The 123,396-nt window shown below is 48.5% G+C and overlaps 2 protein-coding genes and 2 long non-coding RNA genes across 5 annotated transcripts; 3 read left to right on the top strand and 1 right to left on the bottom strand.

Annotated features, from left to right (window-relative positions):
* The first annotated feature begins 1,870 nt into the window (after positions 1-1,870).
* LAPTM5 (lysosomal protein transmembrane 5) lies at positions 1,871-23,986 on the top strand. Of its 2 annotated transcripts, none has more exons than XM_064635405.1 (8): positions 1,871-2,145; positions 9,913-10,006; positions 15,560-15,636; positions 16,713-16,841; positions 17,329-17,451; positions 17,877-17,972; positions 22,051-22,143; positions 23,262-23,986. In XM_064635405.1, exons 1-8 carry the CDS (start codon positions 2,059-2,061, stop codon positions 23,334-23,336), a joined length of 774 nt encoding a protein of 257 aa, XP_064491475.1. In that variant the 5' UTR covers positions 1,871-2,058; the 3' UTR covers positions 23,337-23,986. The 2 variants fall into 2 exon arrangements, with proteins under 2 accessions (XP_064491475.1, XP_064491474.1); XM_064635404.1 differs by having other exon boundaries at positions 1,878-2,145; positions 17,326-17,451.
* A 9,771-nt stretch (positions 23,987-33,757) lies between these two features.
* Positions 33,758-60,964, top strand: MATN1 (matrilin 1). Its single transcript, XM_064635406.1, has 8 exons — positions 33,758-34,073; positions 38,619-38,965; positions 47,061-47,283; positions 51,031-51,156; positions 51,490-51,903; positions 55,248-55,400; positions 57,835-57,915; positions 59,639-60,964. Exons 1-8 carry the CDS (start codon positions 33,773-33,775, stop codon positions 59,686-59,688), a joined length of 1,695 nt encoding a protein of 564 aa, XP_064491476.1. The 5' UTR covers positions 33,758-33,772; the 3' UTR covers positions 59,689-60,964.
* Positions 60,965-76,158: 15,194 nt separating this feature from the next.
* On the bottom strand, positions 76,159-79,669 carry LOC135402337 (uncharacterized). Its single transcript, XR_010425092.1, has 3 exons — positions 79,316-79,669; positions 77,891-78,107; positions 76,159-77,551 (listed from the first exon to the last, which is right to left on the bottom strand). It is a non-coding gene; the product is annotated as an uncharacterized LOC135402337 (long non-coding RNA).
* A 16-nt stretch (positions 79,670-79,685) lies between these two features.
* Positions 79,686-81,391, top strand: LOC135402336 (uncharacterized). Its single transcript, XR_010425091.1, has 2 exons — positions 79,686-79,945; positions 80,934-81,391. It is a non-coding gene; the product is annotated as an uncharacterized LOC135402336 (long non-coding RNA).
* Positions 81,392-123,396: the final 42,005 nt, after the last annotated feature.

Below are 123,396 nucleotides of genomic sequence, written 5' to 3'. Positions count from 1 at the left end.
TAGGAGAGGAGAGGAGAGGAGAGGAGAGGAGAGGAGAGGAGAGGAGAGGAGAGGAGAGGAGAGGAGAGGAGAGGAGAGGAGAGGAGAGGAGAGGAGAGGAGAGGAGAGGAGAGGAGAGGGTCGGAGAGGAGAGGAGAGGAGAGGAGAGGAGAGGAGAGGAGAGGAGAGAGAGGAGAGGAGAGGAGAGGAGAGGAGAGGAGAGGAGAGGAGAGGAGAGGAGAGGAGAGGTTCAGAGAGGAGAGGAGAGGAGAGGTTCAGAGAGGAGAGGAGAGAGAGGAGAGGAGAGGAGAGGAGAGGAGAGGAGAGGAGAGGAGAGGAGAGGAGAGGAGAGGAGAGGAGAGGAGAGGAGAGGAGAGGAGAGGAGAGGAGAGGAGAGGAGAGGAGAGGAGAGGAGAGGAGAGGAGAGGAGAGGAGAGGAGAGGAGAGGAGAGGAGAGGAGAGGAGAGGAGAGGAGAGGAGAGGTTCAGAGAGGAGAGGAGAGGAGAGGAGAGGAGAGGAGAGGAGAGGAGAGGAGAGGAGAGGAGAGGAGAGGAGAGGAGAGGAGAGGAGAGGAGAGGAGAGGAGAGGAGAGGAGAGGAGAGGAGAGGAGAGGAGAGGAGAGGAGAGGAGAGGAGAGGAGAGGAGAGGAGAGGAGAGGAGAGGAGAGGAGAGGAGAGGAGAGGAGAGGAGAGGAGAGGAGAGGAGAGGAGAGGAGGAGAGGAGAGGAGAGGAGAGGAGAGGAGAGGAGAGGAGAGGAGAGGAGAGGAGAGGAGAGAGAGGAGAGGAGAGGAGAGGAGAGGAGAGGAGAGGAGAGGAGAGGAGAGGAGAGGAGAGGAGAGGAGAGGAGAGGTTCAGAGAGGAGAGGTTCAGAGAGGAGAGGTTCAGAGAGGAGAGGAGAGGAGAGGAGAGGAGAGGAGAGGAGAGGAGAGGAGAGGAGAGGAGAGGAGAGGAGAGGAGAGGAGAGGAGGAGAGGAGAGGAGAGGAGAGGAGAGGAGAGGAGAGGAGAGGAGAGGAGAGGAGAGGAGAGGAGAGGAGAGGAGAGGAGAGGAGAGGAGAGGAGAGGAGAGGAGAGGAGAGGAGAGGAGAGGACGAGGAGAGGAGAGGAGAGGAGAGGAGAGGAGAGGAGAGGAGAGGAGAGGAGAGGAGAGGAGAGGAGAGGAGAGGAGAGGAGAGGAGAGGAGAGGAGAGGAGAGGAGAGGAGAGGAGAGGAGAGGAGAGGAGAGGAGAGGAGAGGAGAGGAGAGGAGAGGAGAGGAGAGGAGAGGAGAGGAAGGAGAGGAGAGGAGAGGAGAGGAGAGGAGAGGAGAGGAGAGGAGAGGAGAGGAGAGGAGAGGAGGAGGAGAGGAGAGGAGAGGAGAGGAGAGGAGAGGAGAGGAGAGGAGAGGAGAGGAGAGGAGAGGAGAGGAGAGGAGAGGAGAGGGAAAAGAGAAAAGATGGGTTTTTAATGAGAATGGTACTAAATCTGTGATGAAGAGCAGAGTTGAGTGAGTTCAGGCAGGGGGACACCCCGAGGTCCTGCCCAGTGAGGTCACCAGGCTCATATCCCACTGTTGCTGGTCCTTTCCAGGAGCTGATGGACAGAAATGACCTTGGGAACTGGGAGCAAACCTGCAGCCAACAACCCTCTCCTCCCAGAGCCCAGGGCTGCTCAAGCAGCAGCTCCCAGGAGCCCTTCCAAGGCTCTGGGACTCAGCTGGCAGGGAACAAGCTGCTGCAGAGTGAGGAACTCGGATGTTTCATTGCAAAAACAGCAGGTCAGGCTGAAGGTGAAATTCTTGGCCCCCTGCTTTTGTTTCTGATGATTTTTTGCAGGGCAAATCTTCGCCCTCCTCTCCCTGACACCTCCTCTGCTGGACACCACCTGCCCCAGAAGGGTTGGTCCTCCTTGGGGGGGAAAGGTCCTGATGAAAAAGCAACGAGAGGATTTTGCTTTCTTTATCACTGAGAAACCAAAAAAGCCCTCATGTGACTTTGTAGATGACTTCACACATTTAGAGGGCAGGAAGGAAGTCGGGCAGTAGAGCTCCCTTCGCTCTCCTGTGGGGCGGCGGCTGCAAATTCGGCCTCGTTACCTCCCAAAATGACCCCCCAGACACCCCCCGAGCCCCCCAAATGCTGCTTCTTCAGCATCAAGACAGCCACAGTGGCCCTGGGGATCTTCCACATGGTGAGTTGTGGGGCTGGGAGAGGGCACAGGGAGGTGGAATCTCTCCCCAAGGTTTCCTGCCCCTCGAATTTTCCGTGTTGCCAAAAGAGAAAACCCGATTATTTAGGAGGGGTGGACAAAAGAGGAGAAGGTGGTGGGGAAAAGGAGGGAGAGTGGATGAATTTTCCTGGACTGGGAGAGGTTTTTAACTATTTTTGCCTGGCTCTACCAATTGGAGCCCATGGAAAGTCATTGTGCTTCCTGGTTTTCCCCTGCTCAGGGCAGGGACTCTCACCAGGGCTGGGTGTGGAGCTTGGCCAGGGCTCAGCGTGGAGCCCTGGACCTGCTGGGTGCAGTGGGCAGCACTTTCACACTGGGAATGTGGGAATGCCAATGGGAATGTGGGAATGCCAATGGGAATGTGGGAGTGCTGCAAGAGGGAGGAGGGATTTGTGCTCTGGGTGAGCAAAGAGTGAGAGGCAGAGCTGCCTCATCTCTCACTGCATAGTGTTTGCAGTGCTTCTGTCTCTCTTGGAATCTTCCCTTCCCTCCCCTCCCCTTCCCAAACCTTCCCTTCCCTCCCCCTGCCCCTCCCAGATCACAGGCAATGGGACCTCCCCCCCGTTTTTGGAGCAGATGCTGCAAAGCCATAGCTGGGGCTTTGCTCTGCTCCCCCTCTGCCCACCCTGGAAGTGCCCTCAGTGCCAGGGCTGCCTGGGGAGGAAGGTTTTTATCTCTCAGTGACACCCCTAGTGCAGTTCAGCCACCCCTGGAGGGACCAGCTGGATGTGGGTGGTGGCTGGGAGGGTCTGGGGTCACCCTCAGCCCTTGGGGTGCAGTGTTGTTACACCAGAACAGGGACTGCCCTGAGATGAGCACAGGGGGGGTGTTCAAATGGTGCAGGGGGTGGTTTCAGGGGTTTCAGGGACCACCAGCAACTAAACCACACCTTGGGTTTAGACCAAGCAGCCAGAGATGCTCTTAAACACCTGGAAAGATCCAGTAAAGGATGTGGGGAAAGGGCAGGAGCAGCCTGAGCCCTCAGCTCTCCAACCTGCTGCCACCCCTCAGTGATGTCCCATCACCACAACCCCAAAACCTGTGACCCCCCAAATCCTCGTGGGTCCCCCTGTGTCTGCACCTCTGGTTTCACATCCTGCCCCACTGAGTTCCTCCATGTGGTTTCCCAAATGCCCTGCATTTCTCCAGGCACACCTCATTCCTCCCTGACCACTGCACACCTGTCCCCACCAGCCCTTTCTCCCAGGTCCATCCTCTCAGCCATCCTTTATCCACTTGTTTATCCCCACTTATCCTATTTTCCTCTTCCTACAGAACAGTCCAATCTCTTTTACTCAGAACTCCACGAAAAATGGTTTATTCTTTGATAAGATTGTCTTGTCTTCTTCTTGTCTGTGTCACTTCTTTAAGAGGTAACACAGAATATCAACCATTTCCCCCCCACACACACTTCTCTACCTTTTTGAGGGTGTAGCTGCAGCTGCACAGAGGGAGGGAATGAGAAAAGGGGATTTATACCTTGGCAGTGACTTGGATGATTTGCTGCCTCAATACAGTTGCTTTGGATCAGTATAAATTCCTGCTGTGGGTCCCAGTGAGGGATCCCAGCCATGCTGGGTGGGAGCAGTGCCATCAAACACGAGCTCTGGGGCTTTGTGGCCGTGTCTTGTCCCCCTATAAATTCAATTTGCCTCACTGCTGATCTCTTCAGAGGCAGAGGAAATAAATCCTGGGCATCCTGAAAGCAAACAGGGAAGGAGAAGGAGGGGGATGAGGAGGGGACAGAGGTGTGGGATTAGCAAAGCTTCACTGGCTGCTGGGAGGTGACTTGCAGGTGATGTTCATGGAGGGATTTGTCCTGCTCATCAGCTCCTCTCAGGCATGAAGAGACCTGAAGGAATTTGACATTTAGCTTCAAGGTCAGGGCTGGGAATTTGCTTGGCCAGAGGAAGCCTTTAGAAAGCAGCTTGTCTGGAGTTTTTCTCAGTCTTAGACAAGTTTTTCTCTTTGGCAGCAGAAAGTCACCTCTGGGACCTCCCCAGGTCCATCCTCAGTGCTGGATATGATTCCTGGCAGAGCAGAGCTGGGATTCACTGAGCACTCCCCAGGCTGGGCTGACCTGAGGTGTCCCACAGACCCTGTGCTGCTCCCTCCTCCTCCTCCTCCTCCTCCTCCTAGAGCATCTCTGTGTCACAAACCAGGGGGAGGAGGAGGAGGCAGCAGGAAGGAAAAGAGAAAATGTTTTGAAAGGAAACCAAGTGGGAACTAAAAACATTCCTCACTTCATCCCACACTGCCACAACAAGCACTTTTAAAGTGAAATAAGGAGGGGTGAAGCTCTGAAAGTGCAGCATTTATGTGTTATTTGCCTTCAGAGTGCTGGGTGTCACCTGCTTCTGTCAGAACCCCACTGGCCCCAGGGACCCCTGGTGATCCTGGCATCAAACTGTTCTTGCAGAAACCCTCGTTGGGAAGACAAAAAGGGAGCATCTGCCACCCCAGGGTGGTGTGCATGAACAGAAATCACTCGGGGATCAGTCAGATTGAACGTATCTCAGAAAAAAAAGGCACAACACAACCTCCAAGAGCAGTTTAACCCTACGGGAGTATTCACCAGGGGTGGGGGCTGTGTGTGCCAGGCTGTGTGTGCCAGGCTGTGCAGATCCTGCCTGCCAAGACACCCCCAATTTATCTGTCTTAATGAGCAGCTCTGCCTCAGTCCTGCACGATGTCACAGTGTCATGGAATCGTGGAATATCCTGAGGTGAAAGGAACCCACAAGGATCATCAAAATCCAACTCCTGGCACTGCACAGACACCCCAACAATCCCACCCTGGGAGTGGGTGGGAATCCAAACCCTCCTGGAGCTCTGGCAGCCTTGGGGCTGTGCCCACTGCCCTGGGGAGCCTGGGCAGTGCCCAACCAGCCTCTGGGGGAAGAACCTTTGCCTGATATTTGGGCACTGCCCAGGCTCCCCAGGGCAGTGGGCACAGCCCCAAGGCTGCCAGAGCTGCAGGAGGGTTTGGCTGATCCTCTGGGGCACAGGGGGTGACTCCTGGGGCTGGGTCTGTGCAGGGCTGAGGGTTGGACTCCATGATCCTTGGGGGTCCCTTCCAGCTCTGGATATCCTGGGATTCCAACCCTCCTCTGACACAGCTCCATTCACTCACGTCCTGGTGCCACAAATTCCTTTTACCAAGAAATGTGTTTAACTCCTGTGAAACAGAGGCAGCACCAACCTGAGAGGTGTCCTCCAGGAGTGGAGGACAAGAGAGGAAGAGAGGAAGGGGTTGTGGAGGGGCTGGGGGTCAGCAGCACCCCAAGTGAGCTGGGAATTGGGTGCTGGGGGGGGAATCCTCCTGTTTTAAACCTGCCTTTCTCCTGTCAGGACATAACAAAGGGAAAGGGGAGGGGATTCTTGCCTGAGCAGCCCTGGCAGGCTGAAACAAGGACTTTTTGGTTTCTTCTGGAGCCGAAGGGTAAATCTTGAGTCAGAACATGCACAGCCCTGGAGAGGTTCCATCACCACATCCCAGGCACCATCCACCCAGTGCAGGAGATGCAGAGGTGTCCTGCTCCTCCCAGGGGGTGATGGGGAGCCCAGGGAGAAGCTTGGAGATCATTCTCTCCTCGTAGCTCAGTGGCTCGTTCTTGCCATGCATTCCTAAGCCCTTGTAAATGGAAAGTTTAAACCAACTTTTGCTTTGAAATTCTCCTCCTTCATCTGTCAGTCTGGGCTTGGGTTTCCTCCCACCTGCTTATCTTTGGGGACTGCAGCTGGTCTGGTTTTGTGGCTCATTTCAACACCAACAAGGAAAACAAGGGTGTCTTCTGCTCTGCTGTTCCCTCTTTGATAGACCCTGGAGATGGTTCTTTGTGCTGAAGTTTAGCCTCTGGATAAAAATTATAAATCCATCTGGGGTGGGAGCATTTGGGATTTGATGTCCTGCTTTCAGTCATTGTCTCCCAGGAATTAAGCTGATATTTAGGGCTCACTTCATCCATTTTGCTCAGGCCTCCTTTTCACTGAAACCTGGGGGAAAAAAAGCAGTTTATCCCTTTATTTCCCACGTTTCCATTTGAGGGTCTGACCAACAGCAGCAATAAGAAGCAAAATCTCTTTGGGAGCATGAACATAAAAGCTGCCAGACAAGTTGGGGCACCTGCAGCCAGGTGTGATCTCCATGTGTAGGCAGAGGAGAGATCCTTCACAAACCAGGGTTGATCATCAGGTGTAAAGTCACTTCAGATTGATGCACTTTCACCCTTGAAAAGGTTCAGTGCTGCCCTGGGACCTTAAATGCTGTTACAATAAACCTTCTTATGTTAACTTTCTTGTATCCCCATGTAATAAGATCTAAATTTTTTCTCCTTTTCCTGTTGGCCTCAAAGCAAAGTTCAAAGTTCATTTACTGCAGGGAAAACAACAACAACAACAACAAAAAAACCCCAAACACAAGCCCAAAAGAAATCACAGAATCACAGAATGCTTTGTTTTGGAAGGGCCCTTAAAGATCATCCAGTTCCAACCCCCTGCTATGTGGCTTTTGAACAACCTGATATCAGCCAGGTCAGGAGAAGACATGAAACACTCAGGAATTGGTTTAAATTCCAAGGGAGGGATTGTGGTGGGATCCCAGGGGTCTGGGGGGATGCTCACCCTGAACACAAAGGGCTCTGGGGGATGTTCAGGTTGGAACAGACCTCTGGGATCATCAACCTGTGACCCAACCCCACCTTGTCAGCCAGCCCATGGCACTGAGTGACACGTCCTGTCTGTGCTTAAACACCTCCAGGGATGGGGACTCCACCCCTCCCTGGGCAGCCCCTGCCAACGTCTGATCCCTCTCTGGGTAAAGAAAGTTGGGGAGTTTGGGTTTGAAAACAGCTTCTGGGTCTGCAGCTGAGGCAGAGACAGTGAGGGAGTGTGTGCTGAGCTCCTGCCTGTGCAGCCTGTCCCCCCCAGCCACGCTTCCCCCTTTCTGGGGGGATGCAAACCCTTCCTTTCTGTGTCTCCTTGGCTTGTTTTCCATCTGTGGCAGCTCTGGCAGCTCTTCCCTGCAGTGGCAGCCCCAGCACCCCTGACTGGAGCTCCTCCTGCCTCATCTTGGATCTCAAATGCCTCCTCCAGACACTGCTGTGACAGAACCTCCTCTCCCCTGTGCCCCCTCACACTCAGCTTTGTCTCAGCTCCCTGAGCAGCTGCTTTTTTGCTGTTTCCAACACACAAAGTTTGCAAACACGAGCACAAACCACACCAGTTCTGGTTCCTCCTTTGCAGCATCACTTCTTGCAGTGGTTGCTGAAGTGAAAGGGCTGCTGGAGCTCTGGTGGAAAAGTTGTTTCAGCTCTACCCAGGTTTGTGTTGATCTTGGTGGCTGATACCAACTGGCTTCCTTACCAGTGTGGGGTTCAGATGACTCAGAATCACAGACTGGGTCGGGCTGGAAGGGACCACAGTGGCCCATCTGGTCCCACCTCCTGCTCCAGCAGGGCCATCCCAGAGCACCTGGCACAGGATTGTGTCCAGAGGGGTCTGGAATGTCCCCAGGGAGGAGACTCCACCCCCTCTCTGAGCAGCCTGTTCAGTGCTGACAGCAAAGTTCTTCCTCCTGTCCAGGTGGAGCTTCCTGGGCATCAGTTCCTGCCCGTTCCTGCTGTGCCATTGCTGGGCCCCCCCAGCAGAGCCTGGGCCCTCCTCTGCCCCCTCCTGCAGCCCCTGACACACCCTGGGGAGGGCCCCTCTCAGGCTCTGCTCTGGAGGCTGAACAGCCCCAGCTCCCTCAGCCTGTCCTGCTCCCAGAGCTGCTCCAGCTCCTTCATCTCCACAGCTGCTCCAGGAGCTCCATGTCCCTCTTGCCCTGAGGAGCCCAGAGGTTGTGCAATCCAGATAAAAGGGCTTCTCTCCTTCCCCTCATCACAACCACCTCGTGTTGGGACTTTTGTTGGTGTCTCCTGTCCCTGCTCATCTGCAGAATGGCTGCTCCCAGCACTGGGCCTGGTGCTGGGGTGAAGATGGAGAGGGATGTTGGCTCAGGTTTCTCCTTTTTTTTTTGTACACCTCAGGATTTCTTCCCCTGCAGGCTCAGTTCAAACTGCACAGGATGTTTCCTTGGCCTGAGTCCTGCTCTTTGCTCTACCTGCCATCATGAAAGGTCTTCCTGGACAAGCAGAGAAGAAGTGGCAGCTCTTTCCACAGCAGCAGAGGGGTCCTCAGGGAACACAGCAGCTCCTTCCCCAGCCACCCACCCTGGCCAGCCAGTCTGAGAACAGCCCAGCACACCCAAGGCTGCTTTGGTTGGGTTGTTTGGAGGCTTTTTTGCCACCTCAAAGTGCAGAAGAAACGAAAGACAGAACAAGCAGAGGGGGGAAAACAGAGCTTGGAGAATGAGGGAGGAAGGGGTGAACAGGATGAGCTGAACGGGGCAGTCAGGAAGGGGACACTGTCAGTGAGGTGAGGAAGGAGCAATAAATGGCACCAGAGCAGTCCTTTACCCCCAAAAGTGGTATTTGCACTGCCCAGAGTGAGCGGGGACTGATGGACACTGTGCCCTTGGACTCCTTGTTCTCAGATGCACACGTTTGGTCCCATGGATGTGCTGGTGTGGGGGACACACTGGCAGGGAGGGATTGTCCCCAGGAGGGGTGGCAGGGGGGGTCTGGCCCTGTGGTTACTGATTTCCTGGTTCTGCTTGCACAGGAATACCCTGGACCTGCTGTTTGAGGGGCTCCTGGTGAGGTCTCCAGCCTTTGAGGGTTTTCTGCACCCCCCGAGTGCCCCGTGTCCCATGAGGAAGATGGAGAGGGAGGGACTTTGGACAAGGGATGGAGGGACAGGACACAGGGAATGGCTTCCCACTGCCAGAGGGAAGGGATAGATGGGATAGTGGGGAGAAATCCTTCCCTGGGAGGGTGGGGAGGCCCTGGCCCAGGTTGCCCAGAGAAGCTGTGGCTGCCCCTGGATCCCTGGGAGTGTCCAAGGGCAGGTTGGAGCAACCTGGGCTGGTGGAAGGTGTCCCTGCCTGTGGCAGGGGGTGGAACTGGATGATCCTTAAGGTCCCTTCCAACCCAAACCATCCTGGGATTCCATGATGTTTTTGCAGCAGGAGCTCTCCCTGTCCAGGGGTTAGACATAGATTTTTCACTCCACACATCATCCCTGAGTGGATGTAGAAGTTCAGGACCAGGACTGAGAGCTCCAGACCTTCACTCCATCTCAGTTGCTAAACTCAGGATGGACCTCCAGAGTCTGGGGTTTGATAGTTCAATTTGGAGAAAATAATCTCAATTCAGTGCGAAAAAAGAACATTCAAAGATTTTCCTCGAATAAATAAAAGAATGAAAGTGGCATTTTTGCCAGTGAAGCAGCACAGCTACACTTACAGAGAGATCTTTGGTCTTTTTGTGTTTCTTTTTACACTTTAAAACTCTGTTATTACATTTAGCTCAATTCTGAAGCAAAAGGCAATTTCCAGGCATAAACCCGGGACTTTCTGGATAAAAACCATTGAAACCAAACTCATTAAGTTTGTCATTTCTCCACCCTCCTTCTGCTGGCAGAGGAAATACAGTTAAACCCACCCCATTAATAAACTGATAACTTTTGTTTCCTTGCCCAGGATTTTAAACCTTCTGGGTTTGCTTCCCTTGGAGACTTCAGCCTGCATTTGGTTCTGGGGCCATTTCACCAGCCCTGGAAATAAATCTGCTGATGGCAAGTTGGCCCAGGGCCACTGACTTGTGTCCTCTTGCTTTTGTTCTGCCAGGTCATGAGTGTTTTGCTGCTGATCGAGTATTCCCTGGAGGTGTCCAACGGGAGGGGCTTCCACAGAGATCTGCCCAAGGATTACTACGGGATTGGTGGGTCACTGGGGGGCTGGGGGGGGGTTAGGGGGAGCCCAAGGTCCTGCACTGGCCCCTCTTCCTTTTTCAGCAAAGGAAATCAGAACCTGGGGCTCACAGCAGACGGGCCCAGAGCTCAGATGTTGTTTCCCAACTCCCACAATTCCTTGTCCCATTCTTCCTGCCACACTCAGACATGGAATTGAGGCTTGCAAATTCGGATTTTGGCTTGTTGGGAGATCAGTGTGGAGAACTTGCCTTTATTTCAGCACCCTCACACCCCTTCATCCCCCCTGCAACACACTCGGGATTCACCTCCCGGTCCTGGTTTCTCCCCCATTCCCAGATTTCCCCAACTTCTGGTGCTGTATTTTTTTAAGAGTGTTGGTTGCAGCCAGACTGTTTTGTATCCCACAAATGCTCACAGCAGCATATTCCTCATGGTTGATTGAATTCCTGGATCTGGAGCTCAGAAGGATCTAACACCAGCCCCCCTCCCTCCCTTCCCCTGCCCCTCTGACCCCCATTCCCAGATTTTTCCAACTCCTGGATTGTTTGGTTTTACAGAACTTTGTTTTCAGCCAAAGACTGGTTTGTATCCCACAAATAGTCACAGGCATCATATTCCTCATGGTTGGCTGGAGCTGGGAAGGATCTCAGATCCTTACAAAGCCCTGGCTCCCAGAGAGCTGGGAACTCTCTCGTGTGGGTGCCATGAAACACAAAATAACCCCCAAAAAAACCTCAAATCTTGTTTCACCGGCTTATTCTGCACGAGGCTCTTTGGAAACCACAAGCTCAGGGTGTTTTTACCTTTCTTCAGTCACTTTTCTGTCTAAAACCCCTTTGATCTCCTCATTCCCTCTGTAACACTCCTGGCATTCGCCTCCCAATCCTGGGTTCTCCTCCCTTCCCCTGCCCCTCTGACCCCCATTCCCAGATTTTTCCAGCTCCTGGCTTGTTTTTTTACAGAACTTTGGTTGCAGCCAGACTGTTTTTTATCCCACAGCCATCATCTTGCTCACAGTTGGCTGGAGCTGGGAAGGATCTCCCTTAGATCCTTACAAAGCCTGGCTCCCAGAGAGCTGGGAACTCTCTCATGTGGGTGCCATGAAACACAAAATAACCCCCCAAAAAACCCTCAAATCTTGCTTCACCAGCTTATTCTGCACGAGAAACCACAAGCTCAGGGTGTTTTTTCCTTTCCTTGGTCCCTTCTCAGCACAAACCCACAAGCTGAGATAACCTTTCTCTGCCAGGCAGCCTGGCTCCCTCACCCGGGGTTGTCTCTCTCCCTGTGGAGAAAAAAAAAACCCACATTTTTCCAGTGAAAAATACAACTTCTGGCAGCAGGAATTGCTTGTTCCCTGCTTTTTCCTTGTGTCCTTCCCCAGGCTGCAAGACAGAGAGTGGGGGAAGAGAAAACCAAGTAGAGCAAGTTCCTGCAGCTCCCAAACTCACTTGTCCCTGGAGGGGGAGTGAGACAGAGTGGAAAGCACCAAAGCAGGAATAGTCACTGTCTGCTGGATTTGTGATGGGTTCACAGTTTTCCTAACCCCCAGCTGGGGTTTAGGAGGCTGTTTTACATCGGTGCTGTGGGGTTTGTTTCATAAAATAAAACCATGGAATGGTTTGGGTTGGAAGAGACCTCAAAGATGGTCCAGTTCCAGGACAAAAGGCATTGACGGGGAGCAGAAAATGGGATTTTGGGTGAGTGCTGAGCACAGGACACCCAGGAAGGGGCTGCTTTCAGGGGTCACACCTTTCACAGGGAGCATTAATTCCAAATATCCCAGCCTGGGGGGGCTGGAGGCTCCTTTGCTCTGTGACCCACCCTCAGCAGCTCTGGCTCCACCCAGCAGGAGTGCAGAGTGGAAAATGCCCTTTCCAGAGCTTCCCATGGTGGCAACACCCCAAAGAGGCTCCCAGCCCGGCTGTTTGCCAGGGAGAGCAGGGCACGACAACCAGGAGAATCCCCTTTTTCCACTTCTGTGCCAGGAGTTTTTCATTTCAGTTTTTGAAGCACATGATGCCAAGTGTGACCTCAGGACCTTCCTTCCTTTTTCAGTGTTTGGCTGTTTTGCTGCTTTGTGGGAGTATTTTTGTTTGTTTGGGGGTTTTTTGGTGGTTTTTTTGGTTGGTTGGTTTTTTGTGGGTTTTTTGTTTGTTTGTTTTTTATTTTTATTTTTTTGTTTGTTGGTTTGGGGCTTTTTTCTGGTTTTTTTTGTGTTTGTGTTTGTTTTGCTTTTGCGTTTTTTTTGTTTGGTTTTGTTGTGGTTTTTTTTTCATTTTTTTGTTTTGTTTTGTTGTTTGTTTGTTTGTTTTTGTGGGTTTTTTGTTTGTTTTGTTGTTGTTGTATTTTTGATTGATTTATTGGTTTCAAGGTACCCACCTTGGCCGTGGCCACAGTCACAAATAGTTTGTCCTGATGGTGGAGCACACAGAGAATTCTGACTAGGACAGTGACCTGAACTGCTCAACACTAAACAAGACATTTGCAGATCAGAATATTTTCCCACAGACACAGTTATGTAAAAATTACAATTGTTTTTCATTATTTTTTTACCAAAAAGATCATCCGGGGCCAATAATTTTTCACTTTTTTTTTTCCAAGCATCTGAGTAAAAGTTGCTTTAAAGAAACAGAAACAAGGAGTTGAGACAGATTTTTCAGGTGATTTCCGTGCTGTTTTGTGCTTTCTAAGCAAGATTTCTGCAAAGCTGGAGGGTGTTCCTTTAAGAATAGAACTGTTCTGAGGGAAATTGGCCCCGTTTTTAACACTCCCCCCCTTCCCACACAATTAAAAATGACAGGTTTTCCCCTCCCCCTCTTCCACTGCCTCCTACACCAAAAAAAAAATTTAAAAAGGACCATTTTCTAATGAAATCCCCAGCACTTCCACTTGGCTTCTCTTCCCGAGCATTTCAAAGGGCTCTGCTTGGGAGATTTTTCTGATTAGAGCTGGAATAAACACGGCACAACCCTTCCAGTTCCAGAGAGGAGCAGGGAAGCCACGCCAAAAGTCCAGTCCCACTTCCAAAACCCAGCTGGAAGAGTCGGAGAAAAATTTAGGGAGAGGTTCTGGGGCTGCCCTGAGCATCTGCTGCTGTTTGTGGATTCAAACACACCTCAAATACATCATTCCAAGCTCCAGTCCTGGCCCAGGAAGAGAAAGGAGGGAAGGTTTTGGTTTTCACATCAGACAGCAGGAAAACAATACATCCAGGATTTTTTTTTCCTAAGGAATCAGGCTGTTGGTCACAGGAATCTGGTCTCCAGGATCTGCAAATGCTTCAAAGCCCAGGGACCTCCTGCCTCTGGAAGGGCACTTGTCACCCTGCCAGCCCTGCAGAGGGTTCCAGGTGCCATCTGGCCTCTCATGGAACGTCCCACGCTTCCATGGATTTGCACACAGGGCTGAGAACCGACAGCTCCCACCACCCCAGGGGGTCCCTCCCTCACCCCAAGTGCTGAACGTGCCCCCAGGAAGGAAGAAAGCATTTTGTTGGAGTCAAATCCTTGATTCCCGAGATCCCAGCCGTGGTTCCAGCAGCCAGCAGGAAGGGTGACTGTGTCTGCTCTGACAAACAGGAGGCAGACAGAGCTGGGAAAGTTGTTTTCCCCTGGTTTTCCCTTTGTTTCCATCCCTTTGTGCTTGTAGGATTGTAGGGGGGTTCTTTTGGGTTTTTTTGTCGTTTTATTTAGGGTTTTTTGATCAAGGTTCTGCTTGGAAAACTCAGCTGGGCTCTGCCAGCAATTAGCCCACAGCAGCAGTGGCCAGTTGCCCAATTAATTAACGAGCTTGTGGAGAGAGCTGGAGCATGAGAGCATGGAGAGGGAGGCAGAGCAACGCAGGATCCAGGGAAACATCGTGCTGAAGAGAGAAATCCTCCCTGGAGCAAACTTGGAGTGCTGTTTGGGGAGAAAACCCGAGGAAAACGGCTCGGGGCAGTTCGGGTTTAACAGCCCTGGGCTCGGCTCTTTCAGGCTGTTCCTCCAAAGCCTGCTTTGTTAAGCTCTGCTTAGTTGGGAGTTTGCACCGTCCTGGTGTTAATCTTTGTTCTCTGAGCACCACATCACAGCCTTGTTTCTGCCCCCTGCTCCTGGAAGGGGGGTCGGGGTTGCCCTGGAAGCTGCAGCTCTTCCCTGAGGAGCTGCAGAGCTGGGAGCAGCTGATCCCCTGGGGCAGAGGGAAAGCAGCTCTGGATCGAGCTGCACTTTGGAGTCTGGATTTTCTTCAGGAAGCAAAGCCCTTTCTGTGTCACCCTCCCTGTTCTCATTCGGGGTTTGCTGCATTTGGGATGGGTTTCTTTGCTGTTTCCTAAGATTTCTTCCTCTTCTGCATTTCAATTCCCATTATTTCGTGAAAAACAGCTCCTGCACTTGGGGTTTTTTATCATGTTATAACTAAAAGCTGTTTTTTTTGCTCTGTACTTAGGTCATATTTTCACAATTCTCTTTTCCTGACGCAGGTCAGGTGTTTGTTGGATACTTTTGGTCACTCCCTTAGGTCTTGGATGTCTCCCTGCTCCGTGTGCAGCAGCTCCTGTAGTGCTGCTCCCTCCCCTCTCCAGATGAGCTATTTTTGAGGGGGTGCTGCCTCCTCAAAGGGTATTTCCCTCCAACACTGCAAAAGAAGAGGCTCCTTGTTCTCAGGGAAGGAAGTGCTGGTCAGAGCTGCTTTCCCAACTGAAGATTCCCTACGAGCAAATCGCCTTTCCAGAGGGGACCCAAGGGTGTTGTTAATTCCTGAGGAAAAAGGGAATTTGAAAAATCTTCTGTATCAATGCATTTAAACTGAGTGAATGAAGGATGTGAGGAGTGTTGCTGGTGGTGTCACCTGCCCTTGCTGCCAGAGGTAGCTGAGCCCAGCTCTCAGGAATCCCAGAATCCCAGGATGTGCTGAGCTGGAAGGGACCCCCAAGGATCATGGAGTCCAACCCTGAGCCCTGCACCCAAGAGTCCCCCCCTGTGCCCCAGAGGATCAGCCAAACCCTCCTGCAGCTCTGGCAGCCTTGGGGCTGTGCCCACTGCCCTGGGGAGCCTGGGCAGTGCCCAACCAGCCTCTGGGGGAAGAACCTTTGCCTGAGATCCACCCTGAGCCTGCCCTGACACAGCTCCAGCCCTTCCCTGGGTGCTGGTAGTGGGAGGTTAAAATTACTGCCTCTTATCTGCTTGGGCTCTTGAAGATCCTTCCCCAGTTTTCACTGTTCCTTGATCTGTTTGTGAGTCACAAATAATTTCTGCCTCTGACTCATTAACTGAAAACACTCTGCCTTTTTTATTTCTACTTCATTTTACCTTGATATTTAAAATTTCAGTCCTTGGCTCCCTGGTGCCTGAGCTCAGAGCCTGCACAACCTGGTGGCTGAAGAGACAGAAACTTCAAAGGCAGATTCAAAAGTGGGTTTAAAAAGGGGGAAAAGGAGTTAATTCCAGCTGCATGACACCCATTACCCTCCCCACAGGATCCTTTGTGCCAGGTTATCACAGTTTATCTCTTCCTTAGAGCTGTGATTGAGCTGGGGCAGCAGGGTTTGGTAACATGGTAATTACTTTTATGACTTTTAGCCGATGTTGTCACCAGTTTCCTGCTGATCATCATGTTGTTTGTCATCAGCTTCAACCTCCTCCTGGGTGTGCTGAAGGTAAGATCTCCACCAGTGACATTTAGCTGCTGGCTCAGGCCCGGCCCAGGTGGGAGGGTTTGGAGGAGGGGGCTGGAAGGTGTTCACTGAAATGCTGAAATATGCCCAGAAAAGCAGATAAATCCCTGTGTCACAGCGTGGGAGGGGGACTGTTTGTAGTCTCAGACTCATCTTCAAGGCTGCTAAATGCCAGAGTTACCAAATCTGGAGCAATGCTTCCATCAAGACTAATTTTTCTGGGTTAAGTGATGGAAATGCTACGATTGGAAATGTTTTATTGCCTCATTTCCCTGCTCTTTTGCAAGTCAGGTCCTGGAGAGGAACTGGAACTCCCCTCTTCCAGTGAGGACTCCTTTCCCACTTCAGGAGGAGAAATGACAATGCCTTGGGGTGGGAACCCAAGTAGTTTGGTGTTAGTACCAAGTTTAAGCCCTACCCAAGCAGCACAGCTCTCCCTCTCTGTGGGAAATTTTGGGGAGAATGGAATGACAGCTCTGATGGGATTCAGTGTCAGAGTGAAAACTCCCAGAAATTTTCCAAGGGGCTGAAAAACTTCCATGTTTCATTGTTTGTTGTCACTGGAGTGCATGGAATCAGATGCCAAATTTCCAGGGATTTATTTAACCTTGGAGCACCTTAATGTGTGTCCTGTCAGTTCTTGATAGCTGATCTCATTCTCCCAGTTGGAATAGAAATAACTGACTTTGCTTTCCTCTCTCAGGAGAGGGAACATCTCCTGATCTGGGTAGTTTGGGATTGGTGCCAAGTTTAAGCCCTACCCAAGCAGCAAAGCTCTCCCTCTGTGTGGCAAACTTTAGGGACAGTGGAGTGACAGCTCTGATGGGATTCAATGCCAGAGTGAAAACTCCCAGAAATTTTCCAAGGGGCTGAAAAAATTCCTCTCATTGTTTGTTGTCACTGGAGTGCGTGGAATCAGATGTCAGAACTCCAGGGACTTATTTAATTTAATGTAATTTAATTTTGGAGCACCTTAATATATGCCCTGTCAGGTGTTGATAGCTGGTCTCATTCTCCCAGTTGGAATAGAAATAACTGGAATTGCTTTTCTCTCTCAGAGGAGGGAACGTCTCCTGATCCCCTTCCTTGCCCTGCAAGTCATGGACTTCCTCCTCAGCCTCCTGACCATGTTCAGCTCCTACCTGCAGGTCCCAGTGCTCATTTCTATGTCCTCCCTGAGCCACACGGTGGGTAACAGCTTCTTCTGGGGGGTCTGCTCTGGTTTTTAGCAGCTGGAGAATGAAGGGAATAAAGGGTCGTTATTTGGGGCCACAATCCTTCATAGAATCATTTAGGTTGGAAAAGGCCTTGGAGAACATCAAGTCCAATGGCTGGAGACAGGATACAATCCAGGCTGGAGGGTTCATAAGGAAAACTGGTGACAGGTGGGACATTTAGTTTCCCCTGGCTAAAAACCTTCCTGTTGATTTGAATTTTGTCTCATGGTTTCGGGGGAAGGTGTTTCTAGGAAGGGTTTGCTGGAAAACTGGGGCTGTCAGTGCCCCAAGGAGAGGCCTCTTCTGTGGAACTCATCTAAATCAACCCAACAAGATGGTTTGCTCCCCATTTTGGCCACAATGAGTGTATTTATTAGCGTGAGAAAAGCATAAAATGTGAAGAAGCCTCTAGAAGGGCCACAATCTGGTAACCACAACCCAATTCCTGTTGCAGCAGGGCCATTCCAAGATCCCTCTCCTGGCTCTGCAGCTGCTGGACTTCTGCCTGAGCATCCTCACCCTGTGCAGCTCCTACATGGAGGTGCCCACCTATCTCAGCCTCAAGCCTTCAGACAATGGGGTAGGTCATGGACAAGCTCCTGGTTTTCCATGCTGTGAACTCCTGCAAAGCTTCCTTCAGGAATCAGCTTTCTCTGCCCTCTCTGTTTGACCACCAGAGAGGGTTTTCTGTAAGTTCTCCCCCCCATGGTGTCCTTGACTGTCAGCTCCTTTGGGCCTGTGTTCCTTAAAAGCTCTCCTTGTTTTCCTGGTGAGGATCTTATGGATGCAAATTGCGGAGCAGAACGACTGGGACAGACCTGCCTGCAGACATTTTCATCTTTATTCAACAGCCCTGCTTTTAATTTTCATTTCAATCACCCACTGGGAGATGTTTCTTTATTGGGAAAGGAAAGTTTCCCAATTTCTGAGGGACCTCAAACACCATCACTGGGTGGGACCCTGGGACAAGTGGTTGTGACTGAGACCTTCTCCCTCTTTCCACAGGGATTCCTGCCAACCCTGGAGAAGCTGCCAACAGAGGAATATGCCAAAGTGATGATCACCTTCACCATCGCCTTCATCGCCGTCCTCTTCCTCAAGGTAAAAGCTGCAGGGGCTGCTGGGGCTGCAATGGAGCTCCCTTGGCTGGGGAAGAGGAAAATTTGGGGTTACTTCTCTCCCAAACCTGCCAGGGCATTGGAAAGCCTTGCTGGTGTCTCCCTGGGCACAGCAGGAGCTGGTCTGAGGCAGGACTAACATCCAAAGCACTGGGGTTTTTTTTTTTTGCTCCTGCAGATGTGGGTTAGAAAGTTATAAAATCTCTCTTATATCCAAAATAAGAATTATAAAACCTCTCTTAGATCCAAAAAAACTCTTACTGCCCCTCCACCTCTCGAAGGATCAGAGGGTTGAAAACAAAGATGGGAAAGCGTTCTGCTGCTGTGGGACAAAATAAATCAGATTATTGAGGAGCAGGTTGGATCCTCTGCTGGGGGGAGTGGCTGTATCCACACTGGGGTGAGCAGAGTTCTGCACTGACACCCTGGAAGTTCATTAAAAGCAGGAGCTGCTGAATCCTGCAGACTCCACTGGGAGATGTTTTCTATTCCTCTTGCTTCAGTGGCTCTGAGAACACATTTTTCACTGAGGGGTTCCAGGCCCACTGAGAGAACCAGATCTTTCCAGGTACTTGGGCAGACTCTGTCACAGTGAAAAATTGCTGCCTGTTAGTTGGAAAATACTTTATATTCTTATATTCTGACTCTTCTCAGGTGGCCAGATAAGGCAGGGTGGAGTGTCTTGTCTTGTGTGGCTGCACTGCAGGCCTGGCTTTAGCATATCTTGGGATATTTGCATGAATTATGGACTAGGAGTGGAGATAACCCTGCAGCAGTGGGGTCTGCAACAGCAATCTCACTGACCTGGCAAATGGGTTGATTTGAATTTTCCACAGGATTGGGTCCAAAACTGCTTAACTTGCACTGACTCCTTGTGCTGGAGTTTGGGGGAGGAGGGAGAGGGGAGGATAATTAAAAAAAAACAGTGGACAGGTACAAGTCTCTTCTAAGTACCCCAAAGTATTTTCCCCAGTAATAAAATCAGTCCAAATAACTTGGAAAGTTCTTAAAGAAAACATGTTTCCAAACCAAGTGATGTTCTTTCCTCTCTCAGTTTTTAATGGCACTGTCTCTTCTGACTATTTCCCTCTCTCCTCAGTTATTTATCCCCTTTTCTCCTCACAGCATCTTTTTTGCTCCTCTGCCCCTTTGGGTGCTCTCAAAATGCAACCAAACCCAAACCAACCCTTTAGACTTCTCCTGGTCTGCTGAACCCCCCAAACTCCCCCAAAGGAAACCCATCCTTTAAACCCAGTGACAATCCCTCACCTCTTCCCTGGGCAGCAAAACCCTTTCCATGATGGTTCCTTCCAAGTGATAAAGGCCTTTGATGAGAAATGTGGCAACATGAAATATTTTATGATGAGAAATGGGGCAAAAAACACTAAATATTTTATGCCTAAAAAGATCATTTGGCCAATTTAGGGCACATTGGTTTCAATTCACTGAATGCCCACACTGAGGTGTTCTCTCAATAACCTTGGACTAAGATCTTTTTGCACAAATGGACTTGGTTAATGACCCATCACAAGCATTTATGGCCCTAAAATGGTTCTGTGTGTGGTGCTGTTCTCTGCCAACTTGCAGTTCCTGTCCCCAAATTGTTGTCTGGGGCATAACTCAGCTCAAAGGGGTCTGTCCCATGGAGAAGATGGGCCACCTGCCCCTCTGGCTCTGCCAGAGACCTCGGGTGAGCCCTGCCAGGCTTTCCTCGTGCTCTCAGCAGGGAAGATTTCCTGCTGGGAGGTGCTGCTGTGTGGAAGGCCCTCCCTGCAGCCCCCCAGCTCCTCACCAGTGGGGGCTGCTTGGGTGGTGACCTGGAGAGCCCTGTGGGATCAGTTGTCCAAGTCTGAATTCCTTGGAGATGCAAAGGATTCCAAGGGCAGGGGGATGCTCCCATTAAGGCAGGATTCCTTGTTGAGCTGTGTATCCACAAGCAATCCTAGAAGCATGGAATGATTTGGGTTGGAAGGGACCCTAAAGCTCCTCTCATTCCATGGCCAGGGACACCTTCCACCAGCCCAGGCTGCTCCAAGCTGCTCTTGAAGACTTCCAGGGGTGGGAGGTGCCCAAGGGGTCACAGCCTGTTCCTGTGACCTTTATCTCACTTCAATACCATAAACTCCTCCTCCTCCTCCACCCTCATGGTGATAATGCAGAAAAACAGGGGAATGAGACATTTCTGCTGGGAAATGAGAACAGGCTTTGCCAGACCTGCTGCTGAAGTCGCTCCTTCCCGACCTCCAGGACGAGCTTTCCATCCACGGCCTGGGGCAGCAACTGCCAGAGGAGTTTCCCCTCCAATCCAGTGTGGAGAAGGTGTCCTGCAGTGATTCAGGAGTGGGTTTGGATGAGCCCAAGGTCCCTGCCTGCCTTAGATAAGCTCTGTACTAACAGATCTGCTAAAACTTGCAATTGTTTGCAGGAGTCACTGAACTCATTGCTTGGCACTGCAGCAAACTCCTCCAGAAGCAAACCCAAAGAATGGATTCTTTTGCTGCATTATTTTATTCTATTTTATTTTATTTCATTTCATTTCATTTTATTTTATTTATTTTATTTATTTTATTTTATTTCATTTCATTTTATTTCATTTTATTTATTTTATTTAATTTATTTTATTTTATTTCATTTTATGTAATTTCATTTTATTTTATATTATTCTATTCTATTCCATTTTATGCTTTTCTATCTTATTCTATTCCACTTTATTATATTCTATTTTATTGTATTTTATTCTCTTCTATTCTGTTTTATTCCATTTTATTCTATTCTGTTTTATTCTATTCTGTTTTATTCTATTCTATTCCATTTTGTTCTATTCCATTTTATTCCATTCTATTCCATTTTGTTCTATTCCACTTTATTCTACTCTATGTTATTTTCCTGGGCTTTCTCTCCTGGCTGAGTGGAGGTTTCCCCACAGTTTGATGCCTCCAGTGTCTCCCCCATTCCCTCTCTGTCCGAGGCAGGAAGGTTTTTGCAGCAGCCCCTAAAGATGCTCCAAGCTTGGATTTGCCCCCTCATCCCTGAGGGATTAGAGAGCTGGATTCCTTCAATCCCATTCCTTGTCCTGGCTTTGTGCCAAGCCCCACAGCCCCCATTGTCCCGGGCAATCCTGGGCTGCTTTTGGGACATAAACCCCTGTGTTCCTGTGCAAAGGCCACCCTGGAGCCCCAGGCCAACAAAAACAAGAGGCACACGACTCCTGCTGCACTGAGGAGGCAAAATATTGATTTAACAGGGGATGTTACACAGACTTTGCTTATTTTCAGCTGCCACAAGCCCTCAATCGAGCCATTTTTCCCAGAAAAGCTCTATTTATTGCATCTCAGAACCCGGGGAGGTGCAAGGAGGTCCTGTCAGGGAAGTGTAACTGTTGCAAGGACAGGATTTGGTGGGATAAACTGCCTTTCTGGGTCAGTCCTAGTTGGCCATGGAGCCTTGGATCTCTGGATGTTGTGCCCAAGGTGCTTTTTGAGACATCCAGACTTTGCAGCCTGCTCGGAAAAATAACATTAAAATGTGCCTTCCTTTCCTCCTGGTGACACTGTGCTCTCAGAGGTCACAGACATTGTATTTAATGTGCCTTAAACATCTTCAATTGGGCTTGAAAATTTATATTTAAAAACTTGAAACTTTATATTTATATGCTTTAAAAATTATATTTAATATGCTTGAAACTTTATATTTATATGCCTTAAAAATTATATTTAATATGCTTGAAACATGATATTTAATATGCTTGAAACATGATATTTAATGTACTTTAAACATGGTATTTAATGTGCTTTAAACATTATATTTTATGAGCTTTAAATATTATATTTAATGTCATTACCAGTGGTAGTCCCACCCCACTGTTCTGTTCTGGATCCATGGAGTTCCCACCTTCCTACTGAAGGATGGACAGAGACTGATTGAAGGCCCTGGGACCCAGAATCCCAAACTTCTGCCTCCAGAGAAGAGACTGGGACAACATCAGGCTGATGGCAAAAGTGGGAATGTTCTTGTTGACCTGCAATGCAATGGAAAAATGCCATTTTCCCCTTTTTTTTTAGGCCTATATGTTCAAATGTGTGCTGAGCTGCTTTAAGTACATCAAAGCCAGCAAGAGAGAGGAGGTGAAAGTCGACCCACAGGCAGTTGAAAAGGTGAGGAAAACTCCTTTAGATTTAAAAAATCACATTTCAGACTCCTGAGATCCATGGAGACCCTTCCTTGTGCTTCTCTGGTGGTCTGAGAGAGAGTTTAACCCTTCAAATGTGCATGGACAGGTCCTAAAAACCAGTTTCCAATTACATTATACTGCATATATTATATATACATTATTTTTGTATTAAATCTTCCAGTGGACTCTGCAAGGAACCTGCAGCTCAGGCTTCAGGCACAGCAGATAAATGGGAATATATCACTTGTAATCTCTGAGCCACAGCAGATAAATGGGAATATATCACTTGTAATCTCTGAGCCAGAGCTGGGGGTTTAATTCCAGCTGAACTTTGGGTTCTGTGTGTCCAAGAGGGTTTAAAATGAAGCTTGTCTTCACCTTTCACAGTGGTGAGTGATTTGGTGCATTGCCCTTCACCTTAATGATTTGATAATTAATGAATCTCAGTGTCCCTCCTCGGGCTGGTGATCTGTCTATGAGCAGCATCCAGCTGCTCTGATACAATGGAAAATCATTGACTCATGGAATGTCCTGGGCTGGGAGGGACCCCCAGGGACCACCCAGTCAACCCCTGGCCCTGCCCAGACACCCCAACAATCCCACCCTGCCCAAACCCTCCTGGAGCTCTGGCAGCTTTGGTGCTGTGCCCACTGGAAGTTGGGAACTTCTGTGAGGTCTCCAAGATCTTTAATCCTGTAAAGATGGGTGAGAAGCAAAGGGGAAGGATATGGAATGATAAATGTAGGGGTTTGTCTTGCTGAAACTTGGGAACTGGGCTGAGCCTTGCCTTGCCAGCAGCCTGTGCCCCTGCTGTGCCCTCTGCAGTGCCCTGGGCTCAGCTGCTTGCCTGATATTCTGCACATCAGAGGCTCTTGCTCCATTGATTTCTTCAGGACACGGAGGTGGGACTGGCAGCAAAGTGGTTCTAAAGTGCTGCTGCTCCTCTAACTCTGCTGGATTCCTGCCCTTCATGTCCTACAGCCCACGGGGCTCTTTTACCCAGCTTTGAACCAGCTGGAGAAACACGTCCAGGATCAAACCCAGACCATGAAACACGTCCAGGATCAAACCCAGAGCATAACTGATGCTCTTCTCTTCCAGGTTGTTCTGCCATCCTATGAGGAAGCCTTGGAGCTGCCTGCCAAGGAGTCCCCACCACCCTATGTGACAATCTGAGCTCTGTTCTGGGGAGCAAACAACACCAGTGCTGCTGCTGTGCCTCTTCCCCTGCTGTCAGACAGTCAGTCCCACCGAGGAATCCTCGCTCTGGAGCAGCCCCATGACCCCAGCTGGGTGATCCAGCCCACTGGGTGATCCTGCAGAGTGGGGGGGTTTGATGCCTTGTCCCACACTGGCATTTTGACTCCCATTTATTGCTCATTTTACCAGCCTGGGCTCCAGGCCCTGCAGAGATTCCCAAGCCTGGTTCTGCCCTGTGGGACGTGCAGGTGCTGCCTGAGCCCCTCCCGGCCTTGCTTTCTGCCAGGGAGATGCTGCTTCTCCTCTGTCTCACACATAACTGAGATATTTTGGGAGTGGGATGGGGGGGAAATGGGGGAGAAGCTTTTCTGTGCCACAGCCCAGCCCTGAAGCTGTGCCAGCCAGACCCCGTGGCAAAGGGAGCATCAGGAGAATGAAGATCTCCCCTGAATTATGACCCAGCTCTCATCCTGTCTGCTTCCCATGAGCATTGATCCATCCAGCACGCTGGGGTGCTCACAGTGTTGCTCTGCTACTTTATACCTGAGTGGTTGCATATTTTATTTTGCTTTTAGTGTGACTTGAAAGATGAGTTTCAATTAAAAAAAAAAATGTTAATGGCTTCACCACTTTGCTGTCTGATTTCTGCCTGCTGGGTCTGATTTCTGAAGCAATAATTTGCTTCCTGGGAAAAAAAAAAAATTAGCAAAAACTGGTGCTTTGACCTTGGGGTGATGTTATCACGTGTGTGTGCTGCTTGCAAAGGGAAAATTGGTATTTTTAACAGCAAGTCTGGTAATTTTATCTAAAAATCTTCCTCCATCTTTCCTCTTCTGTGTGTGAGAAAGATCTATGGCATGTTCAAACTGACTGTGCACAGAGCAGTCAGTGCTGGTGACAGATGAGCAGAGACCAAATTCCAGGTACCTCTCATCTACTTGGGATTGTTATCTGCTTTTTTAACTCCAGCTCAGTAGGGAGGTGTGGTTTGCTCAGTAATAACTATTCCAGCATCATCCCCAGCCTGGATCACAGCCTGAAACAAAACAAACCAACAAGATTCGAGGGAATATTTGCAAAGAATAAATAAGAAGTGTGGTGCTGCCCTGTGGTCTTTTCACTGGGTGTGTATTTATGCATATGGGGATGGAGATAATGATGTTGGTTAGACACTTTTGAGCTGGTTTTCTCATCACTGAAAAGAAAGTGCTTCATCTTCCACGTTCTGGGGACCAGGATACTCAAAACCAGCCATGAAGTCTGGAAGGCAGCACCACAATGACACCTTAATAGCTCCAGTGCTTTTAAATATGCTTCAAATCATCCACAAAAGCACAGAAAAAGTACAAAAAAAATCACCCACAAAAGTACCAACCACTCAAATTCTTCAAGGCAGAAAATAATTCCTCTGATCCTAAATGTGGCAATTGTGACCAACCCAAAATCCACCCAGGAAACCTGGCAGAGGAGTGTGAAGAGCCCAGCTTTATGCATCAAGGTCCAGCCCAGTCTCCTGCTTTATTATGTGGAGAGATAAAAGATTACCTTTAATTCTGAATAATCAATAGGCTCCAGAACCTTCCAGACAAGCCCTCTTGGTCTTAGTCCTGAAGACCAGGCTGCAGCTGCTGCTCATTTCTCCCCAGCCCAAAGGCAGGGCTGGAGGAGGCCATGGGATGGGATAACTGGGGGGAGCCTCTCTTGGTAATTTGGGGAGTTTTTGGAAGCACAGTCCTGCCCTAAAGGTTCCCCAGCAGAGCCTGTAGGTGCTGAGCTGGTGTGTGACAACCCCCCCAGCACTGGGACATCATCACCAGGCTCCTTCCACTGCCCAGGACTGACCCAGTGACTGGGTCTGCCCAAGATATTGTTGGCTCCCATTCCCTTGGTTTCTAAACCAGAAGAGGGTTCTTCAATGTGATCCAGCCAAATCAGGTTAAAAATCCTTCTCCATCCCTTTAAACAGTTCAAATTCCACCTCTAATTAAACTCCCATTAACAATGCTCTGGGCTGTTTAGTTCCTGCAGCAGGATAACTCATTCCCTGAGCCTCCTGGTTTGCTGGACTCTGCTAATCCAGCTAAAGCAGTTCAAGGATGTTCAACCCAATCTTTGCAGAGCTGGGATTTGTCTCAAGATGTACCAGGAGCTTTCTTTACCGAACCCAATGTTCTCTGGCTCGGACCAAGCCAGTCCATCCTTCTGCTGGGCAGTGTTTTCTCTCCAAGGGCTCAGAGTAGTTTCCCAAGAAAGCCTGGCTCCAAACCCCCTGAAATGTGATAAAATGTATAGATTTATTGTGAGCTTCCAGCCAGGTCAGGGGCTGAGCTCGAGACGGGAAGTGGTTTTGGTTTTCTGAAACGTTGGGGGACTTGGCCAACACAAACTGAGCACAAGCTGTCCCAAACCTCTCAATAAGTCAGAGCGTGGCACTATCAATGCTGGGTTTGAGCCTGATAAAAGACTCTTTTTAATATGCCTCTGTTGCACTGCTTTTTCTTCTCCAAACTGATTTACTGAGGTGAGTCTCAAATACAGGCTGAGAACCAGCTCACACAAATATGTTCAGTGCTGCTCCACATGTTGTTTTTAGTTTTCCAGTGCAGAGGAGAAATGAGCAGCAATTCTTAGATGGAGAGAGGAGATTGAGGTGATGGAGAGAGCAGAGTGAGCTGATGATCTTTCTTTGATGGAGAGAGCAGATTGAGCTGATGATCTTTCATGGAGAGAGGAGATTGAGCTGATGATCTTTCTTTGATGGAGAGAGGAGATTGAGGTGATGGAGAGAGCAGAGTGAGCTGATGATCTTTCTTTGATGGAGAGAGGAGATTGAGCTGATGATCTTTGATGGAGGAAGTAGATTGAGCTGATGATCTTTCTTTGATGGAGAGAGCAGATTGAGCTGATGATCTTTCTTTGATGGAGAGAGGAGAGTGAGCTGATGATCTTTCTTTGATGGAGAGAGCAGATTGAGCTGATGATCTTTCATGGAGGGAGTAGATTGAGCTGATGATCTCAGCAATGACAGGACAGATAAGTAAGAGGGTCTTGACCAAACCAGCAACATCTGATGGAGGTGGGGATGCTCCAGGACTCCAGAGGTGTCCATCAGATGACCTGACTGACCTTGGTGCTTTCCACCCATCTGACCCAGAGCAAAAGCTCCAGTGGAAAAGGGGCTTTTTGCTTTACAATCACAGAATCATTAAGGTTGGAAAAGAACCTCTGAGATCACCAAGTCCAACCATCAACGTGGCACCACCACCAAGTTCACCACTGTGCTTTATGTGAGATGCTGGAGGTGCTCCCATGCCCCATTCCCAGCCCTTTGGTCCAACCTTTGATAAACCTGTGCCCTGGTGGGAAATGTTTCCTTCTGATGGAAGCAGCACATCTTGCTCCAGCAATCCAGGCCACCCCTTTTTTTGTAAGAAACTCTTTGACATGGAAAACTGATTCTACGTTTCTAAAGTGGAAAACAGTCAAGCTGATTCTACAAATCCTGCTGGAAGCTGAACAGTGCCAAAGCTGGCAGAGAATCCAGGGCCAGTAAAGCCTGGGGACGATTGGAGGCATTTTTCTGGTGCTGGCTTCTTTCAGACTTGGAAATGGCATCTGGGAATGTGAGGGAGCTGCTGGAAACCTGGGGGAAATGATGTGTAATGCACCATGGTCAGAGCTGGGCAGGTCAAGCCAGAGTGCCCACTGTGATGGAAAGGCCTCCTCCAGCCTGAGTGGGTATAAACAGACCTCGAAGAGGGCAGAGACAGCAGCTTGGCAGCATTCCCTGGTACCTCCTGGAGCTGCCATAGCCCGTGGGCTGCCTGGCCCTGGAGCAGGGGAATCCCAGCTGATGGATGTGTGGGATGTCTCCAGGAGGCTGATGGATGTGTGGGATGTCTCCAGGAGGCTGATGGATGTGTGGGATGTCTCCAGGAGGCTGATGGATGTGTGGGATGTCTCCAGGAGGCTGATGGATGTGTGGGATGTCTCCAGGAGGCTGATGGATGTCTGGGATGTCTCCAGGAGGCTCATGGATGTGTGGAATGTCTCCAGGAGGCTGTCACAGCACAGTGTCCTCCACCACAGGGGCTGTGTGTCTTGGGTTCAGGCTGCCTTGGTTCCTGATGGTTTGAATGACCCCTCTAAAGCTCCCAGGGTCCAACCCCCCGAGCCCGGCACAGGCACTGCTGTAATTGTTTCAATCAGAGCACATGTGAGGGCTTCACTCCTTGCAGACAGTTCATTAAGATAATTACTCACTTGTGGCAGCCAAATGAAGTCACTGCAAGTGCTGTCCCCAGTGGTGGGCCCAGGGTGACACAAACTGGCAGTGTGGGGATGCATCAACCAAAGCCTTTTCTTTTGCTTTCCATCTTCACACTCATCCATCAGCCCAGGAGCCCCCACGGGCTCCAGCTGAGGAACTCCCTCACCCCTGTGTCTGCTCACAGGGGGGTTGGGACATTTCTGTCAGTGACAGTTATTTTATAACGATGCTCCTCTTCCTGGGTGATCCCAGAGTCTTTATTACTACATCTCACTGGAAGTGTCCAAGGCCAGGCTGGATGGGACTTGGAGCAACCTGGATAGTGGGAGGTGTCCCTGACCATGGCAGGGGGTGGAATGGGATGAGCTTTAAGGTCCCTTCCAACCCAAACTATTTGAGGACTTTATGATTTCTACCCAGATCCTTTTGTGTGGTTTCCTTTAATCCAGCAGCTATTTTGGCTCATTCACCTCAGAGAAAACGAGCTGCCCACACAGAGACCACCTTCAGAACTGGCCAGTGTTATAGAGCTGTTCCATTCACAGAATCCCAGGATGTGCTGAGCTGGAAGGGACCCCCAAGGATCATGGAGTCCAACCCTCAGCCCTGCACAGGCCCAGCCCCAAGAGTCCCCCCCTGTGCCCCAGAGGATCAGCCAAACCCTCCTGCAGCTCTGGCAGCCTTGGGGCTGTGCCCACTGCCCTGGGGAGCCTGGGCAGTGCCCAACCAGCCTCTGGGGGAAGAACCTTTGCCTGAGATCCACCCTGAGCCTGCCCTGACACAGCTCCAGCCGTTCCCTGGCTGCTGTCCCTGCTCCCCCAGAGCAGAGCTCAGTCCCTGCCCCTCCTCTGCCCCTGCCCAGGCAGTTGAACTGCACTGAGGTCTCCCCTCAGTCTCCTCTGCTCCAGCTGAACACACCAAGTGCCCTCCATCACTGCTTGTGTGGCCTCTCCAGACCCTTCACCATCCTCATGTCCCTCCTTTGGTTGCTCTCTGACAGCTTTAGACCTTTCTTATACCATGGTGCCCAAAACTGGCCCTTCAAGCCACTTGTAGGACAGAAACCACCTCAGGGGCTCCTGGGCCAGCCCAGAACTGTGTCCCTGCACAGGTGGAGAATTCCAGGCCCAGAGGGAGGACCTGAGCTGCAGGTGCTCAGCAGGAGAGCCAGGAATAGTGCCCAGGAGGCAACTCAGTCCCAGGACAGGGGGTGGAATATGTGAGCATGGTTAACATGGCAAATAAAACTGATCCCTCTGAAATAAGTGTGACCCATAAAATACATAAACATGCCCCAGTCATAAACAGCATTTACTATTTACAGCATCAGAGCACGAGGATATTTGCCAGCTATTTGCAGCTTAAAGGATAAACAGCAGTTCCTTTGATCCTGGGCTGTTGCAAGGGTTATATTTAAAGCCATTCATGTCTCCCCAGCCCTTCACCCTTTACATCATTTGTTTTATGCTTTGCACTCACCCCACTGCTGGAAATATCACATTCCCAGTACAGGGGTGCAGTAAATACCCTTTATGGGAATGAAACAGGTTGGGAGAGACCCCCCCTCCACTGTGCCAAACCAAAATAGAAAATAAATGAAAGACAACAATCAGAACTTGGACTAAAAGGCACCTTTTGTCCCCGTTTCTCTGAGTAGGTGGGAAATGGAGCTGGGAATGCAGCTCAGGAACACTCAACCTGGGAACATCAAAGGGAGCCTGAAATGGGCAAGAAATGATGGAGAATTTTGCTAAACCTTGGAGTTTTCTGATGGCTGGAGGGCAGGAAAGTTGTGTTTACTACGACCAACAGGTTTGTTTGGAAGGAAATAAGAATCAACAGTAAACCACTCAGAATTTGGCTGCTTGTCCTTCCCAACCAGAGGGACTCAGCCACCCTCCAGATCCCTTCTGAGAAGGGTTGGTGGGCCAGGGCCACAAACACTGGGCTTTTGGGGAAAAAAAAAAAAGAAAAAAAAGATAAAGAAAAATGCAATATTTTAAAGGATTGGAAAAGACCTCTGAGATCATCGAGTCCAACCAGTTATCCCCCCCCACCATTTTCATCACTAAACCACGGCCTGAAGTGCCACATCCACGGGGTGTTTTTGAACACTTCCAGGGATGGGGACTCCCCCACTGCCCTGGGCAGCTGGGCCAATGTTTGACCACCCTCTCCAAGAAGAAATTTTTCTTAATATCCCATCTAAACCTCCCCTGGCACAACTGGAGGCGATTTCCTCTCCTCCTGCCTTGTGCTTGAGCTCTGCTGGAAGTCTGGAAACATCTTGAGATCCCCAAATTTTGATTTGCTTTCCCCCTCCCCCCTCAAAAACTTTCCCATTCTTCTGGGTCATTTCCGTGGAAGCCCCTCAGGGGTTTGATTTGCTGCAGTGTGAAATTTGTGCCGAGGTATTAAATGGAATCGCGAGGTGTTTATTGGAAATATGGAAATACAGCCCTAAAACACAGGTTTGAAAACAAAAACGTGAGCAAAACAAACGGCACGAGTGAAATGCCAAATCAAAACAAGGTATTGAAAATAAAATGTCATTTTTCTCAGCTTTGCCCATCTGAGCAATATTCCTGTGAGGTGTTTTGCATACAGTGATAAAGAATCTGCATTTAGAGAGTTTTGTGCCATCAGACTTGTTTGTCTGATGACAAATGAGAAGTTACCACCTCTCCCAACTCTAATATTGTCTGTATTAAGATGTGCTTGGGTTTCAGTACTTTCAGGACTTAAAGTGGGCTTTGCTCTTTCCTGGCCTGGCCCAAGGCTGGCAGGTTTGACACTTCCAAGAGTGAAGTGTCAGAGACACTTCAAAGAATGAATTTTGTCATCGGGATTTTCCGAACTAGGAAAAGGTTGTTAGTAAAATAAAGAATCCAAAGGAAGGTGCAGCACAGTGGAATTTTGGGGCATCACCCAGAGCTCTGAGGAGCAGCCAGGGAAGGAAAACCAAACCTCTCTCTTGGCTGGGTGCAGAGGATGGTGTTGGTCATGCTGGGGAGGACAAGCTGCATCTCCTGACCCCACCCTGGAATTGTTAAGGTTGGGAAAGACCTCTGAGATCAAGGCCAGCTGTCAACCCAGCACCATCACTGAGTTCACCACTAAACTCCGTCCTCAAGTGCCACATCCACGCTTGTTTGAACTCCTTCAGGGATGGGGACTCCAGCACTTCCCTGAGCAGCTTGTTCTGGTGCTTTACAGCCCCTTCCCTGAAGAAATTTTCCCAATATCCAACCTGCCCCTCCCCTGGCACAGCCTGAGGCCATTCCCTCTCCTCCTGTCCCTTGTTCCCTGGGAGCAGAGCCCGACCCCCCCCGGCTCCCCCCTCCTGTCAGGGGGTTGCAGAGCCAGAAGGTCCCCCCTGAGCCTCCTTTTCTCCAGGCTGAGCCCCCCCAGCTCCCTCAGCTGCTCCTGCTGCTCCAGCCCCTTCCCTGGACACCTCCAGCCCCTCAATGTCTTCCTTGTCATGAGGGGCCCAAAACTGCCCCCAGAATTCGAGGTGTGGCCCCACCAGTGCCCAGCACAAGGAGAGTCTGAACCACTTGACTTCAGCATGAGCAAGATGGGACTAGGATCTCTTGGAAGAAGGGAGGAAAGAGGGGATCTGATATTTAAAAATCAGTCCTTTTTCAATCAGGAGCCCTGGCTGTGTTGGAGGAGAGGCAAACCCTCCTTGTGCCAGGACACGTGAAACCCCCAAGAGCAGCTCTGCCACTCTGGGGCCAGCACTGGCCATTAATGGTTTGTCTGTTTATGTTTCAACCAGGCTGGGGAAGAGCTTTTAAATGCATATTTTCCTCTCGAAAATATTGGCCCCCGTGTTTGCATTTTTCGGGGGCCGGGGGGAAAAATTATGTTTCATATTTCCCAAACAAACAGTGCTTTTACAGAGGCAGAAACGCAGGCCCTGAGCACCCAGCACACCTTTGCCCTTCACAGGACTTTCAAAGCTTTAATGCTGCTTGTGTGCCACGAGCTCTGCTAGTGAAAATATTCACCTGAAATGTATTTATCTTCCTTTGCTAATTAACAGCAAAATGACACAGAGAAACTTTATATTTTCCTCGGCAAGAACAGCCATAGAGGCTTCATTTATGGAGGGCTCTGAATGATCCCTATTCATGGCCAGTAAGTACTGTCTGCACCAAGAGATCCTTGTCTGCAGGGCAGAGTGACAGAGAAACCTCATCATGGAGAGCTCAGGGGCAAAGCTTCCCAAATTTTAGGCTGTTATTTCACTTTGTTCCCTAATAGTTGTAAATGTGAGGGTGTAGGTGTTCTATATATCTGGGGAGAAAATGCAGCTCTGCGAATGAAAACACACGAGGATAGCAGTGAATGGTATATATATATTTATTTATATATATTAGCACTCATCAGAATTCATGATTTTATAAACACATCCATGAAAGGCTTGAATAGAGGAGTCATGTGCCTGCATGTGTGTGTATATATACATAGTTTTATATATATATATATAAACACATAAAAGTAATCGTGTTTATCACAGAATCACAGACTAGTTGGGGTTGGAAGGGACTTTGAAAGGTAATTCCAACCCCCTGCCATGGGCAGGGACACCTTCCACCAGCCCAGGTTGCTCCAACCTGGCCTTGGACACTTCCAGGGATCCAGGAGCAGCCACAGCTTCTCTGGGCAACCTGGGCCAGGGCCTCCCCACCCTCACAGCCAAGAATTTCTTCCCAATATCCCATCTAACTCTGTTTTCCTTCAGTGTGAAGCCATTCCCCCTTGTCCTGGCACTCCAAGTCCATCTAAAATTTCCCTCCATCTTCCTTGTAGCTCCTTCAGGCCCTGGAAGGCCACAATCAGGTCACCTTGAACCCTCCTTTCTCCAGGCTGAACAATCCCAATTCTCCCAGCCTTTCCTTCCAGCAGAGCTGCCCCGTCCCTCCCCTGAAACATTTGTTCCTTCTGGCTAAAATTTTCCATCCAGAGATTGCTGAAAGCCTGTGATTGATGGTTTGTACCTGGGAAGACAGTGGGACAAACCCATGCTGGTTTTGCATGAGGACCTCACCGTCTTTCAGTATTTTAATTAACACTTTTCATGTTGAAAGGGTTCAGAGCAGCCTGGCAGCTTCACTAAGGACAGGTCCTTTTTCTCCCTAATCAAAGAGCTTTTCTCCACAGGAGCTCTTGGGCTCTGTTGAAGAGCTTTTGGAGTAAAGAGAGACTTTGGATAAGGGAAGAGAAACTGGGCTTTGAGTTAAAGGTGGTTTGCCTGGCACTGCACTAACACAACTCAGATTAAATGGCTGATTGATCCAAGGGTGTGTGGCTGGAAAGGTGAGCAAAGACTAATCCATCAGAGGAGAAGGGCTTTAATCAGCTGATGGTGTAAAACAGTAGTTAAAAAGAAGAAAACAGATGCACTGCTTTGTGACCAACCCATCATTAAATTCCTCTTACCCTGGTACCAAATCTCCCTGCTGCTCTCCCACAAAGAAAACACTGGATTTCAGCTCAACTTGCAGCATCATCAGTCTTGTTTGTTAACTCAGATTATTGGCTTTTTGTGGCAGGAGCTGCATCTCCCTCCTGTGTACAGACCTGAACGCTGCACTGGAAAACTAAATCCAGCTCCTGATCTGTTTGTCTGTCCCGAGTTCCCTCTCTATTTATCCAGTTTAGGCTCCTGAGCCCTTTCCCCTCCCTGCTCTGCTGCACAGGGGCACAACCTCACAGAGAAGGAACTGTTCCCTGCAGGAAGAAACTTATTCTGCATCACACACTTTCTCCTGTGCCTGCCCAAGCCTTCCTCTCCTCTTCCTCTGCCCCTGAGCATTCCCCCTCCGACAAAGCCAAGGCAGCAAAGCCCCCCAGTCCCACGGGCTGGTTTCCAGCACACGTGGGGACTGAGAGGTGATTTGTGTGATGCTGATCCCATTCCCCCCCTTCCCTGGGCTTTGCCGGAGGAAGGACACCAGCCTGACACCCCACAGCCCGTGGCACAGCCCAGGGTTTGTGGCCAGGAGCTGCTGACTGACAGGTCAAGCCCAGTTCCTCAGGGCTGGGCTCACTGGTCCCACTGTTACGGTCCCAGATTCCCCACATACCATCCCGCTGCGGCTCTTTTATAGCTCCCCATCCCCTTCCAGCAGCAATGACGCCGTTGTGGAGGGAATGGGGGCAGGCAGGGCTGGACATCCCCCCCTCCCCACCTTGGGGCAGGGTTTTCTCCCTCGTCCCTCTCCCCTCGAAGCCCCCCCGGCGCTTCACACGTGTCAGGGGCTGGCTCGATGAAGGGCAGGTTAATACCTCTGGGCCAAGGCTCCTGCTCTCCACTCCCCATCCCGCCTCCAGCTCCTCCACAGCCATGGACAGGATTTTCTCTGCCTTGCTGCTCTCTTTACTGCTCCTCCTCCAGAGCTACACCGTGTGCGGGGCCCCCCTGCAGCCCAGAGGTGAGTGGGGGGCGCGTTGGGTCCTCAGCCTCTGCCACTTGTGCCGGCACTGGGAAGGAGGAGAAGGGAGAGGGAACACCCAACATCAGCCAGGGAAGCGAAGGAACTTTCCCAACTGCGCTCCCAAGGCAGCAGGAGCTGGAGCTGGGTTTGCTTCTGGCTGGTCCATGACCTCAGTGTGCACTGAGGGACAGCGAGGTGGCACCGGCTCACCCCGAGCCCCCGGGGCAGCAGCCACGGGACTCCTGGGCCCGGCTGGAGAAGGCCCAGGTGGGAGAAGGGCTGTCCTCTGCCTCCCAAAACTTCTCCTGTGCCTTCCAAAGCCGCTCCTCTCCACAGCTCCACGAGGAGGGTCTGGCCAGGAGCTGGAGGAGGAGTTGGCCAGATCCCCCCGCTCAGCCAGGGTCACCTCCCCGGGCAGCAAGGTCTGGCTCAGGTCGATGAGGTTGATGAGAGCAGGACTTTCCTATGTTTTCCTTCATCCTGAGCAAAATCCTGCTCTGTTTGGCTTTCCAAGCAGGGTGTAGGGCAGCCAGGAGGGAGGGGAGCTGCCTGCTCTGTAGCTCTCATGGCTTTAACTCCCAGCTCATGTCAGCAAGTGCTGGACACCAAGGGAAGGGCTGCAGGCTCTGCTCCTGGGGAGCACCTTCCAGGGGCTCCAGGAAGCTGGAGAACTCACTGCCAGAGAGGCAGCCAAGGCCAAACTTACTTTGGGGTATTAAAAAAACATTGGAATGGTCCTGTGCTGCTGCAGAACAGACATTTGTGGGCAGGCTGAGGGTTGTCAGGCAGGTGTGACGGGGACTTCAGTGTTATCTGCTGCTCACGGAGGGAGATTTCTGCTACACTGACCCGTTCCTCCTCAGCAATTTGGGAAGGGAGAGTTATCTTTGCTGTGCTACTGAAGGCAGGAAATTAAACAGAGCAGGCATTCAGCTCAGCCCTTCTGCCACTTCTAAAATAAACTCCTTGTAGGTCTGGGTTACTCAGCAGCTTTCCTGCTCTTGGAATGAACATGGCAAAGATGCCATAAAAGATATTTTCTGCTAAATCAGGGCATAAAGTTCAGCTCTTCCTGCATAATTCCTAGTGTGGATATTTTTTTTTTTTAAAAAAACATTTTTATTTTAAAAACATTTTATTTCTGGTTTAATTCAACTTTTAAATAAACTATGCTGCGCCAAGATGTCAATCACAGCAAGTGTCCTGTCTGTCACCTCCTGGAAAGGATTAAGGCCTGTGAGCAGACAGGCTGAAATTCCAAAGCTCCCACCTGATATCCCTTCTTTTCCCTTCATTTCTCTGAAATATATTTTGCTCTCAAAAAAAAGAAGTTGAAAATGTTATTTAGGACAAAATCACAGAGCTTTCATGCAAAAAGAAATAAATATATTTCAAAATTTCTATTGGATCCAACTATTCCTAAGGGAAAAAAAATAACTTTTCCTCCTTGGTTTGTCAGTAAATCCAGAGGTGATTCATCAGCTACATGGGCAAAGGGGAATCTGGGCTTTATTTCTGCAGGGACTGATTGCAAAACTTTGAGCCTTTCTCTGTACCTTCATTTCTCACCTGTAAAATGGGCACAACCAAGCGAATTTTTCCTTCCTGTGCAACGAATTACAGTGGGAAAAATGAAAGTCATCCATATGGGAAAAGGTTATATTGCATTTTAGAGGAAATTAGAGCATCTGACAAAGTGACCACTGCCTGCTTCCCTTCTTTAGCATCTTTAGCAAAACCTTTCTGGGAGCCAGAGGCAGATTCAGCATTAGTGTCTCTCAGGAAACAAACCTGATTATATTCTTTATGGATATATCACAGGGTATTTATTTTTATCTGCCCAGAAGACTGAAAGCTCCATTAGATTTCACGCTGAGGACTTGCTATAATATTTATGTCATCATTTGGAACAGATTTGTTGGCCCAAAAAGCTCCCATTTAAAAATCTGTCCACAGAAATTTCCTTTCTGCCGTAACTTCTGTAGTCCCTGGCTGCAGAAATCAAATATTAACAGAGTGTTTGATGCCCTGATAGAGACAGGCTAAATGATGGCACAAAATTAAAAGAACAGCATGCTGTAGATCTGGTGGGGAAAAAATGGGACAATTCATTTGGAAAACCATAAAAAAAAAATATCAGCCCTTTTTTTTATGTTTTGCCGCAGCTGAAAATGAAGATGGAAAATAGCAGGAAAATGGGAGCTTAAAGAAATAATAATAACAATCACTCAGCTCGTTGCACTGCTAATGCTTCCAGCTCCTTTCCACAGCGGATGGTTGTGGGGTTGGAGAGATGAAGTGTCAGTTCTGTGGGTTCACAGCTCTGTGTCGTGTTCTCCCAGCCCAGCTCACAGGCACAGACCCGGGCTGTGTTACCAAACACAACCTGTCAAAGGCAACACACATTTTCAGTTAAGAACACGGCCAAATATCGTGTTTTTCTGCCAAGAGACCGATCCACCACCTCTGCCTTAAACCTGTTTCTACTGAACCAAAGTGCAGTTTGCAGTTCAAAATATTTGTCTCTGTTTAGAATCATGGAACCATAAAATATCCTGAGCTGGAAAGGACCTACAGGGATCACCCAATCCAACCTGTGGCCCTGCACAGGACACCCCAACAATCCCACCCTGTCCCTGAAAGCATTGTCCAAGCACTCCTCGAGCTTGTCCATGTCCATACGTGTCCATGTCTAGCATGAAAATGGGAAATTAAAGAAATAATATTAATAGTCCCCCAGCTTGTTGCACTGCTAATGCTTCCTGTTCCATGTCTAGCATGAAAACGGGAAATTAAAGAAATAATAGTAATAGTCCCCCAGCTTGTTGCACTCCTAATGCTTCCTGTTCACACCAGCTCCTTTCCACAGCCGAGGTTTGGTTGGAGAGATTAACTGTCAATTATGTGGGTTCCCGGCTCTGTGTCGTGTTCTGCCACCCCAGCTCACAGGCACAAGCCTGGGCTGTCTTACAGGAGTTTATTGGCAGTGCCATTAAGTGAAAACCAGGAGTTTTTCCTGCTGAGGTGGTTGGTTAATCCGGTGTTTCGATGCTCGGCTGAGCCTGAGCTGCTGAGCCTGGTGCCTGGTTCTGCCTGACGGAGATCCCATCTCATTCCTTAATATCCATCTGGGTGGTGGTGCCTGAAATTCCACAACCCCTTCCCAGGCTTTGTTTGGTGCATAAGTGCAGGGATGGGGCAACCCTGGCTGTTCATAGAGACTGGGAATGAGAGGCTGGAAAGCAGGGCCAGGAAAGGGGCCCTGGTGGGTGCCAGCTGTCCCTGAGTCAGCAGTGCCCTGGCAGCCAGGAGGGCCAACCCTGTCCTGGGGCATCAGGGAGGGGATTGTCCTGCTCTGCTCTGCCCTGGGGCGACCTCACCTCAACATTGGGGCAGTTTGGGGGGACACAATGGAGGGAAGGGATTGAGCCATTGGAGAATGTTCAAAGGAGGGCAAAGAGATGGAGAAGGGCCTGGATTTGAAGGCGTGGGAGGGAGGGGAGGGGAGGACACTGAGGGCACTTGGTGTGTTCAGCTGGAGCAGAGGAGACTGAGGGGAGACCTCAGTGCAGTTCCAACTGCCTGGGCAGGGGCAGAGGAGGGGCAGGGACTGAGCTCTGCTCTGGGGGAGCAGGGACAGCACCCAGGGAACGGCTGGAGCTGTGTCAGGGCAGGCTCAGGTTGGATCTCAGGCAAAGGTTCTTCCCCCAGAGGCTGGTTGGGCACTGCCCAGGCTCCCCAGGGCAGTGGGCACAGCCCCAAGGCTGCCAGAGCTGCAGGAGGGTTTGGCTGATCCTCTGGGGCACAGGGGGTGACTCTTGGGGCTGGGCCTGTGCAGGGCTCAGGGTTGGACTCCATGAGCCTTGGGGGTCCCTTCCAGCTCAGCACATTCTGGGATTCAGTTCACAGCTTTCTCTCTCCCCTCTTTGCTGCCATAAGTGGATAATGTTTCATTACTGACATCAGTGACAGCCTGGGGGGACAAGAGGTAGAGACCAAAGCTGAACACACCAAGTGCCCTCAGTGTCCTCAGGCAGCTTCCCCTTAAGGCCCTTCACCCCCTCCATTGCCTTCCTTTGGACACTCTCCAATGGCTTCAGATCTTTCTTATATTGTGGTGCCCAAAACTGCCCCAATGTTGAGGTGAGGCCGCCCCAGGGCAGAGCAGAGCAGGACAATCCCCTCCCTGCTGCCCCAGGACAGGGTTGGCCCTCCTGGCTGCCAGGGCACTGCTGACTCAGGGACAACTGGTCACCTACCAGGACTTGCTTTCCTAAGAAAGGATAAAGAACATTTAGAATCATCAGGTTCAAGTGCTCTCTGAGACAGGCAGAATCTGTTTCTGGTCATGCCTGATGGAGATCCCATCTAACCAATTAATACCCACACTGATCATGGTGTCCCAAATGCCACAACCCCAGAGAGGATTGAAGCTTCCTGCTCCTCTCTGCTCAGCCACTGCTCTCCCAAGACCACTCTCTTCCCTCCCAGGACACTTTGGTTCTATTTTTATCTTTCCCCTCCCCTCCTTCCCCGTCGCAGGCACCCTGTGCAGGACCAAACCCACGGACCTGGTGTTCATCATCGACAGCTCCCGCAGCGTCCGCCCGCACGAGTTCGAGAAGATCAAAGTCTTCGTGTCGCGGGTGATCGAGGGGCTGGACGTGGGGCCCAACTCCACCAGGGTGGGGGTCATCAACTACGCCAGCGCCGTCAAGAACGAGTTCTCCCTCAAGACCTACCACACCAAGGCCGGGCTCCTGCAGGCCGTGAGGAGGATCGAGCCGCTCTCCACGGGCACCATGACCGGCCTGGCCATCCAGTTTGCCATCAGCAGGGCCTTCAGTGACTCAGAAGGGGGCAGGGTGAGGTCTCCCAATTTTAATAAGGTAAGCCAATTGAAAATTTCTTTTTGTTAAAGTGAATTAAAATTTTTTCTTGGTGGTTTCTCGGGAGCTTCCTTCTCGAACCGCTTTTGAGGAGAGCGATGGGGCCGAGGCGGAAGAAATGAATGGAAGCTGGAAAAAAAAAAAGATCAGACAGGTTTATAGGTCTGGTACTACCAGTGAGGATGCTGAGAGAAATCTGAAAGTGTATTTTTGGTGTATCTTCCCATGATGGAACACAAGCTCGCCGGGGCTCCGGGAACTGTGGGAGTTCCAAGGAAAGATTCTGCACATGACAGTGGACGAGCTGAGGGGTGTCTTGAGCCACAAGATTCTGGAAAACAAAGCTCAGCTTTGAGACTTAGAGAAAGAAAATTTAAAAAAAAAATCCCAATGTGCCAATGCACAGAAACATTTCTGTTCTTGAGCATTGAGAGGCAAATTTACCTCTCACTGCTTCCAACATAACCTTGTAAAAATATTATTTCTCATCTCATTCTATTGTTGTTCCAATGTCTAGAAGGGCCAGAAGCTCCAAGCTTCTGGGAGGTGCAAACCTCTCAGTTCTTCTTGAAAACAAAGCTCAACTTGGAGACTTAAGAGAAAGAAAAATAAAATAAAAAAAAACAACTGAATTATTTGAATGCCAGACCACAGAAACATTTCTGTCCTTGAGCACTGAGAGGCAAAAGAGACATTTCCCTCTCACTGTTTCCAACATAACCTTGTAAAAAGATTATTTCTCCTCTCATTCCATTAATTGCTGTTCCAGTGTCCAGATGGGCCAGAAGCTCCAAGCAGGAGAGGGGTTCCAAGGTGCTTGTCCTCCTTCCAACAACGTCAGCAGTGGCTGCTCACTGTGTGACAGTAAATGAAGTAGGAATTAAGAAAGAGTTGGATGATGGTCCTGCCCTTGGAGAAGCTCAGCTCTTACCAGGAATATGATTATAGCTTTCATTTCCATGTCTCCTGTCATCAGACATCCACTCAAAGCTGTTGAGCACCTTTCTGGTTGGATGAAGGTGCTGAGGGGTTCCAGTCAGGGCACAGAGTTTTCTTTCCAAAAGTGGGCAGAAATTTCAGGCAGTTGCTAATTTGCCACTAATTAGGACCTGACAGCTCCAGGCAGCTCTTCCCCAGGTCCATCCCTGCCACCCTCATCCATGCAAAGGATTTAATACTAGAAAAACACACTCATGGACACCAAGGTGGCTTCTCTTCTCCACATTTGGCCTGGGGGCAGATGCCCAGCAAAGGGAGTTAAAACTGCTCCAGGGATCTGTTCCAATGAGGAACTCATGGCTGGAAAAGAATTCCAGTGCTTCCCACGGCACCAGTGATCCCACACGGAGCACAGACCTGACACAGCTCCAGGGCTCTGAGCTGGGAGTCATCTCCTCCCCTCAGAGCTGGGGGAAATCAAGGGATAGGAAACATGGGGGAAATCAAGGAATAGGAAATCTGGGGGAAATCAAGGAATAGGAAACCTGGGGGAAATCAAGGAATAGGAAACCTGGGGCTCCTCATTCCCCCTGGAATAGTGCCTGGGTCCCAAACGAAGGATCCTGAAGGAGGAGTTTGACTCCCAGTGCTGTTGCATGAAGGCAGATCCCATTGAACTTGCCAGTTTTCTTATTGTTTACCTTTCAAATGGAATAAATAATGGGATCCTTTTAGATCCACTTTCCTCCAGGACTGGTGTGAAACCCATTCATGCCCCTCAAAAATCCCACTGTATTCCTTTATTTCTGCTGTCTTTACCTAATTCCCCAATGTCTTTTAAGAGACTGGGACCATATTTAGGTCAGGCCTGGCACATGGGTCAGGCCTGGCACACAGCCCTGATTTATGCAATTATATATATATTTATATCCATTATAATACTTCCAGAATTAACCTCGATTTTTATTCCTGACTCATGCTGACACCTCACACACAGCACTGCCCATCCCTGTGGATTGAAGAGACATTTTCACTGAGCTGTCCATGAAAATGCTGGATTTCCATCTCTAAGGAATCTCTTCCACACCATTAAATAACCCCTTTCTTTGTGCACTGTTTTCCTGCTCTTGTCTGCTCTGCATCTGTGCTGCCAGACAGCCCAGCCAACACTCTCTTCCCATCCTTGCTCTTCCCTGTCATCCCAATCTTTGTGTGGGCAGCAGCACAAAGAACTCTGAAGCTGCTTTATCTCCTTGAAATCTTCTTTCCTGGACACCTAAAAAAAAGGCAGAAAAGCAGCAGAGGTCTTTTGAATGATTTCTCTTAGGCATTAAACTAAGGGGAAAAAAGAAAATCACCGCATTTTCCCCTCTTTCTTTCTACTTTGGAGCTGAGCAAAGAAAATCACGGAGAGGTTGGGGTTGGAAAGGATCTCTGGAGGTCACATGGCCCAGGTGGGGCCACCCAGAGCTGGTTGCACAAGACCACACCCTGATGGCTCTTGGATATTTCCAAGGTGGAAAACTCCACGACCATTTGCACTTCTTGCACTTCCCTGGTTATTTTTGGTGGTTTGGGTTTTTTTTTTCCCATTATGCCTTAAAGTCCAGCAAGTTTTTTCCCTTCTGTGACACAGGTGGTGACCCCACCACCTGCCTGGGAGGCTGCAGAGATTTAGGGAAGCTTCCAGAAAGCCTGGACACGGTCCTTGCTCCTTCCCACTGCAGAAATCCAGCAAGACCTTGTGAAAATCCTGATTTTCAGCCGCGTGGGACACTGGGCAAAACATCCCACACTATGTTGTGCTTTGTGCAGCAAATGTCACCCCGGGGCAGGGAAAAGCACTATTTGTTTCTGTAGGAGCTCAGGGAAAAGTCTGTTCATACCTTTCTCAAAACCCACGGGGGGCCCAATTACTCGGAGCTTTTTTATTTTAGGCAGAACAACCAATAAATTGTCAAATTGCTGAGCAAATCAAGGGTTTATTTGAGTTCCTGCCCAATTCTCCTTTCAGCGCTGTTAGAACATGGTGTTGTGGAGAGGATAACGAGGCATCACCACCTCATTAGCTGCTGGATTGTCTCCACAAGCAGCCCCGAGGTGGGAATACCTGGGGATGCCCAGGAATCCTCTGGTGTCTCAGTTAATCAGCAATAAATTGTGTCACGAGAACACGGGGGATTTCTGTGTGACAGAACAAACATGAGAGGGATCCAGAAAGTCAGGAATTCACTGCCTGGTTAAAACGAGCCCGAGATTTGACCTTGAAGAGCAGAATTTCTGAGCTTCCTTAGGGCAAAACTGCAGATCCTGCTCAGCTGAGCCAACAGAAAGGTTCAGCCTTTCTTAATTCCCCTCACATCACTTAGTCCAGCTCAGCAGAGCCTCTCCAGGATCCAGTGGCTGCTCCTTCCCAAACAAGGCACATACCAGGATTCAGCTTTTTAAATGAGACAAGGTCACGACACAGAGAATTACAGAGATCCTGAGACTGCAAATAATTTGGAGGTAGGTTTAAAAATAATAATAAAAGAAAAGAAAAAAAAAAAAAGGACATTTTTTCACCTTGACTCAGGCTGGCAGGGTGAATGTGGGAAAAAATACATAACACTTGGGGGGGGAAAAAAATCAGGATTTCCTGATTATTTAGATAACCAAATATGATCTCAAAAATCCTTTTATACCGGTTTTATTTCTTACACTCTTTCTGTATCACCTGGTCCTGGCTGTAGTCCCAAACAGGCTGGTTGGTCTTGGTGCTTGGTTCATTTTCTCCTCTGATTAATTCCTGATGCCAAATCCAGACTCTTTGCCCCCAGAAGTTTTGTTTTTCCCCAACAGCAGGTCAGAAAGCGACGTGAATTTTGAGTAGCTTTTCACACAGGTACATCCCGAAGATCTTCCCCACACGATCCGGGTGTGGATGCTGCTCCCAGGCACCTCCCGGGCTGTCTCTGGGGCTCAGCTTTAGCTGAAGATTGCCACAAGGAGATGGAAAGGAGCTCATTAAAGCTGGAAACTCACTTAATTTAGGCAGAAAATAGCGGGGGGACACCCCCCACCTCCCTCCTGTGCCAAACACTCGGGGCAGACGCTGCTCCTGACAGGAGCGTGTTCTCAGGGCGCTGTTCTCGCAGGAGAGACTCGCTGGTACATCTTGTTTGCTGACAGGTTGGGTTTGAAAAGCTCTAATTGGCAGCGCGGGAGGGTTTGCAGGAGGCAGAGGGCTGAGAGCTGAGCCGAGGGCTCTCTCTCCTGGCAGGAGGATCCATTGCATGGCTGGTTCTGCTCCCGCTCCGGGGACAACCCCAGTCCTCCCTTACCACCTTCATCCCCCTCTACAACGCACACTTACATCTCCTGCTCCTTATTTCGGCCGCAATTAGAAGAGATAAACTTGAATTTCTTTATGCCCCCCCGGGAAGCAGCCAGTTGTGGAATTGTGGCGCTGCTGGGAGGTTTTGTCTGTGCAGCCCTTCGGAAGTGCAGGGAAACAGCTGCACTTACAGATTGGAAAGCTCGACGTTTTTCATGGTTTGGTCATATTTTGGACAGAAGGAAAGCTCTGAGCGGGGCAGGGGATTGCTTTGGCACTGCAGGATTGCTCTGGGATAGGGGACAGTGGCAAGGGAACGGCTGGAGCTGTGTCAGGGCAGGCTCAGGGTGGATCTCAGGCAAAGGTTCTTCCCCCAGAGGCTGGTTGGGCACTGCCCAGGCTCCCCAGGGCAGTGGGCACAGCCCCAAGGCTGCCAGAGCTGCAGGAGGGTTTGGCTGATCCTCTGGGGCACAGGGGGTGACTCTTGGGGCTGGGCCTGTGCAGGGCTGAGGGTTGGACTCCGTGATCCTTGGGGGTCCCTCCCAACTCAGCATATTCTGGGATCTGACAATCTGATGACCTTCCTCCAGCCCCAGTGGAACTGTGCAGAGGAGCTTCACAGCTCCCAGACCAAATGGTTCAAATCCCAGGACACCAGGGAGCCACTGGAGCAGGAGCTGCTCCCATCCCATGGCAGTTCCTCCTCCACAACGCTCTCAGGGACAGGGGGGGATTTTTGGGGTGTCCTGGGCAGGGCCAGGAGTAGGACTGGATGATCCTTGGGGGTCCTCTCACCTCAGGATAATCAGCTGGAGGGTGGGCAGAGGGGGAAGGAGCCTCTTCCCCTGCATTCCCTGCACCCCTTGGACGTGTGGGGCAGGGAATCACACTCCTGACCTTCCCCAAGGGGACTTTTTTCCACCCTAACTGAGCAGCTGGTGGGTCTTTTTTCATCTTCAGAAAGATGGAGAGCACACATGGCATAGAGAACAGCAAATCCTGCCTCACTGACCAGCTGATGGCTCAGCCAAACCCCCTCTTGCTGCCAGACAGATTTTTTTTCCTGCCTTTTTGATGTTTCTTTGCTTTCTGTATTACTGAGGGTGTTTGCTTGTGATGTGGAGGGTTTTTTTGCTTCACAGATCACCTGCTGCTGCCGATTTTGTTTCTCCATTCTGCATTACATCCCATCTGAAGTTGGCAGTGGGCTCACAATATAAAACAGTTGTAAGGAGAAGTGGCAGGAGCAGATGAATTGGCAAAAAAACGAGAATTAAGGTCTTGTGACAATGCCACTCTCAGAAGAAAAATAAAAAGGAAAAAAGGACAAAACAGGAGCAGGAGCAGGAATCTTGGAGGCTTTCCACTGGTTCAGGGCATCACCTAACCCAAGGTGAAATCCAGTTCCTGCTAAAACCAGCTGCCATTTAATGCTGGTGTTGACAGGGGTAGGATTTATTGTGGATTTATAGGACATCAGAAATCCTGGCAGGCAGGGAATCAGAAATCCTGGGAGAGGGAATCAGAAATCCTGGCAGGCACTGACACGCAGTGGGACCTGAGGCTCTTCCCGTCTCTCTGCTCCAGCTTCTCCATCTATTAAAATGTGGACAAGTCTCCATTTCATGATGTTTCCATGACACTTCCTGAGATTCCCTGAAGTCCCACGTTGAGTTAGAGCTGTCCTGAGTGTCAGCTGGGTGTTCATGAAGACAGAATTTGGCTTGAAGAGGAGTTTGTGTATGAAGAACATCACCTTTACCTTGGTTTCCTTAGGGGTGAGATGCACCCATTGTCCCTTAATTAAACCAGTTACATCCCTGGAAGAATCCCAGGATATGCTGAGCTGGGAGGGACCCCCAAGGACCATCCAGTCCAACCCTCAGCCCTGCACAGGCCCAGCCCCAAGAGTCACCCCCTGTGCCCCAGAGGATCAGCCAAACCCTCCTGCAGCTCTGGCAGCCTTGGGGCTGTGCCCACTGCCCTGGGGAGCCTGGGCAGTGCCCAACCAGCCTCTGGGGGAAGAACCTTTCCCTGAGATCCACCCTGAGCCTGCCCTGACACAGCTCCAGCCATTCCCTTGGAAAGCTGGTGGTGGGAGGTTAAAATTCGTGCCTCTTGTCTGCTCGTGACCTTGCAGAACTTTCCCCAGGTTTCACTCTTACTTTATATATGTTTTTGAGTCACAAATAATTTCCAACTCTGACTAATTAACTAAAACCACTCTGCCTTTTTCATTTCTACTTCATTTTACCTTGATATTTTAGCCTGGGATATCTAAAATTTCAGTCCAGGCAATAAAGGCTCTTGTGCCTGAGCTCAGAGCCTGCATGACCTGGTGGCTGAAGGGACAGAAACTTCCCAACCTGACCCTCCCCTGCCTCACCCTCAGGCCATTCCCTCATTTAACCTTTGCAGCTCAGAGAGGAACTAACTCCACGTGGAAGAATGGCCTGTGTGGTGTCTGAAGAACGGGAAGAGGTGGCGGGATTTCCTTTCTCCTAAATTTTAGAAACGTGAGAGCTTTTTTACTGCCCCAGCCTTTCCACAAGTGATGGTGTGTGACACTCCAGCCCTGGGAGCTGCAGGATCACGGGCTCAGCCAGGAGTTTGACTTTAAAATATATAAATAGGGTTCTTTATACCTTGAGAACAAGCCACAGACTTGATCCCAAAGGGTATTTTTATTAATTTAGGGGAGAAAATAAGGGAACCTGGCAAAAGGGCACCACACGAGCTGGACAAAAATGTTCCACCACAATCCTGACCCAGCACAGACTAATCCAGAAGACTTAAGTCAAAATTCAATCCCTCCACAACACTTAAGTCAAAATCCAACCTCTCCAGCTCCCAAAGCCACCCAGAGCATCAAGAAAGGGGCAGAGAAAGAGAAGCAGAGGGAGCAAGAAGAGAGAAGGAGGCAGAGGGAGAGGAGGATTGGGAAGCTGCTGCTGGAACCTGGTGGCAGAGCAGCTCCCCCAGGGCCAGAGGGCAGGGCTGGGGCAAACCTGGGCCTTTGGGTTCAGCTGCTCTGGGCCCCATGGCCACCCCCCAGGGCCCACTGGCCACTCTGGGGGGCCAGGCCAGGGGGAGGGGCAGTGTCCTCACTGTCCCTGCCAGTTTGAGCTGGGTCAGGGGCTGCAGGAGCTGAGGGTGTTATAGGGCAGTGCCCTCACTGTCCCTGTGAGCTGGGGGTGTTATAGGGCAGTGTCCTCACTGTCCCCATATGAGCTGGGAGGTGTTATAGGGCAGTGTCCTCATATAGCTGGGGGTGTTATAGGGCAGTGTCCTCACTGTCCCTGTGGGCTGGGGGTGTTATAGGGCAGTGTCCTCACTGTCCCTGTGAGCTGGGGGTGTTATAGGGCAGTGTCCTCACTGTCCCTGTGGGCTGGGGGTGTTATAGGGCAGTGTCCTCACTGTCCCCATATGAGTTGGGGGTGTTATAGGGCAGTGTCCTCACTGTCCCTGTGAGCTGGGGGTGTTATAGGGCAGTGTTCTCACTGTCCCCATATGAGCTGTGGGTGTTATAGGGCAGTGTCCTCATATAGCTGGGGGTGTTATAGGGCAGTGTCCTCACTGTCCTTGTGAGCTGGGAAGTGTTATAGGGCAGTGTCCTCACTGTCCCTGCTGGGTGAGGGGCTCCAGGAGCTGGGGCTGTTATAGTTTTCCCGGGCTGTTTGTGACTGGCAGCTGCTCCAGCGCCTGGCACGAGGGACCCAACCCTCCGCCACGTCCATGAGGTTCCCCCCATCCCTTCCCCCTCCCCACACACTGCTCCCCGGGGTGGCTCTGACCCCTCAGCCACCCCCCTGGTGTGCCACGAGTGCCCTCTGTGTGCAGGTGGCCATCGTGGTGACGGACGGGCGGCCCCAGGACGGGGTGCAGGACGTGGCCGCCCGTGCCAGGGCCGCCGGCATCGAGATCTTCGCCATCGGGGTGGGCAGGGTGGACATGCCCACGCTGAGGCAGATCGCCAGCCAGCCCCTGGATGACCACGTGGACTATGTGGAGAGCTACAGCGTCATCGAGAAGCTGACCCAGAAGTTTCAAGAAGCTTTCTGTGGTAAGTCCTTGTCACCAAGCCCTGGGCTTCCCAGCCGGGAGCTGTGCCAGCTTTTCATGGAGATATGGAATGGTTTGGGTTGGAGGGACCTGAGAGACCATCTAGTTCCAACCCCTGCCGTGGGCTGAGACACCTTCCACTAGCCCAGGTCTCACCTGTTGAGTCAGCCTGGCAAGCAGGGAGGTCGAGCTGTGGTTTAAATGACCTTTAAGGGTCATCTGGACCATTCCCTGCAGGGACACCTTCCACTAGCCCGGGTTGCCCAACCTGGCCTTGGACACTTGCAGGGATCCAGGGGCAGCCACAGCTTCTCTGTGCCAGGGCCTCGCCTTATGGGTCCCTTCCAACTCAGAATATTCTGGGATTCTGTGATAACTTGGAAAAAGATTCCTTGGATGGCAGTAGAGGTAACTCTGGCCCTGGGTGAGGATGGAAGGGAATTGCCTCTGATCAGATCTTGGACTGAAGAGGCAGAAGAATGGGAAAGGAGGGAAACAGAATAAAGAATAAGATGTTCAGAAATACATCAGGTGACCTGGACATTGCATTAAACCCATTCCATGAGGACCAGATGAGCTCCAGGGGTATGAAACTAAAAGAAACAGCAACTCTACTGGCCAAAATGTGGGTTTTCCTCGAAACCCTGTGTCTCAAGACAACAATTTTGACATAGCTAAAATCTCATCTCATTTCTGAGGTGATAAATGAGGCTTCCAGCTACACCCTTGGCTTCTCCCCCACCTCACCTGTTGAGTCAGCCTGGCAAGCAGGGAGGTTGAGCTGTGGTTTAAATGATCTTTAAGGGTCATCCAGACCATTCCCTGCCACGGGCAGGGACACCTTCCACTAACCCAGGTTGCTCCAACCTGGTCTTGGACACTTCCAGGGATCCAGGGGCAGCCACAGCTTCTCTGGGCAGCCTGTGCCAGGGCCTCCCCACCCTCACAACCAACAATTCCTTCCCAATATCCCATCTAGCCCTGCCCTCTGGCAGGGGGAAGCCATTCCTCTTTGTCCTGTCACTCCAGGCCCTTTTCCAAAGTCTCTCTCCAGTCTTTTCCCATGGAAGTTGTATCATCCCTCATCCACCTGCTTCCTTGTTCCCAGGACATGTGTCCTCAGGGTGGGAGACAGATGTCCTTTAAGTTGCCTTTCCAGAATCACGGATTTTGTTCAGAGAATTCCAGGTTTTACTTGAAGTCTCCAGACTTGGCTGGCACAGCAGAGTTCAAACATGGCCCAGGTCCTCCTTGAGGCACTGAGAAACAACCAGGAAAACGTGATCTTTGCACATCTAAAATAATTATTTTGATGTTTTTAAGCCTTTCTGAGCAGTTCTGAGAGTTTGGTTTGAAATCCACCCCACTCCCCCCTCCAGTGTTGTCTCCTGAATTCCCAGTTCAGGAGGGATAGTTTCACTGAGCTGCCTTTTCCTGTTGGTTTTGGAAGTTTCACGAAGCAGGAATTTCTCCTGGCTGGTGCAGGATGTAACTCCTTTCTTCACAGCACATCAGAAGAGCCCGAGTATCCTACAAACACACATTCCCTCCTCGTGAGCAGCTGAATGGAGTGAAAATACTTTATTACTTTCAACTGTACCCCCAAGGCTGCAGGAACGGTCTATAAATATCCATTTTATGGCAATAAAGGAGACCTGGGGGGCTTCACACTCCCCTTCCCTGGAAGAAAAGATGTGTGGCAACACTTCTCCCAGGGTGTGATTCCACCCTGATGATTATGGCACAACATTCCAGACACATCCACAGGGCTGGGACCTGTCAAACTCCCCGAGGCCAATTTCTCCAGGAGGTGTAAATCCTCGTGATTCAACTCTCAGGTTGGAAATAATGGAGGTGAGCAGCTTTTCTGTCAAGGAAAATTGCCTCCCGTGTAGAAAGGAGGACAATTTGGAATACAGAGTGAGCCATGTGTTATAATCAGGTGATAATATAAAGTGAGGGCTGTTTTATCAGGTGTCACCACAGCAGAAGCTCACGGAAGAGGGGAAGAAATATTTCAGACTAAAGGAGGGAGAGAGAAAAATTGGAGAAGGTGGAATCCAGGCCAGGAATATTTGTGGGAGTTTGTGTTGGCTGCCCTGGAATCAGGAGTCAGCCAGACATGGGGAGGCCTCACCACATGTGTTGAAGTTCTGACATTGGTGTCACTCAAAAAAAAAATAAAGGGGAAAGAATACTTTCTGTGCCTTGCTTTCCAAATTCCTAACGTGTGGATGTCAAAGCTCCTGCCATGGTAAAAGCCCTCAGAGGTGCATCCAAGGGAAGCACTGCAGGAGCATCGGAGCACTGATGGACAGCCAGCTTGGCTGCTGGACCCTGGAGCAGCTGCCCCAAACCCACCCCTGCAGAGGAACCCAAACACCACCCAGCTCAGTCTGAGAGCAGGGAGAAGTCCAACCTGCTTTCCATGTGCTCAAACTCATGAGGAAAAGGGATCCATCCAGTGGCAAGATCTCTGCAGGCTTTGGAGAACTCGCCCTGAGAGCTCAGGGTCACACAGCTCCGTGGGCAGCAATATTCCCAAGGACATGGGCTTCCTACAGGCTGGAAAGATCTACCAGACATAGGAAGGCTAAAAAAAGTACAAAATATGTGCAGAGCAGAACAAAAATGACTTGGAATAGCAAACAGAAGGCCCTTGACTCTGAAAGACTCTGCGTCACCTCCCATCAGTCGGAGGGAAGTCAGTGCTTGGAATTCTGCACAGATTTCCCTGGTATTTGGAAATGAATTTGCTTCAACCAGATTTACTCTGGAGTGTGTTTTCCATCCCTGCTGGAGCTGGGACAGTGTTGTCACTCACCCAGTGCTGCAATCCAGCTCCTGTTTGCTCAGCCCCTCAGGAGTCACATCCAGGTGAAGCTCAGCAGGAACGTTTGTGGAGAGTGGGTCTGAGAGCTGCACGTGTGAGGGGAGCTCTGGAGGGAATTCTGAGCATGAATCCCATCCAGGAAAGACAACTGCACATGGGGCTGAACTCAGTGATCATATTTGTAGTGCAGAGCTGGAAAAAATTGGGATTGGCCAGCCCAGATGGTGGGTTGGAAAGCAAATCTCATGCAGGAGCTTTGGAGAGGGAAGTGTGCTGGGATGGAAGTGGGCTGGGATGGAAGTGGGCTGGGATGGAAGTGGGCTGGGATGGAAGTGGCTGTGATGGAAGTGTGCTGTGATGGAAGTGGGCTGGGATGGAAGTGGGCTGGGATGGAAGTGTGCTGTGATGGAAGTGGGCTGGGATGGAAGTGTGCTGTGATGGAAGTGGGCTGGGATGGAAGTGGGCTGGGATGGAAGTGGGCTGGGATGGAAGTGGGCTGGGATGGAAGTGGGCTGGGATGGAAGTGGCTGGGATGGAAGTGTGCTGTGATGGAAGTGGGCTGTGATGGAAGTGGGCTGGGATGTGCTCAACACACAGAGGGGTTTTGCCCTCAGAGTGGAGACTATTCCTAGTCCTGGCTGTGCCTTGGAGTCAGGAGACTTGTCAAAATGTCTCCTTGCCTCCTGCAGCTGCTCTGTCCAAGAGCAAGGACCTGGATGTTTGTCTTGTGGCAGAGTGGATTTGGTTCTGGGACAAATCCCCTGCTGTGGGTGGGCTCGGGCAGGGCTGAGTGGAGAAGGCTTGGCCTGGGCTCTGATTCAGGACAAATATCCCGTGTTGTGCATGGGCTGAGCCGGGTCTGGGTGGAAAAGTCTTGGCCTGGGCTCTGATTTTAATCCCCACTTTTTCTTTCAGTGGTGTCTGACCTGTGTGCCACTGGAGACCACGACTGTGAGCAGATCTGTGTGAGCACCCCAGGAGCCTACAAATGTGCCTGCAAGGAGGGCTTCACCCTCAACAACGATGGCAAGACCTGCAGTGGTGGGTGATGCTTTCCACCTGCACTGAGCAGAGCTGGGAGCTCAGTGGGATGGGGGGATAGGACTGAGCCAGAGCAGCTTCTGTTCAGAGAAGGCACAAAAGGAAACCATGCACTTCCATCATACTATGAAAGGAAACCAGGCACTTGTATACTTTTATACTATATAATTTTAAAATCATTTCGAAAACATTGCTGTGAACTGTTGCTGAGTTTTGATTGATTAAACCCATTTCCTTGGCCATTAAATGGCACTAAAATTAAATTTTCCTACGTAATTAATTGGAGACTTTTTTTTCTGTTTTCTTTTGCCCTCTCCTCACGTGTTTCCTCAGCTTGCAGTGGTGGGCTGGGATCTGCTCTGGATCTCGTTTTCCTGATCGATGGCTCCAAGAGTGTGAGGCCTGAGAACTTTGAGCTGGTGAAGAAGTTCATCAACCAGATCGTGGACTCGCTGGAGGTGTCAGACAAACAGGCCCAGGTGGGGCTGGTTCAGTACTCCAGCTCTGTCAGGCAGGAGTTTCCCCTGGGGCAGTTCAAGAACAAGAAGGACATCAAAGCAGCAGTGAAGAAAATGTCCTACATGGAGAAAGGGACCATGACAGGCCAGGCTCTGAAGTACCTCGTGGACAGCTCCTTTGCCAGCATCAACGGGGCCAGGCCCGGCGTGCCCAAGGTGGGCATTGTCTTCACTGATGGCAGGTCCCAGGATTACATCACAGATGCTGCCAAAAAAGCCAAAGACTCAGGTAGGCCTCCTCAATTCTTGGGGGCTTGTTTCTCCCTCAGACCAGGGACTGCCTCGTGTATCAACCCAGGATTCTTTCCCTGGAGATGTCTCTTCCTTAGGGCACAAACAGGTTCCTGCAGGTGTGTGCAGACATTTCCTGCCTGTGCTTGGATGCTCATAGAGAACTTGGAGCCACCCTGGCTGGGCTTCAGGTGCATCTTGCTTTGCCAGTAGCAGGTTTGAGTCCTCGCTGGCTCTTTGGTTTCAGTCTGCTGGAGGTGTTTTTGCTGGGCAGGGTGGAGTGTCCCACACTTGGGATGGGATGGGGTGGGATGGGATGGGATGGGATGGGATGGGGTGGGATGGAGTGGGATGGGATGGGGTGGGATGGGATGGGATGGGGTGGGGTGGGGTGGGATGGGATGGGATGGGATGGGATGGGGTGGGGTGGGGTGGGTGGGGTGGGGTGGGGTGGGATGGGATGCACACCAGTCATGCTAAACACAAATGTCAAGGAAACTGAGGATGCCCCATCCCTGGAAGTGTCCAAGGCCAGGTTGGAGCGACCTGGACTAGTGAAGGTGTCCCTGCCTATGGCAGGGGGTGGAATGAGATGCACTTCAAGGTCCTTTCCAACCCAAACCATCCTGTGATTCTGTGATTTGTCTGGGGTTGGCAATGAAATCCAGCTCTCAGTGGCACACGTGGTGAGGCAAAGATGACCATCAGAGAGCCCCCTGGAGAATAACAGGAGCTGCAGGACCAGGTGTGGCTTGGCTGTCTCAGCCTTGAGGCCTGAAAAAGGAAAATAAAACAATAACCAAAGCAGAAATACAGATTAAGAATAACTATGGACTCCCTGGCACACTCATAAGAAACTTTCTTCAGCTTCTCTTGTTTAGTAAAAGTGCCCAGTGGCCACATATTGATACATTAATTTGCCTAAACCCCATAAAATATTAATATCTGAAGATGTGCCCCTTTGCTGACCTGCTGAGCAGGTTCCAGACTCTGCCATCCCTGTGTGAAATGGACACAGCCTGTGTGAACTCACTCATGAATTGCTAAATCCTCTCCTTCCCTTTAACTTCGGGCTCCGCCACTAGATGGGACTAAGGGCCAGCACATCATCACCAGGGTCAGGGACGAGCTCTGAAAACCAATGTTTACAGAGCAACTTGACATGTTATGAGGATGTTCAGCTCTTATAAACCAGAAGGTCTTTATAAGCTGCATTTACAGAATTTATTCCCCTGTGATGATAAAATTTTATGCCTTGTTTCTTCCTCCTCTTTTGACCCTGCAAGGAAATCTCCAGTCTCTGTCCATGAGTTCTTTCTGTGGGATGAATAACAAGGAGTTTCTAACGAGACTCCAGACTTGTTCTTTGAGTTTAACTTGGAAAAACAAACAAATATTTGATTCATCCAGAGCTGGAAAGACAAGGCAAAAAGAGGAGGAGGGGAAAGGATTGCCAAGAAAAGCTCAAGGAGCATTTGGAAACTGCTCTCAGGGATTGTTGGGGTGTCTGTGCAGTGCCAGGAGTTGGACTGGATGATCCCTGTGGGTCCTTCAAGCTCAGGGTATTCTGTAATTCCACGAGTCTAAGCAGAGACTAATATTTTGGACCTGGGGTTAATTGGTATCATCATCCAAAATAGGCAAGTTGGGCTTTGGTTCAGCAGAAACAAGTTTAAGGCAGAAAAGCACAATAGCTGGACGTGCTCTGACCTCCCAGGGAGTGCTGCTTTTGACAGACTGACTGACTGCAATTTTAGGAGGAGAGACAGCTCTAGCACAGAGGACTTTGCCCCTCATGGGCTGGTCAATAGTGGCTGCAGCTTGTTTTGGAAACTTCCACTGCTTCCTTTTGCTGTGTTATCTCTTCCTTATCACTTGGATGCATGACCCTGTCGGGGTGTTACAACCATCTGTCCTTTCTTTTATCTCCAAAACCTTGTTCTTGTGGTCACAGTGGCCACCACTGTCCTCCCCATCACCACAGCAGCAGCTCACAGTGACCACATCCTGCACCAACAAGGAACTGCAGCCCCTTCTCCCCACCCACCCTACTCTTGCCCCACCACCACAGATCATCCCCTGGGCACCACATCCTCCTCCATGCCCAGGCTCAAGCCCCTGGAGATGTTGAAAACTGATTTCCAGAGCTTTGGGAAACCCATAAAGTTGGTCTGAGCTGGGCTCAGGTGCCATCTGGTAAATTCTAGTAAGACTTTGCCTGCAAACATCCTTTTGAACCCTGGCTGAGCTGGCTGGAAGGAGCTGGACTAGTAGAGGCAAAGGGGTTAATTTGCCAGTTAACATCTGGAAAGTGTGGAACTGGGGGTGCAGAGGGGGGATGAGGATGTCCAGCCTGGCAGGGGGGTGGTCCCATCCCAGCTCCATGTCCCACTGACAGGTTCCTGTTGCTCCCAGGCTCCCCATCCCCACAGCAGCACCTCACAGGGACCACATCCTGCACCAACAAGGAACTGCAGCCCCTTCTCCCCACTCCCCCTGCCCTTACCCCACCACCACAGCTCATCCTCTGGGCACCACATCCTCCTCCATGCCCAGGCTCGAGGTGATGAAGATGTTCACAACTGATTTCCAGAGCTTTGGGAAACCCATAAAGTTGGTCTGAGCTGGGCTCAGGTGCAGTGAGTCAATAAATACACGATCCCAGCTTTGGAATCAGAACCTGGAATACTTTATTGGACTTACAACTTGATATTTAAGGGCTTTAGGGTCTACATATTCAACAGGGGGGTTGCATATTCGTTTTATTCCAATTGGGGGTTTCACAATGATGAGGTAATAGGGAAAAACCCAGGTTAACAAATCTTGGGGTCTTACATCACAGGAAAAACCCACTTTATCCCGGGGGATTTCCATGGGGAAAAAGGTGTTGGGTTTACAGAATGAAAGGATTGAGGGAACACAAAGGGAGAGATAAAACACAAAAGGTTTTCTGCACAGGTTTGATGAGCTCAGGGCTTGGTTTCTCCGGGCTTAGGCAGGACATTCCAAACCCATGACACCAATGGATCCTTATCTGGACTCTAGATGAGGGTTTTTTCCCCAGTCTCTGTCAGCCCAAAGCTTTTGTTTAAACTTAGCAGTTCTCTTTTTCTCATATCCAAAATCTGGAACCCAACAATCAGGTGACCAAGCCAGACTCGCCTGATAAATCCCAGTAAGACTTTGCCTGCAGACATAACTTTTGAACCCCGGCTGGAAGGAGCTGGAACAGTAAAAATCAAGGGGTTAATTTGCCAGTTAACAGCTGGAATGTGTGGAACTGGGGGTGCAGAAGGGGTGCTCCCATCCCAGGTCCCACTGACAGGGTCCCGTTGCTCCCAGGCTTTCGGATGTTCGCGGTGGGAGTCGGGAATGCCGTGGAGGATGAGCTGAGGGAAATCGCCTCCGAGCCCGTGGCTGAGCACTATTTCTACACTGCTGACTTCAGAACCATCAGCAAGATCGGGAAGAAGCTCCAGATGAAGATCTGTGTTGGTGAGAGTCGGGGGGGGGGTTAATCCCAGCGTTGGAAGGCTGGGAGCAGAAGGACAGAAACGCCCTGTCAGGTGGATGTTACAAAAACTCTCTGTTCTCAGGGCGTTGAGTTGGCAGGTGGAAGGATCAGGGGACACCAATTTTGGGTGGTTACCTACACCTCAGCAATCTCCCCCTCTCCCAAACTCCCCCTCCTTCCCTTTTTCCTCCACCTTTCTCCCCTTCTCTACCTTTCTCCTCAGAAATTACGAATTCAGGCTGGGCCAGCTCCTGAGAGCAGCCAAAGGTGGCAGAAGAGGAGATCTCTTAAAAGAGAAGCCAAGGCTTGATTTATTTGGTTTAATATGTAGATCATCACCAAACTGAAGCTTTCTAACCACTGGCTGCTTCTCCAGGCAGACAGGCACCACGGGGGTGACACATTCCAAGTGGAGATAAGCTCCTGGTACCTTCAAAATGACTCGTAGGTGCCTAAATTTGGGCAACATCAATGCCAAGTTGCTCATGTTTGGGCAGCCCAGTGCTGCAAAGGCTGAGAGAGGACTGAGAGGGAGACAGCTGTGACTAAATTTAAGGAAAAGTTGACCTGTAAATAACCTAAGTCTAGAAATGATTAAAAAAAAAGAACTAACACAGCTATTTTAGGTGTTTGTGGGTTTTTTTTAAGGAATCACGTGCCTCCTATGAAATATTGGCCCTTTGTGATGCAGCTGCTGGTTTGAGGCAGATGCTGGTGAACCCCAAACACCCAGGCTTGGTTTTGGCCACTGAAAACCTTGCAGACATCTGAGAGCTGCCCTGCCAAGCTCACCAGGAGCTCTCCTGTCCAGTCCAGGTGCTCGGGCTCCTTTATCCCACCAGGGAAATGTTTCCTTCCACTTCCCAGTGAGATAAACTGCCCAGAGCTCTGGAGGGGCCTGGTAGATCCCAAAAGAGCTCTTCCAAGCTCAGCTCTGCTTCCCAAGAGTGTCCAGACCTGCTCTTCCTTTCTCCCTGATCCCCACAGCTCTCACGGCGTCGGGAGATGTTCCACAGCATCAGCTGGATAAAATAATGCACTTTGCCAAATTTCTTCCCCTTTTTTTGCCATTTCTAACGTGATTATTTGTGCCAAACCCACGGAACTATGAGCTGCAGTAGGTGATTCGTCTCTTTTTCTCTCTGGATGTAAATTAGAGAGAAAAATCACTCAGGAAATTAAGAGCTTTGCCTCAGGAAAATCAAATTTGGATCCTTGCACCCTTAGAGGTCATTATGGATAAGTGCCTTGTCCTCCAGATTCCTAAAAATGTTATTTTCCTTTCCTCTTGGGGACATCTAAGAGGCCCCAGTGGAAAATCACACTGCTTATGATTAGTTAAAACATTTAATTAGAGAAGTTGTTTGAAGGATAGATCACTCCCAGCACGCTCCAGGGCTCTTCAGAGAATCAGATTTGCAAGACAGAGACTTTCTTTGCCACGACTCCTCTGAAAAGTAGGAGTCAGTCCAAGAACAAAGCGATGGGAGCTGTGTAAAAAAACCCCAACATACTGTATTTAAAGGTTTTTTGAGCAAGCAGACACATTTTGGCTTTGGCATTAAAAAAAAAAAAAAGGCAAATTTCAGAAAAACTATTTGTTTGCAAAAAAAAAAATATTAAAAAATCAATTTGGGTAAATATATTAGTATTTGAGTATTTAAAAAAAAAAAAAAAGAAAGGAAAGGAAATATTTACATTTGTTTGATTTCCAGTGCCAGCTTGTATTTATCAACAGATGGCCAGAAATCTTCTGGTAATATCCACCTTTAGTTTACTCAGGACTTGAGGTTTTGTGTAAATGATGTCCTTTCCTTTAAAAAGTCTTACTCTTGTTTACTCCTTCCATTTCCTTTCTTTTCCCAACCATTTTTTACTCCTTTTTTACCCTTTTTTGCTCCCACCCCAGTTAATTTTTCTTGAAGAACAGATGGAAATTACTGACGAATAATTTCAGGGTAACAAACTCATTAATGCCTGTTGCTCCATCCACTCAAGGACTGGAAAACTGAAGCAAAGCCCAACCAAGTCTTGACTCAGCTGGTAACCAGGGCCTCCAGTTTTCATTTGATGTTATTTGGGAGATTGTTTGGAGTACCACGTTTGCTCACAGTCAAATTTTTGGGGCAAACTTTAAGCAACAGCAGAAGAGCTCAGTGGGCTTTTAGGAAAGTGGAAATCTGGGGGAGATTTTCCTGCTCAGAGCCCTGGCCTGTATGACAAGAAAACGTGACATTCTCTGGTCATGTGAGAGCCAGAAGTGATCAGTCAGATAATTAGAAGGGATGATAATTTGATTTCCTTCCTGTTTCTGACAAAGGAACTAAGAATTGCTTTATTTCACTGATCTCAGTAATTCTGATTAAATTTTTTTTTTTTTTTTTTTTGGTACCACCTAACTCACCTTCTCCACAGAGGAGGATCCCTGTGAATGTAAATCCATCGTGAAATTCCAGACCAAAGTTGAAGATCTCATCAATTCATTGCAGCAGAAATATATCCTTTGGGAGCTGGCTTTGTCCAGCCCTTGCTGGCTTGGGTTGTGTTTTCTGCTCCTGGGGGAAGGAGGTTGGGAAGGAAGCTGGAAACAAGACTTTTGGGTTGTTGGATGTGGCATTTTACGCTCTGGTCTGGTTGACAAGGTGGGGATTGGTCAAAGGTTGGACTTGATGAGCTTGAAGGGCTTTTCCAACCTTAATGGTTCTCTGATTCTGTGAGGGTGGGTCTGCAAACTGCAGGGCTTGTCCTCTTGGCTGTATAATCTGGATAATTCAGAAGGACACATCCAATAGTCAGATCCAAACTGGGCTAAAACTCAGTTCTAGGAGATAAATTCTCACGTAGCTGCTCAGTGTAAACATCTCCAGCCAGGTGACTTTGATCCCATCTCAACCAAGGTGCTGGGAAATGCCTTTTTCCACGCTGGGTCCCGTCACAAAGATCATGAACGAGGTGGAAAGAGAAACAAGAAAACAAACAAACAAACAAGTTGTGAGAAAGCTTCAAACTTCTCCTGGAGGGAGGAATTTGTAAAGCCTCCCACGGGGCTGGGGAGGTTTTTCACCGCTGAGAATAAGGAGAGGGTGTGATTTTAACAGCGATGTTCTGATTTATTCACACATTTCCTGCTTTGCTGTGTCACTCGCTGGTTTAGTTTCTACTCTTTAAGTCAAACCGAGTGAAATCCGTGACTTGTGTTCTGCAAAAGGTCACAGGAAATCAGCACTTCTCACCCAGGGTGTCGCTGCTCCCGAGCCCATGGTGAGAAGCAATTAGTGAAACGAGCAGAAAATTGCTGTGACACCCTTTGTGGCTCCGAGAAAAGCACTTGGCTCCTCTCTCCAGGCTGCTCAGGGTCAGGAACTCCCTGTCAGCCACTCTAAACACCTCACAGGTTTTACTCTTCCCTGCAAAGGTGTGACAGGGGGGTGTGCACAGACCTTTCCTACCTTCAGCAGGAGGTCAGCAGCTTGAATAGTTGTGGAAATGCCAGAGTGGATGAGAAATTCCCTGTGCTCTCAGCAAGGCAGCACCAGCCCACTCCTTATCAGTCAGGGAGGACTGGAGAAAGGAATCAAGGAATCATAGAGTGGTTTGGGTTGGAAGGGACCTTAAAAATCATCCAGTGCCACCCCCTGCCATGGGCAGGGACACCTTCCACCAGCCCAGGTTGCTTCAAGCCCTGTCCAAGCTGGCCTTGGACACCTTTCAGCCCAATGCTAAGATCTAAACAGGTTGTGAAGTGTAGGAACCTGGAGGTGAGTTGAGGTCAGACTCTCCCAAAGTGCTCTGTAGGAAAGAACAACAAACCCCAGCGTTTGGAAGGTGCAGCAAGAGGGAGATTCCATCACACACTGGCAGTGGGAATGATGAGCCACTAAAACAAACAGTGGAAGGGTGTGGAATCACAGAATCCTGGAATGGTTTGGGCTGGAAGGGACCCTAAAGCTCATCCAGTGCCACCCCCTGCCATGGGCAGGGACACCTTCCACCAGCCCAGGTTGCTCCAACCTGGCCTTGGACACTTCCAGGGATCCAGGGGAAGCCACAGCCTCTCTGGGCAACCTGAGCCAGGGCCTTCCCACCCTCCCAGGGAGGAATTTCTTCTTAATATCTAATCTAAGTCTGTCTTCATTTGGTTTAAAACTCACTGTCTGTCCACGTCAAAAGTCACTCTCCCAACGTGCACTGTCATTTTTCCTCCTTAACTCCTGCCCACTGGAAGCTCTGGCAAAAAGGATCGAGGCCCTGGAGAACAAGATCATCTAAAGTCCCAGTACAGGATTTTTTTACCTCCTTCCTAGAACTCCTCCACTTGTCAGGGAGGGCAGCTCAGCCACAGAGCTCTGGCCAGCTTGTATTTGAGTTCTAGAATACCTGCATTTGTTTAAAAGGGAAGAAATATAACAGTAGAGCATTGTATAATGGGCAGAGCACTGTGTGTTGCATCATATAGAGTGCATATATTAAAACAAAAAAAAATCTGCAAAGATTTGTTTTTGATTTAAAGCTTAATATATATATGTGTGTTAATAAGTCCTGGATGATGAGCTCTGTGAATCCTCGCTGTGTTCTTCTGCAGCTTCTGTTTCTGTGCATGAGATAATTTAATTTAAAAGTCAAAGTGACTTCAAATCACCTCAGCTGCTGAGTGGAAGATGCCAAAGCTGATCACCTTGTTGTTGGGAACATGATGAGTGTGGCAGTAAGAGAAGTAGAGCAGCGAGCCCTGAGCGTGAGCTGCGGGTGGGATGGGACAGGCTGGGTTTACCCAGGGCTGTTGGACAGGGCAGAAAGAGAAAAGCTCGGCTTTCCCAGCCAGTGGATGGTCTCTCAGTGGCCCAGGGATGGAGCTCCTGCTCTGGGTGAGTCCTGACAATGTGCAATGATCTGGTGGCCTTGGCTCTGTGTGAAAACAGCCCTGATGTCTCTCCACATCCTCACCTGGAGCTTCAAAGCATCATCAGCACCTGAAACACAGGGAACTGCTGCTGGAGCTGCCCATGGAAGAGGTGACTCCATTGCTGCATCATCCAGAGCCTCACTGGCTCCTCCTCAGCCCACGGAGTCACAGAATCCCAGGATGGGTCAGCTTGGAAGGGTCCCCAGTGGCCCATCTGGTCCCACCTCCCTCCCCAGAGGACAGGGGACAGATGGTTCCCACACCTCTAAGCACCTTCAAAGCCACCAAGTTCATCTCCAGACCTTTCAGCCCCTCCTCCTGCCCCTGGATTCCCAGCACTGGCAAGACAAAGCAGCAACGTGGACTGGAAGCACCTCAGACCTGCCTGTCTCCTGCAGCTGTAGCCTGGAATTCAGTCCTGGGAGGAATGGGGGCCCTGGAGCCCCATGGAATGGTCACACCCTTGGGATGGGAGCACAAGGAGCTGGGTTTGGGGGGGTGGGGGGTGGGGGTGTTGTGGTTTTATTTTTTGTATCAAAATATTTATACTTGAGACTACGTGAAAAGCTTTTCAGAACGACTTGGCCTGTTCAGAAATAGTGTTTTGGGGGGAATATTAAAAGTTTGCTGTGAATTTTAAAAGTGAATTTCTTCTTTTTTTTTTTTTGGTGTGGTTGTTGAGGTGGTTGCCTGACAACAGCAGCTCTCAAGAATGGGGAGGAAAACCCTCCATCTCGTGTCACAACCTCTTATTTCAATGCAAGAGGAGAAATGGGTCCGTAGAGGAAGCAAAATCCTTCTCTCAAAATAAGGAAAAGCATCTTTTGTAATAAAAATCATCCTACTCTTGGATGTGCAGGGATGAGTCAAGCACTAACTCAAGGGCTGCAGTCAGTTCTTGAAAGCAAAACCTCACCCTCTCAGCCAAATCTTGAACACCCCAGAATCCAGGGGAACCTCCCCAGGTCCTGAACTGCTGAAGATGAGATTCCTGTTTCATTTTACACACATGAAACCCAGAGCTGGAAGATTAATGTCAATTTGTGTCTCAATAGAAAGAGATGCACAGGGTGCACTTGTCAGGATTATCCAAAGTGCACGTTTAGTACAATAAAGCAGCACCTGAACCTTCTTTTAATAAATCTTTCTAAATTATAACAACCCCTTCAGATGTGCCACTAGCTCTTAAACACCTCACCCAGGGCGAGAGATTCACCTCTACTGCCCTCCAAGGAATCCAAATTATCACAGAATCCCAGAATATTCTGAGTTGGAAGGGACCCACAAGGATCCTCCAGTCCAACTCCTGGTCCTCTTGAGACCAAAATGAGAATCCAGTTCCTAGGTGATTTATGTGGAATCACTTCCCATTATACCTATAATGGGAGCAGAAAAACCTCCTCAGGAAGCTTCTGAATATTCTGATTTTCAGGGTTTTTTTGATCAGGCCCTCAGAAAGTGAGTTCCTGCCACAGAGCACAACCTCACCTGGCTGGCAAAAAAATGGGGTTTCAGCCAAGTGATGATTAAACGGGGGCTACAAGAAAGCAGGGGACAGATTTCGTAGCAGGGCCTCTGCAACAGGACAAACTAACAGGATTTTGAACAAAAAAAGAGCAGATTGAGACCAGAGAGGTGGAAGAAATGTTTTATGATGAGGGTGGGGAGGCCCTGGCCCAGGTTGCCCAGAGAAGCTGTGGCTGCCCCTGGATCCCTGGAAGTGTCCCAGGACAGGTTGGAGCATCCTGGGCTGGTGGGAGGTGTCCCTGCCCGTGGCAGGGGATGGTCTGGAGGACCCTTAAAGGTCACTTAAAGCACAGCTCAGGGGCTGGAAACCTCCCTGCAAATTAATTAATTAATTAATTAATTAATTAATTAATTAATTCTTTTTAAATTTTTTACTCTGTTTTTCTCCTTTTCCTTTTTTCTGTCTCCTCAGCCTTAACAGCTGATCAGAGGCAATTCCCTTCCATCTGATACGACGACAACAGCATTAGTTTTCTTTTCTTTTCAGCTCTAATCACTTTGCCCATCACGGAAATGAGCTCCTGGAGTTAATTTTCTTCTGTGCCTCTTTATTCTTGAAACGCCTTAAAAGCAAAATTTAATCGCCCCAGGAGCTAAAAGATGGATTTGATTTTAATTCATGCCCTGGAAATGTCTCTGTGTTGGGATATTACTGTTGTCATCCTGCAGATGTTTGCCTGACTTTTTCAGGGGATGGGATAAATCCCTGTAAACCATATATACATATATATATATACACCAAAGTATATATAATACATATATATATTTATTATACAAAACTATATCTAAATTATATTGTGTAATTTTATATAATTATATGACTTTATATAATTAAAATACTATATTAATATACTGATTATAATATTATGTCTTGATATGGTAATTATAATATATAATATTATGCAACATATAATTATATCTTGTATTATATATTATATTATATTATATATATTATAATTATATTATATATTATATTTTATATTTTTATATATACTGTAGTATATAATATATATATTTATTATATAAAGTATATAGAAATTATATTATATAATTTTATATAATTAATAAACTATATAATTAAAATATGATATTAATATACTGATTATAATATGTATATAACTTCATATAATTAAAATACTATATTAATATACTGATTATAATATTATGTCTTGATATGGTAATTATAATATTATATAATATTATGCAGCATATATTGTATTATATTATATTATATATTATAATTATATTATATATTATATATTATATATTATATTTTTTATATATCATAGTAAATATTATAGATATTTATTATATAAAGTATATATAAACTATATCGTATCATTTAATATAATTTATATAACTATATAATTAAAATATTATATTAATATACTGATTATAATATTTCTATAACTTCATATAATTAAAATACTATATTAATATACTGATTATAATATTATGTCTTGATGTGGTAATTATAACAGTATATAATATTATGCAACATATAATTATATCTTGTATTATATTATATTATATATTACATATGTTATAATTATATTATATGTTAAATATTATATTTTACATTTTATATTTTATATTTTATATATCATAGTATATATTATATATATTTATTATATAAAATATATAATTATATTATATAATTTTATATAATTCATATAACTATATAATTAAAATATGATATTCATACTGTTATAATGTTTATATAACTTCATATAATTAAAATACAGTATTAATATACTGATTATAATATTATGTCTTGATGTGGTAATTATAATAGTATATAATATTATGCAACATATAATTATATCTTGTATTATATTATATATTATATATTATAATTATATTAAATATTAAATATTATATTTTATACTTTATATTTTATATTTTCTAAATATCATAGTATATATTATATATATTTATTATATAAATTATATATAAATTATATTATATAATTTTACATAATTTATATAGCTATATAATTAAAATACGATATTAATATACTGATTATAATATCATGTCTTGATGTGGTAATTATAATAGTATATAATATTATGCAACATTTAATTATATCTTGTATTATATTATATATTATATTGCATATAAACATATATGTATAATCTCCATAGGTATATATATATATATTTATAGGTATACACACACATATATGGATATATACATATATATATGTGTGTGTATATACTCTATATAGAGAGTATATGCATATACATATATATAGTATATATAATGTGTATATATATATATACACATATATATATTTATATAAATAGTCTATATATATATATTTATATAAATAGTCTATTTCTCTATACTGTGGTCATTAATCATTCAAAACCTCAATTGAAGCCAAAGTTCTGCCATCACCAGCCCCTCCTCCCAGGAAAATCCTCCTCAAGGAACACTCAGCGAGGCCCACAAAGAGGAAATAATAATAAAATAAGTAGAAAAGACAGCTTTTCCTCCCGGTGGCAGAGCGCTGTGTTGTCAGGCGCAGAATTGCTTCGGTAACCGAGATCGTGGTTTGTGTTACAGATAAAGCAGAACTAAACTAATTAACAATTATTTTTTCCTCCCCTGGCTTTAAAACAACAGCAGAGCTCCTGCCTCTCCACGTCAATTAGTCACCGCGTTGGAGTCCGGGCTAATTAGGCTTCATTGATGGCTTGCCAAGGGGCAGCAAGGTGGGAACAGCTCCACCAGCCCCTCTTTGCCTTTGCTTTTGGAAACAAAAGCTGCTGCCCGAAATGAAAAGCAAACACTTGCACCTCGCAAGCCCCGGAGCGAGGGGGGTTTGCAGCAAAGCTCCTCCTGGAGGCTGGGAAGGGAATCTTCTGCAAAGTGAGTCTTGTGCAAAGTCAGCCTTCTGCACACGCGGGACTTTTCTCTTTGTTTTCTGCGATAAACAAAGTCTGGAGTTTCTCTAAGTTTCGAATAATAGTTTATTATCTGGTAAAAGCAGCAGCCGGCTGGGTGACAGAAACGGGACCACACCCCTACTACAGGGTACATTTAGTATTTATCTTAGCTACTTCCTGCACATTAATTATATCATATCCATATACATTCTACAGGTTTTTGCTCAGTATTTAATAGATGGGTTTTCTTACAGCTAAAGCTAAAGGGTTCTCTCTACAACCAGTCATAATTCCTGCATTCTTGGACAAACAGGCGCCTAAAGATTTAAAGTTCTACTATATTTTATTCTTAGGATAGTAAGGAGGTTTTAGGCCTCTTGACCTTGTGAGGGTCTGTTTTATTTCTTTATGGGGGTGTAATTAAGTTTTACAATCCGTTTGTTTTGTTTTGATGTAATCACCAATTTGTTTCACCAATCACTATTATTTATATATCACATTTTCTCTTTGCTGCTGCACCCTCAGGTCGCCCAGAGAGGTGGGAGATGCCCCAGGCCTGAAAACATTCCAGGTCAGCTTGGCTGGGGCTCTGAGCCACCTGGTCTGGGTGAAGGTACACCTGCTCGTTGCAGTGGCTTGGACTGTGTGATATATAAAAAAATTCCTAAAAATTAAAATCTTTCGGGGCCGTGTGAGAATTTTGTACACGGGGGGGTTTCTCTTCTCTCTTTGGGCTAAGAACAAAGGAAGAGCCATCATTTTTGACAGAGGATGCCCAGTGGTCAATTGGAAAGAAGGGAAAGCCCCTTTTCAGAGAAAAGAAACCTTTTTAGGCAAAAAAAAGGAATATATTAAGCTTGTTTGAAAAGGGTGGGGATTTTGTGAAACTATAAAATGTATGGAATTTAAACCAACTCGGTGTGAGAAAGACCCAATGTGTTGAATAAATTCTTCCTTGTTTCTTTGTTCTCTGAGTTTATGCTGTCTTTCTAAATTCAAAAAGAGGGATATTTCCCACAATCCTTCCCTCTGAATCCCACCAAATCCCGTGTTCCTTTACACCCTTTGGTGAAATAATTTATAAAATGAAGTCCTTTGGGTGAGGAAAACATCCTTTGCCACTTTTTCCTGCCCTTCCCTCACATGCTGAGTGTGCCAGGGAAATCCTGGAGCCTCCCAAAGCTCAGCCTTCCAGCAGAGCTCTTTTGCCAACACGAGCCCTCTGGGGAAGCAATTTTCCCCTGCAGGTCCTCGATATTATAACACAGGGCCATTAGTAATCAAATAAAAAAGTGCTTTCGGTTCAACTGAGGGCTCCGAGCTTGGTAACATCTTTCAGCAGCAATTTGTAACACTAATGTGGTGTAATTGCTGCTAATGAACGGGTAGGTAGCAGACCAGTCATTATTGCCATTTTTTTTCCAAGCAACATCAGGCACCGAAACCTGTCTGAGGCTCTCTGAATTTACTGCTCCCGGTGAAAAGCCTCCCCTTGGTCCTCTGAGGTAACTCGGTGAACAGACACTGTTTAAGGTGCTTTGGTAAAATTTATGTTGTGCAAATTATTATTTCTCACTTTATGTCCGACTTGGGAAGAAGCTCCAGCGAGGCAGAGTCGCCCTCCCCTGCGTAATTCCTTCGGTGATGGACTTGTTAGGGATCAAAGCTCTGGCAATAAATTGTAAGTGGCTTTTATACTTCAGATAGTGGGTTGGATTTATCTGGGTTTTAATCACCGACCGTGGCAGGAGCTGTTCTTTGTGGGGTTTTACAGCTGTTGGGGTGTTTTACTGCTCTGTGGGCTGTTCTACACTGCAGAGATTAGACTTGAGATGCCAAAAAATTCCCTGTGCTCAGGCAGGGCCGTTCCATGCTGGGGATCAGGTTGTCCCTCTCCTCTGGATGGAGGAAGAGAACCCTCAGGATGCAGAGCAGGTGCCACCATGAAGCACTGGGGGCTGTAGGGATGGGTGGGAAGGAGGGTCCTGGCTCTCCAGGGCTGTTCTAAGGCAGGTGATGAAGCCCACAGGGAATTTTCTGTTCCCTTGGATGGCCCAGTTCTGCTCCTGGTGGTGTTTGAACACCTGATGAGAGCAGGAAAAGAAAGCCCCTCTTTGCTGTCATGTGTTTGGGCCCCCAGGCAATCCCAGACACAGAATTCCTCCCAAATTCCCAGCAGGAGGAGGGTTAATGCAGCCACTGGACCTCTGTTCATTTTATTGAGGATTTGGGAGCACAACCCATGGTTTGCAGACCCGTTCCCTGCATTTCTGCAGCCGAGGACATGACAAAGGAGAAAGGAATGGTGCCTGGCTGGGGGAGAGCACATCCCAAACACGAGGGTCAGGCTGGGGAAGCTCCAAGGAGCAGCTGGAAAGCACAGGGGGATTTTTTCCCGGGCTGTGCCCTTGCCACGAGAAGTTCTTTTGCCGCTGACTGGCACTGAACACACGTGTGCTCCTTCCTGCACCTCTGGGCACACTCGGATTGTCCATCCTGGAGGGTGAGACCTGGCCACAGGCCACACACAGCAGCTCTTGGCACAGCCTGAGGTGGAACTGGTGTCCCTGAGGTGGAACTGGTGTCCCTGAGGTCACAGCAGCCTGTCCCAACCCCTGCTCCCACACTGGTGTGACCTTCTCCCGAGGAAAAAGTCCTCACTGTGGAGAGAAGGGTAAAAAACCAGCTCCTGTCTTACCAGCAAGGGAAGGATCCACAGGTACAGAGGGGTTTGGGGGTAGAAAGGGACAACTCCACATCCATCAGTCAACTGGAAACAGGATTTTGGCACCACCTGCCACGGGTTGGGGTAACAACAGGGAGCTCCTGTGCCAGAATTCCTGCTGAATTCATGGGGACAAAGGAATATTGCAGTGGTTGCCCCCAGATCTGTGCCAGGGCTCCTTAGAATCTCGTGGGCTCTCCTGTTGGACCTTCCAGAAAGGCAGGTATGTAGTTAATAAATTATTATTATAAAGTTAATAAACCACCAGAAAGGCAGGTATATAGTTAATAAATTATTATTATAAAGTTAATAAACCACCTCCACGGGGGAAATCACTCCCTGACCTTTCGTGCACCTTCAGTGCACCCACCTGACACTTCTGGATTTATCACTGGACCCACAAATTGGCCACAGGGTCTCACCAGTTAATGAGAAGGAAGTAATTACTAGTGCTCCATGTAGAGCTGATAGCAAGGGGTACTTTGGGAAATAAAGGATTAATTTCCAATGTGTGGGTAGGAGATCTTGATAGCAGCAGGTGTGAGGGGAAAAGAAAATGTGAGGGAGATGTAAATTGGGGAAGGGAGATACAACAGTGGAAGAGGAAGGATATTTGGAGCTATTTTTTATAGCTTGGGATGGAAGTTTCTCAGCCCCACAGGCCATTTCCTTTGGTAACAAGTGAACAACTCACAGAGAGAAGGTAGTGACAGGAAGATGGGTTTTTTCATGTCCCCAAAATCAGAGTGAGGGGCCAGGCCCTGCTCACAGGGCACACCCCCTGCCCCACATCACATCCCACTGGATGGAGCCTGGTGAGGAACCCTCGGTGGTGATGGGACTTTGGGGAAGTCCTGCCCTAGGGGAGACACAGCAGCCCCTGAGAGAAACCCCCCCGTGGGTCTGGGGGCAGCAGGATGTCCCTGAGCGCACCTCCCTTGGCATCACCAGGTGAAGGCGAGCGGGGCAGCAACAAAAGCTGCTTCCCAAGAGAACGAGAGCCTGTCAATGAGGTTTTCCATCCCTGTCACACGCCCGGGACGCTCAGGCTCTGCAACGTGTCGCCGCGGTCACTAGATGTCCCCATCTGAATACAAATAACACCCTCCCCAAAACCCGCAGAACCCCCCGCCTGTTCTCCTTGACAGTAATTAAAGAGAACACCACTTAACCTCCTGTCACCGGCACTGAATCACCCGGCTTTGATTTGTTTAACCTTTGCAGCCAATCACGGCGAATAAATAAATAAGCGGCTCCGTGCCAGCGAGGCACCGACGGGGGGTGCAGGGAGGTGGCATCGCTCCTTGGACCCCCTGTGATGCCCCCTGGTCATATCCTGCATCCCGGGGGCTCTTCCTTTGCACGACCTTCTCATCCCCGTGCTCGGATCTGGGAAGGGAATGGTGCTGGTTCCACCCCTAAATGATGCCAGACCTGGCCATGAGCAGGGGCTCACTGCTCATTCCCGGGGCGTTAATTAACCCCCAGGGGCTCATTAATTAACCTCGAGGGGCTCAGGGCTCTCTGATCGCTCCCCAAGGAGCTCCAGGGCAGGGAAAAGACGGAAGTGATGGGAATTCCCGGAGCTTAGGGAACTGTGTTGGAGGCAGAAACAAGGATGGGCAGAGGGTAGGACTGCTGGGGAGGGAGAAAACCAAACAGCACCAACTGGGTCCAGGGGAAGGAGACATGTGGGGTTTCCAGTGCTCAGGGGGTGCTGCAGTGGGGGCACTCAAAGGGTTCAGTTTTCCCTTCTGATGTTTCTGGGATGTGAGAAATGATGTCTTGCAGTTCCTGGACATCTTTTGGGATCAGCCTTGTCACACAGCCCCTTCCCAGATCAATTCTGTGATCTCTGTTTTGAGGGAGAAAGGAGAAAAAAAACGTCCCCCTGGGGCACTGTGTGAGAGCACTGAAAAAAATCAGGCTGCTGAAGAGGGAACAGCTGATCCCAAGGGGAATAAACCACTGCTCAGGTTGTGTTTGCCCCACTGGGGGCAAAGTGCAGAACCAGAGGACTCCAGAGGTTCTCTCCATCCAAAGCAGCTTCTCTCAGACTTTGGGAGGGCTCAGAAAGGTGGGATTTCCCCTCATCTGCATCCCTTGGTGCACAGGGACAGGCTGAACCTGCTGGACAGACTCTTTTCCCAGCAGGCATAAAAAACCCGTGATGTGGGCAGAGCAGAGCTCAAAGGATGCACCTGAAAAGACTGACAGGCTTTCCAGTGAATTAACCCTCTTTTCTGGAGGCAAAGGCAAAGATTGGAGCTGTTGGTGGAGCCTGAAGGAATGGGAGGAAGCACGTCCTTAGAGAAGCAGTTTTTTGCCCTCCCCAGCTTGCAAGGCAAAGAGGGCTCAGAATGGGAGAGTTTGTGCTGATACCAAAGGGAGTGGCCAGATCCAGGCTTGGAATTGCCACTTCCTAATGGACACCAAACCATTGGACAGCCAGAACCCCTTGGCCCGTGGTGGGCTGGTTCCCAGACAGAGATGCAGGAATCCAGGCTGTTCTTCAACAGCCCTAAGCCATTCCCTGCTGTCCCTGCTCCTCTGGCCAGCTCCTCTGTCTTTTTATTTTTTACCTGGCTGCTTATCTCAGACTTAATATTTCCAGGTCATTTAAGCTGCTTTATTTCCTTAAGGAGAGGCGAGTGGAGATTGTAACCAGAGTTGATAAATCCTCAGGCTTTGACCTCACCATTTATCTGCTCAGGCTGATGCTCTCATTTCTCCAGGCTGGGCAGGGAAGTAGCTCCATTTCCCTGGGAGACAGGCTCGTGTTTGGAGCTGGGGGTGACCTCATCTTCTCCCCTCTCCTGCTCCTGGCGTTGCTGATCTTTAGGCTCAGGCTTTACTCACCTTGGGACCAGCTTTTCCCTCTTCGATGGCCTGATTTTGTCGTGCTCTCACACAATGCCCCGGGGGGAGGTTTTTCTTCTTTCTCCCTCAAAAGAGAGAGAGATCACAGAAGCGATCGGGGCTGTGTGACAAGGCCGATCCCGAAATGTGTCCAGAAACTGCAAGACATCATTTCTCACATCACAGGAAAACGGCCCGCAGCCATCAGGAGGGAAAAAACCCTCCTAAAAGCTGCTCTAATAGCAGCCCATTATCTCATGACAATGGTGCTGTTAACACAGGCGAACCCTTCCGAAGCGCTCAGAAATCCGAGACGTGAAATGAAAGGTGCTGTCGCCGAGGAGAGCTCGTGTTTTAGTGTTCCTGTCCAAGCGGGGAATTGGGAAGTGGCACTGGAGGCGCCGGTCCTGCAGGCGGAGAGGAATAGATGGAAAAACGCGTTTAGAGAGAGGAAACGGCACAAAACAGCGTCGCGTTTCAGCTCATTTGGGATTCTGGTCAGAGCGGGGAGGGTTTAACTTGCCAATCAACAGCTTATTTATTTCCTCTGAAGGGGATATCTTTATTCCGCGGCTGTCCCTGCCTCTGACGTCCGCGGAGATTGCGAGATGAAGCAGTGCGGGTTTGGGCTTTGGGGGTTGTTTTGTTTTGGTCCAGAGCAGCTTAAAAAGTCGGGAAATGTGGATGTGAAGGATCCTCCTGGGCAGGGTGGGAGTGTGGGCAGAGTCACCTCTGGGTCAGCCAGCTGTGTCTGCTCAAAAACCGGGATTACAGGGTGGGCAGGCTGGAGCTCAGCTCAAACTCAGCTTCCCGGGGATCTCGTGGATAGAAAGCCCTGCCTAAGTGCCTTAGGCTGGGCTGGGAGTCTGGAGCTCAGCTCAGGATCGGCCTCCCAGGGATCATCTGCTTGCTCCTGGGTAGAAATCCCTGCCCAAGTGCCTTAGGCTGGGCTGGGAGGGGAGCAAAATGATTTAGAGGAGGAGGACAAAGGCTGGGAAAGAAAATCCAGCTTTCCTGCCTTCCTCACCACGGGAAGGGGGATCCCAGCTGGTTCATGTCTGGTGGCCACTGGGATGTGAGCAACGGCCCAGGGGACCAAACAGGGACCTGCTCTCAGGATCCAGAGCCTGGGGGGTTCTTTAAAGCCCAACCTCTGCCCTGCAAGGAGTTTGCAACCCAAGGGAATGTGGCACCCAAGGGAATGTGGCACCCAAGGGAATGTGGCACCCAAGGGAATGTGGCACCCAAGAGATCCTGGCATCCAAGGGATCGTGATCCCCCAAGGATTCCACCATCCCCAGGGTTTCCAGCCCCCTGGTGCTGGAATAAGCATGTCCCTTCACGCCAGGCCCACTTGGATGTGCTCATGGAGGATCCCCAAGGCCTTGTATTCCTGGAGCTCCCAAAGGCCAGGGATGGTCCTGAGCTGTAACCACAAGGCCTCAAGTTGTGCCAGAGGACGTTCAGGTTGGAATTTCTTCATGGAAAGAGTGGTCAGGCATTGGAACCAGGGCAGTGGTGGAGTCCCCATCCCTGGAATTGTTCCAAAGCCCAGCAGATGTGGCACTCAGTGATATAAATATTTCTCGGTTATTTCTTTTATATAATAAATATAAATGTTTGTTGATTTATTAGGCTGAGGTGTATTCAGTCAAAGGCTGGACTTGATGATCTTGGAGATCTCTTCCAACCTTGATTCTGTGATTGCCCAACAGTCTGGGCATCCAGAGGCTTGGAATTGTTTCAGGGGAGAACAAAACAAACCAAACCATTTCTAACAGAAACAACTGTTGGAGGTTTGCTCTTCCTTTGTTTTATTTTGGGTTTTTTTGAAAGCTTTTTGCAGAACTCCCAGGGTGGGAGAGAGCATTCAAATCCTCATTTTCATTCTGCTCAAGAAAGAAACCTTTTCCTGCAGTTGTTCCCTCAAAAAAGAATCTGATTTTTTTCCCACTAACCCTCCCTGAATCAAATAATGGAAAAAAAGGTCATTTAAATGAAAGCTGGTGCTCAGAAGGTTTAATACATTAAATTAGATGCAGTGAAATAAAACCACACTGGACCTGTTTCTTCAGTGAAGTATTTAGATAAAAGAGCTCCCTATTAAAAATGTTTTGCCACTGTTTTCCTCTGAAAATATTTGAACTCCAGTACAAAAGGGAAAAAAAAAAAAAAAGCTTTCCATAAAAAAAAAAAATCAGAAAATAAGTGTGGTTTCAAATTAATGCAATGTTATGTTTTGTTTGGGGTTTGGGAACCTGAAAAAAAGAGATGTTTTTGCAGACAATACAGTAAATGCAAGACAGTGGGGAGGAAGCCACATGCAGGAACATTAACACAGAAAAATGCTTCTTGCTTAAAACAAAAATCAAGATTCACAGATTTGGATGAAAAGAAACAAAAAGCCCCATTTCCATGTGTCGAGACAGCCCAGATTTTTTCCTTTTAGGGCTTTTGTGTTTCGCTTTGTTCTCCCAAGTGTCATGTTCCTCACCCCGAAAAAAAATGAAACTTGGAATAACAAACTAATCCCCCTCACCTGACAAACCAGACAAAGGTTTTCCTGCCTCTTTTGCTGGGGGAAGGTGTTGGTTTTCTGAGGAGCTCTGTGATGGTTCAAGCCTGTCCATGGAGCTCTGCCTTCCACACCTCCTGCCCCTCACCCTGCTCACTCCTCTGTCAGGATGAAGGTTCTTCCAGGCTCTCTGGCACAGCTGGTACCAAGATCAACACTGAATTTCTACTAAATGAAGGTCTCAGGCTGAAGAACCTCAAAAATGCTCCTTTATCTTCAGTTCTGCACATCCCATCACCATTTCAGTCCATCACAGCTCCATCTCCACTGGCACCAGCTCTGCTTCCACACTGTTCTGCTGCAGGTCCCAAAATATTGGAGCTGCCAACCCGTTGCACCATCCCTTTCATACAATCACAGAGTCACTGAGGCTGGAAAAGAATCCCAAGACCGTGGATTCCCCCCTGTGCCCGATGCCCACCTTGTCCCCCAGCCCAGAGCACTGAGTGCCAGGGGTGGGCACTCCAAACCTCCCTGGGCAGCCCCTGCCAGTGCCTGACCACCCTTTCCATGAGGAAATTCCTCCTCATGTCCAACCTGACCCTCCCCTGGAGTACCTTGAGGCCGTTCCCTCTCCTCCTGTCCCTTGTTCCCTGGGAGCAGAGCCCGACCCCCCCCAGCTCCCCCCTCCTGTCAGGGGGTTGCAGAGCCAGAAGGTCCCCCCTGAGCCTCCTTTGCTCCAGGCTAAAGGAAGACTGGAGGATTGTTCCCTGCCCTCCCTGGAGGTCTGTTTTCTCTGCCATGGGCTCTTTTAGCTCAGGGTTGTGTCGTGGGCTGGGGGACAAGGTGGGCATCAGGCACAGGGTGGGCTGGATGAGCCTGGAGGGCTTTTCCAGCCTCACTGATTCCATGATTCTCAAGGCTGGTGTGACTTGGGGGAGCACTGAAACCCCCTCACAGGAACTTCTGAGGGAAAAAAACCATTGTACCCTTTTCCTGAGGGGGTGAAAGGCAGCACAGGAATGTCCCAGCTCAAACCCAAGCACCACAAGGATCTACAGAAGCTGCCTGGCAAAGCTGCAGAGGAACCAGTGGGACCCAGAATTCCCATTTAGCTTCTCAGTCCCACCCAGAGCGGGTGCTGCTTCTTTCTTTCCTGTCTCTCCTTTGTTTCATCCTGCTGGGAAAGAAAACAAGATAAAATCTCAGCCCCTTTTCAGCGTGGGGCAGGAGGGAAGGAATCTCATTGATAATAATAAGTGCTGATGAGGAGGAAGCACATCTGCAGAGGATACTTTTTCCAATGGATTATTGTCTGCTGGGTGTCTCCAGCCCATTTCCTCCCATCTGAATTCTGCTGGTGGCAGCACTGCCGAGAGAGAGAGAGAGACACAGCTCCACATCTGCACACAACAGCAGAGCTCAGAGCTCTCCATCCTCCTGCCTTTCAAAGTGCCAGTGATGAGAGGAGAGCGGGGGAGTCCAAATTGCTGCTTTTATTAGTGAAATTCCCCCCTCCCACCTGCTCCTCCTGCCACCATCCAGCCCAGAGAGCAGCGTGGAAGTGCCAGGACATTCCTGGAGCCTGGTGGCAGAGCAGCCTCAGGGGCTCAGTTGGACAGTGCTCCCAGTTCCAGGGCTGGAGGACCTTGCTGAGCTGTCTGGAGGGGATGATCCATCACCCAGGGCCCATGAAAGGTGTGGAAGACGCCTGGAGAGTTCCCAGGGTACGTGGGGAAGGACAAGGCAAGAGGAACATTCCCCTGTTTAATCCTCAGCAGTTCCTCAGCCGTCCCCTCTCCCAGCAAAGCTGAGCTGCCCGAGGGCAGAGCACAGCCTGGGGCAGAGCAGGCTGGAAAAGAGGGAGCTGGCAGGAGATCCAAGGGAAGAGCAAATCAGCCAGGCACGGGCAAGGGCAGGAATCAAAGATCTCCTAATGCTCCCTGGCAGGGCAGGAGGAGCAGCTTCAGTTTGCTGAAGGGGAGGGCATGGATGAGGTTGGCTTTGCAGGGGGAGTTCCAGAAGCTGGGGCTCAGCTGGCTCTGTGCTGATGCTCCTCTTGGTGGCTGGTGCTGACATCAGGGAGCAGTCATTCCCAGGAATTCAGGCAAGTGTAGCTCCCCAGCTGGGACCAGCGTTGCCTTAAATCAGAGAAGTAATTCTCTGGACAATTTTGAGGAGAGAAAGGCAAAAAGCAGCTCTTTAATTGTGGTGACCGATGCACAAAATGTATTGCACACTCCCATAGGCCTTTACAATTTTTATAATACCTTCTAATTAGAATATTTGGATGCTACCTCATCAGTTCCACCCAAACCCATCCCTTCCATTGGACCACCTTCACCACACCTCCCGAATTTGAGTCAGTGATCCCAAAACACCCGCCCTTTCCTCCCAGTTCTCATCACCCTCATCATCTCTGTCCTTCTAGGAATGGTTTCAAGGCTTCTGAGTAGTTTTGACTGGCCAGATCAAGTGGTTGTGTCTTACTGTAAGTCCATTTCTATCCTCAAGCTGTTCTTTCACTTTGTGAAAACATTTTTGTCTGTTGGAATTCTCGATGAGGAACATCAAACAACACTTCCAGGAATCTCAGACAGAGGTGCTTGGGGAGCTACAAGTGCTCCACTGAAATTTTATATAGTATAGATTTTAAGGCCTCACCAGGAAGAACCAGTTCAGGAGAGGACCTTGGGCTGGGGGTGCAGCAGCTCCCACCCCTCCCTCAGAGCCCCCAGCACCAGCCCAGGGCAGCAGGAGGGGACCAAGCTCCTGGGCTGCTTTGGCACAACCCAAAATCTTGTCAGGTGAGTTTGATTTAGCTGCAGTTCAGGCTCTCAGAGCAGTGATCTCTGAGCCTGCAGACAGTCCTGGCTCCCCAGTGACCAGGGAGTGACTTGTGGGACATGGGACAGTGTCCCCCCTGGTGACCTCAGGCCATCAGCTCATTTCACAGGTGTCAGTGCTGGTCAGCACCAGCTGCTGCTGCTCCCAGCCTGCCAGCCCTCAGCATTCCCACCCTTTTTTATTTTTTTCCCTCTCTTATTTTTTCCCTTTTTTTTTTCCAATTTTTTTCTTTATTTTTTGGAGATTTCTTCCCCGAGCCAGTGGGCTCAGCTGCAAAGCAGCAGCTCCTCCTGGGGATAGAATTTATCCCCTCAGAAATGAAGCAGCTGTGAGATGATCCAAGAGTGGGAATGTCAGCAGGACACCCAGGGCAGACACCAGGAGCCCCCAGGACCCGGGGGCAGGACAGACAGGAGGAGTGCAGTGCCCTGATCCTGGAACTTATTGTTGTCTCTCCAAGGCTTCTCCTTGGGGGTCACCACTTCCTGGGAAGCAAGTTTAGGGTCCATGTACACCAGGGCATTTTGCAGCCACTGGGAAGGGCCTGTGGAAATCCCTGTTGCTGGTTCTGTACTGGGAGGTTAAACTGGGCATCACACAGAGCTTCCATGGAGGGCACTGTGCAGTTGTGGGGGATAATTGTACCTGTGCTGCAGAGCTCCAAAGGCTGCAGGTCCAGCCTCCCCTTGGAAGGTGGAGATGCTGGAAAGACCCAGACCTGCACTAATTAACACCCGAATCACTGGTAAGATTTGATTCCTGTTGTGAAGGGTACAAACAGCCCAGGGGGAAACAGGGGCAGGAAAAGAAGGTTGTCCAGTTTTACACGTAAAAACCTGCAAGACTCACCCTAAATCCCCACAGAGCTTCAGGATTCTCTCCACTGTCCTGCAAGACTCTCCTTAGACACTACACACACTCTATTAAGAGGACAAAGCCATTCCCAGCTTGAGGGTAAAAGGATTTTTGTCCTCTCCGTGACCCCGGTGCCACCCAGAACATGTGACACCCATCAGCACCAGCAGCAGTGATGAACCTGCACCCTGAGGGGGAAAAAATCCCCAGCAAACCCTGAGATAAAAGTGCCCTCGTGTAAAGGATAACACAGTTAAAGCTTTTAATCAATCCCATTAAGGAGAAGTGGTATCTACTCTCCTGTAATCAAAATCCTGCCAGGCTGGCTCAGGCTTGTTCCTCCTCCTGGCAGCCTTTTCCAGATATAGGGATTGCCTTGTGCTGAGGTGAGATTGGATTGATTCAAATCAAATTTTAGAATGTTTCAGGCATTAGAGTTCTTTGGGAAGGTCAGTGGTTATGTGGTACAAGCATCTCCTTTTCAATCTCCCCTTTAGTTTCAATCTGCAGTCGTGCAGGGGAAGATAAAGTGCTCTGATTGCTGGGTTTAGGGGGGGAGTAAAACAAACTTGCTGTCAGCTTGGGCAGAAGTCTTTGAATTGGACTGTAGCAGCTCCTCTGGTTGTGTCAGTGGCTGGAGCTTGGATCTCATGCCTAAAAGCCCCCTCTTTGCAGGTGTGAGATTAAAAAGAAATGCAAACCCAAAGATTCATTGCTGCACTTGGATCCTTGGGGTAGAACCTGCTCACCTCTGGGCACATGAGAGGCCACCAGTGAAGTCCAGAGGGAAGGCAGGGCAGTAGGAAAGGTGAGGGAGAGACTGCAGGAACTCTTGAATGACGAGTGGGAAACAAGGTCTTACATCTGATCCTTCCCAGGAGCTGCCGGGGAGAGAAGTGACAGGGAATGATCCACGGGATGAGCCACTTTGTGTGAGCCCACATGGAGTCATGGCAGGAAAGTCTGGCTGTTGGAAGTCTCCTGGAGGCTGGTGTGGTGATGGCAGAGTGCTAATGAGATGGATGGAACAATGAGATAGATGGAATAGTGAGATGGATGGAACAGTGAGATGGATGTGCAAGAGGGGAAAAACAGGAGTGGTGCTTGGACCACGCTGGTCTAAGGAGACAAGGAGAGGAAATAACACCTCTTTGAGAACAACTGGTGTCACTGAGGGCAAAAATTTTGAGCACCCAGACATGCAGAGCTGTGGAAAAGGAATTGGGTGAGGGATTACAACCCTTCTAGGAGAGGGAAGATGCCACCGTGTGCCACAGCTGGCAGAATTCCTGCCTGCTGCTCCACACAGGCAGGGTGCAAAACTCCTGAATCACAGTAGAATGACTCACATTTGCCATGTTCTCGTGTTTGTTGATGTAAATGATGGCAGCAGGCTCGGGACAGATGGAGCTGGAGCTCTGTGGAGCACACAGGGGACGTTTTGCCACCGCAGCTCTGTGTTATTGCCCAGCAATAACAGAGATCCATCGGGGCACGGAGGCATCCAGGAGATGTATGGGCAGCATGAATCACCCCAAATATCCTCGGGGTGAAAGGCAGTGTTCTCTATTTATGGAAGAAGGAAAATTCACTTAATAGAAGGCAAGTTGGAGGCAGCTCTCATTGCTGGGGCAGCTGCTGGAGGGAGGCATTGCCACACTCACTGCCCGATTTTATGGAGTCATAGAATCATTAAGGCTGGAAACAAGCACTTCCAGGGATGATGGTCCTGCCACTGCCCTGGGCAGCCTGTTGCAGTGCTTCACCACTCTTTCAGCGAAGAAATTCTCCCTAATATCCAACCTGAACCTCCCCTGGAGGATCTTGAGGCTCTTTCCCCTTGTCTTATCATTACCTGGCAGAAGACACCAATCTCACCTGGCTAAAAACTCCTTCCAGGGAGCTCTAGAGAGGAAAAAGTCTCCCCTGAGCCTCCTTTTCTGCAGGCTAAACAAACCCAGTGGCCTCAGCCCACTTGGTGGCAATATGGCCACAATCTCCCTCCAATAATGAGCAAACTGGGTGCGTTGGCCTCACACCCAGGAGAAAAGGACCCATCTGAGGGGCTCCCCCGCTGTCTCCACTGCTCCAGGTTATCCTGGGAGCTGAGGGGCTCCCCCGCTGTCTCCACTGCTCCAGGTTATCCTGGGAAGCCTGAACACCCGATTTTTCAAGGGTTGAACCTCCAACCTTTCCCTTCCTCTGCCCTCTTTGCCCCGCTTTAAGGAGGGTTCCTCCCCATGTGACATTTCATGTGCCATCCCCGGGGCCTTTTGCTTTCCAACTTTTCCAGCTCGTTTGCAAACGGAATTGCTCCTCTTATGTCTAAACAGGGCTAATGACCTCTCTTAGCGGGGCAACTTGGAAGTGGAGCTTGTCTGCAGGTTATTTTGCATTTCAATGCCAGCACGGAGTGTAAAACACCACAATAAACTCTTTTATTCCCCAGCAGATTGATTGGTTTCAAGGACCTTTTTCCTTCACCCCCCCCTTTTTTTTTTTTAATTTATATTATATAAAAAGCTAACAGGAAAAAAATTTAACTTATTATTTGTCCTTTGATAAAAACAGACCAACTAAGATAAACTACTGTGGTTAAGTTTTTACAGAACAAAGCCACGACTGCTGAATGAATTCCTGCTTCTCTGACCACCCGTGGCTGGGTTTAGGTGGGAGTGTAAATTGTTTGCCCTCCCTTTATTAGGACAGAAAGGAAGAGCAAATTTGATGGAAATACTTGAGACTTGAAAGCAGAAACAGACAATTCGGTTCACCTCACTTGTCTTTCGAGAAAGCAGGAGCCATGAATCCCATGGAAATGGCTTTAATCTTGCTCTGGATTAATATTGTGAGTGAAGGAACACGGATCTCCACTGCTTCCTGCTGTGTTCATAATTTATCCCCAGCCAATTAACTCCTGCTGCTGCACAGAATTAATAAACTATTATATTATTGATGCCAAAAAATGAGTTTGGAGTTCTCTGTCTTTCTGACACTGATGTGAAAAGTTGTGTTTATAACAACTTTCTGAGTTCCCCTTTTGTCTTGAGCTGTGGGAGGTGACACTGTGGGAATCAGTTCTTAATTCTTAGTCCATTATTCCCTCACCTGGCTTTTGTCACAATGCTGGAACCTCTGCAAGTCCCTCAAAGCTCCCAGAGTCAGTGCTGAGGTCAATTAATGAGGTCAAAGTGTGGGTTTTTCATGTGTGCCTCCTCACCAAGATGCACTTTAGATATTAAATAAACAAAGGGAGCCCTCAGTTCAGTGTGGAGTCATCCCTCTCGGAGAGAAATGAGTGAAGGGGGTTGCTACAGCTGAAATAACTCCCCAGACTCCTCTAGGATTGAAGGGAGACACTGTGAGGAGCAATCCTTCCAACCAGGGTGGACATGGATTCCAAGGTGAGACAAAACACACCCTGGATCCACATCAGAGAGGCAGGGGAGGCTCAGGTTGGATATTAGGGGAAGGTTCTTCCCCCAGAGGCTGGTTGGGCACTGCCCAGGCTCCCCAGGGCAGTGGGCACAGCCCCAAGGCTGCCAGAGCTCCAGGAGGGTTTGGACACCAGTCTGAGGGACAGGGGGGAGTGTTGGGGTGTCTGTGCAGGCCCAGGGGTTGGACTGGATGGTCCTTGTGGATCCCTTCCAGCTCAGGGCACTCCAGGCCTCTCTGCAAACATCTCCATGTCCCAAGAGAACCCCCCTGCTGTGCAATCCCACCACTCTCCCCAGGTCACCCCCCCACCTTCTCTGAGGTGTGGAAGGGAAGGGAGGATCCATGACCAGAGGATCCTGCTGCCGACCTTCCCAGCAGCCAGGTTTGGGGAGGGGGAGTCTCAGGAGCCAGTTTTGTCACCCCCAGCAGGGCACAGTGATCCCAGAACCCCAGAATGTTCCGAGTTGGAAGGGACCCACGAGGACCATCGAGTCCAACTCCTCTGGGGGGAGGCAGCCTCTGACCGAGGGCATGAAGTGCTTTGTGGCCCCAAGATCTGTAAAATGCCACATCTGGCCCCAAGAGGCATCTGCCATCCCCTTCCTAATGTCCTGCACAACCACCCACCCATCACCCAGAGAGTGCTGAGGGGAGCTACCTCTGCCTGCTAAGTGTTCATGACCTTTGTGGAATACAGAAGGATTTTTAAAGCAGTAAATATAAGATATTTCCACCAAAAAAGCCCTTCTGCAGTGCCATGACTCCCAGTCCCTTTTCTGTTCCTCAGACCATCCATCCCCCACCCTCACAGAAGCTCTAAAGCAGTGGATGGTGTTGGCCAAAGCCAAGCAGATTGTTTAGAAATATGTTTGTTTAAACCTGATTTTTTTTAAGGGCACGCGACTTTTCTGTTTGCAAAAGTTTCTCAGACCTCTAAAACTTCTTTTCTATCAGCCAGGAATTGTCAGCAGGGCCTGACAGCCCATGGAATCAAAGACCTGTTTTCTTCTTGGTTATGACTGAGGTCAAAAGGCTCCAGGCTCCTTCTGCAGTGGGACCTGGACCTTCTGTGCTCCAGGGAAATGCTCCTGCTGCCAACTTGTCACCTGCTGGGATGTGTGACCTTGCTGATGATCTTCTGCTGGTGCTTTTCCACTCCTCTGACTGAGCCTTGCAGTAGGGACTGCCTGTGCTGAACACCCAAACTGTCACTGCCTCTTCCCAGGCACAATTCCCAACTTTTCTGGTCTCTCAATGGGGGAAAAAAAAGCCAACCCCACCAAACAAACGACTCACTAACAAGCCAACCGAACAATCCATCCTCGCTGCCCAAAATGCTTCATGCAATGCTGAATAAATATTAATGAACCGAATAAATATTGATTAGGTAAATAAAGAACCAAATGTTTAAATAGTTGTGCAGTTTCTGCAGTGATTAAACCCCCCCCCCTGCTCTGCAGGGGGCTGAGGGATCAATCCTGGTTGGTGAAAAGTTTTATTTCAAAGCTGCAGAGTTCCATGTAAACCAGGTTGAAGTGCTGTTTCCAAAGGCAGCTCCAGGCTGTTCTCTATGGAAACGTGGCAGGAGGCAGCTGTGGAGCCATGGCAACAGCTCCACCTCCCAGCACACTGAAACCCTGGGAAAGCTCCAAAACCTGCAGACAGGGATGTCTTCCCGCTCCCCAGTTCCCAAGAGGCAATGGGTGTTTCCCAGCATCACCTGGGAGGTTTTTGATGACGTTCTTCTTGTTTCTGCTCCAGCCTGTGAACAGAATCGTCCAACCATGGCATGGGTTGGGTTGGAAGGGACCCTAAAGATCTTCTCATTGCAGTTCCAACCATGGGCAGCAACACCTTCCACTGGCCCAGGCTGCTCCAAGTCCTTCTCCCACAGGACTCTCCTGCAGGAACGTGCTGTGATGGTGATAAATGCAGGAGGCAGGGATGGCACAGCCCTTTTGGGCCTGGGTTCCATCACTCATTTGTTCCTAAATTGCTCCATGTGCCTCCTGCCTCCATTCCCCGCGCCTGGAGAAGAGGACAACCCAAGGGCAGGTAACACAGAAGCCCCTGCAGAGCTGTCACTGCCAGATGCACATCCAGCCTTAGAAAGGCAGAAATCCTCCAGGACTTAATTCAATGTTTAATTCAGTTTAACTCAGGGTTTATCTCAGTCACCATCTTCCACGAAAACCAAAATGAACATTTTTCATTTTCCAAAGGAAAATCTCTCCCCTGGATGAGGATGAACCTCACGGTGACCACTGAGGCCATGCTGTGGGGGTTTAGAGAAAGCCACTCCTTGATGGTGCCCCACAAAGTTCACAGGCCAGGCCCTGCAGGTCACAGGGGGCAGATGAAGCCGAGGGGAACACGTCCCATCCACCTTCCCAGAGCCACCTGTGTCTGTCCCAGACAGCAGCAGCAATTCCTGCTGAAAGGAGGGATCATCTGGAGTGTGTTTAGGCTTCTCCACCCACCTAAGGAAGGTTCTCAGACACAGCAGGTCTCTGGTGTGGAGCTCAGGGCCCTTTGCTCCCTGAAGACACCAAAGCTGTAATTTCCCCCAGTGAACAGCAACTGCTCATTAGCTGATCTCTCCCTTCCCAGTTTTGGTTTTTATGTGATCCCAGCAGAGGCTGCAGGTGGGAGACAGGAAGCAAACTGAAATATGCAGGAAGACACGATCAGAAAAATGCAGTAGGAGAAATAAAAAAAAACCAAACCCCAACAACGAGGCAGAAAGGGATTAAGGAAAGTGGATTCAGGAATGATTTTCCTCTCTGGAGGAGTTATTTCAGCCTGACTTACCTGGGGGTGGGAGCACTGTGGGTTTTGGTCTCCCCACAAACCCCACAGCAGTTTGTGGCTGATATTGCAGGATGTGGCTTTTCGAGAACCTGGCAGCCTCCCACAGCCACAGTCCCTCAGGGATATCTCTCTCCCAGCATGGATCAACCATGTCCACTGTCCCTCAGGCATGTCCCTGTCCCAACATGGATCTCCCACAGCCACAGTCCCTCAGGGATCCCTCTCTCCCAGCATGGATCACCCATGTCCACAGTCCCTCAGGGGTGTCCCTGCCCTGGGGTGCATCACCCATGGCCATCGTTCCTCAGGGTTGTCCCTCTCCCAGCACAGGCTCTTCAGGTTTGTCCCTGTCCCATCAGGGTCACCCACAACCACAGTCCCTCTGGGATGTCCCTGTCCCAGTGTGGATCTCCCACAGCCACAGTCCCTCTGGGATGTCCCTGTCCCAGTATGGATCTCCCACAACCACAGTCCCTCTGGGATGTCCCTGTCCCATTAGGGTCACCCACAGCCCCAGTCCCTCAGGGATATCTCTCTCCCAGCATGGATCACCCATGTCCACAGTCCCTCAGGGGGGTGTGTCACCCCCAGCCCAGCCCTACCCCTGGGACTGACACCAGACCCAGAGCAGGGAATGCTGTCCCAGCCCTCCCAAACCCTGCTGGGAGGTTCCAGCATTCCCGGCGGATCCCTGGGATGGAGACAGGGATATTAATATCCATCCTGCTGTCACTGCAGTGAGATGACAATGGACTGATTGCATTAAGTGCCCTGTCAGCTCCTCATTAAATGCCTGATTGAGGACTGTCACTGATGACGTTTCTCTAATTAAGACAGAAGGACTGGGAGGTGGGTGGGAAGCCGGATACGGATCCGGCTGGCACAGCTCTGAGCTCCTGCTGGGCTGGGGGATCCAAGGACAACCCTGCACCCCACTCCCCTCTCTCCCCCCGATTCTGACTTTGGAGAGAGTGTTAATTAAAAACTGTGTCAGGGATTCATCTGCTGAGGGTCCTTTTTTAATTAGCACACCCTGTTAGCAGGAAAACTGGGGAACATAAACAAGGTTTTCCATCCCTTCCCGTTCCCTTCTCCCGCACCTGCCGGAGCGATAACAGAAGGTAGATGATCCCAGGGGGTTTCAGCTGAAGAGGAGCCAAATTTTGGCTTTCTCTGTCCCTTTCTGTCTGGGTGTTAGAGAGGAGGGAGATTCCAGCCGTGCCAGGGACCCTGGGATGTGAAGCCTGTGCCTGCAGAGGGCTCTGCTGGAGGGCTCTGCCTGGCAGTTGGCACACACTGGGCATGTTTACACGGGGAAAACCCTCTCCCAGAGGTGCCCCAAAGACCAAACCAGCAAAGAATAAATACACTGAGTGCCACAAATGGTTTTGTCAGGGCTGAAGGACATGATCTCTGCAGGGGACAGCACCAGCCCCTCCGGGAATCAGGGAAACACCTCATTTGGGCATTCCAACAGGGACTGGGGAGAGGAACACTGAGTTTGGACAATGCCCTGAGGGACAGGGTTTGCTGGGTGTCCTGGGTGAGGCCAGGAGCTGGACTCCACGATCCTGGTGGGTGCCTCCCAACTCAGGCCATTCCAGGCCTCTCTGCAAAGTCCCTGGAGCGGGTGCTGTGCAATGCCAGCGCTCTCCAAAGCTCAGCCACCCCCTGATTCTCTGCTGTGCCAAGCTGAGCTGGGTTCGGGGGAGCAGCGGGACATGGAGCTGGGAATCTCCCCCTGAAGTGCCCAAACCACCTCTCCAGACTCACACCAGGGATTTGGATCCACAGCCTCTGGTTTGGAATGATGGAGGGTGGCAATTTCGGAATTCTTCAGAGGGATACAAAGCCCTGATATAATATTCAAGCACGGAGTCACCAAAACCCTATTAACAGGCTTCTCTTCATTATTCCTTTGATTTGCATAGTGCTGTCTCAATGCAAACTAAATGTAATTATTCCTCGTTGTTGTTTTGCCTGTATTAGTAAAAGCTAGTGCCACAGGGCCTTGTTCAAAAACTACCTGTATAAATATTGTTAAAAATAAATGCATAACATCAATTCTCCCTTGTTCAAGTCACTGTTTATTTAATGCTCTAAAAAGCTAATTACCACTAATTTTATTCTACATCTTCTTCAGGTCTTCCAGTCCCAGTACCGTAAGATAAAAGAATTAATTGTTAATTAGCATAGCTTTTTTGGAAAGCACTGGTTTTTTTACTCTTTATCAAAGATTACAAGAGGAGGAGGAGAAGGGGGAGGGGAGGAAATGAAGCTCTCAATATTCCTGCAGGCTCCAGTGCCAAAATGGGCTTTTCCTTAAACATGGACACAAAGCTCTTCTCTGGCCCTGGGGAGGAGAGGGACCCACTGGGGGGGGGGAGCCAAGAAAAACATCAGGATTATTGTTGCTTTGCCTTGCACTGCATGTCTGAACACGTCGTTCCTGCCTGGGTCTGCAGCCTGATGGAGTGGGAAACCAGCCCAACCCACAGTGCTAAAACGACTCCTGAACCCTTTCTATAATATAATATATAATATATGATATATGATATATGAGATAGACTATAGAATATATAATGTATAATAATATATTTATATATATTTCATATATATAAAAATAATATATATTATATAATATATAATATATAATACATAATATAACAAATGATGTATATATACACACATATAAAACATAACATATTTTGTTTATAATTTATAAATGTTTATAATATATAATATATAATATATAATATATATAATATATAATATATAATATACAATATATAATAATATATATTTATATATTTTATATAAAATTATATAATATAATATATAATATATAATACATAATGTAAAATAATATATTATTTATATATATTTATATATAAATAATATATGTATTATATAATATATAATATATAATATATAATATATAATATATAATATATAATATATAATATATAATATATAATATATAATATATAATATATAATATATAACATAACACATGACATATATACGCACATATATAACATAACATATATATTGTTTATAATTTATAAATGTTTATAATATATAATATATAATAATATATATATTTATATACTTATATATAAATAATATATATAATATAATATATAATAATACATAATATAACACATGATGTGTATATACACACATATATAACGTAACATATATATTGTTTATAATTGTACATAAGATGTATGTATAATAGTATATGAATATAAATATTGCATATATTGTGTGTATACATAATTCTATATAATGTTTATAGTGAATAGAATTATAATATAAAATATAAAATATATAATATATAATATATAATATATAATATATAATATATAATATATAATATATAATATATAATATATAATATATAATATATAATATATAATATATAATATATAATATATAATATATAATATATAATATGCAATATCTTTATATAATATAGAATCTATTTATATAATATGCAATCTATTTGTATAATATCTAATATGTTTCTCTAGTAGGGGTGGAGAGGGTGCTATCAATCCCTCCAGAGCCTGTTGGCACAGCCCACACTGCCTTTGGGCTCACCCCACAGATGGTCCCTCTTCTCCATCCTGAGCACATGTTCCTGCCTGGAAAAACCACTGGAAAATGGAGACTTTTACATGTTTTGACCCTTTCCTGGGGCCTCCCTCCATCCCCTTCCCATGCCCTTAAACCTCCACTGCATCAAGGACCCCTTGGAGCTTCACCCTTGGGTGTCGTGGTGGGAACTGTTTGAGCCAGAACAGCCTTGGGGATGGTTTTGTGGTTGCCTTTTTCTCCAGTTAATTGGAAATGTTGGGGAACTTTTAATTTGTGACAATGAAGGGAAACTCTCCCGCCTCCGTATTTACATAAATTAGGGCGAGTTTGCACACAGATATTTCCTAGAAGAAAAGACGAAAAAGAAAACCAATTTCAGGATGAGTTTCCCCCTTGAAATATTCATGAAGTCAAGCATAAAAATACAGTGACTGATTAGACAGGCTTGTCAAAAATAAGAATTAAGGGCAGAGGCGTAGGGACAGTTTAGGAGCATGTCCTAGGAGGGCTTCTTCTGGGTAAGGCTGGGAGAGCTGGGGGGTTCCCCTGGAGAAGAGAAGGCTCCAGGGAGAACTTGGAGCACCTTGCAGGGCCTAAAGGGGCTCCAGGAGAGCTGGAGAGGGACTGGGGACAAGGGATGGAGGGTCAGGACACAGGGAATGGTTTCATAGGGACAGAGAGTAGGTTTAGTTGGGATATTGGGGAGAAACTCTTCCCTGGGAGGGTGGGGAGGCCCTGGCCCAGGTTGCCCAGAAAAGCTGTGGTTGCCCCTGGATCCCTGGGAGTGTCCAAGGCCAGGCTGGACACTGATCCAGTGGAAGGGGTGGAATGAGATGAGCTTTAAGGTCCCTCCCAACCCAACCCAACCCATTCCAGGATTCTTGCCCTCTCCCCTGAGTCGTGGGGGACTCTCCTGCCCTGGGTTTGTCCCAGCAGAAGGGGACATTCCCTTGCACCACGTCCATGCTGCCAACACAGCAGAGCTGGGCTGTCTGTCCAGAAGGAGACAGAAGATTTGGGAGTGGAAAATGAGCATTTATTCAGCAGCAGGAACCAGTGGATTCTGTCACTTCTCAGCAGGAAGGGACAGCCTGAAAAATTCAGTGCTCATGGCCTGTCCTTGCTTTAACTGTCCACATCCACAGCTTATTATCTGCTCCCAGTAAATATTTAAATCTCAGCCAGTTTAGCATTTTGGGCTGTTTTTCCTGTACCTGCAGTCAGAGCACAGTGAGGGTCAGTGATTCAGCTGCTGGCATAATTCATACCCACTGTTCTCCAGCATTATCCTTTGAATCTACTATTAACCTGAATTATTCCATTAATTCAATATTTATCTCTGGTGCTGTTAACAGAGTATTTGATTTAACAGTACATGAATATTGCATCCTGCAGCAGGAAGGAGGGGGGGAAAAAAATGGAAAATTAGAATTTAAAACCAGAACAGGATAATTGCTAATCTAATACACTTGCAAAATTGTTAAACACAAATTCTGCTGGGCTTACCCCGAGCATGGGGCTGACATTTCAATCCAGTTGGCACAGATGGAGCAGTTTGTAATTTGTTCAGAGGGGCACATTCCGGGGAGGATGCTGGAACCCTGATAAATTCACATCTGCTCCATGTTTCCTATGATTTGCTGCAGCTACACGAAAAAAAAAAAATTCAAATCCGAGGGTAAAAATCTGTCTTGGAGGAGCAATAACAGCTTGATTTAGTCTTGATGTTTTGCCATTTTGCAGCCGTGGTGGCACCAGGACACAGAGGCTGCAGGAAAGGGCTGGGCCCCACATGAACAACCCATATGGAGCGACTGGGCTTGGAGAACTGAGCTGCTTTCCCTTCTCATGTGTTCTGGTGCTTTCAGAATTACTCAGAAATTCTTTTTTTGTTGTTTTTTGCAGACCTTGTGAGTTCCCAGACAGGCTGAAAGGAAGACCCAGCCAGTCCGAGTTTAGGAGGGGCAGGTCCTGTCTGACCAACCTGGTCTCCTTTTCTGACCAGGTGACCCCCCTGGTGGGTGAGGGGAAGGTGTGGATGTGTCTGCCTGGACTTCAGCAAAGCCTTGGACACCATCTCCCATGGCACACTCCTGGAAAAGGCTTGGCCAGGGGCACCCTGTGCTGGGTTAGGGACTGGCTGGAGGGCCAGAGAGTGGTGGGGATGGAGCTGCATCCAGCTGGGATCCATCACCAGTGGTGTCCCCAGGGATCAGTGCTGGGCCCAGTCCTGTTTAATATCTTTATTGATGATTTAGATGAGGGGATTGAGTTCACCATCAGCAAATGTGCAGCTGACACCAGGCTGGGGGTGTGTTGATGTGCTGGAAGGCAGGAGGGCTCTGCAGAGGGCCCTGGCCAGGCTGGATCCAGGGCCTGATTCCAAGGGATGAGGGTCAACCAGGCCAAGGGCCGGGTCCTGCCCTTTGGCCACAACAACCCCCGGCAGCTCCAGGCTGGGCCAGAGGGGCTGGAGAGCAGCCAGGCAGGAAGGGAGCTGGGAGTGGGGATGGGCAGGGAGCTGAACAGGAGCCAGAGTGTGCCCAGGGGGACAAGAGGGCCAATGGATCCTGGCCTGGCTCAGGAACAGGGTGGCAGCAGGAGCAGGGAAGGGATTGTTGGCCTGGACTGAGCGCTGGTGAGGCCACCCCTGGAGTGCTGTGTCCAGCTCTGGGCCCTCAGCTCAGGAAGGACATGGAGGGGCTGGAGCAGGGCCAGGGAAGGGCAGCGAGGCTGGGGAAGGGACTGGAGCACAAGTGCTGTGAGGAGAGGCTGAGGGAGCTGGGGGGGCTCAGCCTGGAGAGGAGGAGGCTCAGGGGAGACCTCCTGACTCTGCAACTCCCTGACAGGAGGGGGGAGACAGGTGGGGGTCGGGCTCTTCTTCTAGACAAACATCAGCAAGACAAGAGGGCTGGGTCTTCAGCTGTGCCAGGGGAGGTTTAGGTTGGATTTAGGAAGAAATTCTTTCCAGAGAGGGCTCAGCCATTGGAATGGGCTGCCCAGGGAGGGGGTGGGTTCTCTGTCCCTGGAGGTGTTTAAGGACAGACTGGATGTGGCATCAGTGCCATGGGCTGGGAACCACGGCGGGGTTGGATCAAGGGTTGGACTCGATGATCTTGGAGGTCCCTTCCAACCCAGCTGATTCTCTGATTCCATGATTCTGTGAAGCAGCGAAGGCAAGCCAGGCTTTGAGAGGAGTTTGATCTCTTGTAGAGCTCTGATTTGGGCCAAACAACGGACCAGCAGCTCCCAAATAATGCCCCACTTTCATTTGAAGCTGCCAAAGATGGAGCTGTTTGCAAAGGTGTGGAGTGACAGGACAAGGGGAAATAGGTTTAAACTGACAGAGAGCAGGGTTAGATGGAGGTTGGAGGTTCCTGCAGCCCTTTGAACCTTTGGAAAAGTTAAATTTAGCTCAATATCAAACATCATTCCAACACATCAAGGCAAAGTGTTCACTTTGCCAGTGTAAAAACTGACTTTAACATTTTTATGTATTATTTTCTCTCTTTCTCTCCCTCCTTTTTTGCTTGGAAACAGCTGTCAAAGTCGCTTCAGACTCATAAATAGTTATTTATAACCTGGCCACAAAATGGAAAGAGCAGAAATAACACTCAATTCCCCATCTCCACCCTGCTCAGGGGAAGGACTTTTAGACACTTAATAAAAAAAAAAAAAAAGCAGGATGGACAAAGAATTACTTAAAATGTTTGTGTTTTTTTTTTTTTGCCCACTTTTCCCTCTTCAGGTGTTTTTTAGCTCCAGACACAACCTGAGGTAAAAGATGATATTTCCATCACAGCAGATAATTCCTACCTACCTATTTATTGACTCACCTGTTTTAAAAAAAAAAAAAAAAAAGCAATAAGTGATGATTCCCCCACTTGCACCAGTGACAAATGCAACAAAACATCTCCCATTTTCTGTTAGAAATTAATTCTGCTGCCTGGAAGTGCCAATGTTTATAATTAGCACAGTAATGGATAGGTCCTGCTCTTCAGGGCTAATTTTTCATCTCAATTATTATTCACTCCTGGGTGACAGTGACTGTTTTCCACCTCATAAAGTGACAAGATTTACTTGTCAAACACTGTTTAAAGGCATTCAAGAAGCCCAGACCCCAGAAGGGCTGTAAACAAGGTAAAGGGAGCACAGTTTGGGTGGGAAAACTGTGGACAAAGAGTTTCCCATGTCAAGTGTGGCCCCCCCAGGAGCCTGGGAAGGTGGGATAAATCCCTTCCTTTCCCAAACCTTCCCTTCCCAAACCTTCCCAAACCTTCCCTTCCCAAACCTTCCCTTCCCAAACCTTCCCTTACCTTCCCAAACTTCTCTTCCCAAACCTTCCCTTCCCAAACCTTCCCTTCCCAAACCTTCCCAAACTTCTCTTCCCAAACTTCTCTTCCCAAACCTTCCCTTCCCAAACCTTCCCTTCCCAAACCTTCCCTTCCCAAACCTTCTCTTCCCAAACCTTCCCTTCCCTTCCCAAACCTTCCCTTCCCAAACCTTCCCAAACCTTCCCTTATATATATATATAATTTATATATATATATATATATATATATATATATATATATATATATTTATATATACTTCGTGGAGTATTCTGCTCCCAGTGATAAAATATTTGCCCACACACAGTAAAAACTATTCCCATAAAGCAGCAGGAGAAGTGAAAATTTCCCAATAAACCACGAGCTGTGTGCTGTGGACTGCAGGAACTCCTTGGGGGCCAGATACACATCTCAATTACGAGCTGAAATATTTTCCTGGCACTCCACAGGGCTTCCACTGGAGCACAACTGACCCAGGGCAGAACTATATCCCAGCCACATTAACTCCCAAATTTCCACCAGCCAAGGGGGCAACTCGGAGCTTGGCAGGGTTTGGATAAGAGAGAGAGAGAGAGAGAGGGAAATGTGATTGAGGGGGAGTTCTGCTTTGGAAAGCAGTTTCCAACTAATCAATTTTTTTCCCTTCATTTTAATACACTTTTCTCTCCTGTGCCTGGCTGTGATGGAGTAAAATATTCCTGTGCTGGAGAATATCATTGCCCAGCCCCCTGGCTCGTGCAGGATTCCTATTGCTGCACTTCCCAGGCTGTGGATCCCTGCAATCCCATGGGATGGGCTGAGGAGCGAGGGAAGACTGTTCTTGGAAGCTCCTCTTTTAATAAGGTGTGGGAACTTTGAGTTCAGCCCTCGGAAAGGAGGATGCTGGGGGAGATTTATGGGCTGGAAACTGCAAATGGGAGCGTGGGAGGTGCCTGGGCAGAGGTTAGGGGAGGGCTGGGGGTGTGCGGGGGGAACGTGGCTCCTCTGGGAAGGAGAGAGAGGGAAAGGGAAAGGGAGAGGGAGAGGGAAAGGGAAAGGGGAAGGGGAAGGGGAAGGGAAAGGGAAAGGGAAAGGGAAAGGGAAAGGGAAAGGGAAAGGGAAAGGGAAAGGGAAAGGGAAAGGGAAAGGGAAAGGGAAAGGGAAAAGGAAAGGGAAAAGGAAAGGGAAAGGGAAGGTTTGAGAAGGTTTGGGAAAGGAAGGTTTGGGAAGGGAAGGGATGGGATTCTGGGATAGTTCCCAGTGTATCTGTTTGAGTGCACACACGTTAGCCATCCTTACAGATCATATCATTGCATAATCAATAGCTGGGAATCATTTAGCAAAGTGTTTTGATAGTTCCCATTTTGGAAGTCAATTTTTATAATGAGAATGGTGATGAAGACAAAGTCACTTTTACAGTGGAGCTGAATGGACACCAAGATAAACAAGCTAAATCCATGTTCTAAAGACTTATCAATAATGAGACCAGAGCAGTGCCAATGATAAACCAATATAATCCCTGGAAAAGATAATTAGAGACATTCCCTGAGCAAACATTCATGTTCATCTGAACATTTTTTCAGTGCTAGAGAATCTCCCATCCCCCTGGGTAAGTTATTCCAGGGGTTCCTTAGCACAGTTTCTGGGGTCTTTGGATCTCTCCTACCTCCATCTCCACACTCAAAGCCCCAGGACCAGCAGAGTGACTTCTTTGGGACCAGCCAGCCTTGGAGCTCCTGTGCCTGCACCACTCAGTGGTTCCCAGCATTTGTGTTCAGGAAACCTCCCCAGTGGACAATTGTATGACCTTGGAATGGGCTCAGAATTTGGACCTGTGCCCTTCCCTTCCCTTCCCAAACCTTCCCTTCCCAAACCTTCCCTTCCCAAACCTTCCCTTCCCAAACCTTCCCTTCCCAAACCTTCCCAAACCTTCCCTTCCCCTGTCTCTCTCCTTCACTGGCTCACGAAATCTTTTCAGCAATCACCTTGTAAAATCACACAAACAAACAAGAGGAGGTAAAAGAAATGAAAAACAATTTCAGGTCTTAATAAAACCATCTTCTTGGTGCTCAAGATCAGGATTAAGCCCAGCCCATCCAGCCTGTGGATTAGCAACATCACCTGGTGAAGATCCCACTCTTTTATGTGGGAAAAAATTACCAAATATTCCTCTTTTTTTTGTGCATTTCTTCAGTTATTTGGAGAGATTTGAGGGAATCACAAAAGGCACAGGTTTGCATTTTCTCTCTGTCCCTGTTCCCAGCCTCCACCTCGATTCACCTCCTTACAAAGTTCAGGATTTAACACCCAGAGTGTCGTGTCCTGCTGAGCCAATGAAGTGACAAGAGAGAAGGTCGAGCTGCCCTCTGCTCCTCTTGATCCACGACCCACCTCATGTGTCTAAAGCTCTGCCTGTAACAGGACTGCAAAAAAATCCCAAATGATATTCAAGTTAAGAAAACAAGTCACCAGGAGACTGTAACCTTCATCAAGTGGGGAAGCAAGAGGCTTATTCCTGCCTTCCCTGCTTGCTGTGCACTTGTCTGAAGCCACGAGCCCGGTTTAATGTTCTATTTTATTTCAGCTGCTCTGCTTTGAAATGTTACAGTCGCAGAATTGAAAGCAATTTTGGGGAATTGATAGTTGAGAGGAGTGTGTGTGTGTGTGTGTGTGTTCACAGGCACGAGCCAGCCAGGAAAAAACTGTGCTGGCCCAGCACGGGGACAACAAACAGGACCATAAATGCCAATAAATACAAAACGCTCCCTTTTTTCTGAGGATTGATTACAGAGGAGGACTCAGTGATGATGGTGATTATTGGTCCCTCTTGGATATTTTATGCAATTGTAGCAGAGCATCAGGCCAAGGCTTTGATTTTTCGTTTTTGGTGCATTCAAAAGCCAGCAGTGATAGATAAATAAATAAATGCATTTTGATAGGCTTTGTTTTGTCCGTGGTAAGTGGAGAGCAGGAAAGAAAATCTATAGTTTTTTTTCCCCCTTTTATTGCTGTCATTTCAAATATCTACTAGATTTGAAAGGGGAAATATATCTAGAGAGTGATATGCTTTCCTCTGTCAGGGGTTTCAAAGGTAAATAAACAAGTTTTATTGGTTGCTCTTACATCGAGATGTAGCATTTAATAGATATTTCGAACAGTGATACAGCTGCCAGATATTCCAAGGAAATATTATGCATATCACAGCTCAGACTCCAAATGTCATAACAAATCTATATTTTACTAATGGGAACAAGGTTTTTCTCCCATAAAATACTGAGAGCTCGTTTTCTTGCCACACTCATTTGTCCCACGCTCTCCCCCGTGTTTTGCAAAATTCTACCCAAGTGCTGCTGCACAAATGACCTTCATTTCCTCGTGCTGGAAGCAGGAAATGAGATGTAAATTTGGGGTGGAGGAAGGGATACAAACGGGAGGACTCTTTAATGGGCCATGGTAGCTCTTCAAGCCAAAAGGGTGCAGGATTCTGTATCAAAAACAAGAGCTAAGTAACTAAAGCCAAACCCACATGTGAAGTGTTGATGCCTAAATGCAGAATTAAAGAGAAACAGAGTTAAAGAGAAACAGAATTAAAAAGACACTGAATTAAAAAGACACTGAATTAAAAAGACACTGAATTAAAAAGACACTGAATTAAAAAGACACTGAATTAAAAAGAAACAGAATTAAAGAGCCAGAGCCCCTCCATAGTCACCACCTCTCTATGGTGGCCAGGTCTTAAGAGTTAAGAGACTGTGGGTTTTAATCTTATGAAGGTGAGAGAATCAGACCTGGGTTTCCTACATCTTTGGGCATTATTGCTATTTATATCCTCTGGTATAAAAGCCTCTGTGGGTTGGAGGTGGATTTGAAATAATCTCTTTCAAGAGAAGAATAAATCTCATCTTTTCTCTTTCTTCTTCTCTTCGGGCCGTGTCAGGGGCACCTGCCCTGTGGGGGAACTTTCAGGTCAGGAGTCCTGAGTGCTTCAAGATGTGGAGCTGGCCTTGTTCCACCTGCCTAAATTAGTCCCAGAGGATGGACCTACAGCACTGATCCGACCTCTGGTGCTGCAGCTCAGCCCTGAACCTCCTCTCCTTCTGCCCACCAAGCTGCAGGAGCTGCTGGAGCTGGATGGTGCCAGTGGAGAAGGAACTGCCATGGGATGGGAGCAGCTCCTGCTCCAGTGGCTCCGTGGTGTCCTGGGATTTGAACCATCCTGGTTGCCTGGTCTGGGAGCTGTGAAGCTCCTCTGCAGAGATCCACTGGGGCTGGAGGAAGGACATCAGATTGTCAGATCCCAGAATATGCTGAGTTGGGAGGGACCCCCAAGGATCATGGAGTCCAACCCTCAGCCCTGCACAGTTAGATATCCTAATATCTAACCCCAAGAGTCCCCCCCTGTGCCCCAGAGGATCAGCCAAACCCTCCTGCAGCTCTGGCAGCCTTGGGGCTGTGCCCACTGCCCTGGGGAGCCTGGGCAGTGCCCAACCAGCCTCTGGGGGAAGAACCTTTGCCTGAGATCCACCCTGAGCCTGCCCTGACACAGCTCCAGCCGTTCCCTGGGTGCTGTCCCTGCTCCCCCAGAGCAGAGCTCAGTCCCTGCCCCTCCTCTGCCCCTGCCCAGGCAGTTGTGACTGCACTGAGGTCTCATTAACAATGTTATTTAAGTCCAAACCACTCAGAACCCAAATATGCCACCCACTGCTCATGTTACAAGCCCAGAGCCTGCTCTGAGAGGTTTTGGAAAACTCAGGGAAAGAGCTTGGGAAGGTCAGTGCTGAGGCCAAAGGTCATGTTCAACCAGCAGGACCCGGCGCAAGAAGTGCAGCCCCACAACCCCCCCAGATGCTCCAAATTTGACTCTTCCAAACCTCCCTGTGAGTTATTTCAGCCCAAGATATGCTCACACTCTCTGCTGGCAGCAGGGGCAGGAGCTGTAAGGCTCCTGCAGCCAGACAAAATTAAATCTGGGTCCAAGCCCACCCTTCATCTCGTAGAAGACTCTGATCACGGCAGCTTTGCTCCCGTGTTGCAAACATCTCTTTGTCATGCAGCCCTTGTCTCCTGCCCTGCCTGGCTGATGCCAGGATGTAACAGCAGGGTTATGTTGCTGTCCCCTGCAACAAAACAGCTCCAGACCAACCACAGCACTGAAAGGACTGAAAGATATTAGAGGCCAGAGAATGTAATAAAAGAATGATCATAGTCAGCTTGGACTCTCTGGGTATTAACGGGCCAAATGTCACTTCAAGTTGCAATTTAGAGAAGTGATTTCTTGTCATGAGCAGTAGTTTCTAGGAAGAGCAGCTCCTCAGTGCATAAATAGGGGGATTTGTCCTAGAATTAACCTTTCCTGCAGGTTTCCATCCACAGAAAATTTTACTGGCGTGCAAAGACCTCATAGTGTTCCTCACAGAGCCTTGAGTGACTTGGACAGAGCTTTTGGTTGCTGCATCATGAAGAATCTTTTTGTTGTGCTGAATTGCAGAGACATAACAGCTCCAAGTCTTTGGCAGATGAAAAAACAGGTTCTCCAGAGCAATCAGTTCTCCGTGAACTGCTGCCAATCCTGACCAGACCAACCCTTAGTTGGAGATGTCTTTTACAAATCCAGGGTTCAAAAGGTCTCCACAGCCTTAGGATAAAATATATCTAGACCAGCAGACAGGGCTGGGGAATGTGCTCCTCGGTCTGCCTCTGCTCCCTAAATAAGGTGCCTGGAACTAAGAGAAATAATCACAGTTTCTGTGAGTTTCCCATCAGAGACACAGCCAAGTTCACTGACTGGTGTAATTCTAATAAGACACCAGTCCTAAAAGCCAGAATGTTTTATCTGCCTTCCTGGGAACCTTGAGGAGAAATGGCTGAATTTTAATCGAGTTCTTCTACAACTGAACACCCAACACCATCTGCCTTTTTACTGTTGTCTTCTTCTTACTCATGTAACCCATCCCTGAGATTTCCATGGGGCTTCAGGGGGGATGATCTTGGTGTTCCTACACAGTTCAGGGCAGGTGCCCTCTCAGAGTCCCATTAAACCCACTGGTTTGCCATGGGATGGATTAGAACATTAGAAAACCCTTTCATGAAAGTCTCACTGAGAACCCCAAGTTCTTCAGACCATGCCCACAGAGGAAACTTTGGAAAAGAGGCAGAGAGGCGAAGTCCAGGGAAGACAGAGGATGAAAAATGCATCAAACATCCGGGAGAGTTGAACAGAGGAGAGAAAAACTAAAAATAAGGAGCAGAGGGAGGTTCTGAAGAAAATTCTTTCTGATACAGCACTCAATAATAAATAAAATATGTTCTCCCACAATATGCTACAGCAACCTGGCTCTGGGCTGTTCCTTCTGTATCTGATACAAACAAAGTTCCCAGTGCTTATTAAATTCATCAGAGCCAGGCCTCTGCTGCCTGCAGCTACTCGGGCTCCTCAAATGCTTGCATTACAAAACTGCTTCAGGGATTTCATTTCTGGCTGCTTCGAGATCAGTTTTATCAGGATTTCAGCCCAAATCTAATCATCATGCTAATGAAATGCTGTCCTGACCGTACACCACACGCTTTGCTCGTAGCCACTACTTATTTTCTCTCCCCCCTCAGCCCCAAAAACACTCCAGGAGAGCAGTTTTTCCAGATGCGAGGGAGAAATGTCGCCGTTCCCAAGGCCTGGGGAGCTTTCCCTGGCTGTTGGGTTGCTGTGTTTCTCTGCTGTGTTTCTCTGTCCTGGTGAAGTTCTTGCTGAGGAATCCTCGGGGGAGGTTCCCTGAGGGGACACCTGAGTGTGGCTCCAGCCTCGCTCACCTGGGGGAGTCAGAACTCCTCACCCAAGCCAGAAGGGGCAGAACAGGGGAATTGTAGGGCTTGGGGTGTTCATTTCTCTTCTTTCTGGGGAAGGGGCTGGAGCAGCAGGAGCAGCTGAGGGAGCTGGGGGGGCTCAGCCTGGAGAAAAGGAGGCTCAGGGGGGACCTTCTGGCTCTGCAACCCGCTGACAGGAGGGGGGAGCTCCCAGGGAACAAGGGACAGGAGGAGAGGGAACGGCCTCAGGCTGTGCCAGGGGAGGGGCAGGTTGGATATTGAGGAAAATTTCTTCATGGAAAGGGTTGTCCAGCCCTGGCCCAGCTGCCCAGGACAGGGATGGAGTCCCCATCCCTGGAGGATTAACAGATGTCACAGAATCACAGAATTGCAGAATCGTGGAATTTCCCCCAAGGATCATGGAGTCCAACCCTCAGCCCTGCACAGGCCCAGCCCCAAGAGTCACCCCCTGTGCCCCAGAGGATCAGCCAAACCCTCCTGCAGCTCTGGCAGCCTTGGGGCTGTGCCCACTGCCCTGGGGAGCCTGGGCAGTGCCCAACCAGCCTCTGGGGGAAGAACCTTTGCCTGAGATCCACCCTGAGCCTGCCCTGACACAGCTCCAGCCGTTCCCTGGCTGCTGTCCCTGCTCCCCCAGAGCAGAGCTCAGTCCCTGCCCCTCCTCTGCCCCTGCCCAGGAATTTGTAGACTGTGATGAGACACTTGGGCCCATCATTTAATGCTGGTTTAACAGTTGGACTCGATCATCTCAGAGGGCTTTTCCCACCTTAATGACCCTGTGATTCTGTGATTTAATCGAGCAGCACTTGATCCTTTCCTTTTTCTCACATCCCCAAGGACCACCCGGCCCCGGAATGGCCCCTCTGATTAATGTCCAAGCACAACATTGTTCTCTTCATGTCTGCTTTGTCCTGGAAAGCTGCCACTCCCCTCCTACCTGGGCAGAGCAGCTCAGTCTCTGCTGTCTCGTGAAGCTCTGGCTGGATTCACTCTCCTCTAGCTCACAAACGGGTCCCTCAGGACCACAGATCAAGGCTTTGAGTGGCACGAGACAGAGGGAATATTGGCAGGGCTGGGAGACTAAACACCAAGTGATGGGAAGGACCTGGGGGCACCAGCACGGGGGATAAATGACATTTGCTGCTGGCTCTGACAGTGCCTGAGGGAGGGCAAAGCACAGCTGTGGCAGGGGAGAGACAGCTGCCAAGACAGATGCTCTGCCTTCTTGGGCCAGCTTAAGAAAGGAGCTGAGAGTGACCCTAAATAAAATGGAAGGCAGAGCTCTGGCTAAAAAACAAGCTGTGCTTTCCACAGGGGAAAAAACCCCTTACTAAGAGGATGAGTAAGTCTGAATGAGTCACAGGAAGGGAATAAAGATGATATCAATTCCCAGGGGCACTCTTAGGCTGAGGTTAAAGCTGCAATGTCCAGACCTGCTTTGGGCTTCCCAGTTTTTGGAGTTTCCCAAAATTCTGGTGTGGCCAGGAGGAAATAGCAGGTGTGGAGGTGGAAGAATGTGGTAACAGATGAAGGGAAATGCACAGGGTAACCCCAGTCTGTCAACACTTCATCGCCAGTATCAGGGGCAAATGGACTCCCTTGAATCTCTATTCTTAATTCCCTAATATATTCATTCCATTTTTATAAGAATCCCATTTTCTTGCAAAACAGGCATTTTCCTGAAACACCTTTTGTCTTGAAACCCCACCCCCAAAAAAACTTTCCTTTCCCTACTCCAAATATCTTTTTTTTAGTAGAAAAACTGGTTTGAAACAGTGAAATCCATTTCCCCCCCTCCAACAAACCAAACCCTTTCTTCCACAAACATGTTTCCAGTTTTCAAAACCAGAGGCAGGGCTGGGGCTGAAGGAACAGAGAGAGGAATCCAATCAACCACCAAAGCAAAGCCACTTTGGTTTTCACATCTCCAGGCTCTGTCTCTCAGGGCAATCTGGGGCTTAATTTTCCTCTCACGTGCAGATGGAAATCAGAGACAATCCCAGTGGGAAAGGTGGAGGTGTTCTGATGTAAAATTATGTAAGACTTGCAGAATCAGGTCTTTTCCTTCTGAAATCAGTTGGACTCGGGGGTTTTGCAAAATTCAGCCACTTTTCCTCCTCTAGATCATTGCAATAACCCAAACTCTGGGCAGTCTTTATTTAAGTTCAGCTTGAATAAACAGCTCAGCTAAGACCTCCAAAGGTGAAAAGCAAAAGGAAAATTCAACCAAAAAAGATAATGATCTTCAGAAAAAATACACGAGACGACTCAAAAAACTTAAGATAAAGAAAATTCCGTGTTCTCCTGGAGCAGATTCCATGAGGTGCAGTGATGGGGGTGTCAGGATTTATGGGCATTTTGTCCCAGGTGGAACAAAGAAGCATCAAAGCTGCACTTTGCAATACAGATGCTGTGGGAGGCTCATCTCAAAGCCAAGCTTTGCTGACAAGTGACCTCCTGGCATGATTTTTTAATGCCAGACAGAATATCAGAGAATTTTATCTCCTTTCCCTCTCCCCTCCTTGCATTCATACATGCAAGATTTTTTACCAGCTCCCTGCATTTTCTTTTCATTTGCAGCTGAAAGCAGAAATCGGTTTTGTAGTCCCAGGGAACTGTTCCAAACTCCCTCCCAAACTATTCCAGGGCTGATCTAACCCAGAGAGGCTCTGCTGGCAGGATTTGCATGGAGCATCGTTTATATTCCCACTGAGCTCAGGGATAAAGCTCTCCCATCTCAAAGGCTGAGGTCAGCACAGCACTGCCCTGCTGGGAGAGTCCATTCCCAGCAGGATTACCCAGGAGTTCCCAAATTACTGTCATGCTGTTAGAAGCCACTTTCATTTGGATCCTCTCGTTTGCCTGCTGGAGAACAACAAATTATTTTTCTCTTCTTCTTTCTTTATTTTTTTCCCCCTCAAATCATACACAACTGCCCAGCTTTTGTGTGGCTGAGCAGCTGAAGTGGGATCCCTGGAACTCGTTGTTATTCTGCTTCAGTCCTGGTCAGACCTTGCAAAGCCAAAGGAAAGCAGCAGAGCATAAAAGAGCAGCTCGATGAAGCAGAAAAGGTTTGATAAGGTATTCAGAGCTCACTTTCTGGGCAGTGGACAAGGTGGGAGATTATCCCACCCAAATACCAGCTGCAATACCCTCCTTATAGAGAGCTGGACATGCAGCTCCTGAATAGTATTTGCTTCTTTCTGAGCCAGATTGTGCATTAAACACCAATATCTTCTTCCATCAGGTGTTAAGCACAAGGACTACACGGGGCTGTTTGATGGAGTGTCCTGGTTAGAACAGCTGGGCCCAGTTCATCACTGGGTGGGTGTAACCCAAAACTGGGTATTCCAGAGCCTTCCATGCCATTTGCCAGAAACTGTTCTCAATGGACCATTTACACCCCCTGCCCAGAGCAGCCCTGACCCCTCAGGCTGTAAACTGGGTGTTCAGAGGCCTGGGAGATAGGAGGGTGCTCCTGTGCTCATACCCAATGTGGAACTGTGAGACAGGAGGGTGCTCCTGTGCTCACCCCCAGTGTGGAACTGGGAGACAGGAGGGTGCTCCTGTGCTCACCCCCAGTGTGGAACTGGGAGATAGGAGGGTGCTCCTGTGCTCACCCCCAGTGTGGAACTGGGAGACAGGAGGGTGCTCCTGTGCTCACCCCCAGTGTGGAACTGGGAGATAGGAGGGTGCTCCTGTGCTCACCCCCAGTGTGGAACTGGGAGATAGGAGGGTGCTCCTGTCCTCACACCCATTGTGGAACTCTCCACCCTGAGGGAGGTGCTGGACATTCCACCCTGAACCTGAGGATATATAATCTTGGAGTCTTGGGACTTTTTTACCACTCATGGGATCCAGAGAGGGACTGTGACCACCACTCTCGACCAGACTGCACCAGCACTCTCACCAAGAGGTTTTCCCTCTCCTCTTACTTTGGACTCAGGGGGCCCAAGGAACACCACTCTGTTCATGCCCCAGGGTGCTGGGTTATACATTTGGGTTTTGTGGGTTAAAACCAATTGTTTGTCTGTATAATTGTATTTATTGTATTATTTTATTAAATTGTTATTCTGACTTATAATCTCTCTTTTGAGTTGGGTTCATTTCCCCTGCAGGTTTACCTTTAAACCAGCACATGGAAGAAGGAGAAATGAGTGTTGGGATTCACAGCCCCCGACTCTGCTGTATCACCCTCAGCACTGGCAGAGGATCTGGAGCAGAGATTAAACCCCCATGTGGCCCAAGGAAGGAGATATTTCATCTCAGAGGGATCCAGAGCATTCCAAAGGAGCTCCTGGTCAGGCCCAGCCTGCAGAGGTGCCCGTGTGTCTCCCCCAGGACTCCACAGATGGGTGGATTTGACCTTTACACTGAGAAAACCAAACCCAAACCCAGGAGGAACTTCTCTACTGGCAACATCTGTCCACAGGTGTTTTCCCCCTTCCAAAAGGAAGATTAACTCTTTCTTTGCTCATCCTCTCTTTAGAGGATGTAACTGCAGGCAGCTCCTGGCAACCTTTTCTGTCTCTTGGTGGTTTTACCCTTCTGCACCTGGGCTGTGCCATTTGTTGTCCTAAAACAACCTGAGCAATCTACTGAAGCCTTCACCTCCTGGATTTCTCTTCTTTGAGGACACAGAACAGTTTCACATTTAACCAGGCTGATGCCCTTGACATATTTCCTTCATTTGGAGATAATTGGCCCTTTTACCTGTAAGATACAAATCTTACCTGTGAGATACCGGTCAGGTAATATATCTAAAGGTACCTGTAAGATAATGTCTTTAAAGATACCTGTAAGATAATGTCTTAAAAGATACCTATAAGATCATACCTTTAAGGATACCTGTAAGATAATCTCCTTAAACATACCTGTAAGATAATGTCTATAGAGGTACCTGTAAGATAATCTCCTTAAAGATACCTGTAAGATAATGTCTTAAAAGATACCTATAAGATCATACCTTTAAGGATACCTGTAAGATAATGTCTTAAAAGATACCTATAAGATCATACCTTTAAGGATACCTGTAAGATAATGTCTTAAAAGATACCTATAAGATCATACCTTTAAGGATACCTGTAAGATAATGCCTATAAAGATACCTGTAAGATAATGTCTACAGAGATACCTGTAAGATAATCTCCTTAAAGATACCTGTAAGATAATGTCTTTAAAGAACTGGCAGCTTTCTGGATTATTGTTTTTCCTCTCAGACTGGTGTCTTCTGAGCTCCCACCCCCCAGTAACCAGAGTGCATTCACAGCTGCCAGCTTGAGGTCCACCATGTGTATGTTCTGTTACCTTTAGGTAACAGATAAAATGCCTTTTTATCCATTTCCCTTTCTTTCTGGTTATCAGTGGGTTGTCAAGTCCTTGCAGGGTTTTGTCATAATCCCCTCAGAATAAGGAAACCAAAAAGGCCCCAAGAACAACCCAACGTGCATCCCAATGATCTCTCCTTTTCAATTAATGCCTCAAACACCCAGTTGATTTACATTGCAAGGCACGCTGGCTGCAGGCTAATTAAAAATAACATATTGTTGGCAGATCATTTATTGAGGGGAAAACAAATTGACAAAAGATAAATTAAGTTGCTGCGTAATTAACTGGGAAAAAAAAAAGAAATATAAAATGTGCCCAGCTACAATAGTAAATTAATACGTACATTTATCAATAGCTCGGGCAGGGCTGAAGGAAGGAGTTGCAATTTCCCTGTGAGGAAAGAGGGGACGAGATGTGGCTGAAATAATGTTGGAAGTGTTCTGGGAGTTGAGTTTGCAGGGTGGGAAGTAAAGCTGAGCAAGATTTCATGGGCTGAGCCCTTGACCTTGACAATCCAAGGGCTTTGGCTGGTCCAAGAGTGAGAAGAAATTGTTCCCTGGGGGGGGGGGGGGGGGTGTGGAATGGAATTCCCAGAGAAACTGTGGCTGCCCCATCCCTGGAAGTGTCCAAGGCCAGCTTGGAGCAACCTGGGTCAGTGGAAGGTGTCCCCACCCATGGCAGGGGGAGGAATTAAAGGATCTTTAGGGTCCCTTCCCACCCAAACTGTTGCATTCCAGAAGTTGCTCCCAGCACTCCTTGACCCTCTGGGTGTGATGACATTTCCCTCAGTCTTTTCTCATCCTGGCAAATCCTCTCTAGTCTTTCACCACTCTCTTAACTGATTTGAGTGGAATAACTCCATCCCCTCTTGTTTGTGGCTCTCCCTTTTTAATTCAAGTTGCAGGAGCATCAAATCCCAAACAAAACCCCCCGCAGTGTCCCTTTGCTTTATTTCCGAGTTTTGTGTCCCTTTGCTTTATTTCCGAGTTTTCCAGGTTGGAGGTGTCGCTTTAAACAAAGATCCGAGGTGGTTTTGGGGGTTTTATTGCGTTTTTCAACCACACAATTCCCTCCTTTTCAAGCAAAGCATCGATGGCCCATTTGGCCCGTAAATAAGAGATCAAAAGAAAACGATTGTCTGGCAATAACGAAGGAGGAAACATTTTTACCTTGATGTTCCTGGGGGAGGGTGAGCACTTCTCCGTGAAAAGTGGGCTCCTGGGGAAAGCTCAGCTTTTCTGAGGCTTTGAGGACAAAGGGCTCCCGAAGGGACTTTGTCTCCATCGTTATCTTCATTATTGTCTTCTTGTGCCACTTGTCACCCTCCACCTAAAGCATCCTCGATGGCTGTGTGGCTGCAGGACAAAAAATGTTATTTAGTGAAGGGGTTTTTAATGAAATGCAAAGGAATGGTTGGGTTTGGAACAACAGCTCTTCCTGCACTGAGCTGAGGGTGCAGCACGGCAGCGTTTTGTCACTCTTTGCCTCCTGCAGTGTCACTGTGACTTCTGCAAACTGGAACTCTCGTTGTCTCAGCAGTGATTTAATTTGGGATTTACTGTCGCTGACTGGACAGAGGTTCTTCATTTCCAAGGGCAGCAGGATTAGGCCAACAGGAGGTGGGAAAGAGGAGGAATATCAGCATGGAATAAAGGGGATTTTCTCTGCCAGCTGTGGGGACACTCAGAGCAATCCGTGGGTGCTGGTGGCACCCCCAAGGAAAAACTCACCCAAATTTTGGGGGGTTTTTGGAAGATGTTCTTCAGGGAAACATGTCTGGCTGGAACTGGTATAGGCAGGAGCAACTCAAGGGGATCAAAAGGACAGATTCCTAACGGGGATACAAGAAAAAAAATTGTCTCTTTAAGTGCAATAGTTTGGAGATTGCTCTTCTTTTTCTGCAAGTGCCATTCAAAAAAATAATTCAACGGGATTAAAGTTTAATTTTAAGAACGAATCCCTCCAAATTATTTGTATAATTGGCTCTAAATTTGGAGGCAAAGAGCCAACAGGAGGTGGGAAAGAGGAGGAATATTGTCATGGAACAAAGGGCATTTTGTGAGGGACACTGTCCCTGTGGTGATGCCCGAGACAAACTGGTACCTCTGCTGGAGAGAGGATTTGGAGTCCTAGGAAGGGCTGGAATGTTTCCAGGAAGAAGACACAGTCCTGCTGAGCAGAGATCCTGGGCAAGCAAGGAAATATTCCCAAAAAGGTCCTGGAGAGCTTGTCAGACCCTCCCAGCCCCAGTGCCTGGATCAACCCCCCACGTCCCAGAACGTGACCCAGCAAAGCAAAAAGGCTTTTGCCCAAAGAAGGAGCAGTGAATGATATTTTGCAGTAACTGATATTTTGCCTCTTTGGGAAGTCTCCTAAGTGGTTTTTTGGCTGGGATTCCCAACCCCTCTTTTATCCACAGATCTGCTGTGGCTGAGGCCATCCAGTTTGGAGGCTGCACCTCTGGTGTTAATTGAATCCTCTGGTCCCTCACATGCCCTTGCAACCCCACTGACACATCTGGTAGAGGCAGCAGAGCCCTGGATCCAACAGCAATTAAAAAAAAGGGTAAAAAAAAAAAAAGAGGGAAAAAGCCAATTATGTGTAATTGGATCCAGTAAACTGAATTATCTCACTATTAAAGCGGTGCTTGTTTTTTACATAGTGGGACATTCAAACTATCAAAAGCATTAATTGATTCATCCCCTTTTTCAAGTGCTTTCTCAACAGTGCTTCTATTCAGGAGCTGCAACCTTTTGTTCATGTGGGGAATCTGAATTACACAGCCCGTGTTTATAGCTCGGCAGCTCTATTCATTCGGGCTTTTTTTATTTTGTTTTTTTGGGGTTTTTTTTTTGTTTGTTGGCGGTTTTTTTGTCGTGTCGGTGTTTTAACTCAAAAAAAACCCCAAAAAACCAACAAAACGAACTGTGCTGAGGCTCCTGCAAAACATAATGGAGAGTTTATTTCTTCTTTCGTGATGCTGGAGGTGTAATTTAACACGAGAGGGAAGCTTTGAGGCTGATTCTGAGTCATCCCGAGGTGGGAGCTGGGGGGATGGAAGCCAAAAGGAACCAGGATCCTCCTCGGTGACGCTGGGCACCTTTGCCATGAGAATATTCTCCACAGCTCCAGGGAGGCACTAAGGCAGTTTTCCCCCCTCTAGAGCCACAGGAAACATTAAACAAAGGATTTTGAGTGCTCACAGCACATCCCAAGGGGTTCCTGGGCCGCAGGGCAGTGCCATGAGAAGGTCCTGATGCACTTTGTTCTCCACCACTCCAGGGATGCACTAAGGAATTTTTTTTTTTCCCTTGTGCCCTCTAGAGCTGCAGGAAACAAGAAACAAAGGATTTTCAACACTCCCAGCACATCCCAAATGATTTCTGGAGCACAAGAACGTCCCTGCTCCTGTTGTCAGTCACTAAGAGGTGTCTCCATGGCCAGAATCGTTCTGTGCCCGAGTGGTACCTCGGTCCCTGTGTGTGGATGAGGCCCCTCAGATCTTTATTTCTGCCTTCCTAAGTGGCTTCTGGCTGCTGGGAAAGCCAGCCCCGAGAAAAAGTCAGATCCAATGAGTTATTTAGGCAAATGGAAAGCATGATGTCAATTTGATGGGCAGTGTTTCAGGCCAGAATGGGACTATTGGCATTTCCCTCCTTCAGAATCAATAACTCCTAAAGGATTACAATTTAATTTTTAAAGGGTAATTCAATCAAGAATTTGAAAACACAGGGCATTCTTAAAATTAAACTTTAATCCCGTTTATTTATTTTTTAAAATTGTACTTGCAGAAAAAGCAGAGCAATCTCCAAATTATCCTTCACCTTGGACTTAAAGGGGAATTTTTCTTATATCCCTGGTAGGAATCTGTCCCTTTGATCCCCTTGAGTTGCTCCTGCCTATACCAGTTCCAGCCAGACATGTTTCCATCACCAGTTTGCCCTCCAAAACATATATTTTGGGTTTTTTGGATGCATTGCTGCCTCAGAGCTCCAGGTCCTCCCTTCAAAAACCAGTATAAAAAGAGCATGTTCCCATTGCTTGCTGGGAGACACTGGTGCCTCCTGGCCAAGCAAGAGGAAAGGGCCAGAGGACACATGAACTGCAGCTCCTCCAGGGCTTTGCAGAATAATTTTCCAGATCGACTGTGGCCTTTTTTTATTCCAAACCAGCCCAAGATTTACAGAAAAATTGATATTTTTTTTAATTGAAACACAGAATAAATAAGTGAAGCCTATTCAAGCCTATCATAAATAAATATTTCAATATCATAGAGTATGTATTTGATCTACAATATTGGCTACATTTTATCTATAATATTATAATATTTATAGAATCTAAAATATTCATTATGATAAATTAGTAATTAAAATATCAAATAAATTACTAGAACATTTTTAAGAGAAAAACAGAACAACAAGCCTGGGTTTTAGACGGAATTTCTCAACAATCAGAGCTCCAGGAGGGTTTGGATCATCCTCTGGGGCACAGGGGGTGACCCTTGGGGATGGGCCTGTGCAGGGCCAGGAGTTGGACTCCATGATCCTCGTGGATCCTTCTGTGATTCTGGGATTTTTTGATTGTGATTTTTTTGCTTCTGTGATTTTTAGGCTTTTTTGATACAGATTTTTTTGGGGGTTTTCAATTCCATGATTTTTTTGGGTTTTTGATTCCATGATTTTTTCAGGCTCTTTGATTCTGTGATTTTTTTGGTTGGTTGGTTTTTTGATTCTGTGACTTTTTTTGTTTGTTTTGTTTGTTTTGTTTCGTTTTGTTTTTTTTATTTTTTTTTTTTTTTTTTTTGATCCTGCAATTCTGCCATCTGAGCTCAGGGGGGGATTTGGGAAAATGGGAATGGCAGCAGTTGACAGCCACATCCTTCCCCAGGGACAGCATGTTCCCAGCTGGAACGCTGCCACCTCTTCTGCCTGGCCTTCTACATCTTCCTGGTGGGTGCAGAAGGAAAGGGAGAAGATCAGAAACATCCTTAATCCCTTCCCCTGCCTGGCTGACACCATCCTGCCCCAGGGCAGGACCTCTTTATCTGCTCAGAGCTGAAAGATTGAGGCCTCTTTGCAAATTCTAGAGACCTTTCTCCACCTGGGAAAGGGGGAGTCTCTTCACTGGGAGCCCCAGGAGAAGACAATTCCCTCCCTTTGCACGGGGTTGGAAAGGTAAATACAGGCATCTTTTTTCCAGGCTTGGGCATCAGTGCTGCTCTTTGGAAAGGTGAGAAATATGGAGGGTAAAAGGTGAGTCTGAATGTCTTCAATCCTCTATAAAAATCGAGCTTCAGGTCAGTCTTCCTGTGAGGAAAAATCCCTGGAGTCATTTCCTGGGTGAGACTAATGGAGGTCCCAGGGCAGGACCTCCTTATCTGCTCAGAGCTGAAAGATTGAGGCCTCTTTGCAACTTTTAGAGACCTTTCTCCACCTGGGAAAGGGGGAATCTCTCCACTGCCAGCCCCAGGAGAAGACAATTCCCTCCCTTTGCCCAGAGGTGGAAAGGTAAATACAGGCATCTTTTTTCCAGGCTTGGGCATCAGTGCTGCTCTTTGGAAATCTGAAGGGGAAAAGGTGTCTGAATGTCTTCAACCCTCTGGAAAAATGGAGCTTCAGGTCAGTTTTCCTGTAAGGAAAGAGCCCTGGGGTCATTTCCTGGGTGAGACGAATGGGGTCACCCCCTTCTGAGATCCTAAGAATTGAGGAGAAATGTAGAACTTTGGAAGCAGCTGGGAAGCCAAGTCAAAGCTCCTGCCAAAGGTTCATTTTTGAGGCAGATGCTGTGCAGGAGGAGCTCTGGCTGTGGGGTTAGGAGCTATAAATACAGTGTACAGACCTCCAGGCTGCTCTGCAGCTCAAGGCAGAGTCGCTTTTGTAAGAGCTGCAAAGAATTCCTCCAAAGTTACACTCAAAGGAGAAATGTTCCTCCCTTAACCTGAATTTTCTTTTCACAGAACATTCCTTTGACCTTGTCTGGATCAGGTGACTGATCCCACTCCCTGTGTGTTGTTTTTTTTCTGATCACACTCACTTTTAAACAGAGTTTTGCACACGATTAGTGAAAAGCTGCAAAAATGAACTCAGACACTTTTCCATGTTTATCCCTCTCTGAAGTGTTACAGGGAGAATCTCAAGGTTCTGAAAAGAGGATAAGATGCCACTTCTTCCCAATATATTTTCTCTGCAAATTTAATCTGTTATTGCTTGTTTCATCCATCACTTCAGTTCGAAGGAATTGCTTTGAACAATTTGGGAATGTCCAGGCAGTCAGGGACAAGTCTGGCTTTTCCTGCCTTTCCCAGAGTGTCACACAAAGCCAGGGTGACCCCAGACAGAGGGAGTTTTCCTTCCCAGCATTGCCGTGCTTCCCAGAGTGTCACACAAAGCCAGACAGAGGAAGAAGTGCCTCCAGTGTGAACAAGTTCCTCGGGGAATTCTCGCTCTGCCAGGCTCTGGCTGGCACTGTGTGGACACAATTGTCACGTTCTGTGGGGTCTGATGTCCTGCCCAGCCTGGAACACGGAGCCCTCCTGGCTCAGGGCGATTCCCAAACACCACGAAGGCAAAGGACTCTCCTGGCACTGTGTCTCCTCCAGGAACTTTGTCCCACTCTCTGTTTCCCACTTTAAGCCAGCTGTCTGTGCACAGATGTGGTTTCTTATCCCATGACTACCGAGTTTCCTACAAGCATTTTCCAGGAGGCTTTGCCAGCAGCCTCCTGGTGATCCCTGCAGGGCACAGCAAACACCTGGATGCCTCTTCTCCACGTGCCTGTTCAGCTCTTTGGACAGGGCCTCCAGTTCCCTTTACAAAGCCACTGTGACTGTCCTGAGGACTTTTCAGGTCTCTCTTTGCCCTGCTTTTATTCCATCTCAGTTCAGCCTGCAGAAGGGAAGGCCCTGGGCAAACCTCACTCTGGCATTTCACTGCTCAGAGGGAGCTTTGAAAAGAACTGCAAGAGAGATTTTTTACAAGGACAGAGAGTGCCAGGACAAGAGGAATGGCTTCCCACTGCCAGATGGGATATTGGGAAGGAATTGTTCCCTGGGAGAGTGGGGAAGCCCTGGCCCAGGTTGCCCAGAGAAACTGTGGCTGCCCCTGGATCCCTGGAAGTGTCCAAGGGCAGGTTGGAGCAACCTGGGCTGGTGGGAGGTGTCCCTGCCCATGGGATGAGCTGTGAGGTCCCTTCCAACCCCAACCATCATGTGATTCTCTGATTCCATAGTGATTCACCTGCTGCAATTCTGGGGTCCCCAGTGTGCAGCCCCCTCTGTGGAGGTGGTTCCAGTGTCCATGTCAGTGCAGAAATCTCATCACCAGCAGAGGAAAGGAGAAATGAGGGAACAGGAACTGCAAGCAGCAACTTCCAGTGCTCCCTGGCCTTTCAGCTGCTGCTCTCCAGGCTGAGCTCCACAGACCCAGGGCTCCACCACCTCCCCTGAAGGACCATTGATCAGGGGACTGAAGGAAAATTGTCACCCATCCTCCAAACAAAGCACTCAAAAGATCACTGCAGAGCGCTCAGTTTTCCTGACATGGACTAAAATGTTTCCTCCTCTTCAATTTTTTGGTTTTTTTGAAGCCACTCTTCTCAAAGGTGCCTTTCTTGAGGGAACATCCTTTTCAAGATACAACACTGCATCTCACTGGCCTTTGAAGTGTTTCAGGGGGAGATTATTAAATCACAGGGTATAAATGCAAATATTATCTGACACGAACTGCTTTGATCGTGGCTGGGTCTTCAGATACTACCATGTAATGCCAATTATAATGATAGCATTGTGTTTTAGATGGTCCAGAATCTGGATTTAGCTGTTCATCAGCTCCCCAGAGCTGACCTGAGCCATCAGAGGTGCTCAGGGAGCAGGAAGGTTGAACATTCTTGTGCATGTCCAGCAACCCCCCCATCTGGGTTTCCAGGGTGGATTGAGTTCCCATGGAGCAGCACATCCCATCCCACCTCCAACATTCCCACTGCAGCCTGGCGTTCCCAGAGGAATTGCCACGAGCCACCTCAGCCAAAAGAAAGCGATTCAAGGCATCCGAAATGGGCAGCAAATTGAATTTATTTATTTTGCCTTCGTGCCTGGCAGGTTCCCAGCAGAGCATGGAGAGTGTGAGGAGCTCTGCAGAGCCCTGGGTGGCAGCAGAGCCCTGCAGCTTCCCAGGGCACAGCTCCTGGGATTTCTGCAGCACGGAGCAAGTGGCACCAGGCAGTTGTGTGGCTGTAGATAGTTCTGATTGCTCAGTGGGACAAATTAATTAAACAAGGAAAAGCGGTTACTGGGTGATATAGAAACCACCTCAAAACATTTCACTGGGGTTTGCTCATTCCTACCTGATGACCAGGAATGGCACTGGCCAGAAAATAGATTTTCTGACCTCAGTGCAGTTCCAATTCCTGGGCAGGGGCAGAGGAGGGGCAGGGACTGAGCTCTGCTCTGGGGGAGCAGGGACAGCAGCCAGGGAACGGCTGGAGCTGTGTCAGGGCAGGCTCAGGGTGGATCTCAGGCAAAGGTTCTTCCCCCAGAGGCTGGTTGGGCACTGCCCAGGCTCCCCAGGGCAGTGGGCACAGCCCCAAGGCTGCCAGAGCTGCAGGAGGGTTTGGCTGATCCTCTGGGGCACAGGGGGGGACTCTTGGGGCTGGGCCTGTGCAGGGCTCAGGGTTGGACTCCATCATCCTTGGGGGTCCCTCCCAGCTCAGCACATTCTGGGATTCTGGGATTAAAAATTCCTCTCTTTCCCCTTCAAAATAGGGAAACTAACCCCCCTGGAATTATTCACTCCCCTGAAAAGTTCCAGGAAATTGAGGATGGAGGGGAAAAACTAATGTCAGATCAGCCCCAGTTTTTTTGTTTTTCAGGAGCTGATCCCAGTTGTGAGCAGGTTGGGGCGAGGCAGAGCCCAGGGGGAGGACAGGGGGCTGGGGAGGTGGGGGAAAGAGAGCTCTGTGCAGGAAGCAGAGCCTGAGGAGCAGGGGAAAGGTGCTTCCCACAGCAGTTAATTAGATCTGTTCTCTTCTCCACAACACGAATTAGAATTTGGTGCTAATTGGCAATAAATTAGATTAACTCAAACCTCCTCCAGTTGAGGCTGCTCTGCTGGGGATACTTCATTAACCTGGAGGCTCAGTCACCATGCAAAGGGCAATTTGCTTTATTTTTCCAACAGAATCACTGTGGGAAGGTCATTCCCTCAGCTGGACATGGGCAGTCCACTGACCTCCTCCAGCTTGCACTCCCAGAGGAGCTGACAGTGTTTGCAGGGAATCCAAGAGGAATTATCAGCAAGAAAACCTTCCTGGCTGTGAGCTGGGGGGTGGGAAGGTGGGGATGGCTGGGAGAACGGGCAGGTTTTGTGGAGTTTGGCATTAAGGCAATGTTCAGGCTCTCCAGGAGGATGTTCTCAGCCAGAGGAGCTGATGGACCACAGAGCCACAGCTGACTGCTGCCCTGAGGTGACTGAGCACAGCAAAAGTGCTTCTGTGTGGGGTTGCAGGGCAGGAGTGGGGACAGAGGTTATTCCTTGGGATGGGAAAACAGCAGGAATTTCAGCTTCCCTTGAAGAGCAGGAGTGAGCACCACAGCCTGTGGTTTCATGCCAGACTCAGGGGGCAGGATCAGGGGACAGGCTTTGTCTGACCTGGCTGGGTGTGGGTTTAACCCTTTTGCTCAGGAAGGGCACTGGATGATTCCCAACAGCTGTGGCATCTCCTTTGAGTGGGAACCCACCTGCAAGGAGCTGCAGGGCAGGGACAACAGGGAGGAACGTGCAAAGAGGCCCGTGGAGGTTTGATTTGTAAAAGGAAAAGAGAGGGGCTGCAAATACTCCGTGTCAGGACCTCCTTTCTGAAGGTTTTTCTGACTCAAAACTGTTGAAGTTGTGGACCTGTTTGGAAGCAAAGGCTGGAAAATGCTTTGTTCACTGAAGCATATCAGGGTTAGTTTAGCAAAGCTTAGTTTTAGTGCTTTTCCCAAGCTTTGTTCTCACAAAAGTGGCTTATGACAGCTTATTTTTGCCAAAAGCTGGCTGAGAATAATTGAAGGCCTAACACAGCTTATGATTAAGTAAAACATTAAAATGAAAAAGTTTGATAAAACCCATTAAAAATTAAAAGAGTTATATAATTTCCATCGTGGCAGAGGTACCTGCAGCAATCCTGGAAGGTTTAAGAGCTGACTGCACAGGGCCCTGAGCAGCCTCTGTGCCTTTAAACTCTGCAGTGTGCCTGGGAATGAGATCTCTCTGCTCTCCCCCGTGCTCCTGGAGCCCCTGTGTCACCCTGTGCTCTGCACACAGGGCCATTTGGAGTCCCCTGGCCAGCCAACCCCCTTGGTTTGTTCTCCCTGAGCGAGACATTTGAGCTCAGTCCCTGAGTCACCTTCTGTGGGCTGAGCAAACGTCAGGGCTGGAGGCTGAAGTCAGATATGACCATAAGTACAAGGTGTAAACAGTCTTTCTTCCCACTCCTTGTGTCAACAGCAACAGAAACCAGGGCTCCCACTCTGGAAGAAAGAAAAACCTCTCCAAAGCTCAGCTCTGAGGCTCTCACTCTGTCTCTATGTACTTTCCTAAGCCCTGTCAATGTTCTGGCCCCTGTCCCTGCTGCCTTTGACATTTTGGGGTCAAGATGCTGCCTGTGAACTCTTTTATTTCACCCAGGGAAACACAGCCCTTGTGTGCCAGGGCCTGAACAAAGAGCTGGGATGTAACTCTCTGAGCCAAACAAGGAGAGGTTTGGCTGCAGCACTTGTAGTACTTGAGCTCCCTTTTGTTCAGGGTGTGAATAGTCCTGTGGTCACAGCAGTCTCTCTGAGCCACCTGGGATGAACTGGGATCAGGAACAATGGAAAATGCAGGAGGAAGCAGCCCCTTGCTACTGGCTTGGGAATTAAAACCAGATTAAAGGTAAAGATACCCTAAATGTGGTTTGGGTCTGTCTGTGCCACAGCACCCACACAACAAGGCACTGGCTCAAGAAAATAGGATGTTTCTTGCAATGGTCTTCTCCTCCAACCCTCCTCTGCTCTCTCCCACTCCTCCTCTCCCCCTTTCTGTCCCTCGTGGCCTCAGTCATAGAATCACAGAATCAGAGAATCAGCCAGGCTGGAAAAGACCTCCAAGATCATCAAGTCCAACCCTTGATCCAACCCCGCCGTGGTTCCCAGCCCATGGCACTGATGCCACATCCAGTCTGTCCTTAAACACCTCCAGGGATGGAGAATCCACCCCCTCCCTGGGCAGCCCATTCCAATGGCTGAGCACCCTCTCTGGAAAGAATTTCTTCCTAAATCCAACTTAAACCTCCCCTGGTGCAGCTCAAGGCTGTGCCCTCTTGTCCTACTGCTGGTTCCTGGGAGCAGAGCCCGACCCCCCCCAGCTCCCCCCTCCTGTCAGGGAGTTGCAGAGTCAGGATGTCTCCCCTGAGCCTCCTCCTCTCCAGGCTGAGCCCCCCCAGCTCCCTCAGCCTCTCCTCACAGCACTTGTGCTCCAGTCCCTTCCCCAGCCTCGCTGCCCTTCCCTGGCCCTGCTCCAGCCCCTCCATGTCCTTCCTGAGCTGAGGGCCCAGAGCTGGACACAGCACTCCAGGGGTGGCCTCACCTTCACACTTCTCCCTTCTGGATGGTGTTTCTCAGCCTCAGAACTGACCTCAAAGCCCTGTTTTCAGGCCAGTCAGATCAGCAGAGAAAGGTACTTCATAAACTAATCCCCAACACCCCCAGTTCTGCTCTTTCTGTCTCGGAGCAGCTTCCCCACACCCTGACCTGAGGTCAGTGTTCCCTCTGATGTGGGTTGATGACCAGAAGAGCCTCTGCTTTTCCTGTTAATCCTGAATGACAAAGTGTTCACTTCCTGTTTAATTATGCCTGAATAAGAAATCTCCTCGGGCCCATTTGGTGAAGGACACTTTACAAATGTTTGGTGTTATTATTGGAGCAATTTAGCGGGATTACACATGCATGGAGAGGGGAACAGACCTGAGCAGTGGAGGCTTTGGAGAGCTGCCAGGTGCTGCTGTGGAAAATGAGGAGGGCACTTTGCCCTCCAGAGCTGGAGTTTTCTCTTCCCTGATATGAACAGTGACAGAACCAGAGGGAATGGCTGGAGCTGTGTCAGGGCAGGCTCAGGTTGGATCTCAGGCAAAGGTTCTTCCCCCAGAGGCTGGTTGGGCACTGCCCAGGTTCCCCAGGGCAGTGGGCACAGCCCCAAGGCTGCCAGAGCTGCAGGAGGGTTTGGCTGATCCTCTGGGGCACAGGGGGTGACTCTTGGGGCTGGGCCTGTGCAGGGCTCAGGGTTGGACTGGGTGATCCTTGGGGATCCCTTTCAGCTCAGCATATTCTGGGATTCTGGGATTTTGTGATTCACCAAGTGTGGGGCCTTCTCTGAGTCTCCCCAGTCCTGGTGGGTTACTTTGAGATTCATGCTCAGTTTGCTCTTCCTGGCAAACACATCCCAGGTATCCCAGGACACTCTGCCATGTCCAGTTTGGAGGGTGATGGTGGTGACTTGGAATTTGCTTCCCACTGGGAAAAATCAGGATGCCAGTGTGCAGGTGGGCGCTTGGGCTCCTCTTGTGCTGGAAACATCACCCTCCTCAAGAGTCTGAGCAGTCCCCCAAGTCTGTCCATTCACTTGTGCCTCCAGCAATCCCAGTCCTCATGGATTTATCCTTCTGACTGCTGGGTTGTCTGGAGAGCCCCACTTAGGGTAGGAAATGCAAACCACCACAGAAAGTGTTTAAAAACCCAAAAAACCTTAGAGATGCAGAAAATGCTCCCAGCTGAAAAAGTCTGAAGGCTGAGAAATAAGTAGGGGAGGGATCAGATCTGCTTCTCTACTCTTGCTCCTTCCTTTTGAGGGCAGAATAAGAGAGAGGGAGCTCAGGGAGATGAACTTGAAGTGGTGCTGCTGATATTTAAGTTTTACTGCAAGTTCTGAGGATGAGAAAACACATTTCTACTCCCTCTAAACATTTAATACAGAATGGAACATTTTTTTCTGTACTTTGTTTTTCCAGCTCTGAATTTTCTAAAGGTGATGGCGATATCCAAGTAAAAATCACAGTAATAAAATGGGAAGTGTTTATTTCCAGGGTCTCCCTAAATATTTTAGGTTTTTTTTTCTTGAGTAAACAACCCAGTAAGTGTTTGGTAAACGCTCCAGGGTCAGCAGGTGCTTCATCTGATTCACAATAAGACTGCAGCTCTAAATAATGTGAACAGCAAGAACACCTTGATCAGGAAAGTGTGAAAACAGTGTTGGGGTGTCAAATAAAAGAAGGAGTTGAACTGAGGGAAGGATTCACATCAGCAGTTTGTCCTGTGGCTGTAGAGGATCTGCAGTCAGGCAACCATATCCCACTGAAATCCAATGTATGTTGGAACCCAGGTTCCTTAGGATGAGAAGAACATTTAATGGGAATTATTGAAAGTTCTGGGTTACCAGTGAATTAATTTACAAGATGTGGTTTTAAAGCAGGAAGAGCTGTTGGAGTTCAAGCTGCCAAGTCCTTGTCTCCTTCAGCCCCAGCACCTCCAGGATTTGCTGGATATGTATCATGCAGTGCAGAATTTTAGGGCTTTGGGCTTTTTTTATAGGAATCTTCAGTCAGGCAACCACATCCCACTGAAATAAGTGGTTCCTTAGGATGAGAAGAACATCATTGGCAGGAGGGAGGAAGCTGTGAGTGAACCAACCTCAGCCTGACCAACAGCAGGACACAGAGAGATGTGTCCTTTCCACCACCAAAGGCTTCCAAGTCCCTGTTCCAGCCTCCCAGAAACATCCCTGCCTGAGCACTGGGAGACTCCAGCTCCATCTGGGTCCAAGTTTGAGGCACTGAACAAGGCTGGGGGAGACCAATTTAATGAGGAAACTTCGGAGGAGACTGATGACACACGATCAAGAGTTCTGGGGAACAGTGGCTTAGGTGCAGAAGGAAATAATTGGGCTGTGTAGCTTTGAGAAGAGAAAGCAAAGCAGAAACAGCCTTAACACTCCAAGGGCAGGCCCAGGGAGGGAAGGGATTCCTTCTGTGGGCAAGAAATCCCAGGCACAGTCTGAAAGCAGGAAGATCCAAGGGAATCATAAAGCAAACTTTTGTGGAGGAGGCGATAAAAGCCTGGGAAAGGAGGAGTAGGGAGTGAGTGAAGTCTGCAGGTGACACAACCACCTGGCTGGGATGGTGTGAGAGCTCCTGGGGTTCTGGGCCAGGAGGAGTCACCCCATGACACAATTCCCTCCCATTTTCCACTCATCCCACTGCACAGGTGGACACGGGAACATCCCCAAGCGCAGCCCAAGCACGTGCACACAGGTTGTACACGTGATGCACGCCCTGCCTTTGCTTTTTTCCCCCAAATATATTCATACAAAGGCTTTGAGATACAAGGGGTCTCTCAGTCCCTATCTCCCTGTCAGAGTTTTTCCAGGAGCCTTGGCCCCATTAATTGTAATATTATTGTGAGAGTGTAACTGTCCTTAGAGCAGATTTTCCAGGAGCCAATTCACACCGTGTGGTTTTAGCAGCTCACTTTTGTTGAGATGCTACTTCTTATTTATCTCTCTCAGTCTAAAAGGAGCTGAAATCCAAATTGCAAGGATTTTTTAATCCAGCTTTGCTGTCTCCTGCTGCTGCAGCTACACAAAACCTTGGGAGCATTCATTACTCCAGCTGACAGCTAATCCCTTTCTCCTCACTAGAGAAGCAAAAGCAGCTTAGGAAGGTTTGGAGTTGGAGAGGAAATGTCAGTGTTTGAAGGAGGTGTCCCCAAAATGTTACATGGGACGTGTGGACCTCACTCTCTACTTGGGCAGAGAAGTGCTTTCCATGGAGACTTCTGAATTTGGGATAAAGCTGCTTCTTGGGTCTGGGGCTGAGCCTTTCAGCTTGTTATTTCAAAGCACTGTCCTCACAGAATCATGGAATTACAGACTGGGTTGGGCTGGGAGGGACCTTAAAGCCCCTCCAGTTCCATCCCCCTGCCGTGGGCAGGGACACCTTCCACCAGACCCTCATGGGTGTAATGAGTTGGTCCACACTGTGCTGAGCCTGAGGGAATGAACACCAGCTTGCCATGGAAACCTGGAGCTCTGGAGCACGGAGGGAACAGGTCTGATAGCACAGATAGTGCTGGAAGGCAGGTTTGCAGCCTGGCAGAGAGTGACCAGACTTAAGGAGGAAGCATCTCACTGCTTTAGTACCTGAAAGGCAAATAAGAGCCATGAACCTGCTTTCCAGACCCTTTTCATATTCAGTGGAGAGAAACAAAGACATCCAGGTGATTCTCCAGCCCTGGCTGAGCATGTTTTTGGAAGACATGCCTTGCTTTTCTCTCCCTTACTATCAGAGGAGCAAAGGATGGGTAGGTCAGTCTTAGGCATGGAATTTTCAGTCAGCTCAAGTCAGATCCCCACGTGCCCTTTTGAAGAGCATTGAAGGCTCTGCCTCCCAGCAAAGACCCACCTGGGGTTGGATTTCCCAACCTCCACTGGCAGTTTGCTGCCAGAGCCATCACTCTCTCCGTGGAATACAGGGTGTTTCCCAAGTTCCCCGAGGATTTCAATGCAGTGGGAAACTTTGTCTCTCTCCATGTCCCACTCCAGAAGCAGATCCCCCCCTGGGGGGCTCTGAGGGGTCTCTTCAATCACTGCCACAGCCACTCTCCCACTCCACAGCAAAGGTGCCCATGGGATTTTACAGGTTTTATGCCACTAACCTTTTCCAGGGAGTTCAGAGTTGCATGGATGACTCCTCTCCCTGTCACTCCCTGGAGAGCAAGGGTTTGCTGTTTCCTTGTCACCAAGATGGGTCCAGGACAGAAAAGTTCCTCTGGACAGCAGAGAGCATGGAAAAAGGGGGAAGGGAATGGCAGGGCAGGCAGGAGGAGCCAGAATTGTGGTCTCAGGGCACAGCCCAGCTTAGGTCATGATTCAAGAAGACTTCTCTGATGTGGAATTGAAATTTTCTGTGCCAGCAGGTGCCTGGCCTGGGCTTTTGGTCCCCTGGTGCTCACAACAATACTTGGTACCTTCTGCTTGACAAGGTGATGTTGGGCCATTGGTTGGACTTGATGATCTCAAAGGTCTTTTCTGTGGTTCTGTGATTTTCTTGCCCTTTAATCATCTTTTGTTTGGAATGACTGGATGCTACAGTCCTACAGAAAAGAGTCAAGGGAGAAGCAGAGGGGCAGCTCAAATCTCTGCTCTGAGGGAGCAGGGACAGCAGCCAGGGAACGGCTGGAGCTGTGTCAGGGCAGGCTCAGGGTGGATCTCAGGCAAAGGTTCTTCCCCCAGAGGCTGGTTGGCACTGCCCAGGCTCCCCAGGGCAGTGGGCACAGCCCCAAGGCTGCCAGAGCTGCAGGAGGGTTTGGACAACACTCTGAGGAACAGGATGGGATTGTTGGGGTTTGATGGATGATCCTTGGGGGTCCCTTCCAGCTCAGGATATTCTCTGATTGTGAGATGACCCCTTAGCCCCTCCAAACCAGGAGGGGCAGCGGGATGTCACCCTAAAAGCCCACACTGGTGACAACCAGAATGAAATGTGAGCCCCTGTTGGACGTGTCCACGTAGAACAGCCAAAGAGGGAGAACAAATAAATGAAATATCCTTTAAGAATTGGGCTCAAAGACCAGCACTGGAGTCAATATGAACACAGTAGGTGTCGTATTTAATTCCCTACCAAAAAAAGGTGCTGCCTGTCCCCTCTCCCTGGTTCTGCTGCTAAGAAGGGTTGAGCTGGTGTGGGTTGAAGCTCCCAGGGGCAGAGCTGGGGCTGGGTGTCACAAGCCCTGGGTGCCAGCTGATGTCTCTTCTGTCTGTATGAAGATGTAGATATGGTTCAGTTCTGCCAGACAGCGAACAAAGCTCGGAGTGAGGCTCAAATCCCTGCTCTGCATTATGTCCTCTCCTCAGAGGAGCTAATTAGCCTTCCCTGCTCGCAGAAAGTGCATAGAAAAAACATAAAAGCAAAGCTCCATTTTCAAATTAAATGCCATTATTAACATCCAGTTCTTGATGGATCATCCTGGTGCTACAACAACATAAATACTTCTCGGGGGGCTTTTGGTCAGTGATGTCCTCGGACGCTTTGCAGCTTCAACCTGATTAAAAATGGAATTCTATTACACATTTCTGAAGAGATTCAAACCATTGAACAGCAATGGAGGTGCTGCCAACAGTGAGGCATAAATACTGACACATCCAGCTACAAATGTGTCCAATTTGATTTTATTTGATTTGATTTTTTTTTTTTTGGTAGGACAAACTTATAAATTAGAAAGGATGTACCTCAAGAACACCCTGGCAGCACAAAAAGAAAGCACAGGATGAAGAAGTTCCAGAGCTGCAGTGTGGGCAAGGAGAAGTTTTTTAAAAATCAGTAAGAAATGTCACTGGGAAGCAGGGTGGACTTCAGGGCCAGGGGAGGCAGGTCAGGAGGGGCTGAGGGAAGCATTGCAAGGGTTTGGAAGGGATGTGGATGTGCAGAAATAACAGCTGGCAGGGAGGTTCCTTGGGGGCTGGAACAGGGACTTGGAAGCCCTTGGTGGTGAGAAGTGCTCTCTGTTGTCCTGCTGCTGGTCAGGCTGAGGTTGGTTCACTCACAGCTTCCTCTTTGCAAATTAACTCACAGGTAACCCAGACTTTTCAATAATTCCCAGAAAAGATAAGAGGAAGTTGGGACAGAAAGAACTGGTTGTGGATTGGGATAAGGAGGCAGTGACAGAAGTAGGAAACAAAGGAGGGAAATTTAGAAACAGGGAGAAAAGTGACTCGAAATGAAACATTTTCTAGGACCTGCAATGTGTACGTGTGTATTTATTTTTGTATTTATGGAAAAAATGGAAAATTCCTGGATTGTAGCTGTGAACATGGGCAGGGATGTGATCCAGGTGTGGAGAGGGGTCAAAGTGACCCTGCCTGGCACCAGGACTGGGCTCAGGTACCACCAGGCACCACCAGCATCTTCTTCCCACCCAAACCCTCTGCTGTGGATTTTCCTAATTAGGCTCAGGAGTCCTCGTGAAAACAGAAAGAACTCTCTGCTCAGGCTGGAGGAGTTATCTCATATTCCCAGAGCTGGGATGAGACTCAAACTCTTGATGAGACATTTCTGCTTTGTGTTCATCCCCAAGAAGGGCCCCAAGAGTTGGAAGAGCAGCTTTGGTTGTTTTTCTCACGCGTGGCAGGAGAGTTAAATATATAATGATGTGATTTAAATACCTCAGATTTTTGGGAAGTTTGAAGATTGGATCTGGGGAGAGATTTAAAGGAAACTTCAGCAGTGGTGGGAAATGTTGGGATATTCTTTTTTTTCCCTCTTTATGCAACTCTGTTCTTGCACCAGACCCAGAAATGTCAATAAGGAGCATTTTCTCTTGAGGTTTCTGCCCCATTTTTACTGACCTGGCAGGTCCCCATGGGTTGATTAAGCAGCCAAACACTCCTTATAGATTTGGGGAGACTCAGCAAATGCATAAAGCTTCGTTTTTTCCGTTTCCCAATAATTACCTCCTTGTTGGCTTTAGAAAATCGAGGTCTCTTTTCTTTAACACACATTTTCGTTTGTGAATAAAATACTGTTGAGATGGAACCCACCCATGGAGAGTAAACACCCAGAACATCCTGAACTGTGTCTCTGTGTGCTGAGAGTAATGTAAGGAAAGAGAGGAAACCTCTGAAATTGTATAAAAAACCTTGGAAAATCCAAGAAAAAAAAGCACAAAATTAAAACAATAAACAGCCAGTGCAATATCTTTAAATGTAAAGTTCCATTGATATTTGGAATTATTGTCTGGATGTCCAAGAAGTGTGTTTGTCTTGAACAATAACAATTTATTACAAATATGAAGAGCATCCTTGTATTTCTGTATGGCTGCTGTACCAGCTTAAGGGTGAAGAAGCTCATCCTACAGAAAAAGACTTTAATAGTAGGGTGGATTATTCTCATTTTCCATTGGAATAGATAAACCATGCGGAGAAGATGGGACTGGAACTACAGCAGGGATCAAATCCTGCCTGTCTCTGTTGGTTTGCATTTTAAAAATGCCCTGAAAATGCTCTCAAGTGAAATTCTGGCTCCTGGAAGTCAGTGGGAGACCTGTTATTCACTCCCAGCTGGGCAGGAGTTCCCCAGAGGCCCCCAGGGGCTACAGCTTGTTAATTTAAAAGCAAGCCATTGTTACTGGGTGGAATTGGTTTTCAGTGGAGGTAAAAGCACATGATTTTAAGGATGAGGAAGGAGGAGCCATCCCTTAAAGTCCACCCAGTGAGCCTTGGACAGCTCCAGCCAAGAACAGGTGGGGAATTTGATTTTCTTGAAGTCCTTGTTGTGGATGCAGGTCACACAGGCCTTGGCTTTAGGAAATAAAAAGCACAAGCACCCAGCCTGGGGCTCTCCAGCACTGCCTTAGTTTAATCCTTTCCATCAAAACCTCCTTCCCTGACTTCACCTCGGACCTCTGGTTTGTTTAGGTTGGATTTTGATGGATAAGGAGCTGCACAAGGGGGAGAAAAGCCCCTGGCCTGGCACTGCTGGGGTTAAGCAGAGGCAGGGAAAAAAGGACACTGAGGTTGTGATCCCATGGGTGTGATCCCATGTGTGTTTGATTCCATGTGTGTGTGATTCCATACCTGTGTGTCATTCCACACGTGTGTCATTCCATGTGTGTGTGATTCCATACCTGTGTGTGATTAAATATGTGTCATTCCATGTGTGTGATTTCATATGTGTGATCCCACGTGTGTGTGATACCATATGTGTGTGATTCCACACCTGTGTGATTCCATGTGTGTGATTCCACGTGTGTGTGATTCCATGTGTGTGTGATTCCACACCTATGTGTGATTCCATGTGTGTGTGATTCCATATGTGTGATTCCATGTGTGTGTGATTCCATATGTGTGATTCCATGTGTTGTGATTCCACACCTATGTGTGATTCCATGTGTGTGATTCCACGTGTGTGTGATTCCATACCTATGTGTGATTCCATGTGTGTGTGATTCCATATGTGTGATTCCATGTGTGTGTGATTCCATGTGTGTGTGATTCCATGTGTGATTCCATGTGTGTGTGATTCCACACCTATGTGTGATTCCATGTGTGTGATTCCATGTGTTTGTGATTCCACACCTATGTGTGATTCCATGTGTGTGATTCCACGTGTGTGTGATTCCATACCTGCATGATTCCATGTGTGTTATTCCACATATGCATGTGATCCCATACATGTGTCATTCCATGTGTGTGAGATTCCAAACATGTGCCATTCCATATATGTGTCATTCCATGTGTGTGTCATTCCACATGTGTGTCATTTCATGTGTGTGTGACTCCATACCTATGTGTGATTCCACATGTCATTCCATGTGTGTGATTTCATGTGTGTGATCCCACATGTGTGTGATACCATATGTGTGTGATTCCATACCTGTGTGTCATTCCACGTGTGTGATTCCATGTGTGTCATTCCATACTTGTGTGATTCCATGTGTGTGGTCTCGTGTGTGTGATTCCATGTGTGTGTGATTCCATGTGTGTCAT

The sequence above is a fragment of the Pseudopipra pipra genome, chromosome 24 (assembly GCF_036250125.1).
Source record: "Pseudopipra pipra isolate bDixPip1 chromosome 24, bDixPip1.hap1, whole genome shotgun sequence".
NCBI lineage: Eukaryota > Metazoa > Chordata > Aves > Passeriformes > Pipridae > Pseudopipra > Pseudopipra pipra.
This window is presented reverse-complemented; position numbering and strand designations above follow the sequence as displayed.

Coding starts and splice junctions, on each gene's coding strand:
- LAPTM5 (XM_064635404.1), top strand. CDS start 2,059: ATGACCCCCCAGACACCCCCCGAGCCCCCCAAATGCTGCTTCTTCAGC. Junction 15,637..16,712: donor TCCTCCTGGGTGTGCTGAAG/GTAAGATCTCCA, acceptor TTTCTCTCTCAG/AGGAGGGAACGTCTCCTGAT. Junction 22,144..23,261: donor ACCCACAGGCAGTTGAAAAG/GTGAGGAAAACT, acceptor CTTCTCTTCCAG/GTTGTTCTGCCATCCTATGA.
- MATN1 (XM_064635406.1), top strand. CDS start 33,773: ATGACGCCGTTGTGGAGGGAATGGGGGCAGGCAGGGCTGGACATCCCC. Junction 51,157..51,489: donor CGATGGCAAGACCTGCAGTG/GTGGGTGATGCT, acceptor GTGTTTCCTCAG/CTTGCAGTGGTGGGCTGGGA. Junction 55,401..57,834: donor CCAGATGAAGATCTGTGTTG/GTGAGAGTCGGG, acceptor CCTTCTCCACAG/AGGAGGATCCCTGTGAATGT.